The 144179-nt window shown below is 38.2% G+C and overlaps 1 long non-coding RNA gene across 2 annotated transcripts; it reads left to right on the top strand.

Annotated features, from left to right (window-relative positions):
- The first annotated feature begins 62971 nt into the window (after positions 1–62971).
- Positions 62972–116843, top strand: LOC141423111 (uncharacterized). 2 transcript variants are annotated; one of them, XR_012447767.1, is made up of 3 exons: positions 62972–63028; positions 95813–95989; positions 116643–116843. It is a non-coding gene; the product is annotated as an uncharacterized lncRNA (long non-coding RNA). The 2 variants fall into 2 exon arrangements; XR_012447766.1 differs by having other exon boundaries at positions 62979–63028; positions 95813–95882.
- Positions 116844–144179: the final 27336 nt, after the last annotated feature.

Genomic DNA, 144179 nt, shown 5'->3' with positions numbered 1-144179 from the left:
ATTGGGCTATCATCCTAATAAGAGAAAAGAACATGAGAGATCTTGCTCTCTCTCATGTGCAGAGAGGAGAGGCCATGTGAGGACATGGTAGCAAGGTGCCATTTACAATCCAAGCAGAGGCCTCACCAGAAACCAAGCCCGTTGGCACCTTGATCATGGACTTGGAGCATCTAGAACTGTGAAAAAATAAACATTGGTTGTGTAAGCTATTCAGTCTGTGGTATTTTGTTGTGGCAATCTGAACTGACTAATGTAATCTCTAATTGAAATGTGGAGTGACAATTAAACATGTTACATCTATTTCACTCAAGCTATGAATAAGAAACAGAAACATGGGACAAAAGACAGATGAATAGAAATTTAGCAAATGAATGCTGAATAATGTACCCAGGCATTTTGCTTTGTGATGTTTTTAATAGCTTCATTGAGGTATAATTGACATACAGTAAACCATACCACACTTATATATTCTAAAATGTACAACTGATAATGCTTTGCAATATGAAACCATCATCATAATCAAAATAATGAACACATCCATTAGTCCCTCCCACAATTTCCCTAGAAACCTTTGCGATCCCTCTTTTTCACCCTTCTTGTAGTTCCCCCTGTCACCTCACAAGATGCAACCACTGGTCTACTTTCTGACAGTGTAGATCTGTAGACTAATTTGCATTTTCTAGAATTTTTTATAAACAGAATAATTCCAGATGTAGTCTTTTGTGTTTTTCCCACATTTATAATTATTCTGTGATTCACCCATGCTGTTACTTGGATCATTACTTTATTCCTTTTCATTGCCAAATAATATTCTCTTGTAAATACTGGACATTGTTTATTCATTTACTTGTTAATGAACACCTGGTTTGCTTCTAGTTTTAGGATATTAGAAATAAAATGGTTATGAACATTCAAATATAATGTTTTGTAGGAATACATGGTTTCTTTTTTACTGGGTCAAATGAACAGTACATTTTTAATGTTTTTAGGGAGCTGATTTCCAAAGTAATTGTACCACTTCATCCCTGGAAGCTGTGCATGAGGGTCCCAGTTTCTCTACCTGGGATGTAGCACCTGATACGGTCAGCCTGTTTAATTTTAGCCATGTCATTATTCCCTGTGGCTGAGTAATACTCCATTGTATATATATACACCACAATTTCATGATCCATTCGTCAGTTGTAGGGCATCTGGACTGTTTCCAGAGCTTGGCTATTATGAAGAGTGCTGCGATGAGCATCAGCATACAGGTGTATCTACCATATCCTGTCTTACATTCTTTTGGGTAGATGCCCAGGAGCAGTATCACTGGATCATATGGCAGTTCTATCACTATTTTTTTGAGGAATCCCCATACTGCTTTCCATAGTGGTTGTACTAACTTGCATTTCCACAAGCAGTGTATAAGGGTTCCTGTTTCACCACATCCTCACCAGCATTTGTTGTTATTCCCCTTGGTGATGGCCATTTAACTGGGGTAAGAGGAAATCTAAGTGTTGTTTTGATTTGCATCTCTTTTATAACCAGGGAAGTTGAACATTTCTTTATGTATTTACTGGCCATTTGTACTTCTTCCTTTGAAAGTTCCCTGTTTAATTCATGTGCCCATTTCTTCACTGGGGGGAGTTTTTTAGTTCCCTGTATATTCTGGATATTAGTCCCTTATTGGATGAGTAGCTGGCAAAGATTTTCTCCCATTCTGTGGGCTGTCTCTTGAGTCTGGTGAGCTTTGCTGTGCAAAGCTCTTCAGTTTGATGCAGTCCCATTTGTTCATTTTTTTCTCTTAGATGCTGAGCCTTTTGAGTTCTGTTTAGGAAGTTGTTCCCTCTACCTTATCTGTTCCAGTGTATTTCCTACTGCTTCTTGGAGTTGTTTCAGGGTTTCAGGCCTTATATCAAAGTCTTTGGTCCACTTTGAGTTGATTTTGGTACAAGGTAAAATACATGTATCTAGTTTCACAGTCTTCTACATGTAGATATCCAACAGCATGTGTTGAAGAGGCTGTCTTTTCTCCATTGTGGGTTTTGGGGTCCTTTGTTGAAGATCAGTTGGCTACAGAAGCATGGGTTTATGTCTGTATCTTCTATTCTGTTTCATTGGTCTTACTGTCTGTTTTTGTGCCAAGACCATGCTGTTTTTGTTGTTATGGCTCTGTAATAAAGTTTGAAGTCAGGTATTGTGATGCCTCCAGTATTGGACTTTTTGCACAGAATTGGTTTAGCTACTCAAGGTCTTTGTGTTCCCATATGTATTTCACATTTGATTTTTCTATTTCTGGGCAGAATGTTATTGGAATTTTGATGGGGATTGTGTTAAACATGTAGATTGCTTTTGGTAGTGTGGCCATTTTTCACAATGTTGATTCTACCAATTCATAAGCATGGAAAGCTTTTCCATCTTTTGATGTCTTCTTCAATTTTTCTCTTCAGTGGTTTATAGTTTTCATTAAAAAGATCTTTGGTTTCTTTTGTTAAATTTATTCCAAGTATTTTATTATTTTTGAGGCTATTGTAAAAGGGACTGTTGCCCTGATTTCTTTCTCAGTCTGTACATTGTTGGTATATAGAAAAGCTACTGATTTCTGTATGCTAATTTTGTATCCTGCTACTTTGCTGAAAGAGTTTATGATTTCTAGTAGTTTTTTGGTAGAGATTTTGGGGTCTCTTAGGTATAGGATCATGTCATCTGCAAATAGGGATGGTTTGACTTCTTCTTTCCTTATTTGAATCCCTTTTCTTTCTAGCTCTTGTCTTATTTCCATGGCTAGGAATTCTACAACTATATTTAATAGGAGTGGAGAAAATGGACAGCCCTGTCTCGTTCCTGATTTTAAGGGAAACCATTCAGTTGTTCTCCATTTAGTATGATATTGGCTCTTGGTTTGTCATATACAGCCTTTGTTATGTTGAGGAACATTCCTTCTATTCCTAGTTTCTTTAGTGCTTTTATCATGTAAAGGCGTTGGGTTTTGTCAAAGGCTTTTTCTGTATCTGTTGAGAGGATCATGTGGCTTTTGTCCTTGCTTCTGTTTATAAGCTGTATTACATTTATGGATTTATATATGTGCATCCATGGAATGAAATTGACTTGTTCATGGTATATGATCTTTTTTGATGTGTTGTTGAAGTCTGTTTGCCAATATTTTGTTGAGAATCTTTGCATCTATATTTATTAAAGATATTGGTCTATAATTTTCCTTTCTGGTTATATCTTTGTTTGGTTTTGGGATGAGTGTAATGCTGGCTTCATAGAATGAGTTTGTTAGTGTTTTTTTCCTGTCTATTTCCTGGACAAGTTTGAGGAGGATTAGTGTTAGTTCTTCTTTAAAAGTTTGGCAAAATTCAGTCGTGAATCCATCAGGTTTTAGCTCTTCTTTGTAGGCAGACTCTTTACTACTGCTTCAATTTCATTGTAAGTAATAGGACTATTTAAGTGGTTAGTATCTTCTTGATTCAATTTTGGTTGTTTACATGTGTCTAGGAACTTATCCATTTCATCTAGATTTTCTAGTTTACTTGGATATAAGTTTTCCAAGTACTCTCTCTAATGATTCTCTGGATTTCATTGGTATTTGTGGCTATGTCCCCTTTTTTGTCTCTGATTTTATTAATTTGGGTCTTTTCCCTCCTCTGTTTGGTCATGTTAACTAAGGGTTTGTCAATCTTGTTAACCTTTTCAAAGAACCAACTTTTTGTTTCATTTATTCCTTGTATAGTTTGTTTGGTTTTGATCTCATTTATTTTGGCTCTAATCTTTATTATTTCTCTCTTTCTGCTGGTTTGTTCTTGTTTTTCTAGGAACCTAAGATGCATCATTAGATTGTTTTTTGAAAGGTCTCTTTTTTTAAACATAGGCAGTTATAGCTATAAACTTTCACCTTAGCATGGCCTTTACTATATCCCACACACTCTGGTATGTTACATTTTCATTTTCATTGGATTCCAGGAACTTTTTGATTTCTTCCCTTATTACTTTGGACACCCATTGGTTTTTCAGCAGTTGTTTTTTAGTCTCCATGTGTTTGAATATTTTTCTGGGGTTTCTTTTGTTGTTGACATCTAGTTTTATTCCATTGTGGTCTGATATTATGCAGAGGATTATTTCAGTTTTCTTGAATTTGTTGAGACTTGCTTTGTGTTCTAAAATATGATCTATTTTGGAGACAGTTCGATGACCTGAGAAAAGAGTGTGCATTGCCGTTGTTGGGTGGAATACTCTGTAGATATCAACCATGTCTATTTGGTCTAATGTGTGGAGTAGCTCTGAAGTTTCTTGCTGATATTTTGTTTCCATTACCTATCTGTTGGTGAAAGTGGGGTATTCTGATCTCTCACTATCACTGTGTTAGTGTGTATCATTTCTCCTAGGGCTATTAAAGTTTTTTTTTAATGTAGATGGGTGCTCCTGTGTTTGTGCATATATGTTAAGGACTGATATTTCCTCTTGATGAATTGTTTCTTTCAATAATATGAGTGACTTTCATTGTCTCTTCTGATTGATTTTAGTCTGAAGTTTATTTTGTCAGATATGACTATAGCTACTCCTGCCTGTTTATGGGGTTCATTGTTTGGAAAACTGTTTTACAGCCTTTGACTCTAAGCCAGTGTTTATTTTTTTCAGTAAGATGAGTCTCTAGTAAGCATCATGTGGTTGGGTCTTGTTTTATAATCCAGTTTGCTATTCTATGTCTTTTGATTGGGGCATTGAGGCCATTTACATCCAGTGTTAATATTGAGAGGGGCTTGTTGTTCCCAGTCATTCTTGTTTCCCTGTTGTTTAGTTTTACTTATTCCTTGTTTATTTGTCTGCTTGCTCAAAAGTGTTTATTCTTTCTTGAGTCTTCCTGTGTCACTCTAGTTTCTTCTTCTATATGTAAACGTCCTTTAAGTATCTTCTGTAGTGCTGGCTTGGTGGTCACAAATTCCTTTAGTTTTTCCTTGTTGTGAAAGGTTTTAATTTCTCTTTCAATTAGGAAGGATAGTTTTGCTGTGTTGATTAGTCTAGGTTGACAGTTGCTTTCTTTCATGGTCTGAATTATGTTTTTCTATGACCTTCTTGCATTTAGAATTTGAGTTGAGAAATCTGTTATTTTAATGGGTTTGCCTTCATATGTGACTTGTCTTTTCCCTTTTGCAGCTTTTAGAATTCTTTTATCGTTTCGTGTGCTGAGTGTTGTGATTATGATGTGTCTGGGGATGTTTCTTTTTTAGTCCTATTTGTTTGGTGTTCTGTAGGCTTTCTGCACCTGAGTGACTCTCTCTTTCTTGAGGTTAGGAAAGTTTTCTGCTATTATTCTATTGAATAGGTTGTCAGTGCCTTTAGTTTACGTCTCCTCTCCTTCATCTACACCCATGATTTTCAGGTTTGATCTTTTCATGGTGTCCCAGATATCTTGTATGTTCCATTCATATTTTCTTAGCATTCTTTCATGATCTTTTACTGTTTGGTCTAATTTCTCTACTTTGTCTTCCATTTCTGATACTCTATTTTCAACCTGCTCCACTCTGTTTGTGAAACTTTCAATTGTGGTATTTATTTTGAGATATTGAGTTGTTTATTTTGGACTGATTATTTTTCAGGGTTTCCATAACTTTATTGATTTCCTCTTTCCTATCCTGGATAGTCTTCTTCATTTCATTCATCTGTTTGTATTCTTGTTGAGCTCATTTAATTGTTCATTCATGTTCTCTGTGAGGTCAAATACTAACTTTTGTGCTTCTTCTTTGAGTTTGTTAATCATTTTTACTGTTGTTTCTTGGAATTAATTATTCGATAGCGCTTCCTCTACCCAAGTGTTTGGGTCCTTTGTGGTGGAGTTGGCTTTTTATGGAGAGTGGTTGTCTTGCTGTTTCATTTTGCATTGGGATTTATGCATCTGGAATTGGTTTTGGTAAAGGTTTTAATCCCTTATGCCCCTGTAGTTGGGGTTTTGAGTCTTTTTCTCCTGGTGCTCCTGCAGTGTTCCTCAGAGAGGGGTAGGCTGGATATGTTACCCTTTGCAGGGTTCATATTGTGGTGCCAATTACCTCTTTTCTCTCCTTATTGAGGGGCTGGAGTTCCTGCTCTACGATGGGGGTGCAGGGGCTCTCCTGTAGTCTCAGTGGGGAGTGTTGGGTCTGTGCATTGTGGGGCACAGGTCTCCTGGCGCCAGCAGAGTAGCTGATTTTCCAGATCCTTGGACAGGAAAGATGTGACTCTTCTGCAGGAAGGCGCAGCATGAAGTGCAGGGCGTCTGTGTACCTTGCAGGAATAGGGCTTCTGGTGCTGCCCGCAGAGTGCCAGCTTTCCTCCCCTCAGTGGGGAATCTGGCATTCTTGATCTTTGGCAGGAGAGCAAGGGCTCTCTTGCTCTCAGAGACAGTGGGGAGTGCTGGGCCTCTGTGCTCTGTGGGAAAGGAAGCCTTCTGGTGCCAGAAAATAGTAAAGCCTAGAGCATGAGGATCACTTGGGTGTGTGGTGGCAGGCTCCTGGCACTGAGTAGCAAGTTGAGGGTTCCCATGCGGCAGCGGAGCTGGCAGGTTGAATTGTCTGATGCCCACAAGGTAATGGTGGCCCTGTGGTCTACTTGTGTTGGAATTTGGGCTTCCAGGAGCCATGACAGCTGGTGCAGGCATGGGGAACCCAAGTAGTCTGCAGGTAGCATGAACCCTGAGGCTTGTTTGCTGGTGCTGGACTACCCTGAGCCATGGTAACTGCTGCCTTGGGGACCTTTTGGTGATCATCTCCACCAAGGTTCCTCCACTCTGATTGGTCAGTGACATTACAACCTCCATTTTCTGTTTCTTAAAGCCCCATTGACATCTTCCATATGTGATCAACACTTTTCTTCTCTCCTTTGTCCTCATGGAGGTCTAGATCTTTCTTATGGTCCTTTACTGCCATGTAAAAAATATTTTAGGGAAAGAGAAAATAAAAATATGTGTTCAATAAAATATGTTTAATGGGAAGTCCACAAAAATTTAATAAGACATGCTGGAGATACATAATAGAATAAGAAATTACACAGAACATGGCAAATGCAATAGCTAGGTCTATGCTTTTCTGCATTTTGGGTTTACACATATGTGTGATCATATACATTCTTACACATGGGCTCAGGTACTAATGAGATAGGATCTAATTATTACCAGAGTTGTTTGGAAGTGGTTCCTGAGAATGCTTCCCTCTATCGGAAACTGTGTTCATGTCCATTTATCTCCTACATTTCAGGCTTTATTCTAAATGTTTCCTCTTACATTATTTTCCTGTTTCTTTGCATAGTTTCCATGAGATTGCTTTGCTGTGGTTTTCTATTTCCTGGTGACTCTTCTCTTTATTCAACACAAGCAAGTGAGATGGCGCCCTCATTCTATACATCTCCCATACCTGTGCACCACCATGGCTAAGGTGTTGCCCTTGGGTCCTCAAATTAGTTCTGCTCTTCTCAGGGGCCCTCTTCTTTATTTTCTCTCCATGTTTTGGAAACAGTAGGACAGCATTAGACTTCTTTTTCTTCAGTGGTGAGCTGGATATCTTCCTCCTGTGTTCAATAGCATTTTGCTGTCTTTATTTTCTCTTCTTCATTCTCACACCAGTCCTGTATTTGGTGTTTGCCATGCTTTTATGTCAGTAGAACTAGAGTTTTGAACTCAGTGCTTTGTGCTTGCAAAGCAGAAACTATACTGCTTGAGCCATGCTTCCAGCCCAATATATGACATGCTTTTGTGGAACACATAGACTGTCAACTTTCTATTCATCTGAGATCTTTAATTTCTCATCTCCAGAACCATATTGGGAAATATTTGACAACTGGCCTGCAGAGGGAAGGGGGATCCCTGATTTGCAGTATTGGCCAATTTCTGTGGCATAAATAGTCCTACTGTTACTGATTTCAAGCCAAGATCTCTTCACAGAGCTACTTCTCCCAGAGAAAGAGGTGAGGAGGGGAAGAGAGACAGAAGGAGGACAGGGAGATGAGTACAAACCTTTACAATTTTGTTTTCCTCAGAAATTACATACCATCACTTCTTTCATATGCATTAGTCACATAAACTAAACCTGAGACAATGAGGAAGGTGTGAATTCCAAGAGGAAAGGATGGTTGGGGACCAGTCTCAGAGGTTGCTCCATAAAACACCATGGAATTATTGAGTTGGAAAGGACTGTGAAGGTCAACTCTGAAAATGTAAACTCATGAGGAAAAGAGTGTGTGTTATTTCTCTCTCTATTCCCAATACCTCGCAATTGTCACACCTTGCCAGCAATGGAATAAATATGAGGTGAAGATTAATCTCTTATTCTAAGTCCTCATTTTACTGAGAAAGAAATAGGAACAGTTCATTTTTAAGAGTCTCATCCATTTACAGTCACATGGAAGAAGGGACAGTTTGAGGTATGTGTAGCCATTCCTGTCCTGTTGATCTTCCCATGAGGCAATGGCTCATAGCTGATAATGGTTCATAATATCTTCACCCGAGTCAAGGCAATGATTTCCATAATGCACAGAGAATTTAAATCGAGGCAGAGGAACTCGGATTGAGGTGGGACAGCATATTCTAGCTACAACAAGTGAATGGTAATGTAATCTTTGGACACGGCATCTTCTTGGAGTTATGGGAGAGAAACGTTTCTAAGGAACCAAAGGAAATGTTTGCTTTCTAGTTGGTGAGTTTTTGATGCTTCACACAATTTCTAAACAAGTTTAAAATGTACATATCTATTCTTTTGTAAGATGTGTGTTCTTTGTGGTATGATTTTCTTGCTGTTGGAAGGAAAAAAACTATAAACTTTATGTAAATTTAAATTAGAAATGTCTAGAGATGTAATTATTGGGCCATTTTCCTACAAATGCAACAATATGTAGTTAATCAAAGATAATTATACTTCCTGACAAATTTTTTTCTATTAATGCCCTGCTTTAAAAAGACTTTTGTGCAGTACTGCCTAATTAAAACAACCCATATAATCTTTCTAGATGCTGCATTAGAGCTATTTCATTGAAGTGGTGACATTTCCATCAACCTACCCTTAACAGGGATGAGGGGCTTCTAGGGTCAGTTTGCTTTTCTGATACTAGTGCCTGAAAATAATTTGGGGTTAAGAAATAAATCCTCCAAAGATGGCCCAGATGAATGTGAGCAGCTCTGGGCATAGTGGAACTAATCTAGAAGGGAGTTCTATATGACAGGACAATCACAGGGGCAACTGTTTGTGTTCTCAATTTGTTTAGGGGCACCAAGGTTCTTTTTCAGAGAATTTTCTTAGGATTTGGAGAAAATTCTGATTACCTTGAACCAGAATATTTATAACCTTTCTTTGAAAATGAAGACTCCTGTCCTATCAGAGCCTCAGATCCCTGCTCCCACTTTAACATGACCCCAAGCACACCTGTTGTAGCTGAGTTCTTGGACTCTGGTAGTAGGGCTCTGTAAGTGATACTACTACTCCCAGGGTTTTGTTGCTATATGGCTCTCCTTAATTTGTGACTTTTGGTAAGGCTGAACTTGGACTAGAATCATCACCAGCATTTTTTAACAGTCCCAAAAGAAACCAAAAGCTATAATATGGCTTAACAAATGGAAAGAGTTTCATCAAATGGAAAATTTCTGTGATTGGTACAGGAACAGGGAGATTTGGGGGCAGAAGATATCATCGAGGGGACAGTGAGGTTATGAGAGGACATAAGCTCTTTTTCTGTTTGTTTTTAATGGTCTTGGGGAATCAAACACAAGACCTCATATATGCTAGTCAAGTGCTCTACTACTGAGCCTACTACTGATCCTTTCTTCTTTCCTTCCTTCCTTCCTTTTTTCCTTCCTTCCTTCCTTTCTTCCTTCCTTCCTTCCTTCCATCCTTCCTTTTTTGCAGTATTAGGGATTGAAGTCAGGACCCTTGCTTGTGCTCTACCACTTAAGCCATGTCCCAGTCCTTTTGTTTTTAGCTTATTTTTCTGATAGTGTATCACACTTTTCCCCAAACCAGCCTCAAACCATGATCCTCCTACTTCCACCTCTAAAGTATCTGGGACCACAGGCATGTACCACCATGTGGCTAATTTTTGCCAAGGCTGGCCTTGAACCACAATTCTCCTGTTTCCATTTCCCAAGTGGCTTGGATTACAGGTGTCTGCCACCATACCCAGCTCCTGCAACTTCTTAGTTTTGTTTTCTATGTTCCATTTCTATATATTTAAGGTGTTTAAATCAAAGCAATGAGTTTCAAATTAGTATGTAAATAAACCATGTGAACCATGAATTGACAAATTTGTGCAAGAATTTTGTTTAATATTGTTTATTTCCATGTGTACTTCACTTTGAAACTTCTCGTATATGGTTATTAATCTTCTTTAGGAAGGTGTTACATGAAGATAAGAATTAATACTTTCCTGTAAAAGAAATAGTTGTAAAATATAGTATTTAGCTCAAATTATGGCCAATTTGGCAAAACATTTTTATGTAAGTGAACTTTTAAAGCTTAATAGATGAACTAGACTCTCTCTTTCTCTCTCTATATATATCTATATGTATATATACACACACACATATATATACATTGTATATATACATACATATATATATAATTTCTTCAAAATAGCATAGTAATTTCCTTCATAATAACACAAAAGCTTTATACATATGTTGATAGGAATCACCCGAAGAACCAAATAGCACATAAAAGCCTCCTACAGAGGAAGATGATTATGTTCTAAATACTTTAAGATGAGCTTCCCTTTCAGTGACTGTTTTGTTATCTGGTATTAAGTAGTTTTTATTCAGTAACTTCAGTTCTATTCCTTATTACTAAAGATTTATTGTGTTTTTATTTAAAGTAAACTTGACTTTAAAAAGAAATAATAAGAAGGAAGTTTGGATGCTGTTGGTTTCCTTTTATAAATAAATATTTACTTAAAGCATGAAATTTCTCTTTGAACAACTGAGGCCTCAAATAGGAGAGCTCCTCCAAATTGTTGCATACTTTTGTGGTATGGTATTACTATCCTCTCAAGTGTCATTATTAAATGTGTATTATAATAACCATTCAAAAATAAATAAAATAACACTAAATGGATGCCTATATAATACATGTATAGATATTTTATCTAAGTGTGTGGAAATCTCTTTTAAGTCATTTAAACTTACTAAGATTATCCATTTTAAGAGTAACTGATAATATAGGCCTTTTGCAATATAATTTGGTTGTCTGACATTCGTGATTTTTTGTGATGAATTAAATTTAGCCATTTATGTGAGAAATATGAAGAAAATAATAGAATGCTACACACAAGATATCATTAGGATGCTTTATTCAAACATTTAAAAAATTGTTAAGCTAGAATAATTACTAATTGCTATAATGTAGCTTGTGTTACAAATTTTAATTTCTTAAACTGGGCAAGGTGGCTGTAATCCTAACAACTCAGGTCTGGGAGGATTGTGGTTTGAGGCCAAAAGTTCATGTGACTACACCTCAACCAATAAAAGCTGGACATGGTGACAAGTGGCTGTCATCCCAGCTATTCTGGAAGCATAATAGGAAGATGGAAGTGCAGTCTCACCTGGTAATAAACATGAGACCCTATTTGAAAGATATGTGGCTCACATGGTAGAGCACCTTTCTATCAAGTTCAAGGCCCTGAATTCAAATCATGGTACCACTTTAAAAATTTTTACATTTTTTAACACAGCAAAAGTTTCTAGAAAATTTATCCCACTTTTGTAAAGTATCAATGATTTAAATCTGGTTTATCTAATTATAACCCTAATTATAGAAGCAAAAATTAGAAACATAAGCATCCAAAATAGATAACTTGTTAGAAATTATACTGTAAAATATAATGTTCATAACACCATATTAAAGCCAGGTGCTGGTGGCTCACATCTGTAATCCTAGCTACTTGGGAGGCAGAGATCAGGAAGATCATGGTTCTAGGTCAGCCTGGGAAAAATCTGTGAGACTCCCATCTCAATGGAAAAAAGATGGATGTGGTGGTGCAGCCTGCCATCCCAGCGACAGGGGTAAGCATAAGACACGAAGATCATGGTCCAGGCCAGCCTGGACAAAAGTGAGACTATCTCCAAAATAACCAGAGCAAAAGGACTAGGGCCATGACTCAAGTGGCAGTGGGCCTTCTTACCAATTGCAAAGCCCTGAGTTCAAACCCAAGTACAAAAAATATTCATATTGAGCAAAATATTGATCGAATATGCCTCCTTTGTACAGTATGATTGTTTTTTCAGTTTTTAGAACTGATGCATTCTATGTCCATCTTTCCTAAATATAAAAAATTATCATGTATGTCCATGCATATATATGTATGCATGCATACACATGGATATATGTCTGTATACATACATACACATATATATATACATAGTAAATATTCATAATGTAGATATATTTTATGCATATGTACTTAAGAGTGTGTGAATTGTTTAATATCATAAATTTCTCAACAAAGAAATGTGACTATTGGTAATAATGTGACAATTCATAAGTACCTCTGGAAGCACAAAGACAAGCACAAATTGGAACACAAAAAGAAAATTCATGTTTGGCACCACTGGGAAATGGGATTTTGTTATTTAAGAATTGTGGTCTTCAGGTTTTCTACAAGAAGATTAATTTGTTCATCTACTTAGTTATTTTGCTGAGTGCTTCTGCTGGTAAAACCTGTCTGTGCTCAGAAGCCCTGTCTGTCTGTGATGCAGATGTCAGCACCTCTGCAAACATCCATGGTCCTCACCTGTTGTCACCCTTGTTTGATGGATAGAAGGTAAGCAATGAAGAGTCATGCTTCCATGGGGCCTGCCTTGAGTGGAGTGGATGTCCAGGTTGTGCTGCAACAGAGGTGCCCACATGTTTGCTAATTTCTGTTTTGTCTGAGATATTTGGAAACCGTCATGTAGGGTCCATGACAGATTTCTCTCTGGCCCAGATAGAAGAGAGGTACTATATCTTCATAATGTTTGATCTCATTAGTCACATGGAGATATCATTTTTAAATCTTTTCATACTTTTTAATATATTTTCCCATCCTTTCACTTTAAATTTTTTTATTTTGGTGGTATTGGGGTTTGAACTCAGAGCTTCATACTTGCTAAGGCACACACTCTACCACTTGAGCCATACCTCCAGCCCTCCCTTTACTTTAAATGTATTTTTATCTTTGGACCTACAGTGTACCTCTTGTAGATAGCATATAGGTAGATTATTTTCTTGTCCTATTTGATAAAATTTAAGTTGTGACTGTATTGTTTAATCCATTCACATTTAATCCCATTATATATGTAGTTGGGTTTGTATCTAACATTTTCACCTTGATTTACTGTGTCTCATGTCATTTTTGTTTCTGTTCCTCTTCATTGTTTTTCTTTGTATCAAGTTAGTATTTTCCATAATAGCATTTTAGTTTTTCTAATGATTTTTTCATTGTAATTATCTATTCATATCATGAGTTCTGTATTTAAGATTCAATCATGAATCAAGAATACTAAACACAAATCAATCAACAATAAAAGTGATACAAATTCATATAATGATTTTTTGCACAGCATTTACATTGCAGTGGGTATAAAACCTAATTATAATTATCTAGAGATAATTTAAAGCACAAGGGGGGAATATGTGTAGGTTATATGCAAATACTATATCATTTATATAAGAAATTTGAGCATCTTTGGATTTGGTATCTACAGGGGGTCTTGGAATCAATCCCCACTGGTACCAAGGGATGACTGTATGGTTTTTGGGTTTTGTTTCAGTGCTCATATTTACGTGGATTCCATTGCAAGTGATGAGTTCTTCTCTTTCTGCATTTGGAATCTTCTTCTTGAAGATTACTACCATGTATCAGCTTATGTATCTTTCAGTGCTTATACTACTTAAGCATCCTGGATATAAGGGTTATTATTTTCCAATAAATTCAGGCTGTTCTTTGCCATGACTTTTTAAAAAAAGTATTTTTATGCTCGTTTTTCTTTCACCTCTCTTTCAGACATACTCATTTTGATGTGTGTACTGATATTGTCCCCCATTTCTTCTAAGATTTCCTCATTTTTCTTTGTTCTCCTTTTTTCCTTCTCTGCTCTTAAGCTGATATACTCTCTATTGGTTCATCTTTAAGTTTGCTAATTGTTTCTTCTTTCAGTTCAAATCTACTGTGAAGCCTCTTGGTGAATTTTAAAATTCCAGTATTGTGTTTTTCAACTCAAAAATTTCCATTTTGTTTTCATTTAGTATTTTCTTCTTTTTATTAATATTTTCTTGGATATAGCATTATTTTCTTGGCTTACTTCTTTTATTTTACTCTCTTATAGTTTTTTGAACAAAAGTATAATGGGTATTTTGAAGTCTCTTGCTCTTAATTCTGACATCTGGTCACTGTCATAGGCAGTTTACTTTGCCTGCTTCTTTCCTGATGTATGGCTATCCTTTCTAGTTTCTTTGCATCCTCATATTTCCCTTGGAAAGTGGGAAGCTTTGATTAAGCTTTGTAATAACTGTGAGTTTTAGTATTACCCAACCCTGGGCTTTCATTGTTCTTTGCTTATTTATGTTTTAGTGATTAGCTGGATTATTTTCTTTCTTTTATTCATATTATATGATAGCTAAGAACCTATTTTCAGGTTTGCTGATTCCATTTTTCCCTGCCAGGTCAAATCTACTTTTGAGCCCTTCTAGTGAATTTTTCATATTAGATATTGTACTTTTCCATGCCAGACTTTCCATTTGTTTTCAAAGGTAATTTCTATCTCTCTAATGATATTCTGTTTGATAAATCATTGTTATCATACTTTTCCTTAATGTAGTTTCTTTTTCTTTCATTAACTTATTTGTAATAGCTGCTTTGAAATTTTGCCTTCTACATCCAACATGTGGGCCCTCTCAAAGCCAGTTTCTGTCGCTCACCTTTTCCTGTACAAGAATGACACTATTTTTTTCCTTGCAAGTCTTATTGTTTTTTATTAAAAGCTAGACATTTTATATCATAAGTTGTAGCAGCTATGGATTCTGGTTATTGCCCCCTTCTCCACAGAGGTGTTTTGATATTGTTGGGTTTTGTGTGTTTGTTTTGTGGTTTGCCTGGACTAATTATGGAAATTCTGTTTCCTGCAAAGGGTGCTGCCTCTGATTTACTGCTCAGGTTTCCCCTCTTTATTTTAGTTTTAAGCTTGGATTCCTAAAAGTCACCATTGGCTTAATGTTCAGCCAATAACTGTCAGAGTTTGTTCTCTTTCAGTCTGTAAGATTTTTGCTCTTTGCTGATGGATCTGTGAGTAGTTTGGGGAATAGTTTTTTCTTTCTCCTTTCCATTTTTCCTTCCCTGCCTCCCTGCTTTCCTCTCCTCCCTCCCTCCCCCCTTTCCTCCTTCCCTCTTAGCCCTCCCTCCCTCCCTCCCTCCCTTCCTTCCTTTCTTCTTTCCTTCCTTCCTTCCTTTTGAAGTACTGGGGTTTGAACTTGCTAGGTACTAGGCAGATTACCACTTGAGTCACACCCTCAGTCCTTGCGCTTTAGTTATTTTTCATATAAGGTCTTGTGTTTATGTCTGAGCTGGAATGGAACATTCCTATTTATGCAGGTGTTATGTGCTGGTGTCCGAGGGTCCTTGCCTTCACAGGCCAGGGAACTGGCTCGTGTGGCAGCTGAATGACGAGCCAAAGCCAGAATATAAAGTGGGATTTATTAAAGAGAAAGGAAAGGCTACAGCTAGAAAAGTGCCACAGAGCTCGGAAACTGATAACTTGCTGCTCAAGTGAAGGCTGGGGTTTTTATGGACCTTTTAACTCTGGGTTAGGTGGGTTTTTTTTTCAGTTGCCATGGATTCGCAGGCTTTCTCAGGTGAACTGGTTTAGTTTGCACCTTTGTTGGGGGAGGGGAAAAATCTTGGGAGCATTTTGCTCATCAGCCCTGTGACAGATCTATTAGACCATGTATCTTTTCTTTAGGTTGCAGAAATGCAGTTTACCAGTCCCTCTCAGGAAGCAGGAATGCAGGTTTGTAACTCCTTCTCAGGATGCAGGAATGCAGTGCTCTCCATGGGGGATGGGATACTCATCTGCCTTAGGTCTCCAGACCCAACACAGGGATGATGGGTACACACCACCATACCCAGTTTATTGGTTGAGATGAGGGTCTTATGAAATTTTTTTATGGGCTTGTCTAGAACTGCAATCTTCACTATCTTTGACACACTAGTATCTACGAGTATAGATGTGAACCATTGTGCCCAGCAGTTCAGGGAATACATTCTACCCCACATTTAGCCAGGGACTAGCTATTCTCAAGTGCCCAACCAAGTGATCCTGCATGACTGTAGCCAAGCACATGTGCACAGTCTTCAGAACTTGAGGAGAGGACTGAAAGAAAGTCTTAGCAAGGCCTTTTAGCAAACATGTCTCTTTCCCTTGTTTCCCCTAGCTGGACAACTGTTTTGTTTGTTGCAACTAGTTTCATTGAGTTATTAGCCTCTTTTAGTGGTTTACTCCTAAGATCTCTATTGTTTTCAACTTTAAGACATTACTTTGTCCAGATTTTATTCCAAATGATCTCAGCCTCTTAATGGACCTGTAGAGCTGTCAATACTCCCAACTTGCTTCTCCCCCAGGAAAGAACCTCTGATGCTCTTCTGAACCAGAGGGTGGATTGGAGATGGTGACCTAGTTCTTCCAGAGTGACACCTTCACTTTATGATTGGGAGTTGGGAAGGGGATATCAGCCTGCAGTATTTTTAGCTTGCCCCTTCCTGAATGGAACTTACAACATATAAGCAGAAATGGATGGGGCAATGATCACGGTCTCAGTATTTTCAGCCTACAAAGCATTGGGCAGATCCTCCATAAGATGGGTGGAATTCTGGCAGGGAAGCAAGTTTCATTCTTGACTGAGCCTACCAGAGTGGAGGAATGAGAGATGCCACGCTCAGCCCTCCTGGAATGACACTATAGCCCTCTGACTGGGTGCAGGGGTAAATGGAGCTGCTATGCTCTTAGCCACACCTACCTGGAGTAGAGCTTTAGTGTATTAGTCACTTTTTTTCATTGATGTGACAAAATGCCTATACAAAAAAAAGGAAGGAAGGATTTATTGGCTCACAGTTTGAGAGGTGTTAGTTCATAGTCCTTGGATCCATTGATTCTAGGTCTATGGTGAGTCAGAACATCATGGCAGGATGGGCATGAGGCAGAGGGTACTCACCTTGTGGTGAATAGGAACCAGAGACAGAAACTACTTACACTTAGTAGCCTTGTTCTTTCCTTTAATTCCATCCGTACCTCCAGCCTATTGGGTAGTGCCACCCACATTCATGGTGGATCTTTCCCACTTAGTTAATACTTTCTGGAAATGCCCTTATACACACACCTAGGGGTGGTGTTCTTTACTAACTCCCAGGCCCTTCTCAATACAATTAAGTTGACAATCAAGATCAACCATCATAAGTCCACCCCGGGTCAACACAAGTCTCAAATCATAACCTTTTACTCCTGGTCCCCCAAAGTCTCATTTCCATCCCATAATGTAAAATGTATTCAGTCCATCCCCAAGAGCCGTCGAAGACTCAATAGTTTCAGTGTGGCACAAAAGTTCAAGTCCAAAGTCTCCTTTGAGGCAAAAGGCAAACTCTTAGCTATAAGCCCCTGTAAAAAAAACAAAAAACAAAAAACTTATATACTCCCAACATACAATGGCCCAGAGTAAACATTTCCATTCAAAGAGGGAGGAATGGGGCATAGAAAAGAAGGATAGGGCTAAAGCAACACCAAAACTCAGAAGGGCAAACATTAAATCCTGTAGTACCACATCAGGCAATCTGGGCCACGTGAATGGTAGTATGAAGTGGACTCTTGAGATTTTGGCAGCCCCACCCTTACTGAGACAGATTAGAAGAACCCTCCTGCCCCTCCCTGGGGAACTGGAACAAGAGTTAAACATTATTAAATTACTGTTAAACACTGTTAAATCACTGACAATGCTAATGATAAGCCTTTATTTTAAGCACTCCTTTGATGCTTATTTTTCTTTTAAATAAGCTAAGATGTTTGGTACTGGAATTATTTGACTTCTTAATTGAGAACTGCTAGGACTTTTCCTGGTGCCTTGCTGCCTTGAGTGAAGAACCATTGCCAGGCAGTCAGCAGGACTGTCCTCTTGCCAGCACTGGCTGCACTGAACACTACACAGACACCTTGAGGAAGTTACATTGCAACCACAGCTTCTTGCTCTAAAGCACAACTCTGGCTTCTGATAGCATCCCAGCCACAACTGTTTCAAACAGTTTGTATTAGACTTTTCCCCATTATAGGCCTCAGTGAACTCTAGATAACCCTGGAGCCATTTCCACCCAGGCCAGAGGAGGAGCCCTTTCCCCAGAGGCCCAACAGAAGACAAACACAGTCCTTTATTTTCATGAAGGGACTGTCATGATTGGTGCAGACACCCTTGTCACACCTCCTTCTTGGATATAATCAGGTTGTTGACTCACATTGTGAGTCCCCCCATAGACAACTTCTTGTGCTGCCCCCTGATGTTGCAACATTAGGCTCAATAAAAGGCTTCTCTTGAATGATCTTTTCTTGCCTACTTTTGATCTTTATCATTAGTAGAGTGGGCTGAGCTCCTAGCCTGAAGAAAAAAGCCACCAATGGCAGCAGTGAGAACGGTAACTGTGGTAGAGGTAATAGCAGAGTTGCTGGCAATGGCAGCAGAGATAGCAGAAGAGACAGAGGCAGTGGCAAAGTTAGCGGCCACCTGAGTGGTGGTAGCAATAACAGCGGCAAAGTCACTGACCATGGTGGCAGTAAGAGTGGTGACAGAGGCAGCAGAAGATTTCCAGTGAGTTGGAACAATAGACTGTAATACAACCTCTTTAAAGAGCTGAAGATTCTGACAACTGAAGCCCAAGAGATGTAACACTAGCCACCTCTGTCAAGAGCTGACATCTGAAGCTGACAGCTGTAACAATAGCTGTGGCTGTCTAGGGCCGTCCTAGTTTTGAGAGGTATAACATTTATTGCTACAGGGGAAAGAAACACAGCACCCAAGGCCCATACGAGATTTGTAATACTTACTGTTGCTTGCTGGTGTCTACTGCTGCTGCTCAATGTTGCCAGAGGCTAAGGATTACAAAAGTACCAAGGGCCCAGGATTACCAGCACTGAATGAGGTTTTCACCTACCCACAATTTCTACCCAGGTAGAGTAAAAGAATCCCAGCCAGGTAATTAGTAACATTATGGCCTTGCCATTTGCAGACCATGTAGCCTTTCTCTTGAGCTTGCTGTGTTCACTGTCATGACTTTACTGGGAAGATGTTCTATGTTCCTGGGAGCTCCAACTTCCTAGAGTCTCCACTGCATGTTTGCTTCACTCTCATAGATTCATGTATCACCCTCTTATAGGCTGCTGGCAATATCTTGCCCCTGCCATACATTGCTTGACTTTCCAAGCCTTCCTTTAAAAGCTAGTCAGAAGCCTTCATGACCCCATTGCTCTTTTATTCTGTATGCCTGAAAAACAAAATGTGCCAGTGTCTGTCACAAGCTTGAACAGTAATTAGATGCACATAGACCACAGCTATAGTGGCCTCTGAGTGCCTAGGTGACTGAGCATGGTGAAATGAATCCTGGGAAACAGCTTCTTAAATGGCCCTGTGTGAGTACATTTACTATCCTTCTAATGCAAAGTGCTTGGCTTCTTTTTGATGGTGCCATTCTTTTTGAAACCATACCTTCCTTAGCCCAAACTTTACATGGGCTTTTCTGACCAAATGCAAACCTTTATGGTCTGCTGTTTTCTCCTGTTCTATAATCCTGCCTAAAAGGATCTAGCAACAACCATGTCACAGCCTGAATGCTGGAATGCCTCCAATTTTCTCCTGACATCACTTTTAAACTCAGTCTCCTACAAAGTCTCAGAGCACAGACAAAATATAGACAACTCTTTACTGTCTGCATTTCTATGGGCACCTGGTCTTCTGAGATCCTGCCAGAATCACCATTAATTCTTGCTAATAGCATTCTAAACTTTCTCCCATATACTCTGCTAAACTTTTCCAAAATCCTTCTGTAAACCAGTTCCAAAGGCTTAAAATACACAGGCAGGTTTAGTCACAGCAATATCCCATTTCTGGTTTGAATTTTCTACTATATAGTTTTATGTTGATGTGACTAAATAGGTAAGAAAACAACTTAAAAGGAGGAAGATTTATTTTGGCTCACAGTTTCAGTGGTTTCATTCTATCATGGGGGGAGAGTAGGGCAGAGTTCAACAGCTCACTCTTAGTGGCTAGGAAGCAGAGAGAAAGAATACCAACACTGTGGACTTTTTCCTTTTTTAATATTCCTGGGCCCCTATCCTATTGGTTGTTTCTGAACATATTTAGGGTGAGTCTTCCTCTCTAAATTCATCTGAAAATATCCTCATATACATACTCAAGAGTATGCTTTATTAATCTTCAAAACCCTTCTCAATCCAATTAAGGTGACAATTAAGATTAACCATCACTTTTAGCACCAACAGAGCTGAGGGTGTGGTAGCTGATGGAAGCAGATCCTGACCCAAGTGCAACAGATGCCCACTGTTCTTTCTAAGGTTCAGTATATTTTACTGAATACATTCTTCTCCATTGGAGGCATACCCTTAGGTCAAATTCTAGATTCTTTAAATGATTTTGTTTTATAATTTTCACAAGTTGAATAATTGTTTCACTGGTGAGAGAATCCTCAGAGCTCTGCATATACTTATTCCAGAAGTCCTGATTGCACCATCATTTTTTTCATAGCATAATGTATCTCAGGTTCATTTTATACACTTCCTGTGTAGACTTTCAACAGTTTTCCAAAGGGAAGTACTATGTAAAGATCACAATTTGCCTGATAGTGTTGCCCATTGCTCTTATTTGTGTCACATTAGGAAATGCCTTTTCTCTTGTTTTGAAAAAACACATCAAGAAGATATACTAGAAAAATTTATTTGCATTAACACCAACTTAAAAACTTGCTTTAGCCCACAACACACACACACACACACACACACACACACACACACACACACACACACACACACTACCAGCATTACATTTATAATTGGATAGTGAAAACTTAAACCCAAAGCTTTGAGCATTATTTTGTAATTCTTTTGTCCTTAGGGTATATCTGACTAGTGATCTGTAGATGAATAATAAGCTTTAAAATAACTAGGAATATTTCCTTCCAATGCATGTACATCACAATCTGCATCTAGAGTTGCCTTTTATTCTTGGGAATCTTTTATTCACTTATTTATTTAAATCATGTAAAAATATTTACATGGTTACCAAATCAAATCTACAAAATAAGACATATTGAAAGAAGTTTAGTTTTTATTTCTGAACCCTCTTAGCTTATGTCTGTTCCTTGGTCAAAGGTCAATATCTAATATATTTTCATTTATCTAACACTTTTTCTTTTTTTTTTTTATTGCGATGAAAGTTTATTTTTGGGTCATTTTTCCACCCTCCCCCATCCCTCATCTTTCCCTCCCCTCCCCCAGTTCCAGGCAGGTCTCATTCTGCCCTTATCACTAATTTTGTTGAAGAAAAGACACAAGCATAATAAGGAAAACAAAGTGTTTTTGCTAGTTGAGTTAAGGACAGCTATACAGAGAGATTCCTACTATTGTTTTCATCTACCCATGTGTTATGACCCATGTTAATTCAACTCTAACTGATGTTTACATTGTTTCCTGATCCCCTGCTCATGATAACCTGTTGCTTTAAGGCTTCTGTATTAGTTCCTCTGGAGTGGGGACATCAAACGCTTTCATGTTTTGGGTTTTCTACCTATTCCTATATCTCCTGTATGTGCTCTCCCCTTGTCTTGTGATCCAAGTCCAACCACATTGCTGCAATTGCCCTAGATCTAAAGTCCACATATGAGGGAGAACATATGATTTTTGGTCTTCTGAGCCTGGCTGACCTCGCTCAGACTGATGTTCTCCAGTTCCATCCATTTACCTGCAAATGATAAGATTTCATTCTTCTTCATGGATGAGTAAAATTCCATTGTGCATAAATACCACATTTTCTTGATCCATTCATCAGTAGTGGGGCATTTTGGTTGTTTCAATAACTTCACTATTGTGAATAGTGCTGCAATAAACATGGGTGTGCAGGTGCCTCTGGAGTAACCTGTGTCGCATTCCTTTGGGTGTATCTCCAGGAGTGGGATTGCTGGATCATATGGCAGATCTATGTTTGGTTTTTTAAGAAGTCTCCAATTTTTTTTTCAGAGTGGTTGCATCAGTTTGCATTCCCACCAGCAGTGTATGGGGGTTCCTTTTTCCCCACATCCTCACCAACATATGTTGTTGGTGGTGTTTTTGATGATGGCTATTTTCACGGGTAAGGTGGAATCTTAGTGTGGTTTTGATTTGCATTTCCTTTATGGCCAGAGATGGTGAACATTTTTTCATGTGTTTTTTGGCCATTTGAATTTCTTCTTTTGAGAAAGTTCTGTTTAGTGCAGTTGCCCATTTCTTTATTGGTTCATTGATTTTAGGAGAGTTTAGTTTCTTTTTTTTTCTTTTTTTAAGCAACAAGAATTTATTTTCTCATAACTATGGCCACTGAAAGTCTCAGATTAAGTCAATGGCAGGTTTGGTTGCTACTGAAACCTCTCCTTGACCTATAGGTGGCTGCCTTTTTTTTTTCCATTTTTTTTCTTTTATTATTCATATGTGCATACAAGGCTTGGGTCATTTCTCCCCCCTGCCCCCACCCCCTCCCTTACCACCCACTCCACCCCCTCCCTCTCCCCCCCACCCCATCAACCCCGGCAGAAACTTATTTCTAATTTTGTTGTAGAGAGAGCATAAGCAATAATAGGAAGGAACAAGGGGTTTTGCTGGTTGAGATAAGGATAGCTATACAGGGAGTTGACTCACATTGATTTCCTGTGCGTGGGTGTTACCTTCTAGGTTAATTCTTTTTGATCTAACCTTTTCTCTAGTTCCTGGTCCCCTTTTCCTATTGGCCTCAGTTGCTTTTAAGGTGTCTGCTTTAGTTTCTCTGCGTTAAGGGCAATAGGTACTAGCTAATTTTTTAGGTGTCTTACCTATCCTCACCCCTCCCTTGTGTGCTCTCACTTTTATCATGTGCTCAAAGTCCAATCCCGTTGTTGTGTTTGCCCTTGATCTAATGTCCACATATGAGGGAGAACATACGATTTTTGGTCTTTTGGGCCAGGCTAACCTCACTCAGAATGATGTTCTCCAATTCCATCCATTTATTGCTACTCCTGCCTGTTTTCGGGGGCCATTGGCTTGGTAAATCTTCTTCCAGCCTTTCATCCTAAGCCTATGCTTATTTCTGTCAGTGAGATGGGTCTCCTGTAAGCAACAAATTGTTGGGTCTTCCTTTTTAATCCATTTCGTCAAGTGGTGCCTTTTGATGGGTGAATTAAGTTCATTAACATTAAGCGTTAGTATTGATAGGTATGTGGTGATTCCTGCCATTTAGTTGTCTTAGTTGTTTGAAGGTTTGATTGTGTGTACCTAAGTTGAGGTTACTCTCTACTGTCTTGCTTTTTCTTTTCCTGTGGTTTGGTGCTGCTTGTCTTTTCATGGTTAAGTTGGGTTTCACTTTCTGTGTGCAGGATCCCTTGCAGAATCTTTTGTAGTGGTGGCTTTGTGGTCACATATTGTTTTAGTTTCTGCTTATCATGGAAGACTTTTATTGCTCCATCTATTTTGAATGATAGTTTTGCTGGGTAGAGTATCCTGGGGTTGAAATTATTTTCATTCAGTGCCCGGAAGATCTCACCCCATGCTCTTCTTGCTTTTAATGTTTCTGTTGAGAAGTCTGCTGTGATTTTGATGGGTTTACCTTTGTATGTTACTTGTTTTTTCTCTCTTACAGCCTTCAATAGTCTTTCCTTAGTTTCTGAACTTGTTGCTTTAATGATGATATGTCATGGGGTAGTTCTATTTTGATCTGGTCTGTTTGGTGTCCTGGAGGCCTCTTGCATCTGTATGGGAATAGCTTTCTCTAGATTTGGGAAATTTTCTGTTATTATTTTGTTGAATAAATTACACATTCCCTTCACTTGTACCTCTTCTCCTTCTTCGATGCCCATGATTCTCAAGTTTGGTCTTTTGATGGAGTCAGTGAGTTCTTGCATTTTCTTTTCACAGGTCTTGAGTTGTTTAATTAATAGTTCTTCAGTTTTTCCTTTAATTACCATTTCATCTTCAAGTTCTGAGATTCTGTCTTCTGTTTGTTCTATTCTGCAGGATTGGCCTTCTGTTTTGTTTTGCACTTCCGTTTCGTTCTTTTTCTGAGGTTTTCCATATCCTGGCTGTTTTCCTCTTTAATGTTGTCTATTTTTGTGCTGAGTTCATTTATCCATTTATTCATTGTGTTCTCTCTTTCACTTTGGTGTTTATACAGTGCTTCTATGGTTTCCTTTATTTCTTCTTTGCTTTTTCAGATTCTCTATTTTTGTTGTCTTGGAATTTCTTGAGTGTCTCCTGTACATTTTGGTTGACCCTATCCAGTATCATCTCTATAAAATTCTCATTGAGTACTTGTAGTATGTCTTCTTTTAAGACATACTTGTCTTGTGGGCTTCATTGGGTCCTTTGGCATAGTTTATCTTCATTTTGTTGGAGTCTGGATCTGAGTTTCTGTTCTCTTCATTCCCCTTTGGTTCCTGTACTAATTTTTTGCTGTGGGGAAACTGGTTTCCCTGTTTTTTCTGTCTTCCTGTCATTGTCGTTGGTGTTGTCACTGTTCCTGTACTGTGTGTAATTAAGTATTTTCTAGCTTGTAATAATAACAGTGGTAATATTTAGAATGGAAGGGTGAGCTGAGATGGAAAGCAAGAAGTTAAAGAAAAGGGGAAAACAAATATACAGACAAGAGGGAGAAAGCAGAACAAGGTATCAGACAAGAGAGTTTCAAAAGTATAAACAGGGAGTGTTAGTGTACTAATCGACAGTAAGCTGAACAGACATTAGAGAGACAGAGAGAGGATTGAAAATCAAAGATAAAAAAATAAAAAATAAGTAAATGAAAGAAATATCTATATATAAAAATGAATTAAAATAAAATGGAAAATAGAAAATTAAAAAAAAAAACCAAAAAACTTCCAAGTTTATATGCAATGCAGTTTCAGTCTTAATAATTTGGGTGTCTGTCTCAATCTCCAGTCCTGGAGTTGGTGCCTCAGATGTTGTTCTGTAGTTGTCTCATCAAAGGTGATGCATAAAGTAGAACAAAACTATACACTCACACACAGAAAAAAAAAAAGCCCCACCAAGTGTCCCAAGTTCAAATGCAACACAGTTTCAGTAAGTTTTTCCGCTTGCAGGTGTAATTCAGTTGTTCTCTCATCAAAGGTAGGGAGAAAAAAGAAAAAAAGAGTCTGGAGACAGTTCTGAGAATGGTATCTGCAGCTGTGGCTTACCTGCCCACTGCTGTCATCCTGCTGTTGCTGGAGGCCTTGTTTATGCAGATCTCTGGGGTGAGCTTAGCACTCACCTGGCCCCGCAGGCTTTGTTTGTTCAGAGTTCTCCTGTGCAGGAGCCTCTGCTACAAGCTTTCCCCTTTCCAAGCACTGGGAAATGTGACACTGCAACTGCATTGTCAGGCCTGCGTGTTTATTTACAGTTCACGTGGGAGGTGGGTCTTCCCCCCTCTCCTGTGAAGTTTTCCTCCCACTGCCACTTTCACAAGCTTTCCTGCTCCTGCTTACTGGGCGGTGCTGCTGCTCTTGCCAGCCGCCATGTTTGTTTACAGTTCACGTGGAAGGTGGGTCTTCCCTCCTCTCCTGTGGAGTTTTCCTCCCTCCGCCACTCTCACAAGCTTCCCCGCTCCTAGTTGCTGGGCGTGTGCCCCCACTCCCGCCAGAGGCTCCCCGGCCCGCCCGGCTTGTTTATTTACAGTCCTGGGAAGGGTTCCCTTCCCCCAATCTTCAGCGCTCAGGGCACCCCACCCTCTTTCCAGCATGTCTTTATTGCTCTTATTGCTTATTACTCAGTTTCTCTTTTTTTCCCTGGGTGGAGGTCAGTCTGTCCAGGGGGCTATGCTGCTCTGGCCCAGGCTTGTCTGTGGGGGTACCGCAGTACCATGAAGCACACCTGGTCCGCGTCTTCCCAAGCCGTCTGAGCACCGGCAACTGGCAGCCTGGGGGCCCTCCTTGTTTCTTGGTTTAACGTGAAGTGGAGATTCTCTGCACCGGCTGGAGATGTGGAGGGGTCAAAGTTATACCTTTTCTCAGTGATTATGCCTGCAAAGTGTGTCTCCAGTGTCTCTCCAAGATTTCACTATAGGAGGCTTTCTTTCTGCTTCCTCTCTCTAGCCACCATCTTGGAATCTCGAGAGTTTAGTTTCTTAAGTTCCCTGTATATTCTGGTTATCAGTCCCTTGTCTGTTGTGCAACTGGCAAATATTTTCTCTCACTCTGTGGGTGGTCTTTTCAGTTTAGAGACCATTTCTTTTGTTGTGCAGAAGCTTTTTAATTTTATGAAGTCCCATTTATTCATCCTTTCTCTTAGTTGCTGGGCTGTTGGGGTTCTGTTGAGGAAGTTTTTGCCTATACTTATTTGTTCCAGAGTGTTTCCTGCTCCTCCCTGTACTAACTTCAGATTTTCAGGTCTGAAATTTAGGTCTTTGATCCATTTTGAGTTGACTAGTACAGGGTGATAGACATGGATCTAGTTTTAGTTTTTTGCAGACAGGTAACCACTTTTCCCAGAAACATCTGTGGTGGATATAGTTGTGTGGATTCATATCTGGGTCCTCTATTCTGTTCCACTGGTCTTCATGTCTATTTTGTGCCAGTACCATGCTGTTTTTACTGCTATTGCTTTGTAATATAGTTTGAAGTCGGGTATTGTGATACCTCCAGCATTGCTCTTTTTTGCTGAGTATTGCCTTGGCTATTTGCAGTCTCTTGTGTTTCAAAATGAACATTAGGGTAGATTTTTCAATCTCTGTGATGAATGTCATTGGGATTTTGATGGGCATTGCATTAAACATATAGATTGCTTTCGGTAGTATAGCCATTTTTACTATGTTGATTCTTCTTATACATAAGTACGAGAGATCTTTCCATCTTCTGTAGTCTTCCTTGATCTCTTTCTTCAGGGGTTTGTAGTTCTCCTTATAGAGTTCATTCACACATTTTGTTAAATTTTCTCCTAGGTATTTGATTTTTTTGAGGCTATTGTGAATGGAGTTGTTTCCATATATTCCTTCTCAGTTTGTTCATTGTTGGTGTGTAGAAAAGATAATGATTTTATAAGTTGATTTTGAATCCTGCCACCTTACTGTAGCTGTTTATGGTGTCTAAGAATTTTTGGGTAGAGTTTTTTGGGTCCTTAAGGTATAGGATCATGTCATCTGCAAATAGGATATTTTGAGTTTCTTTACCTATTTGTATTCCTTTTATTTCTTCTTCTTGCCTAATTGCTCTGGCTAGAAATTCCAGTACTGTGTTGAATAGGAGTGGAGATAGTGGGCATCCTTGTCTCATTCCTGATTTTAGGGGGAATGGTTTCAGTTTTTCTACATTAAGTATGATGTTGGCTGTAGGTTTGTCATATATATCCTTTACAATGTTGAGGTACGTTCCTTCTATTCCTAGTTTTCTTAGAGCTTTTATCATGAAGTGGTGTTGGATCTTGTCGAAGGGTTTTTCTGCATCTATTGAGATGATCAAGTGTTTTTTGTGTTTGCTTCTATTGATGTGCTATATTACATTTATAGATTTGCATATGTTGAACCTCTCCTGCATCCCTGGGATGAAGTCAACTTGGCTGCGATGAATGATCTTTCTGATGTGTTGTTGGATTTGGTTTGCCATTATTTTATTGAGGATTTTTGCATCGATATTCATTAAGGAAATTGGCCTAATAGTTCTCGTTTTTGGAGGTGTCTTTGTCTGGTTTGGGAATGAGAGTAATATTGGCTTCGTAAAATGAGTTAGGCAGTGTTCTTTGCCTTTCTATTTCATGGAACAGTTTAAGGAGAGTTGGTATTAGTTCTTCTTTAAATGTCTGATAGAATTCAGCAGTGAATCTGTCAGGTCCTGGACTTTTCTTTTTTGGGATACTCTTGATGGCAACTTCAATTTCTTTTTGTGTTATAGACCTATTCAGGTGATTAATATCCTCTTGTTCCAGTTTTGGGTGGTTGTAAGTTTCTAGAAATCTGTCCATTTCTTTTTGATTTTCAAATTTATTAGAGTATAGGCTCTCAAAGTGGTCTCTGATGATTTCCTGGATTTCTGTGGTATTTATTGTTATCTCTCCTTCTGAATTTCTGATTTTACTAATTTGGGTTTTTTCTCTCCTCATTCTAGTCAGGTTTGCCAGGGGTCTGTCAATCTTATTTATTTTTTCAAAGAACCAGCTTTTGTTTCATTGATTCTTTGTATTTTTGCTGTTGTTGTTTCTATTACATTGATTTCAGCCCTTATCTTAATTATTTCCTTCTTTCTGCTTGTTTTGGGATTTGCTTGGTCATGTTTTTCTAGGAGTTTGAGCTGCAGTGTTAGGTCATTGATTTGAGATCTTTCTGTCCTTTTGAGATAAGCACTCATGGCTATAAACTTTCCCCTTAGGACTGCCTTTGCTGTGTCCCATAGGTTCTGGTAGGTCATGTTTTCATTTTCATTAACTTCCAGGAAACTTTTAATTTTCTCTTTTATTTCATCAGTGACCCCTTCATTGTTGAGTAATGTGTTGTTCAGCTTCCAATTGTTGGCATGTTTTTTACTGCTGTTTTTGTTGTTGAGTTCTAGTTTTAATGCATTGTGGTCAGACAGAATACATGGGATTATTTCTGTTTTCTTATATTTGCTGAGACTTGCTTTGTGCCTTAAGATAAGATCAATTGTGGAGAAGTTTCTGTGGGCTGCTAAGAAGAATGTATATTGTGCAGAAGTTGGATGAAATATTCTGTAGACATCAGCTAGGTTTATTTGATGTATAGTATGATTTAGTTCTAGGATTTCTTTAATGATTTTTTGTTTGGATGACTTATCTATTGGTGATGGGGGGTACTAAGGTCTCCCACTACCACTGTATTAGAGTCTGTATATGCTTTTAGGTCCTTCAGAGTATGATTGATGAAATTGGGTGCATTAACGTTGGGTGCATATAGGTTGATAATTGTTATTTCCTTTTGGTGTATTTCCCCTTTTATTAGTATGGAGTTTCCTTCTTTATCTCCTTTGATCAAAGTAGGTTTGAAGTCTATTTTGTCCAAGACAAGTATTGCTATCCCTGCCTGTTTTCGGGGACCATTGGCTTGGTAAATCTTCTATGAGCCTTTCACTCTCACCCAGTACTTATTTCTGTTGATGAGGTGGTTCTCCTGTAGGCAGCAGATTGTTGGATCTTCCTTTTTAATCCAGTTTGCCAATCAGTGTCTTTTGATGGGGGAATTTAGTCCATTAACATTCAGTGTTAGTATTGATAAATATGTGGTGATCCCTGTAATGTAGTTGTCTTTGTTGATTAAGGGTTTGATTGTGTACAGCTGAATCAGTGTTACTCTTTAGTTTCTTGCCTTTTCTTCTCCTGTGGTTTGGTATTGCCTGGCCTTTCATGGTTTTGTTTGCTTTCACTTTCTGTGCACAGAATTCCTTGAAGAATCTTTTTTAGTGGTGGCTTGTTGGTCATATATTGTTTTAGTTTCTGCTTATCATGGAACACTTTTATTGTTCTGTCTATTTTGAATGATAGTTTTGCTGGGTAGAGTATCCTAGGATTGAAGTTATTTTCATTCAGTGCTTGGAAGACCTCACTCCATGCTCTTCTTGCTTTTAATGTTTCTGTTGAGAAGTCTGCTGTGATTTTGATGGCTTTACCTTTGTATGTTATTTGTTTTTTTCTCTCCTACAGCCTTCATTATTCTTTCTCTAGTCTCTGTACTTGTTGTCTTAATGATAATGTGTTGTGGGGTAGTTCTATTTTGGTCAGGTCTGTTCGGTGTTCTGGAGGCTTCCTGTACCTGAATGGGCGTAGTTTTTTCTAGATTTGGGAAGTTTTCTGTTATTATTTTGTTGAATATATTATGCATTCCTTTTGCTTGCACCTCTTCTCCTTCTTCAATGCCCATAATTCTCAGATTTGGTCTTTTGATGGAGTCAGTGAGTTCTTGCATTTTCTTTTCATAGGTCTTGAGTTGTTTAACTAATAGTACTTCAGTTTTTCCTTTAATTGACATTTCATGTTCAAGTTCTGAGATTCTGCCTTTGTTTGTTCTATTCTGCTAGAATGGCCTTCCATTTTGTTTTGTATTTCTGTTTCATTCTTTTTTCTGAGGTTTTCCATATCTTGGGTTACTTCCTCTTTAATATTGTCAATTTTTGCCCTTAATTCATTTATCTCTCTGTTTATGGTGGTCCCAGTTTCAGTTTGGCATTTATTTAGGGCTTCTATGGTTTCATTTATTTGTTTCTGGGTTTTCTCATATTCTTTGTTTTTGTTGTCTTGGAATTTCTTGAGTGCCTCCTGTATATTTTGGTTGACCACGTCTAGTAACATCTCTATGAAATTCTCATTAATTACTTGTAGCATTTCTTCTTTCAGGGTGTTCTTGTGGGCTTTTTTGGGTTCCTTGGTATAGTTTATCTTTGTTTTGTTGGAGTACGGATCTGGGTATCCATTTTCTTCATTTTGCTCTAAATCCTATACTACTTTATTTTTGAGGGGGAGAATGGTTTCCTTCCCTTTTTCTTCTTCCCATATTTCCATTAGGTACCATTTCTATCCCTGGACTATGTGTAATTTACTATTAGCTGGGTAACAATATTAATACTAACAAAACCAAGAAAGAAGGATAAAAAAGAGAGAGAGATGGAAAGATAAAAGGAATGGAGAAGAGAGGAAAAGAGGGAAAAAAAGAAAAAAAAAGAATCAAAAAATGAGAGAGATGGTGGATGATCAAACAGCAAACCAGGCAGCAAATCCCTTAAAGAAGGGAAAAAAATCATCAGTTCTGGAACAGTAGAATTACAGTCTTAGTTGTTCTGATGTTAGTTCTTTAGCATCCAGACCTGTCTGTGTGTGTCTCTTAGGCAGGTTTGGAGCCCTCCTGTGGTGAGTGGCCGGTGGGTGGGGTCCCACACGCCTATGGATGGAGGCCTTTAGCTGAGGTGAGGTAGCAGGCCTTTGGAACATGGGCCTGGCATGCCTGAAGGGTGCAGGGCAGTGGAGTGGAGATCCTGTGTGTCTATGGATCCCCAGCTTGACAGGCCTGGGGGGCGTGGCCCAGCAGAACAGAGATCATGTGTGTGGGTCTCTGGCTTGGCAGGCCTTAGGGGACAGGCTTGCGGAGTGGATATTGTGCAGGCCTGGAGGGCACGGCCCAGTGGAATGGAGATTGTACTTGTGTGTATCTCAGGCGCAGGCCTTGGGGGCATGGCCCGGCAGAGCAGAGATCGTGCAGGCCTGTGCAGGCCGGACTGCATGGCCTGGCAGAGATCGGAAATGTTTGTGGATCCCTGGCTTGGCAGGTCTTAAGTGCTGGTCCGGTGGAGATTGTGCAGGTCTGAGGGGTGGGAGTTTGGGGTAGCACAGCCCTGGCTGGGCAAAGGAGCAGGGCCGGAGGTTTGGAGATCTCACGGTGTGTGGAGCAGTGGCTCCTTGGGCCTGCAGGGCAGGGCTTGGCATGCAGTGCTGGCTATTCTTTTAGTGTATGGTGGCATGGAGAAGCCTTCCATGAGCTAGGGGTTCAGAGAGCTGATGTTTCAGCTCTCCCTAGTGCTTTACCTCAGCCAAGTGTGTCTCTGGCTTCTCATCAAAGTCCCTGGATCACGGAGGTTAGAAGGTCTCTGGCTGTGTTTCAGTCCTCATCTTGGATCCTTGAGAGTCTAATACTTTTTCTTAAAAGGAAATTCATACAACCATACATTTAAATCATTTTCCTTTCCCAGACAGCACTAGAATTCAGTATATTTTGTCCTTTGCTTTCCCTTTTAATAAGAAACACTCTATAGTAACATATTAAAATACTTATTTTTAAAATAATTTATTTGTTGGTTTTTTAAGACTTTTGAAGTCCATGAATGATCGTGCATATAACTGACATTTGAGTTGGTGTGTAGATGGGTGTGGTGCCTTGGGTTCCTAGCAAGCAAGGCATGGACTCTGGCCTCTGGGATCCTGCCTGGTATAGTCTGGATCTTGAATGTCTCCCAAATATCATGTGATAAAGGCTTAGTCCCCATACTGTGGTGCTATTGGGAGGAGGTAGAATCTTTAGGAGGTGAGAGTCTTAATGGGCAGAAGTCATTAGGGAGTGTGTCCTTGGAAAGGATATTGGGACCTGCTCTCTCTCTCTCTTTCTCTTTCTCTCAGCATGATGTACTGCTCCATCACAGACCAACTGACCATGGACTGAAACCTCTAAAACTGTAAGCCAAAATAAATCTTCTCTCCTTAAAAGTTACTTATCTCAGGTATTTTGTCATAGTAACAAAAAGTTGGTTAATATGCTGCTTTAATACATGACTAAAACACATTTATTTCTTTCATATATTGAACACTGTACAATATTCCAATCAAATAAGGGGCTAAAATGTTTTTAAAACCACTGCTTCAGAGTGACAAACTAGTGCTAATATACTTTTTCCTCAATTGAGGAAAACTCTGTAATCAAAGACGTTCTTTGGAATTTTTCTTTCCCTGTCAATTAAATTACTGTTACTTTATTTTAGAAGTTGAAATCAGTAAATTTTTGTTGGAGTCAAAAACTAGTGCTATGAGCTACTCTTTTAGTATTTTAAGAATTATAACAAGAGTCTGGAATGTATATATATATATCTGAGCAAACCATGTCCTGGACCTGGAAAATTCCTCCAAATACTTCTCCCATCCCAAGGACAGAATTTCTTCATTCTACATCATGCTCTTCCATTCTCCTTTATTTCAACTGAGATAAAGTTGCACCTTCTAGATGGCAGATATTTCTTAAGCTTACAAAAGTCCATAAATTTTAAATAATTCACCCTCCATTAATCTAAACTTATTTTTATTTTTTTATATTCATTCTATTTTATTATTTTCTCTTATATTATTTCAGTATAGTGACACAATAGGCCTGAATACTGAGCTACAGCCTAGGTCACATCTACACTGTGGATCCAATGGGTCCAATGGGTGCCAATGGGAGGCCACCCAGTATCCTGGAGACAGTGATTACCAGCCAGGGTGAGGACAACAGGATGCACTGCAGCCCTCCTGCTCATGATTGGGAAGACAATGATATCAGCTTCTGATTCTGAGTGTGCAACATTCACAGCACCAATGTCATTGTCACCCTGCAAACCAGTCTGGGTTTGCTTTGGACAGAAGTTTCTGGAATGTGTTCAAGCATTACTCATCTTCAGGCTGCTTTATTCATCCCATAAATTTTCACACTGGAATAATGACTCTCAAGATCCACGATTTTACATTTACATCTACAAAAGAGGATGAATGCAGTGAGAATTATTGAGTAGATGTCCAAAAGTTTGTGACAACCCAGGTCCTGGCAATCTCAAGAGCCTTTATTCAGCCTTGTTCTCTGGCCCCACAGGCCAGAGAAGACTTTGTGATTATGGCAAGTGCAGCATCCCTGGGCCTGGTGACCTAAACTTATTTTTAAAAAAATCGAAGAATATTTGTCTGTAGAAAAGTAAACATGATGTATCATCCACTATGTAGATGAAAAGTTTCTCGTGTTATGGAACTTTGTTGCCCCATAGTTCAACTAAAAATGAAATTGTAAAATTCAATATATTTACTTTTCAAAGAAAAAAATTAAATTAAAAGGTTGTGATTCAGATGTCGCCCTTAAAATATCAGAAGTGAGAACTGATATTGGTTGTTTGAGTAAGATTTTATGAGACTACTAATTTTTACAATGAGAAACAGTTCTAGCAGGTGAGCTAATCGTGTTGCTGGAGCTTCAGCTATTCTTTAATTCTATCCAGCTCATTTATTTTTCCTGAAATTTCTTGCATTCAATTCTACTTGACCTGAAAATAATTTCCCACCAGTCTACTCTGTTTCCTTTTCCTTTATGTTCAATGCATTTGCCTGTTTTGAAGTTCTCAAGTACTCTACATTGTCATTGGACTTGCCATTTGGTAGAGCAGGTTGCACTGGGTGAGGGCTCCACCGACAAGGATAAACTGTATTACTGATGCTGACGATGAAGACTAGAAAGCTCCGTGAGTTTCTGAGTTGAATCTGCTGTAGAGGGAAGGATATTTGCAAGCAGTCTAGGAAGCTACAGAAAGCCAAAGCCATCCCACAACAGAGTGCAACCTTTGGTTCAGTTCTCTGTGTCAGAGGCCCACCTGTATGTACTGGCTCTTGGTTTTGGAGTTTCCTGGCTTCTTAAGGATTCCTTTTCCTTTGACAGACCTGATTTCATGTTTCTTTTTAAATTTCCTTTATTTCTCATTTCTTGGGTCATTTAGGTATTTCTAAAATAGAGGAGAAAGTCTCCCTGGCATTTGGTTGCAGTTGAATTCATTGTGAAATCTTTCAACCTGCCTGCCAGCACTGGCCATCCCTGTCTGCTGGCTAAAGATGACAAGCTGTGAAATGTCTTCACAACCTGTGCAAGAACGGGAAATGAGTATTACTAGTCCCACGAGGCTCTGTGCTTCCCCATCCTCTAAATTTTCCCCTTACTCTGGCTTTGGTTTTCAGCAAACCTTAGCTGATAGCCAAGAAAAATACTTTCAAGAACACCCCTTCAAAACTAAGAGGGACAAGATCCATAAATTTAAAAATAATTATAACAAAGCAGGAAGCTTATTTCTATACATCCATCTCTCCCATCACCTGTACTGGGGACTTTGTAAGCATAAGGTGACTGTTTTCTGGTACACTCTAAATCCGTCAGACCTCAAGACTGTCCTCTACCTCTACTAGAAGCACGTTCCTGGACATTGGGCAAGGGGCATGTTTCAGAGAAGGAAAAAACTTGGCTTGGACTTGAGGTCTCTCACTCCAAACACAGAGGAAAATCTGTACATAAGTTTTGGTTCCCCAAAGGAGAGAAAACGAGAAGGCACTTCCTATCCATTAAAGTATCCAAAACATTGCTGAGGGAACGTTAAGTCAGTCCAGATGCTAAGCGCGTTAAGTCTAAGGTTGCTCAGAAACACTAGTGGCTGCCAGAAAATTGTTAGGGTCGTACTTCATTTAGGCCATTTCCTTGAGGAAGCTCACAGTTTTCCAGTTGGTTCCATGAGCAGGCAACAAACTTACTTGCAGACCTCAAGAGCTAAACTTAGGCCCAGGAAAGGTAGCCTTTCTTCATTCTCCTCGTTCACACAATGCATATCCTAGACAAGATATGAATGGAGGTCAAAGAGGTCCAGGGTGCATTTTCAAGAGAGACGAATGTACGCCTGGGGAAGCAGCTGACTGCCCTGGGCCACACTGATTCTTAAGTTCCATGTCCTGCCCTTGAAGACAGTGTGGTGAAGAAAAAGGGCAATAAAGCAAAAAATCAATATAAATAGTGTTTGCTATTTTAGTAAATGAAAGGTTTTCTTTATATAAATATGCACATAACTAATAACAGAAGCACTTAGTGAGCCTCTAAGTATAATACATGCATTAGATACAAAAAGCTAAGTCAGTATCATTGACAAAGCACCCAAATACATATTTTTAAATGTTTTTATGCTTTAGTTTTGTATTTTCATTGCAAGCTGTATGATTATGCAGCTAGAAAAACGTTAGAACATTCTATACGTGTGTGAATGTGGAGAAGTATGTGAAAATGGGAGGAGACAGTGGAATGACATATAATAAAAGTCTGTCTTGGGAGATGGTTTTAGGTATATCTGTTCATTCCAAAGATCTTTCGTATTATATATAAGGAGTGCTAAGTTAAAATTTTTAAGATGTCTTATAATATGCCTACATATCAGATACTATAGGGTCATTTCTTCACCAAGAAAAAAATCTCTAATGATATTAGGTTGTTGTTATGAAAGTAGGTTGTTGATAGGACCTTAATTTTTAGTTTCCATTTTGAAGATGGATATTCAGACTCTATTCTTATTTCCAAAAAGTTAAACCTGGCACATTCATGGAAGGATAGAAGGAGATATTTCTCTCTGTGTCTCTCTCTCTCTCTGTCTCTCTCTGTCTCTCTCTCTCTCTCTCTCTCTCTCTCAGTAAGGAGCTGTTTGAACTAGTGAGGTCTGAACTGATGAGGTCTGCTATAGAGACAATCATAGAAAGATGTGACAGAATCCCAGCAGTCATAGAAGGTATCCATTTCCCTTGTCTCATCTGCATTCCTACATCTCTTAATTAATGCTTTTCATCAGAAGAAACAACAACCTTGGATCCCTGCCTTAATTGAATTGGTGCTTACAGTGGACTATATCATGTTCAAAGACTGAAAGATTCGATATTTGTGCCTGGCTTTTAAAGTGGATCCTTCTGAGCTTTCTCTGTTCAGTATTCACTATAGTTGAATGGATTTGAGGGGAAAAAATCTGCATTGTATTTGTGCAAAATTACAAAATATCAGTGGTTTAGATCTGATGTTATACTCATATGTTTTCCCTAATTTTCTTTTTATTACCCTTTGCATAATTGTAAGGCAATACAGCCTTCCAATTACAGGGACCACTGAAAAACGTAAACAGCAACCAACTCCGTGGGTACAGATCTCTTGCCATAACTTTCACGCTGCTCCTTGGAAATGCACCCAAGCTTATTCACAATTACAGATGCACTGGGAAAGAGCAGACAGATCCCAGGGACAGCAGTGATGGCTGAACCTACTGACCAATCTGTGAAAGTGAGTCCATGTGGAGAAAATGAGAAAAAAAAAAAAAGAATTCATGGTTGGATCTATTGGCCACATTGCTAAGGACAAAAATCTAATCACCTGTGGCCAAACTCAAAAATACGTCTGGCTTTTATGCCAAGCTATGTACGCTTGGAAAAATCAATTTTCTGGAACCTGTAAGGTCTCCCATAGTCAAAGGCAAAGTCAGCATTCCCCTCCGTTCTTATTGCTGCTGAGATGCTCAGGAGGCTGGGGTCAGTCACGGCCTTGGCCGCCATGGGCAAATTGTAATGGAAGTGTGCAGAAAAGAGAAAGGGAAAGCATAACCATGTTGACCAATGTCAAACTACATTTCCATGCCTAGCACTACCAGGTACCATTCATTCATATTTCCACTTTTCATCAAATAATTTGGGGGGCTCCAGCTCTGTGCCAAGTGCTGGACTGGGAGAAGCAAGATGAGAACACATGGTCCCTAGTCTCAGAGAGACACAGCTAAGCAAATAATTCCAATGCAGTGTCATAAGATTCTTTAAAGGAGTGTGATGGATCCCATGGAAACATCAAAAACGGCATCTAATTCAGTCTGGGACAGTAAGAATCTGTTATCAAGGAGGAAACAATGGGACCAGCCTTGAACTCTGGATATAGACCAATGACAAGAAGAAGGACAGTATAAGTATACCTGGGAATCTGGCAATGATGTCGCAATGTGTGTGTGTGTGTGTTTGTGTGTGTGTGTGTGTGAGAGAGAGAGAGAGAGAGAGAGGGAGATACAGAAACAGAGACAGATACAGAAACAGAGACAGATACAGAGAGAGACAAAGAAGGGAGAAGTGGAAAGAAGGGGGAAAAGAAGAGGAGAGGAAAGAGAGGAGGCAGATAGATGAACTGGATGTAGTCCTATGTCATGTTGAGGAATCTGAACTAACCCTGAAGATTTTGGCAAGCAAAAGCCACCAACCTTTTGAGTAGAGAAGACACAAGAAACATAACATTTAAAAAAGAGCCTGGGAGTATGTGGAAGCCAGAGTTAAGGAATGGCTTATGAGGACACTTTAGTAATCAAAGTGAGAATTTAGTGCATCAAAAAGTTTTATGGTGATAAAGTCATGGGCATGGGACTGAAAGGTTGAGTGGAGAGATGCAGGCATGTAGGACGATGTCGTAGTCTCTGGCTTTGTCGACTATAGAGAAGGAAAGGGCCATGAGTTAGGCTAGGGAATATAAGAGGAAGATCAGGGGAGTAAGTGGCTAAGTGCTTGTGTTACAGGGGTGGGTTGTCAACTTGGAACATGATTGTGGGCTGAGAAAAAAATGGGGGTCATTAGTCTGTGGATTATGGTTGCAATGAGGGAAACAAAGAGACAAAAATTATGTAGAAAGGGTAAGGCTTGAGGACAAAGCCTAGGAAAGTCATAGGGCTAGGTTAAAGCAGCAGAAGTACTCAGAAAATCATTGAGTAACCATAAAGAGAGTAAAGTTGCCAGACAATTATGACTCTGAATGCAAGGAAAGACAGTTCTAAGAAAAATGAGACCAGTTTTATGCCCTGCAGAAAGATCAGGCAAGGTAAGTATGTAGCTGTTCCCAAGAAGACTGGGTATGAGGGTCAGTGACAAGCAGGCCTGTGAACATACATCTTAGAGAGACTGTGTTTAGTGTCATAAACATATAGAGAAGGAGAAGTTATCAGGAAAGTGTACCTGAAGGTTTCAGTGGAGCAAGTTCAGAGTATGACTTCTCAAATCTTCATGTTACTTGTAGAGATAGTCTTGTTTGGATTGCAATGATGATTTGCTTGTGGAAGATAAGATTCTCCTAGATCAAGTGAAGGTCTAAATGGGAGATGAATAACTTGTATATGTTCAAACCAATTGCTTTTTTATAAATGTAAAAGTGACCTTTTCATGTTACCTGAATCAGGCTCCAAGTACACTTTCTTTTTTAAAAATTGTTTTATTTTTTTGTTAACATGTAACAACTAGATATATTAATGGAGTACAACCTGATATTTTGATACCTATACTGCTGAAACCCAACCTCCCTTTATCCTCTCTCATCCCCCACTCTTCTCAAACCTCTAATCATCACTGTCCTACATTTCTTACTGTATCATTTTCTCTTCTGACTGAACAGTCAGAATTCAATGACTTGACACAACCATGCAAAGTAGATTGGAATTTGCTGTCCTGGTGATTTCTATTTCTCTCATTTGGTCACATGGAAAACACATATCTAGTAAATTCATGATGTGACATGTAGGGCTGATCTGTATGTCTCTTTGGCTATTAACGGGATAGACTTTAGGCTTTCTGCATTAGATGCTATCCGTGATCCATTCCCATCCCCTTCAAACTTGTTTCTTCTTGTGTTATTAATTATTGATTTCTGACCTCAAGTACCTGAAAGCTTTGCATGCCTCAGAGCCTTCTTAGATCATGCTTGATGTAGTCCATTAATGCCTGGGAGGTCATGTCTTTTGACAAGCAGCAACATACAAACAATGACTAATGAGAGACAGAGAGTATATGTAGCTCAGTGGTAGATGACTTCCCTAGCATGTACAAGGTCATGGGTTCCATTCCCAGCACTGCCAACAGAACAAAACTAACACAATGACTACTGAGATTTGATGGATAAATGCCCCAGTTCTGTTGCCTCCAGGGTGGGGCAACTCTGAAGCATGGTCCTCCAAATGCCCACAAGGAAAAAAAGTCTGTTGCTTCACACCCCTTATTTTATTTGTTGCCTTCCCTTTCTTGTTCTATTTCTATACTGCCTTATGAGAGGGTCCTGGGATCACTGCCAAATTAAGTACTTGCACTTGAATCACTGTTTTAGGGTCCACTAGGGAGAAAGCCAATATAATACCCAACAAAATTCCAACTCAAAAAGCTCAAATGTACTTGGTATAGTAAACTAAGGGCCAAAGAGAGAGATTTGGATTATATTGTGTATACAAGGAATGAATTTCTCAGGCCAGAAAACCAGGTTATGTTATTTTTTCTATTGCTATTCTTAGTTTCTATCTGGTGCCTCATTTTGCCATGTACCAAGAGCTTTATTTCTGAAACAGGGGAGGAAATCAAAAAATTCCTGGAATTTAACGAGAATGAAAGCACAACCTATCAGAACCTATGGGATACAGCAAAGGCAGTCCTAAGGGGAAAATTTATAGCCACAAGTGCATATATTAAAAACACTGAAAGATCTCAAAGAGTTTTATCTCAACCAGTCCTAGATAATCTCAATTGATTCAGTCTTCTCTACCTCTGATAGTCTCTCTCTGGATGGTTTAAGTTCTAAGAAACATATATGTCAAACTACCTGGGAAGGGAGGTGAGGGCCTGACCCACAGCAGGCAATCTGCCAGGGGCTGAGCAGCCCAAATGCCTGCTTGTGCCTCCCCTGGTCAGCATTCCAGCAGCATCCAGAAATATGCTGATGGTCCCATCTGAACTTGAGTCTGCCTCTCACATGATTTCAACTCTGTTCTGGTCTTCCTGCCTTGAGGCATTATGTTTCTCTCTATATTTTCATCCATGTACCTTCAACCATGTGGAGAAATAATCTTATTCTTAGGATACTTATTATTAAGTATCCTTTATCTTATCAGGGATGCTGTCATGCTTAGAGGCTTGTGAGGGCTCCTTTTAACCCACCCATCTAAATGCTATTTACAGCTATTGGTAATTATGCTAATTTAGATCATGCCAAAGGAATCAGGAGAACTCTGCACCATTCCTGGCCTCTCATGAGAAGACCCATACAAGGCTATTCTCTGTACTTCCCTCTTTCTTGATACTCCTCCCAGCTGCCAGAAAGTTTTCTACTGGTTTATTAGAAGGACAAGTCAATGCTTCCCTCACCCCTTTAGCAACCCTAAACCACTAATAGATGGGAAGTGATGGATAAATTCTTAAACTTCCTTGAAGCCTCTTGGTGGGAAAACTGAATTGTGTTCCATACATCTGAGGTATAGTCTATCTATAAAGTGCATTCATGATCTTGAAATCATGTGCTTGCTTCATTAAAACATTACCTAGAATGGCCACAAAACTAAAAGACTTTACTTGGAGTTCTAAGATATACTCCCTATAGGCTAGAAGGTGGGGATGATGTTGGAGTTGGGCAGGGTATGAGGGTGGCAGCCTGAAGGTGGAAGACAGGACAGGTATGTGTGTGTGTATGTGTGTGTGGGGGTACTTCACAGTAGAATAGCTTAAGAACATTACAGACAGAGTTAAGTTAAAATATACAATAAGGTACTCTAGTATAGAAACTTATTTGATCTTATCAATGAGTGAATCAGTGCTATGGTTTGCATATGTCCCCTGAATTCAAATGTTGGAAACTGGGTTCCCAACATAGCAGTGTTGAAAGGCAGGCTCTTTAGGAGTTAATTGGGTTATGAAGGCTCTGTCCTTATGTATTGGTTAACCCATTCGTGGATTAACAGATTAATGGCTTATTGTGGCTTTATTATAAAAGTAAGCTCTCTCTAGCATGCTTGCTCTGGCTTCTACCATCTTCTGGTGCAACAAGAAGACTCTCATCAGATGCAGCCTCCAGAACTTTAAGAAATAAATTTCCTTTCTTTATAAATTACCCAGGCTGTGTTACTCATTTATAGCAACAGCAAGGGGGCAAGTCAGCCAACACAAAGACCAAGAGAAATTGTGGAATCAGCTGAGTGACATTAACTTCCTGTTTGGTGTAATCACAACTCAGAGAGAAAGACAGGAAAGGGTCAAGGAGGACCATATGCATAGGGCAGCACTCTTCTCCAATCTGTGAATAGAGACCATGTAGACTACCAGGCTACCTCTCCTCCTGTCATGCTTGCCTGGTTCCCCTTGAAGGCATTGGAGCACTTGTCATTCTCCACCTGGAAAGCTGGTGCTGGGAGAAGTGGCCAGGGCAGACCTGCCATGGAGTAAAAAGATTCCCTACCATGAAGAGTACTGGGGCTCTTGCCTCCCAAGTGAGCTTAGTGCAATTTGCTACAGAAGTGCAAGGCTTGTAACTTACCATGAAGTCTGCATAGCTGAGAAAATATTTACCTAAAAATTAGCAGGAGGCACCTTTCTGGATTTCCAATGGGCCAGACTGACAAACTCCAGGCTTTTAAACACCTCAATCCAGAAATGGGAAAGCACAACTTAGGACTGTGTATAGGGTAGTAGTGTGAGGGGTCAGAGGCAGGCATTTCCCACACAAAGCTGGCTGTCCTTAAAGTCCTTTCCTTCTGCTCCTAGTCACACAGCACCAGAAAGTGCTACATAAGTAATATCAGCAATAACTTACCATTTTGACTTAGCTCACAGTGGGACCCAATACTTTGCTACTGCAGAGGAAAGTCCGTGGGACCTCTCTAGGATGTTCCTGGACAGAGGATCTATGCAGACTTGAGTCAACCACTGAACTCATTGGCTGGCTATGTTGTCCCACAGCCTCTCTGGCATTTCTAACTGAGAACTTTTACCTCAGAGAAAAAATAATGGTATTTTGCTCCCAGGACACCTAAGGGTACAATCCAAAGTACACCTAACAGGTGTGCATTGTGTTTGTTGTGATAAATTTTTTATTAGAATGTATTCCTTATACAGGGGGGATTCGTAGTGACAATTCTGATTAGATTTATGTTGTATATTAGTTACATCACCACCATTGTCTCCGCCCCACCCTACTTCACTTAAAGCAATTGCAAGAGGTTTCTTTGTTCTATTTAATATAGGCATTTGAAGTCCATCAACCATATACTCTTACCCTAATCTCCTTCATTCCCTGTCCCCCTCTGTGTTTTTATGTTTGAAAATTTAGGTAAATTTTCCATGTGGTTATTTTTGAATAATATAATATTTCAGATTTTTTTGTCATGAAACAACAGTTACATTTTGTTGTTCTGTGGCTTCATGGCATCTAACCTCATGTCTCCTATATTTTCCCAGACAAAGCAAAAGGACAGAGTATTGAACTGAGGACAGGAATTAGGGGCAATTTACCTGGGTTAGCAAGTAGGTGATTGTGTAAACTTGAGTAAGTTATTGCAAATCAATTGTCTTTTGTTTCATCTCCTAAAAGTAGGCAGAAGGTGGAGGGGGGATGGGACAATATTTTGGTGATTTCTAAAATTTCTTTGGCTTTTACTTTCAAAGATTCATTCTACCATTTTAGATATACTGAAAATGTTTTCTAAACATGCTCTCATGTTTGAGTAAGCAAACATATGTTGATTATTGGAAACAAAACTACAAAATATACTTGAAGAGTAAGAGATGGTAAAATAGATGACATCGTTACACCAAACCACATTGGGCTGGGGCTGGTCCTGGAGATGTTGACTTGGACAGCCCTGAGGGAAACAGGAAGTAACTTAAAACAATTCATGAACTGTTGAAAGACTGATGAGCGGTTACGCTTGGTGGACTTGGCTATGGGTAGTCATATTTTAGTAGTTGGGAAAAGCTGGGCAAGGAGGTGGAAAAATGTAACCATTTTGGCAATTTTTCTTTTTATGTGATTTCAATACATAGAAAGTATATAATCTACACAAAAACACATTTTCCAGAACATTTGAGAATAATTTGAAGTCATGTTTTCATGACGCCTTCTAGATACTTTAGAATGCATTTCATAAGAATTGGGACATTCTCTTATGTAACCACAGTACCATTATCAGAATCAGGAAATTAGACACTAATACAATACTATTATCTATTCTCTAACAATATTCAGATTTTTTTGACTGCTTCAATAATGCCCTTAACAGCAATATTGTTTTCCTTGTCCAAGATCCAATCAGAGGTCATGTATGGTTTTCAGTTATGATGTTTCTTTAGTGTCATTTAATCTGGAATAATTTCTTAACTATGCTATATCTTTCAAATTTTGATATTTTTAAAGAATATTAGCTACTTATGTAGTAAATGTCCTCTTCAGGTTTGCCTGACGTTGCCTCAGGATTAGGTTTGGGTTGTGCATTTTTGGCAAAACAGCACAAAATGTAGTGTGTGCTCTGTGTATTGGCACATGGTGTTAGTTTGTTCCATTATGGGTGAAAATCATTTCTCATTTGGTTAGGAATCTTATTATTTTTTATATGTGATCCTTGAATTCAATATGCTATATGGGTAAGATTTTGCTGATTCCTCTTGGCTTTGACTTCACCAAAAGAGAGACAGCCTCATTGCAACAGTGCCACCTGCTGAAAAAAGGAGTGATTTTCTTAGAATTTAAATCCCCAGACATGGCTTGTATTTTGATGCCTTCCAAACATTACCTAACTTAAGGTTAAATCAAAACTTTCCAGAGATGGGGTTGGTTAAAGGGTAAAATTTGCGGTGAAGACTTTAGGGAAATTGTAAGGAAGAAAACATGGAGTGGAAATTCAACACATGGAAGAGCTCGGTCGAGCAGCTTTCAGCACCGTCCTAGGGATTCAGACAATCAGAGGATCTTACAAAGGGACACTGATCATGAGAGAGTCTCACTCCTACTTAAGGAATGGAAGGTTCAGATGGGGCGAGTAGAGGCAGGGGGCGCTCCCAGACACTGTGCACTCACCAGCCCTGCTAGCACCACCCAATGGAGACCTCACCACTTCTGTTCCTTTCATCTTTGTAATGTGGCTCCTTCTAAACTTTAACTTGTTCCAGAATTTGCTCCCTTGTTTGTCTGGAAATAATAAGAGCAGTTCGTCTCGCTCTATAATTTGAGAAAAAAGCTGGCTTTCCCCTCCCACCATGGAAAACACTCAGGATGATCTCTATCATCTTCCCATCATGCTGATCGCTGACTCAACTGTTCTCTTCAAAGAAATTTTTGATCTTTACCCTACTAATCAAAAGTTGAGCTAGCCCAAGTCTGATGTGTTTTGTTTAACCACCTGTTTCTGCAAACAAAGGCAGTATCCCTTGAAGTGTGGAAAGACCTGGAATCCATTGATAGTGATTGAATTTGGGCCAAGTTACTTTTCTTTTTATTGGTCCTCATTTTACTATCAAGAGCCTGGTTGCCAACCTAGTTGGCCTGAAAGTGGAGATGTTGAAAAGGGGGAAATTAATTTTGGTTTTGTAGTTAGGAGATGGAAGAGTCATTAGTGTAATCTGGAGGCAACATGAATACATTTAGGGTCATCTGGGTGTTTATTTATATCTGGTATCTGAGTGATTGGAGGGAACAGTCCACTGTTCATATCACAGCTGAGAGTCCAGGTAATGCAGTTGACTGTGAACATATACAACAAGCAACCATCACAGGAGAACAAGCAAGATGAACAAGGATTAGGAACTTGGAAAGTATTGGATTTAGGAAAGATTGAAGACAAAAGATAGGATAGCTGTGAACAGTTGCTCATAAGTCTGACATGACACCCTCCAAACTTAGCTCTCTTTGACCAAAAGAAGATTTAAGTCTAGTGAATTAAAACTGCAGAGACAATTTCTACCTTGTTACAATGCACATAACATAGTTCTAGCACTTGGATGTGTTTGAAAATGGATGCTCTGGGGAGTGGAGTTTAGGAAAAGTGTGTAACCAGATTACATGGCCTAAATGTCTCTTCTGCCCCAAGACTCTGTTACTTAACAATGTCTTTAATCATCTGACAAATGGCTTGACCCAATATATGATCACCCTTTTAATCTTCAAAATTAAAAAAGTTTAATTTAAAAATGACATTTTTAAAATAGGAAATAAAACCAAGTTGGTTAGGTTCTTTCACCCAAATCCACTCCTAAGGTCTTCTAATTAACATTTGCTTCATTAGCCCTAAAAATTATGTAACACATGAGAAGACATTTTTGTAAGTAAAATGAAAACCTTTTAAAGGTCAGCCCTTTGTAAAAATTATTTTGTTTAATTATTTCTATAAAAAGTTCCTGACTTCAAAAATTATTTAGTTTATCAAGTTGGGTCTCTGTATTAGCACTTTGAAGCAAATGGAAAAATCCATTTGTTTCTGAACAGTTTTTGGGTGCTATTATGTTCAATCATGGGATTTGACTATTTTAATTAAAATAGTTATTGAAAATTATGGTTGTAAGAAATAATACAGAAAGATTCTAAGTACCATTTTCTTAGTTCTCCCCAAAGATAACACCTTACAAAACAATAACATATTTTTGATTTACAAAATGGCAATTTTACATGGCTCAACTTAATGTATTATAGGTATATGACAAAAGCTCTCAGTTTGACTGAGTTAGGTTATACTCCTCAACTCATAAAATAAACTTTGATAACATTGAGACATGGGCCATTGAAGTAGTAATACACGGGAGTTTATAATATGGGAGAGGAGAGGTTTTAAGAGAGACTCACCAGTAGGAGAATTGGGTCTATGGTTGGATTTTAAGAAATGCTGTGGAGGGATCAGAAAAATGAGTCTTGGTACATACACTTGCTGAGGATGCAGAGTGGTAGCACAGGCACAATTTCAAGGTCAGAGAGAGCAAGGAAAGATGAGAGAGCAAAGGCAGCCTGCAGGTGAGTCAAGTTGAACTAGGCTGTTGTGTTTGCTGGTTGAAGAGAAGATAAGACAGAGACATTGTGGGTGCAGGAGGTGTGGAAGTATATGGAGCTAGGAGAATCAATAGATTCCCCTTTGAAAAGAAGAAAACAACCCATTCCTTTGCCTGTATGAAAAGAAGGAAAAGGATAAGTAAAGTGACATTTAGACATAAACAGGAGGCAGTACTTTGTAAAAATTCACTAGTTTTTAAATTTTTAAAAAACAGTGCCATCCTTTGTCTTTTCTATACTCTATCTCATACAGAATGCTGAAATACAAAAGAAATGAAATCAAGGTGGATCTTGACAAAATAAGGGTAGGGCCATCTTTGTATTCACCTTCAAAAAAGTCTGGAGGTTCCACAAATACATTAGAAAACAAATAGAATCCATAATGGAATGAAGTATTTAAGTCCTGATTTGATCAGGTTGCGCAACAATTAATTCTCACATCATTCTGTTATTCAGCAAATATACCGCAAGATTGCAAAGGGTTTCATTGAGTTCAATGATAGCCAAGCTACAAAATGGACTACAATAGGGATAAACAGGTTCACCTGACCAGAATCTATAGCATGGGGATTATGGGACCTCCAGCAAATACCTGCCTGAGAGGCCTTGGATCATAAGCAAAAGGTGTGATGGGCTGCCCTGAAGCAAATGCGCTTTTAACCAGGTTAAATGAAGACCTCATATTTAGGTCTAGATATGACTGTCCCAATGTAGTAATCAAAGCCTTTCTTCTGAGTTCCATATTTTGGAAGGGCATGTACAAAGAAAAGAATGTGGAGATGAAGGACAACAAAAGAGAAATGGCCACAGTGTTGATTTGATATGAATATTTGTTCAAGGAAAGAAGGGACAAAGGCAGGAGAAAAGGAGAAAAATGTAGCAGAGAAAGAAGGGACAATGAAGAATGCACAGAAAGTGAACATGTTGTGATGATCTAGCAAAACTTTTTTTTTTATTCCACAAATGGATATGAACAAGTTTTAAAGAGAGAGGCAGATTTTCCTAAGGGGATAAGAATATAGAAGGCAGACAAGTCTGGTGATGGTCCCATGACTGTGAATAACTTTGGGGTAATTTACAGTTGTCAAGATTTAAAGCTTTAATGTCTACCATTACCTATGATGCTTAAGCAAGAATTCCTATACTCTGCACTCCAGATCTGTATCTCTACCCCAAATTCATTTGGGTATTATGCACATGTGAGAGTCCCAACACAAATATTTATACAATGAAGGATGTTAGAAAACACAATCCATTCCCAAACTGTAGTTTTCAGAACCATCCACCCCCATGCTCCCCTCTTTCCTTTGCTTCTCCTGCCTCCACTCTATTCATTTTTTCCTTACTTCTCTTCTTCCCTCTCCTTTCTTAGCTATTTTCTTTCCTTTCACCTCATTCTTACTAAGCACCATTCTCTTCCACACACCATATGTACAATGTTGACCAGAAATAGATCTGGCCCTCCACTCATGGAGCTCGTGAGCCAGTGGGGAAGAATTACACTAATTCAATTATTTTCACTTTCATAAATTGTATTTACATTATTACTACAGTTACAGTTTCTTTTCTTTTTCATTCTTTTTTTCATGCTGTTGGGGATCAAGCTAGAAGTTGTAATTTCATAAATGTGCCATGGCATTGAGGAAAGAGTTTATACTAGGTTTGATATTACAAATATCTATTCAATACATCCAAATTTCTAAAAGTTTAACTCCTGAACATAACCCAGTTCTGACTACTTCCCACCATATGTCCTAGCCATCATTGTAAGTACAGTAGAATATCCTGTGTGCTCAAAGTTTGGGATTCTCTAAATTTCAAAGCAAGGAGGATAGTGGTCAGAATTGGCAAGAGAAAAGATTGTGTATGCCTTTCTAGCACCCACCTTAGTATCCCCTGTCCATGTGGACTTTGCTAGACCATGGAATTGTGGGAGGCTATTTAGCAAGGTTATTACTTTTACATTGGTTATCTGTTGCTCAAACCCTAATGTAAAGGCAAAATTATTAGAAGTATATTATTCACATTCTATCTTTCTGTTAGTTTGCATTTGTATACTTGACCTTCATCCATTATTTTGTTTTAAACAGTTTTGTATTATTTTCTATAGAGAAATTCTTTCATAGACAGCGAAATTGAGTAAAAACAGTTTTGAAATCAAAACAGAAACTTTTGTATTAATGGGAGTATTGAACCCATTTATCCAATTGTGGAAATTAATAATTTGATCTCTGTCATTTAATTTGCAGTTTCTTTGAAGTGTTTCTTCAGTGAATCCTTTGTTTTCTGCCTTTCTGGCTCCTCTCTTACTATACAGAATGTAGTCTCTTAGCTTTGCACCATCAAATCTTCAACCTTCATGCATCTGTACCCATAGACTCGATCATCTACTTACTCATTGCATTGTGAGGAACATACTATCCACCAGCCTCTTAAACAAATAAAGATCCTTGGATGTGCTGCTTTTCTCTGCCCTATCTCCATGACTATAGCTGCTGTCTTCAATTCTACATCTCCTATTTTCTTTCTGACCCGTGCCAATTATGATTTCTTCCCCAGTGAATAAAAAAAACACAACAACATATTGCCCAAAATACATCCCAAAGCTGAACACTTTGTTCCATGCTGCTGTACACCAAAAAACAGTCCACCACTATTTTTGTTGGGCTACTGCTAACATGTCCTACCTATTTATTCAATCAATACTCACTGAGTTTTTATTGTGTGTCAGATGATTTTAGGTATTAGAGATATATTAGTGAATAAAACATGAAAATATCTGCACCAAAAAAATGATAATAGTGTAGATCGTGTGTGGTGGTCTACATTTGTAATCCCAGATACTCAGGATAAGAGGAGACCAGCCCAGGAAAAGTTAGCATGAGACCCTATCTGAAAAACATACTAAGAAAATGGTGATGGGGGGAGGTTGAGGGCATGGCTGAAGTGGTAGAGCACTTGCCTAGCAAGTATGAGACCCTAAATTCAATCTCCAGTACTGCAAATATATGGATTGAGATGGAGACAGACAAGAAAATAAATTCTCTCTCTCTCTCTCTCTCTCTCCCTTCCTCCCTCTCTCTCTCTCTCTCTCTTTGTGTGTGTGTGTATTTAGTGGGAAGTAGTAAGGAAAAAAAGGAAAGGAATCGGGGATAAAGAAGAGTCTTAGAGAAATTGTACTTTAAAGTAAAATGATCACGAAAATGACTTCAAAGAAGGCATTTGTGTGAAAATACAAAGTGAGTGAAGGAGTGAGATGCATGGAGATACTGGAGACACTCTCTAGAGTGATCATAGTCGTAGTTGCATGCTGGAAGAGCAGTCCATGTGCGGTAGGATGGGGCAGAATTATCAAGGGCAAGTAGTGTTGAAGGTAGTAGAGAGCAGAGACAGGGACAGAGCAGGCATCTCTGGTAGGGATGTGAGCAAAGTGTATACTGAGTGGGGAGACAAGCCACAGGAGAGATTTTAGTTTATTTTATTTAGCTTTTTACAGTTTCAAATAACTTTTTAAGAATTGTTTTAGATTTATAGAAGTCTTTCAAAAAATAGCACAGACAATTCCTATGTAAAGTCCATTTGGTTTATCCTATTGTTCATACCTCATATTACCATGGTACATTCATCACAACTAAGGAACCAGTACTGGCATGTTACTACTATCTAATTTCTGCACTTAATTCACATTTTATTAATTTCCACCAGTGTCCTTTTTCTGTTCTGGGATTCCATTTAAGATATCCCATTACATTTGGTTGTCATGTATCCTTAGTCTCCTCAGGACTGTGATGGTTTCTCAGACTTTCATTTTTTTTGATGACTTGAATTTTGTATAATATATTCAGTTTACGTGTGTCACATTTTTTTCTCATGATTATTAGACTGGAGTCATTTCTCATGGCTAGCCTGGAGTTTGGGGGAAAGAACATTAACTCAAAATACTTGAAGTTAGATCACAACATACAATAGCAAAGATACCACTGAGAAATCACAAAGAGCATTCTTAAAAAAAATTATTAAAGAGAAAATCAAGGGAACTGTTACAAAATGTTTAAACAAAGCACTCTGTAAAAAACAATAGCATGTACCTCTCCCTTGTACTTAAATTCATGGATAAATTAGCTAGTATTTCAAATTCCAAAAGTGGCAAGAGAAATGGCACAAATATCTCAATCAAGTATAGGGAAGGAAATAGAAATAAAATGAATTATTTAAATAATAAATAAAGGGAATTAGAGTTGATTGATAAGGGACAATAAAACATACAAGTTTTTTGATGGTGAGAAAGAGTGAGAGCCAGAGTGAGAACAAGAAGAAAGAGAAATTAATAAGCAATATCAGAAACAAATAATGCAATGCAGACATATGCAGACATATTTTTAAAACAATAAGTATTGGTTATTGGTAGAAACAAATTCATATTAATAGGTTAAAGATCCATGAAATGTATAATTTCCTAAGAAAGTGTAAATGATAAAATTGGTTTTAGAGCAAGACTACCAAGAAGGTTCACAAGAAAAAAAATGTAATAAAAATTGAAATGGTGGTTAATGATATCTCATCTCCAAAGGCATCAGATCCTTAAGACTTTTCTGGTAGCCTCGAGCAGAAACTTAAGAACCACACAGTTCTTATTACATCTTAACTATTTCTGAAAAGCAACAAAGCTGCACAGTTGTCTCCTAAGTACTGAAGAATACTCAGGAAGAATGAAAAAGAAAAACAGAGGTGTACACCACAACAAAAAGTATTTCTTCAACATCATACAGCAACCTACTATTTTATATAATTAATATACAGTCATAAAAAAAAGAAAAAATATTTCTTTGTTGATTTTACCTTGGGGAAATACAAAGTCATGTTTGTGGTTAAGACAAATTCATTTTGTGGTTAAAAATGTTTTAGGAGACTCTGATTTTAAATGCACAGTAAACCAATATAATAATACCCATTGACTTCTTCAATTTTAACTTCTGTTAAATGATGGTTATTAATGCAGATTTCCTTCTAAATGTTGGAGGAACACTGAAAGTGAAACTAATACTTACTAACTTTTGCTTGGCAAAATTTGCTTGACATAATTCCAAGGTGATACTATAGATTATATTTTGTTTTAAGAAGGAAGACAAAACTCAATTTTTGTTATTTTATTTGCCCTGTGTGGCTATTAATTTGATCCAATTTGCTGCTACTTATTTGAAACAACTTTACCATAAAATAAGTTCCCATTGTGCTCATATCTATTTGTTAACTGTATTCAGTCCTATGCTATAATTATTCACTCTTGTCAGTAGAAACATTTGTTTCTTTATATTGTGATTTTTGTTTCTATTTGACTTTTATTATTGATTTCTATCTATTGATTTTGGGATTGACTTGTTCTTGTTTTTCTAAGACCTTAAGGTGCATCATTAGTTTATTTATTTAAGATCTCTTTGAATTTTAAAAATGTAGACACTTATAGCTATAAACTTTCTTCTTAGTGCTGCTTTTGCTGTGTCCTACAGGTTCTGGAAGCTGTGTTTATATTTTCATTTGATTCTAGGAATTTTTTAATTTCCTCCCCAATTTCTTCAATGGCACACTGGCCATTCAAAAGTGTGTTGTTCAATCTCTATGTGTTTTATAGTTTCTTCAGTTTCTCTTGCTAATATTCCATTATGATCTTTAAGATACAGGAAATTATTTATTTTGTATTTGTTGAGGTTTGCTTTATGGCCAAATGTGATCTACTTTGGAGAAGGTTCAGTGGGCAGCTGAGAAGAATGTGTGTTCCACAGCTGTTGGATGGGATATTCTGTAGATGTCTTTTAAGTCTATTTGATCTATGGTGCAGTTTAACTCTGAGGCATCTTTGTTGGTATTTTGTTTGGATGATTTATCTATTGATGAGAGGGGGGTGTTGAAGTCAGACACTATTATTGCATCTGGACCTATCTCTCCCTTTATGTCCAGTAGTTATTTGTTTTATGAAATTGGGTGCACCAACATTCAGTGCATATATATTTAGAATTATTATATCTTCTTGATACATTGTTTCCTTTATTCATATGTAGTATCTTCTTTATATCTTCTGACTAATTTTGTCTTAAAGTCTACTTTATCAGGTATGAGAATAGCTACTCCTGCTTGCTTTTAACTTCAACTTACTTGGTAAATAGTATTCCATCTTTAATCCATTTTGATTTGGTTTTTGTAACAGGTGAGAGACAGGGGTCTAGTTTCATTCTTCTGTACATCAACATCCTGTTTTCCCACTACCGTTTATTGAAGAGACTCTTCTTTCTCCAACATAGGCTTTTTGCATCTTTGTTAAGAATCAGTTGGCTGAAACAGTAGCAACAACGAAATAAATCTTAGGATAGTAATTTCCAAAAAAGAATCAGTTGTGTCGAATGTGTGAATTGATTTCCAGTTTTCTATGTTGTCTCACTGGTCTATGTGTTTTTTTTTTATTGCTATAGCTTTTTGTATATTTTGAAGTCAAATAGTATAATGCCTCCTGTTCTGTCCTCTTTGTTCAAGATTGCTTTGGCTCTTTAAGGTGTTTTTTGCTGCTGGTGACGGTTGGGGTGCTTTTAGTGATTCCATACAAATTTTAGGACCGTTTTTTCTAACTCTAAAAAAACTGCCATAGGCTTTTTGGCAGGGATTGTGTTGATTCTATAGATTGCTTTGGGTCATATGGATATTTTAACAATATTATTTTAATCCATAAACACAGAATGTCTTCCCATTTTTTGGTGTATGTTATCTTCAATCTCTTTAATAAATGTTAGATAGTTTTCATTGTAGAGATTTTTCACCTTGTTAGTTAAATTTCCTCCTAAGGCTCTTTGGTAGACATTATAAATAGGATTACTTTCAGGATTCCTATTTCAGAAAATTTGCTATTGGCAAATAGCATTGCTACTCACTTTTGAATATGATTTTATATGCTGAATTCATTTATTCAATAATTTTTGGTGGACTGTTTTTCTTTTCCGTTCTTTTTTTCTTTTTTTTTTTTGTGGTACTGCGGTTTGAACTCAGGGCCTTGTGCCTGCTAGGCAAGTGCTGCTCTGCCACTTGAGCCATACTCCCAGTCCTTTTTGCTTTAATTTTTTTTTTAGCAGGGGCCACGGCCCTCCTACTATCATTCCCATCTCATTCTTTGAGATAAGGCCTCACTAACTTTTCTCTGGAATGGCCTTGAACTCCAATCCTCCCATATCTGTCCTCCAAGTAGTTTGGATTACAGGTGTGATTCACTGTGTCTGGCCTTTGGGGTTTTCTATATATATAAGACCTTGTACTCTGCAAAGGATAACAATTTGACTTCTTCTTTTCAGATTTGGGTGCCTTTATGTATTTCTCTTGTCTTAGTACTCTGGCTAAGATTTTAAGTATTATTTTGAATTACATGGTAAAAGTGGATATCCTTCTCTTGTTCCAGATCTTAGAAAGCTTTCTGCTTTTTCCCATTGAGTATGCTGTTTGCTTCTGACTTATTATACATAGCCTTTTTTATAATGAAGTAAATACCCTACACTCCCCATTGGATCGGTCATCCAGGCAGAGTAATCAATAAGAAAACATTGGACTTGAGCTACAATTTAGAGCAAATGGATCTAGCTGACATATACAAAATATTCTATCTTGCAGAAGCAGCAGAATACATTCTTCTCAAGCACACATGAAGCATTCTCCAGGACAGATCATGTGTTAGGATGCAAAACAAGTCTTCACAAATTTAAGAAGATTGAAATAATATCAAGTACTTTTTCTGACCACAATGGTATGACACTGAAGATCAACAACAGGAAGAAAACTGAAAATTTCACAAAAATGAGGAAATTTTTAAAAACCACACTGAATTGATCAAGATGAAATTGTAAAAGTTTAAAATATTTTAAGGTAAACAGAAATGTAAACACAACATACCAAAGTTTAAAGAATACAGAAAAAGCTGTATTAAGATGCAAGTATGTAGTAATAAATGCCCACATTAAATGAAAGATCTCAAAACAAAACCCAATATTACAGCTAAGGGAACCAGAAAAAGAACAAAAAGTTCAGAGTAGAAATAAATGAAATAGAGACCAGTAAACTAACAGAAAATGTCAATGAAATGAGAATTTTTTGAATTAGAAAGGTTAAAGAAAGTCAATACACAATAAGTTAGAGTGACTAAGAAATAAAGAGAGAAGACTTGAGTAAGATCAGAAATGAAAGAGGAGACAATACAAATGATTCCACAGAAATACAGATAATTAAACTACTATAAATAAGTTTCCATCAACAAATTGTTTTAAGTATAAGAAATAGATAATGTTTTAGAAACATGCAATCTAGCAAGACCAAATAATGAAACAAACCTTAACAGGAAAATAATATATAAGTAGATTTAATTAGTAATGAGACAACTCTCAACAAAGAAAATCGCTGGACCTGGTGGTTTCATGGGTGATCCTACCAAACATTTAATGAAAAGCTAATAGCGGTTCTTTTCAAGCTCTTCAAAAAATGAGCAGAAGTAAATACTTCCAAATTCATTTTATATGGCCAGCTTACCTTGATACTGAAGCCAGACAAGGACACTATAATAGAAGGCCAACACACTTATGAGTATAAGTGCAAAATCCTAGAAAAATACTAGTAAATTGAATTCAACATACATTAAATGATTCATATACCATGATAAAGTGAGATTTATTCCTATGATGTAAAGAAGGTACATGTACAAACCTATAAATATGATACAAGTCAGTAGAATGATAGGATAATCTTAATAGCAGAAAAATCATATGACAAAAAATCAAATTCCTTTTATGATTAAAAAGAAAACCTCTCAACAAATTTTGTATAGGCAGAATGAACCTTAACATAATAAAGGTCACATCATATCCAATGATGAAGATTTTCCTCTAACATAAAGAACAACACAAAGATGCTTATTCTTATCATACCACTTCTATTCAACTTAGTACTCAAAATCTTAGCTAGAATAAATATTCAAGGAAAAGAACAAAAAGAGGCATCCATATTGAAAAGTATGAAGTTAAATTATCTCTGTTTGCAGATGACATAGTCTTGTAAACAAAAACCCCCTAAAGACCCTATTAAAAAAACTGTTAGAAATAATAAATGCAATAAATTTGAAGGATATAAAATTAATATGGAAAACTCAAGTGCATTGCTCTGTTAACAATTAACTGTACAAAAACAAGAAAACATTCTCACATATGATAGCATCAATAAGAATAAAATAATTAGTAATATACTTAACTAAGGAAATGGAAGATCTACACACTGAAAATTATAAAACAATTTTGAAAGAAATCGGAAAAGATACAAATAAATGGAAAAACATGCCATGTTCATGGATTGGAAGAATTAAAATTATTAAAATGTCCATACTACTGGAAGCGATCTACAAATTTAATGCAATTCCTACCAAAATTACAATGTCATTTTTTTTTCAAAAAAAGAGAGAGAAAATTCTGAAAATTTGTATGGAATCTCAAAATACATTTAATAGCTAATGTAATCTTGGTCAAGAACAAATCTGAAAGTATCAATTTCCTGATTTCAAACTATATTACAAAGTCATATTATTCAAGACACTGTGGTATAGAGATAAAAATATGCATATAAGTCAATCAAATAGAATGAAGATCCAGAAATAAATTTATGTAAGTTTAACTAATTTTCAACAAAGATGTCAAGAACACACAATGGGAAAATGATAGAATGTTAAATAAACTAGGCTGGGAAAACTGTGTATCCCCATGCAGAAAAAAAGTGAAATTGAGCCCTTCTCTTATGCCACCCCCCAAAAAAAATCAGTTGAAAATGGATTACAGACTGAAGCACAGATCTGAAATGATAAAAGTTCTAGAAGATAGGAGCAAAGCTCATTGACATTGGTCTTTGCAATGATTTTTTGGGCTTTCATACTAATAGCATAGGCAACAAAAGCAAAAATAAACAAGAGGGACAACATTGAACTAAAAAGTTTCTATACAATGAAGATGTAATCAACAAAACAAAAGGCCAACCACGTGACGGTAGAAAATATTTGTGTCTGTCTGATTCAGGCTTGCTATACTAGATAGATACATAGCTAGATAGTAGAACTTAGTGGAAAACAATACAAATAGCCCAATTTTTTTAAATGGGCAAAAGACCCAAATAGACATTTCTCCAAAGAAGGCATACAAATAGCTTATAGGTATATAGAAAGTGTTCCACATTACTAAGCATCAGGAAAATACAAATCAAAATCCCAATGTATTATCACCTTATATCTGGTTAGGATAGCTATTATCAAACAGTGAAAGATAACAAATGTTGGTAAGGATGCAGAGACAAACAGACGAGCCCTTTTATACTGTTGACAGGAATGTAAATTGGTACTAACATTAGGGTTAATAGCATAAAGTTCCTCCCAAAATTAAAAATGTAATTACCATGTGATCTAACAATCCCAATTCTGGATATATAATCAAAGAAAATAAACCACAATCTTGAAAAGATATCTGCACTTCTGTGTTCATGGCAGCATTCTTCACATTAGCTGTTACATGTAAACAACCTGTTTCCATGAACAAATGAGTGGATCATGAAAGTGAGATATATGCACACATAAATGGCATATATATTATATATGTACAAAACACAATATTATTTAGCCTTAAAAGACAGGAAATATTACCATTTGCAACAATGTGAATGAAACTTGAGAATGTTAAGCCAGACACTAAAAGACTAAGAATGCATAATTTAATTTACATGTGGAAGCTTAAAAAATTGAATTTATAGTAACAGAGAGTAGAATGAAGGTTACCAGTACAGGAGACTCGGGTGGGATAAAAGGGAGATGTTGATCAAAGGACACAAATCAGATGATTAGGTGTAGACACCTAACCTACAGTCAGATGACCAATGTATCTGCAATGTATTAACTACTTGAGACTTGCTAAAAGAATAGATCTCAAGTATTCTTACCATTCACAAAAAAAGATAAATATATGAGGTGACAGACATATTAATTAGCAGGGTTATGGTAATAATTTCCCATGTAGATATATATATCTACACATGGTACACCATAAATATGTATAAGTGTTATTTGTTGATCACACCTTGGTAAAGTAGAGGAAAAAATTTAAAGACAGCAGGATAATAGGGGGGTCATCGTTCAAGTGGTAGATCATTAGCCTGGCAAGTGAGAAGTCCCAAGGTCAGTCATCAGTATTGGAAAGGACAGCAGAGTCTGCCTTGGCCAATTCTGACCACATGACATGAGCCGTAACAGTGCCATGTGGCTAGCTCGGCTTGAAGGCAAGCTCAAGTAGCCTTTTTCATTCTGTAGTGGTTTTGAATATTTTATAACATGAGAAAAGTGTTACCAATTGCTTTCCTAATTTCAAATTCATGTTACTTAATAATTCTTTTATTTTTATCCTCATGTCTTTCTTTTCTTTTCTTTTTGGAGTAGAAGTGAACTTTTATCTCAGTACAGCATTGACTTTGTCCTAGAGAGTTTAAAACTTTTGGGTCATTACTTTAAAGATATTTGACTTTAAAATACTGATTTCCTCCTTTACCTAATGTTTAATTTTTTTTTCATGTTTCCCCATTCACAATGCAGACGAATGTTTAATATTTATAAGAAACACTTTTTAGACTAGCAGGTAGATTTTTTAACTTTTAAAATTTCTTCTTTACCTCATAGTACAGTGGCACAGAATACGGTTTTTGTTCTTCATGCTTTTGGCACTTTTTTTGCACTGATTCATGTTTCAGGCATTGATGATCCTAAATCGTGTTCATTTTGTAAGGGAGATCTTTCCATCTTCTGATGTCTTCTTCAGTTTCTTCAGTGATTCAGTTTTTGTTGTAGAGGTCCTTACACTTCCTTTAATAAATTTATTCCTAGGTATTTTAATTTTTAAAGCTATTGTAAATGGGATTGTTCTTCTAAATTCTTTCTCAGTCTATTCATTGTTGGCATATAAAACAGCTTCTGATTTTGTATCCTTCTTCTTTGCTTAAAGTGTTTATGATGTCTAAGACTATTTTGGTGGATTTTTTAGGACCTTTAGGTATAAGATCATATCATCTTCCTCCTGTTTATTGCTCTGGCTAGGAATTCCAAAACTTTATTTAATAACAGTGGGGAGGGTAGACATCCTTGTCTCATTCTTGACTTTAGAGGAAATGGTTTCAGTTTTTCTCTTTTAGTATGGTCTTGGCTATAATTTTGTTATATATGGCTTTTATTATGTTGAAGGACATTCTTTCTATTCATAAAATGATGCTGAATTTTGTCAAAGGTCTTTTCTGCATCTATTGAGATGATCATGTGATTTTGTCCTTGCTTCTGTTTATATGCGGTATTACATATATTAATTTGCATATGTTGAACCATCCCTACCTGGCTGGAATGAAACTGACTTGATCATGGTGTATGATTTTTTTGATATGTTCTTGAATTTAGATTGCCAGTGTTTTATTGAGAATTTTTTCATCTATGTTCATTAAAGAGACTGGCCTATAATTCTCTCTTTTTGTTTTTGGTTGCATCCTTGTCCAGTTTTGCCATGATTATAATACTGGCTTCATAGAATGAGTTTGGTAGTGCTCTTTCCCTTTCTGTTTCATAGAATAGCTTGGGGAATGTTGGCATTAGTTATTGTTTGAAGATCTGGTAGAACTCAGAAGTGAATCCATTGAGATTCTGGGCTTGTCTTTGTTGAGAGACTATTACTGCTTCAATTTCATTGCTTGTTCTCGATATACTTTCTTATATTTTATTTATGTGATCTTCCCAAAAGTAAAGTTTCCCATTATTGGCTTAAAATTCTGTTTTTTTCCATTTCTTGTTGTGTTGTCCGAAACTTTTACTTCTGTATTTTGAGCTTAGGTTACTTGGTGCATAGAAATTTCTTACCATTGTCTCTTTACTGTAGACAATTATCAGCATAGTAATTATAATGTTATGGGTCTAATTTGAATAATTTTTCTTTGAGTTTATATGATGCTAATTTCTTGACTTTTGATTTCTTCTCATTTTCAGTTTATATGGTGTATCTTTTCCCTTTTTTTAATTTAAAATTTATTGTAAAATACACACAACCAAATTTACCATTTTGGCCATTTTTTAATGGCTGATTGATATAAAGAATATTCACATCCATCACCATCAACCATCTCCAGAACTCCTTTCATCTTGCAAAACTAAATCTCTATAATAATCGAACACTAAATCCTTACACCTATAGCCCCCAATATCTGGCAATCACCACTTGACTTTCTGCCTGTATAAACTTGACTTCTCAAGGCAGCTCATATAATTGGAATCATAGTATTTTTCTCTTTGTGCCTGGTTTATTTCACATAGCACAGTGTTCTCAAAGTTCACCCTTTGAGAAGAAGAATCCCCTTCTTTTTAAAGGATAAATAATATTCCATTGCATATATATGCCACATCTTGTACATCCACTCATCTTTCCATGAACACTTGAGTTGCTTCTACCTTTTAACTATTTTGAATAATGCTGCCATGCACATGGACATGCAAATGGAAATGTCTCCTCAAGTTTCTGCTTTCAATTCTTTTTTGGAAATAGAAGTGATGGATCATATAACAACACCCCTATTAATTATTGGAGCAACTGCTAGACTATTTTCCAAAGTAAGTTCTTTACTTTGAAGTCCTACCAGCAATGAACAAATATTTCAATATCTCCACATCCTGGTCCACAGCAGAGAATTAAGAGGAATACAGAACAGAGATGTGACTCAAAAGTGAAGGGAAGCAGGACATAAAGTTCACCAGTGCTGGATTTAGCCAACCGGTGAAGACTAATAGGCCTAAATAGTAACCCCTATGTTGGAGGGAGCTCCCTGACCTCAAAGGTATTTTATCTTTTTTGGCTAATGGAATCAGAAGACAGCTTAGGGTTTTGTGGAGGGTGACTGGGAGATAAGAAAGCTGAGATAGCAACTTCAGCTGAGATAGCAACTCTCTTGAAGACAACTTCAAGAGAGTAGTGGTGGCATGTCCTCTGGCCAGACAGCCCATGTTCAAATTCTGGTGTTGCCATATGTTGGCTGAGTGGCTTTGGGGAGATTGCCTTTGTGACTCTATTGCTTTATGTGTAATAACAGGACAACATAAGGCTGTCCCAGAGAGAACTGGTAAAACTTGGATAGGAAAATTCATGGAAAGTACCAGAAGCAATGTTAGCTGATGGGAGCTTGTTCCATATTAACTGTTAGCCCAAGTTATATGCAGGGGCAAAAAAAAATTTGCAAGACTCGTTTTCCTTCTCCTCTCTTTCTCATCTTCTTTCTCCTCCCACATCTTTCATCTTTGTCCTGTACTTCTCCCTGGCTTTCTTTTTCTCTTTTTCTTTCCTCTCCTTCTCTTGTTCCACTTTCTTCTCCTCAGACTTGCATATTAGCCTTCATATGGTTTTGTTGTTGTTATTGTTAATAATTTCAGGAAATCTGGCCTATCTTGTATTAGAGCAGGTTTTTTGGGAAGTGCTAATGATTTTACACACACACACATCCACAGACATTTTTTCTAAAAGAGAAACCATAAACTAAGTAAAAATGAAGCTGAAATTTGGTGAGAAAGCATGCATATTTCAAAAATAATTTTGATGTTCTAACAATTACTTCCAAAGCAATTTTTTGTCTGGAAAAACATTGGTCTTCCATTCAGAAAAATGAAAAACATGAACTTCAATTTATAGCGAATTAAGAGCTGAGTGCTTGCAAGGGTGCGTTTTTGTGACTTATCTGAAAATTTATAAAAAGAGTATTACATATATATGTGTATATATATATATATATATATATAGAGAGAGAGAGAGAGAGAGAGAGAGAGAGAGAGAGAGATGCATTTCTGTTGATACTTTATTTCTTTAACAAATGCTTCTTAAGAACCCTCTTACACTGTTGGTGGGAATGTAGACTAGTACAACCACTCTGGAAAAAAATTTGGAGGCTACTTAAAAAGCTGGACATCGATCTACCATTTGATCCAGCAATACCACTCTTGGGGATATACCCAAAAGACTGTTACTCCAGAGGCACCTGCACATCCATGTTTATTGCGGCACTATTCACAATAGCCAAGTTATGGAAACAGCCAAGATGCCCCAGCACTGACGAATGGATTAAGAAAATGTGGTATCTATACACAATGGAATTTTATGCAGCCATGAAGAAGAACGAAATGTTATCATTCGCTGGTAAATGGATGGAATTGGAGAACATCATTCTGAGTGAGGTTAGCCTGGCTCAAAAGACCAAAAATCGTATGTTCTCCCTCATATGTGGACATTAGATCAAGGGCAAACACAACAAGGGGATTGGACTATGAGCACATGATAAAAGCGAGAGCACACAAGGGAGGGGTGAGGATAGGTAAGACACCTAAAAAACTAGCTAGCATTTGTTGCCCTTAATGCAGAGAAACTAAAGCAGATACCTTAAAGCAACTGAGGCCAATAGGAAAAGGGGACCAGGAACTAGAGAAAAGGTTAGATTAAAAAGAATTAACCTAGAAGGTAACACCCACGCACAGGAAATCAATGTGAGTCAATGCCCTGTATAGCTATCCTTATCTCAACCAGTAAAACCCCTTGTTCCTTCCTATTATTGCTTATACTCTCTCTACAACAAAATTAGAGATAAGGGCAAAATAGTTTCTGCTGGGTATTGAGGTGGGGAGCGGGAGGGGGTGGAGTGGGTGGTAAGGGAGGGGGTGGGGGCAGGGGGGAGAAATAAACCAAGCCTTGTATGCACATATGAATAATAAAAGAAAAATGAAAAAAAAAAAAAAAAACAAATGCTTCTTAACCTGGTACTTTGTAGGGAGCTTGTGACACTAAGGGTGGTAAGATGCAGACAAGCACTTCCCCTTTGGGATGTGGCTGTGGTGCTCTCTGACCCTGGTCATGGAGGGTGGATTCTTAAGTTGGTAAGAGATGGTGAAAACCCTGGGCATCTGGAATTTGGAGAACCAGAAGGAATTCATGCAGTTAACAAATGTAGTGACTGAAGGGGAGAGGACTTTCCCAACCCAAGCCATCTCCATAACTATCCCCTGGTATAATGGCTTCTCTATCCCCTGAAAATTTAATTTCCTAGAATATTTTTCATTATCATGCATATTTGAGAAGGATACAAGTATACAATTATTTAATAATTATAGTTTTGCTACAGGAAAAGCAAGGTTTAAAAATAAGAAGAATCTTCCTGGAAAATAACTTTGATACTATAATGATTATTTTTAAAGCAATTGTTTTTTTCCTCTGGAAAACATCAGTCTGCCATGCAGGGAAAAAAAAAGTGAATAGCAGTTCACAGTAAATTAAGAGCTGCATGCCGAAGGCTCTGTTTTTGCAACCTGAAATATTTGAGATAATAAAAACAGTATATCAATATACATGTATGTGTGTATTTCTTCAAAGTATTGGGCCCATTTTCCACAATACCAATACTAATCTCATTTCAGCTAAATCTCATCCCAGCCTAATGCATATGCTAAAACTCTTCAACATTAATTGTTGTGAGAAAACTTTAGAGAACAATTTTAAGCTTGAAAAAACCAAAAACAAGTTATGAGAAATTCTGAATAGATAAGCTTTTGTTTTCTTTCTCTTTTCAGGATCAGGGGGAGAATGCGCTGTACCCCTGAAGGAGTTTGAAAGTTTTAATGCACAGTGAGTTGTGATTTCCAGATCCCCTCTCAGTATGAGCCTACCCAGTAGTTTGACTGCAAAGCCACATACTCAGTGCACTAAAAAATTTTTAGCTTGGTTTTCATTGAGTTAGGAATGACGGAAAGACATTATTGGCCAGTTTGCAGAGCTTTCTGCAAACAGGCTGAGTTGAAGTGACTTGACATGCTTTATGGTGCCTGATGAATGTCAGGCAAGGGAAACCCAATGAAAGTTCCTAGCGATGCCATTCTCTGTAATTGAAAATGCTATGTAAAAAATAAGCTATGTCAACAGTTCCTGCTGCCTGCCTCACATCCTGGAAAGCCATGGACATTGTATGTTCTACTTGCAACTTAAAAGAATTATAACCACAGAGATTGGGAGGGGAGCAGCTGGTTTGCAAAGCTGCTTGGGGTAAACCTGTCAAAACTCATGAGTAAACAGAATCTGAAAACAGAGGCGTGTGTAGGGGAAATCAATTGCTTTTTCTGCAAAATAAAGGGAGGAGTTTTGCTCAGGGCAATGTGACGATGACTTGCAACTGTTCTGCATTAACTGTAACTTTCTTCTTACTTTCTCACTGCCCAATTTTCCTTTATTCTACAGTGAGCTGTTGAGATTGTATATTGCACACTGGGAATATCTAAACTGGAAATAATTAAAAAATATATTTCATTTATAGTGGGCCTTATGTGAGGAGAAGTAAAGTTTGCCACAGCTTCCTGAGTATATGAGTTAATGATGTGTTCTGCATTTTCTTAATTTTCCACATTTTAACTGCCTCTGTTCCTTATTTGGGCGTAGGGAACTTAGAGCAGCATCAGATACAGATTCACTGGAGCAGAAATAAGCTGCTCTCAAGACCGTGAGGGGGCAGCAAGCAGAAGGTCAGGTGAATTCTGTGGGTACCTGACTTCATTTTCTTCCAGGGTCTCCCTTCAGTGCCACAGCTAGCATATTATAAAGGGTAAGTTTTAAACTAGAAGTTGATTTAGGGTTTTGTGGCATTTTATGAGGCTGTGTTTTTGGAAGATAATGAACAAATGGATTTTCAAAATGAAGTTCCAGAAATGACCATTGCAAAAAGAAAGTCTAGACTCACTACAGAAGAAAAATAACATGTGTGTGAGTGTGTGCATGAGTGTAATGTAAGTATATTAGATACATAACCCATAGCAGAATGAAGTCATCAGTAGAGCAAAGCCAAGTGCCCATTTTTCAGATTTAATTACTACATCATTTTCATGAGGACAGAAGGAAAATAAGCAAAGGCAGAAATGGAGTATGAAAGGCTAAGTTGATTATAAATCTAGGAGCTTCTTTGTAAGATTAGGTTGTATGACTGAAGCTTAAAAAGAAAACTCTCTTATACAGATGTAAAGTGTTCTTTTAGTCATGGTTTACTAGATTGGGAAGAACTATGAAAATCATTCTCCAAATGTTTAGAGAAAGAAGCTCTATGGGGGAAATCTAAGAGGTCTAGATGTGTTCTCATTATGTGACTTTTCACCTGGAAAGATATGATATTTCTAGAAAGAGATGACTCAAAGTTAGCTCAAAGTGATAACTCAAGGCAATGAGTCAAGAAATAGAGCATGGTGGAGGTGGGGATGTGCCTCAGGGCTACAGCTTGTGCTTAAAAAGCCTGAGATCCCCAGAATGAAAAAAGAGGAAAGACAGAATCTAAGTTTACTAAGATTAGTTAGAAAAATATAGAAAATTTCTGATGGTGGGGAAAAGATGAGGTAGAACAATTGGGAAAGCAATGAATTGAGTTCTGTCTGATGTTGGAAACCCCAGGAACAGAGCCTATGACAAGGATTTGAGTGCAAGTAGTTTATTGGAAGGTATGTTAGTTAGCTTTCCATTACTACAACAAAATCTCTAAAGTAGCTAACTTATAAAGAGGAAAGTATTTTGGCTCACAGTTTTCAAGGTTTTAGTCCATGGTCACAAGGAAGCATTGCTTTTGGGCCTGTGGCCACATGTCACAGTGGGGAGCATGTGATAGAGCAAAACCATTTACTCATGGCCAGGAACAAAAGAGAGAAGAATAAGAGGTTCCAGAGTCCCAATATCCAATGACTGGAAGACCTCCTACTAAGCCCCATCTCTTATAGGTCCACCACCTCCTAATAGTGCCAAGCTAGGGACTAAACCTTTAAGTTATGGGTCTTTGGAAGGGCACTTATTATCCGATATATAGTGTGAGTTGATCCCAGAAAGCTCAGTGAAGGACTGGGAGGAGAGGTAGAGTAAGGGAGGAATCCACAGAGAATTCTATAGGGGTAAGTGAGGGTTACCTGTAGAAAGTGTTAGTACAGCCAAAAGTAAAAATCACCCTCTCCCTAGTCTATGTGAGCTTCTTAAGAGATTGCTTTCAATTCAACACTCCTTCAAACTGTCTTGTCATTTATTACCTGAACAGTAGGCTTGGGATGCACAGTTGGCTAGATGGAAGGTTCCAGATGATCCACCCATTTGCCTTGTATGCAGGCTCCTGTGCCAACCTTCCCTGGACAGTGTGCTGTCTATCATTCTTTCTGGTGTGAAGCCAAAGACCTGGCCATCAACATTTTTGGAGATTTTCATTTTTATACACTTTTTGAAGTGTTAAAAAAAATTCCCTGATTGGCAAAGAAAGAGAGTTAACTAACTTGTAATTTACCCTTCCTGGTGCTTGGTAGCTTACATACAGGATTGCATCCAGTTCTACACCTACTTTCATGTTGACATTTTCATATTTATGAGGCAGCTGAAGCATCTGAGGCTCACAGAGGTTTGCTTCAGGTATGCTCCTTGTAGGGACTTGAACCCAGGTTCCTCATTCCAAAATGAGGAATAGAGTTATTTTAGTGCATCCTCTAGAATGAGATATTTTCTTACATGTTTTGATCTTAACTGTTTAAGAAGTTCTTTTGCATAAGACATCCCCTTATCCTTATAACAAATTATATGACTATGTATTATCAATCTTATTTAATAGATAAGAACCTGAGGATGTGAGATAAGTGATGGGTAAGGGCAGTGAGGGATGGGATCATAAGATTTCAGTACTGTGAAAAAGAGACACTTTTTTTGGCAAGGTGCTAAGTTGCTCACACCTGTAATTCTAGCTAATTGGGAGACTGAGACTAGGAGGATAATAGTTCAAGGGCAGCCCAGGCAAATAGTTCACAAAACCTTCATCTCCAAAATAACCAGAGCAAAGTGGACTGGAGACATGACTCAAGCAGTAGAGCATCTGCATTGCAAGCACAAAACCCTTAGTTCAAACCCCAGTTCCACAAGAAAAAAAGGGAAAGAATACTTTTTCAATACTCTCCCAACTTTATACCTAAACACCAAGTAAGCATAAGACAGACTGTTTCCTACCATACACAGTGAGATCCCATAGGGTATCCTTTCTCATGCATCCACTGCGCTGGGTTGGAAGTGGCCCCTGTGGCTTTGGTCCTCTGTCCATTCACAGGTGGAGCCTGATTTCCCTCCCCTTGAACTTGGACTTCACCAGTAGACTACAATGAGAGTGATCCTCTGCGGCTTCTGTAATTGTCACTCAAAGAAATACTCTCAGCATCTGTAGAGGAAAGAACACCTGTCCCTACAGAAAGAACACATGTCCTACTACCATGTGTCAAAGACACAGAAAGCCACTTGAAGCTCATGTTCTCCTGATGTTTAGTCTTCTTCTTTAGATAAGACATATAAGATTAGACTCTAATTACCCCCAGGTCCTAGTATCATGATTTCTATAAAATTGCTGACTAGGTGATAGAGACCTGATGACATCTTTCTATTAAAAGAATGGCCCATTGTCATCATTAGCAATGGGTAATAAAAAGAGGAGCTATTTACTACCTTGAGAAGTGAGCCAAGGATGGGTGACTGAATTATGCCTTTCTTATGTCATTACCATGAGGACCTAGCATGGCATAAGACTGAGAAACTCCTCTTCAATTCAATTCCTAATCTTATTTGTAATCCAACAATGTGGCCAGTCACATTATAAATAGATTTCAGAGTTTTGGGCTTTCCACATTTATTGGGTCTTAGCTGGTCTGCATGCCCATTATGGCTTTTTCCTCAGTTCTATCCTCTTGGAGGATAGGGAATGAATGCAAATTCCATTTTGTTTCTTTTGCTATTGCGGAGCCGTCTCTGAAAATATTTATTCTTGGTATTATGTGACAATTGGGATCACATTACACATGTTTTATTAAGTTACTGGGGAGAATTTTGATGATGTGCATTTGATAGAATAGTGCTTTTCTGCTGGAACATGTTCTGGATCCCTGGTGATTTGATTATCTTTCTGACATTGGCTAAGCTATGAGAGGCACAAGCTGTAGAGGTCAGTCACTGTGAAGCTGGCTGTGATATGGAGACTCGGATGTGAAGGCTTAGAGACTTTAGATGTTAGCTGTATCATCCTTCCCTTTTGAAATGGTCTTCCTTTCAGTGAATTGAGCACACACAGAGTCTACAGGAGAAGAGTGAAGACTGAAATGCCCTGCTCTGTCACTTCTCCATGTTGTCTACTTTTGAGATATGTTGGGCTCCGACCATGCTTAGAGACCATTTGTGATTTGCTCTAGCAGGTCATGTTTCTATAGCCCAGGAGTGGAACCAAGTTGCTGGAAGACTAGTTAATTGTTAAGGTGCTGTGGAAACTAGTGGATGTCGACCATTTGCTGCTTTTAGCAGAAAAGTGACTGTATAACTCATGACAGCTGTAGCCATTAAACAGGAGCATCTGTTAGTGAAGAAGGTGGGTAGGACCACTTGGTTGATTTTCAAGGACTTTGTAACTAAAAGTAGAATTGTACTTAGGACTGAATTCTAGTGGTTTGAATGTTGCAAGGATCTTATGAAACTCTGTAATTAACATCATTTTACTTAAGACACTGCAGGGCAATGTATTCACCAAACTTCTCTAGAGGAATAGAATAATAGTCTAAGTAAAGATATATAAGAGGAGATTTATTATGAGAATGGTTTACATTGTTCCAGAGACTGAGAAGTCCCATGACATGCCACCAGAAAGCTGGAAAACCAGTGATGTCATTGAGTTCCAGAGAAACAGGAGCTCTGATATCCAAGGGCAGGATAAGATGGATGTCCCAGCTCAAACAGAGAGATAGTTCACCTTTATGCTGCTTGTTTGTTCTATTCAAGCCCTCAATAGATTGATGATGCTTGCTCACCTTGGTGACCAGATGTGTCTTGGTCTGTCCATTCAATTGCTAATCTGTTTTGGAATTACTCTCACAGAAATAATGTTTCATGAGCTATCTGGGCATCCCTTAGCCTAGTCAAGTCGGCATATAAAATTGACTATCCTGGACAGACATGGAGGTATGCACTTAGATCTCCCTTTAGGAAAGAACTTGTTAATTAACTGCAGGAATGCAAATATGAGACAACTCCTAGTTGCAACACTTTTGTGGAATCTGCCTCCATGTTCATACTGAGGTCTCACACTTTCTGGGCATCCCCTGGCTAGTGATGGAATATGACAGAGATTCTGAGGCCTGGCCATTTTTGCCCAACACTGGAGTTTTCTTTTATTTTTTCAGGTCAACCTGGCAGCTTGAGGCTATTCTTACCTACTCCTCCTTCCTTCTTTTCCTTCCTTCCAAGGCTGTGAGACTGGCATAATGAAGGCCATTCCTACCTACTCCTATCCGCCCCAACTTCTTTATCATTCACAGCTATTAATCCAATAAATCATTATACTCATAAATCTACTGTGACATTTGCTTCCAGAAGACTGATTGACACAAACTGAGTAAGGTAAATAATACTTCCTTCACCGCTGGCTTTGTTCTTATCCTTCTATCACAGGGCTGCCAGCTGAAGGGCCAGGGAAACCAAAGAACAATCCAGAAATTTGGTTGGAGCATTCATTATTGCATTCAGGAGACAGAAAATAGATTTTATTTGATTCATACTAACGCTCTTGACTTTAAACCTACTAGGTTGCCCAATATTTACTGTTTGGAAAGTATTGTCTTTCATGCAGTCCTCGGTTACACAGAGAACTACCAAATAACAATACTGTTTAGCCAGATAACCTGAGCTCCAACTGAATTTCATATGAAAATATTTTAACCAGAAGTCTCATAATAAAGGAGTTTCACCATAGAAGGATTTATTAATCAGGATATTGCTACTTTTAGACCCTAATCAAGCATCATCTGTGAACATTTTTTTGTTATCTGTAGAACTCAGTGACAGAGTCTGAGGTCTCTGAAATCTAACAGTCATCACACTGACCACTGAAGGAGGAGTATTCGATAGTTCTTATGCTCAATTATAAAGTCTCCTTTTCTAAGGAAAAACATAATTCTCATGTTTTTAAAAAGTTCAGTTCTATTTTCTTTTTAAATTTAACTTAAAATTTTTAATGATACACAAAAGCATAAAAATTGAGCATATTAATGGGGCACTATGTGAAGTGTCAGCAAGTGCACACATTGTGGAACGTTTAAAGCAGGATGAACTGTTTACTTCCTTGAACATTCATCATTTTTTATTGTGAAAATTTTCAAAATCCTTCCTTCTAGCTTTTAGAAATGACCAGTGCATTGTTGTTATCTATTGCTACCCTACTATGCAACAGCATTCCAGAGCTTCTTATTCCTAACTAACTGTAACTTAGTGCTCAAAAAATCCAGTTTCAATACAATATAGCAGCAGCCATTATTTTACATAGTGACAACCAACAGCCACTCCTGGGAATTCAAGGGAACATATAAACATGGGTTGTTGGGCTGATCATTAAATCAAAGAGAAAAATTGCTGAAGTGTATAGGACTCTGAACTGACCCGTTTTTTTTCTAGTGCTGTTTGCAGAACCAGGACCTAGTACCTGGTAGGTAAGTGCTCTACCACTGAGCTATATCCCTAGCCTGAAGTTATCCAAATTTTTATTTTATGAAGCAGTTGGTCTGTGTCTTTGTAGGCTTGTTAGGACCCAGAAAGTCATAGTATCTGCTAAAATAAGTTAAAAAAGGAAAGACAGGTACATATGATATAACACTTATAAAAGCATTCAAATTAAGAAAATACACACACAAACTAACAGTTAATATATTTGATCATATGACTCCTCACTTATTTGGGTGAATTGTTTGGGATGTTATCATGTACCAATGAATAGTTCTTATTATGGATATTAAAATATAGTTTAATTTCTAAAGTTTGCACATAATAACACAAGTTAATTGCTAACACATTTTTTCAAGTCTAGATGGAAATAAAACCTCTGGAGTAAAACTTCTCTTTCTAGTTGTGTGATCTGAGGCAGATTAGTTAACCTCACAAAAACTCGCTTCTCTCCTCTAAAAATGATGACCTTGTTGTTCTAGACATAATGATGGGATGATGATGGATACAACATCAAAATGTATTATAAATGTTCAAAAATTACTTAAAACCTTTTTTACCCATTTGTTTATTGAAACCATTTTTAAATAAAAACATAAGACAATCTAGACCAGTCAAGTCATAATTGTTATCATAAATTCTGAATCAGTGGGATTCATTTATCAAGGTGAAGGGCAGACTTTGAGAAACTTTAAGGTGATCATTAAATTCATTTGAAGTATTTACTGTTACTTTTACTATATAATTGTGACTAAAGTATGCTACTCAGATATTTCTGATATAAACACAGCTCCACCCCCTTAAATCCCAAGTGCATTAATAAATCTACTTGTGGTTTTTTTTTCTTTTTTAATTCTAAGAAGAAATTTTGAAGATCATACTGAAATAGAGCCAGATGGTCAGATATGACTTTTCACATTAAGTGAATGCTCATAATTTACTTTATCCTAAAGCAACCACAAAGACAGAAATCATGGTGAATAGCTTCCAAGAACATCAAATCCACATCATCTCAGGGGTTTTATGTTCTGTCAAACATTTCATCGAATGGCATGAGAAACATATCTTTCATGTTCTGTTCATTTTAAAAATGACTATATCTTTTAAATTAGAGGAAAGTACTTTTGATATGTGATTTAAAATATCATATGTAATAACATTCTTTTCTAGTACTGTCTTTTCTTTACTTAAGCCCATGCAAAGGGTCCATTTCTTATTTACATAAGCACAGTTGATCCATTTAATTTTCTTTCAGATAAATCTTTAAAAATCTGTAATCATTCTCTTTTACCTTAAATAAAACAAAGGAACATTTTTGATTTCAGGGACACTAGACATTTTTGGCCTTTTCTACTAGAAGGATTTTTTTTAAATGATAAATAGTTAACATAGATGATAGCTAATCTGATTTCAAAAAAGAAATGTGGGCTCAAGTAGTAGAAGAATTGGGAAATGTGTTATCTAAATATGTCATGCAATATATTGACTTTAATCTGTAACATATGTGAAGTTTAGTCGTTAAGCAATGAATTCCTTTTCTTAGGTCCGTATGGTAAATATCAATGAATATAATATTTTTTGAGCTGAATGAAATGGCCAAGACCAACCTCTCAAGGTTTAATTACCCACTTAAATGTCCCTAGAGTCCTTGAGGGAAGGCTGAGACCCATAGATCATGATCTTTGATGGAAGTTATGCTTCAGAAGGAGGCAGGAGGCAAGACCAGTACCTTCTGGGTCAGCTCTGTTTGGAATATTAAAGGAGTGACCATAGATCAGAGATCTCACCCCACTGCTACTTATTAGACCTCACTATACATACCACAAACCTCCTAGCAATAATGATACCAAAAAATAATTGCATAATACAGATAACATTAGCTTCCAGTTAAACAGGGTTTGTCCTATGCTAGGCACTGTATAATATGCATAATATGAACTAACTCTTAATTTCTACATCATTCCATGAATCAGTCATTCATTAATTCTTTTAATGAGTTTTTATTGCACATCTATTATAAACCAGGCCCTGCTGAGTGTGCAGTGGTGACCAAGTCCCTCACAGAACTGACAGTCAGTGGAGACCAATGGCAGACACAGGCAGAAATCAATAGTGATTACACCATGAGACCATTGCCTGGGTCATGTCAAAGAGAGAAGTGGAGGTGGAGGATGGGGTCTACATTAGAATCGATAGGAGAGGCTTTTTTTTTTTTTTTACTTTTCATTTTTTTCTTTTATTATTCATATGTGCATACAAGGCTTGGTTCATTTCTCCCCCCTGCCCCCACCCCCTCCCTTACCACCCACTCCGTCCTCTCCCTCTCCCCCCCACCCCCTCAATACCCAGCAGAAACTATTTTCTAAGGAGATGAGGAGCCGGGAAGGGTAGGATGCCCTGAGGAAAGAGCAAGTACTATTTCAAGGTGAGATAGAGTATGGTGGGTGTGAGCAAGAGAAGGGAGTCCAATGTGGCTGGGTGCAGTGTGTGAAGGAGAGCTATGACTGGGCAAGTAGGTGGCATGAGATGATGCTGGGCCTAGGGAACCATGTCTGGAACTTTGGATGTGACTTGTGGAACAATGGGAAGGACTGAGGACTGGATAGTGACATGAGGTAGTTGATGATTTTTAAACATTCTTTCATCTGCAATCCAAGATATAGATTTGAGGTGGGTGTGAAGTAACAGAGGTTGAGCAATATTGCTGGTGGCATGGAACAGGGGGTGGCCTGGAAGGGAGGGCAGTACATGGTTTGGCTGGTGAAGTCTACAGAAGGGATGAGAGAAGGAAGGGATTTGGCCTTGGTAACCCGATGCGTGAAGAGAACAGGGAGTGAGATGGGAGAGGGACTTTAAGGATGATTTCAGGAGAATTATTTTTGATATGTGAATTTTGAGACATCATTTGGACATTCAGGCTGAGGTTTCAATCAGGCAGAATAGACACAAGTCCATGGTTTCTTAGCCACAATTCAAGAACCCTTAAGTCTCTAAGAAATGATAACTTTTGTCATAACTATTGTCAGCAAAATCTGACCGGAGCCAACTTGGGACTCTGGGAACCTGCATAGATTCACCACAGAATTATTTTTCTCTCTCTTTTTTTATTAATACATATTAATTATACAAAAGGATTTCATTGTGAAATTTCCATACATGTATATAATGTACTTTGGTCAAATTCTCCTCCTCTATTACTCTTTCTTTATTATTGCAGCGTGATTCCCAGAGCTCTCTATGTATACCATGTTAGTTTTCTAAAATCCCCAAAGTTAAAACATGTTTATCTCTCCTTCCCCTGCCCCTGAGTTTTGCATATAGAATTCTTAATTTCTGTGGAGTCTGGAGGTCACTAGCAAGGACAAGAGTGGACATGCACATTTGAGAGCTGAACCCTCAAAGGACAAGGAGTTAGGGGTGTGTTTGAGAAAGTCATGGTCACTCTCTGAAGTTTTATTGGAGTGTTCGGAAGGAAACCCTTGAAAATTCCAGTGTGTCCTGTAGAGTTGGTAGGAAGAGTAGGGCATTACATAGGATCTCTCCAATGGGCACAACCCAGTCCTGGGAGAAGTCATAGGTATGCTTGGCACCTAAACACAGATCTGGCCAGAGAAAACCATGGTTCTCGTTTTAATAATTCAGCCCCACTCTTCGGGATTTTCAGGGACTGACTTATTTGAAATATGGTTATTAATTATGACTTAGAAATCATTTTGTTTTATTAAATGCCTTTTTATTTATTAAGAGAAGCATAAATTTTTCTTTGACATTCAGGGTATAAAAATGCCATATTTCTTTATTTGTAAAAAATATCAAATTAAATACAGCTTGAGCTCCCACTGGTAAGAAATCTAGAATCTGTCAGTTTGCAGGAACCTGTCTTCCACCTTTTTCTCCCATCTCAGTGCTCCTAGCTCAGGCCCCCATGACTCTCTAGAGCTGATCAGCTCCCTCCCATCCGCCAGCAGAGACCTTTGCTTCTGAAGTCACTGCAGCATCTCCCAGGTTCATATATCTCTACTGGGTTCTGGGATGGCATTGTGTCTGGCCTCTCCACCCTCAAGATACCCCTTTTCTTTCTAGGGCCATCTTCCCTGGTTATTGGCCCAACCAATCTTCTCATTAAAGCCCATAGTCTGCTTCCATACCCCTTATCTTCACAGTCCTCCTTGGTACTTGCAGGTAAAAGAGGGGTTTGTGTTCTTTGAGGTTGATCTGTATCAACAACATAAATACAAGGCACCAGCAAGTATCTCCTACAAACTAGACAAAGAAGCAAAACACAAAATAAAAATTCTATACATATCTGCTCATTAATATGCTCTCAAAATAGAAAACATAAGCTGTTTGATAGAATTAGGGTGTAAAGGGGAAAGATAAGGAAGAATTATCTTGAAATTAGCATGATGATTAAACTGGTTTTAACAACATTTCAGAGGTGTACCTCTTTGTTCCAAGGGATGATATAAACCCTCAAAATGAAACACAGTTTATGCCTTTAAACAGTCACTCAGAGAGGCATTTTGGGGAAACATGGAATGATGTCACTAAGTCAAACAAACCATAGAAGATGTTTTGCTTTTAAAACATGTCTCCCCTTTTAATTACATTGTATGTGGTAATAGAGGATCAATTTGAGAATACAGAAAAGTCTATAAAAAATAAAATTAATATTGCCTATGGTACCACCACAGAGCTAGAATGAGTGAGTTAGGGAGCTACATAAAACGACTGTTTGGTATTTTCTCTCCAGTTTTGTCTCTAAATACTGGCTCTAGTTCTATATTTTTCTATATTTATGTTACTGAGATATTAGAGAACATTCACATTCACATTTGTGTTCTGTCTTTCCTCTGGTATTTTCAAATGGTTATGTTTCATTCTCAGGAAATATGGCTGAAAGTAAAACTGGAGTGTCAGTGTATCAGTTCACACTGAGAACTTGACAGAGGTCTCTCATCCCCATCCAGTGTGCACACACTCTCAAAAAGCACCATGAGTTTACAGTAAGACTAAGAATAAAATAGAAATTAAAAACATCACTTAATGATCACTTCTGTAGGAAATGTCATTTTCTTAATCATTTCTCTCTGGTTATTGTTACCTATTTTTCAGCTCTTTGTAGCTTCCCAACTCAAAGTGAAAGACCTAAGCCAAAGAACATGAATATTTTATTTGAATTTTTTCATTGTAACTTTTTCTCCTATCATTATTTTAATATTTGCAAAATACAAAAAACACAGAACAAATCAAATATGAATCACAAACATTCCCGTAACCTAGAGATAATTATTGTCAGCACTGTGCTATCCCATACAATTATGTTCACATGTTTCTTCTTCTTTTATTAATATCACTGTTAAGTTACATGGTGAGTCTTTTCCTGTCTCTTCTTTGAACACAACATCTTAATGGTTTTCTTCCTCTCATACATCATAATATAATTTGCCATTCGCCTTTCCTTGGCTCCATTTAGGCTGTTTTCCAATTTTTCTGTATTTCAAATACCATTGCCATAAACATTACCCTGTTTGAGTATTTGAGCTCAAGTCTACCTTACCATTGAAGGCCTGGGAACCAGAAAATGTGAAGGGACTTCCAGATGCTGTTGAGTGCATTTGCATTCCCTGTGTGAACTGAAAGGTGGTGCCTTCTGGGAGGATGGAACACAAATATACCCCTGCCCTTTGAAGACCAATTAGTAAAAGAAGCCCCTTCCTTTGGGCAGGAAGGACAGCCTTGCTAGGTACACAGCCAGTTGAGCAGAGTTCAGCCTAGATTTGTGGGCTTACACTCTTGGCCAAGTGCTGAGGTTGAAGTAGACAACCTGTCCAACTGTACACAGCTGTCATGCCAAGGGTGATCTTTATTACACGTGATCACAAAGCTATTAAATGACAGAGCTTGTTAGCACACCAAAATCTGGACAACTCCAAATCTAGTGCCCCTTTAGAGAACTTTAACAGTAGTCAACAAGCTGGGTGCAGGTGACTCACACCTGTAAACCTAGCTTCTCAGGAGGCAGAGATCAGAAAGATCATGGTTCAAAGTCAGCTTGGGCAAATATGATGTGAGACTTTATTTCAAAACTACCCAACACAAAAAAGGGCTGATGGAGGGGCTCAAGAGGTAGAGCATCTGCCTCACAAGCATGAGACCCTGAGTTCAAACCCCAGTACCACCAAAAAAAAATGTAGTCAACACAGGATTATCCAAACGTTCTATTCATGAAAGGCATTTATTGCCTGACTTTCTAATTTATCCAAGTATGAGATATTAAAAAAACCTAAAGATTACAAACTGCGATTAAAAAAAAAAGCAACACATGCACACACACACACACACACACACACACACACACACACACATGCACATACAGAAAAAAACCAATAAACTATGATCTTTGGGATTCTCAGAAAATGTTTCCTCAGCCAATTCAACTGGGCAAAATGTTAAAAACAACAAGCATTTGAACAAGACTTTGACATTCTTAGTACATTAAACAGAACACCAAGTCAGCTACTTCAGGGAATACTGCTGCTTCTGACCCCCCACCAGGATGTTTTGGGACATTATCCTAACTTACTTATAGGTTTCCTTTCACATTTGGAAAGATGGGACGATGATGGTGAAGGGGGAATTGAGAAGTTAATTGCATCCATCTTAGGCTGTTTAAGCTAGGTCTGTTCCACTGCATATCCTGTACTTGGCTTTGAGACATATTTTATTAAATCTCTGCACAGCTGAAAATTGATTCAAAGCCAGATGTTCAGAAACAGACTAAGAAGGCAATTATAATTTTTCAACCCTCAATTTTTGAGGGGTTGTAAAAATCCTTCTAGACTGATGGATGCCCCATTAAAAACTGGGTCAGAGGCACAACTTTGATAGAAAACAATGCTAGATAAAACAAATAAAGAGAGATGGGACAGCCCATCCAATCTGGCATAGTCCCAAGTGCTTCTGCATTCTTTTTCAACTTGTTGTGTTGAAATTACCCCAGACTAAAGAAAAGTCAAAAATGGCAGAAAGGTCCATGTGTCTTCCTCCCCATTCTTCTAAATGCCAGTATTTTAACTTATTTTCTTCATTAAACTCTCTTCTGTGTTTATTTCCTAAAAATAAGGACTATGATGGCTCAGATATGGATGAGGTACCCCACACCCCAAATTTATGTGCTGGTCTCAGGGCAGTGATGTTGAACTATTAGATCTTAAGGAGGCAGGGCCTTGTGCAAGTGATTAGATCACAGAGCACCATCTTTGAAAGGGATTAGTGTGGTTATCTCAGGACCATGTTAATTTTCACAAGAGCAGGTTGTTATGAGGGGAGGCCACCCAGTGTTCTCGGCCTCCTCTACATAAATCTGAGTCCCTTTTCACTTCTCCACCATGTTGTGATGTAGTCATAGGGAACTTCATGAGGCAGTGTTATGCTGTTTGAACCATCCAGCCTGGAATCATGATCTAGAGAAACTTCTTTTCTTTATAAAGGACCCAGCCTTAGGTAACTTGTTATAGCAGCTGACAACAGACTAAGATAAGGTTGTTCTTTTAATTAACTGTGAAACAATATAAAATAAGGAAGCATATATTAATGCAGTACAATGATCTAATCTATGGCCTTTATTCTAATTTTGCCTGGTGGACACTATGTAACCAAATGACCACAGTGATTATTTAAAACAATAATATGACAAATGGATCATCTGAGCCTCTGATGTTATGTCCTGGGAGGTTCATCAATAGACTCTGTGATATTCCTGCACAAAATGCATGAACTACCTCTACCCATGAGAAAACTGCAGATAAATCCAGAGTGCAGGGCATTCTGTAACATAATTGAACAGTACTTGTCAAAAAAGAAAGTCAAGGTCATGCAAACAAAACAAAGAAATAACAATCTCAAAGAAAACAAAACAAGCTATCCCAGTCTGCCAGCTGCTTGGTTTAGCTCTATTAGCCTGAACAGTTTGTGTAGACGAAGATTAACTTAATGCTTTAACAATGTTAAGACATGAACATTCTCACGTTGGTGATTAACCAACGTTAATCATTCATGAATGATCACCATAATGGTTAACTTCAGGACTTAGTAACTAGGGGGAGAGGTTTGTCCCAGGAAAGTAACCCTTCTCAGGAAAATTGATTGGCACTTACACAAACACACCCACGCTTTGCTTTGGGTGTGATAGTGTGGACAGCTTTGACCAGCACATCAACCATTCAAGTTAACTATTAGCAATTTCACCAGTGGTCACGTTGTTCAGCACATGTGATTGATGGGCACCAGGATGCCCAGCTTGGGAAGCTGCTACTTGTCCCCTGTTAGGGGCTTTGCCTTCAGGCCCAGGGATTGCACAAGGCACAGGGGGGTCTTAGGGCCACTGGTCCTAAGACCAGTGCAATGACATCCCATGGGCAGTGTGGAGCACAGAGAGCAAATCTGCTTTTTCACATAGGTAAACACTTGTACAGGGCAGCCACCAATCAGTTTAGGCAATTTTATACAGCATTTGGTGAGATTTTTGTTCTTTATATTGTATCATTGGGATAAAAAGTAAAATATGATCCTTTTAGAAAAAAATGCTAATTATAGGATTTGTGTAAGTCTTTCACATGGAATTCTTCTTAATCCAGACCCTTTAATGAGAAACTTGAACCTGCCCCTGTACTTACAGCTCTGTCAGGTTTTATGTTTGCTATGGCTTCAAGGAATTCCTCATGGGTCTAAATCCTATGCAATTTGAGAGGGAGGGAAGACTTTAAGAAACAGAATAGAAAATTGCAAATATAAAGCTGGGTATAAAAGTGATTATTTATTTAGAGTGTGAAAAAAAGGCAAACTACCTAAACCTTGGAGATGTAGGCCCCTCTCTATTACAGAATTTTTAGGTTATTGTCAGAGCTTCTCATAGAGGAACTTTCGTTTATACATCTGGAACATTCTATAATTCCCAGTCACCCTACCAGCACTCACTGGGCTCCTGAAAGTGAGCACTCTGGCCCTTTAACTTGGTTAGCTCCACAATAATTCTACTGTTTATAGTTGCTGTAAATAAGAGTTTATTCACTCAAACAGATAACTAAAAATAGTCATTGTACATCAACTTGAAAATGCACAATACTTATGACATTAAAGTCTCAAAAACTCTCTGGCTTTTCTTTCATGGACAAAAGCAGCAGGGTGATAATGGTAATGAGCACATGTTTCCAAACCATTCTAGGACTTTCAAGTGTCAAACAAGGATTTTGAAACAAGATGAAGACTTCTTTTGCAGTATGCACACGTTTAGGTAGAGCAAGCATCCTGGAGTGAGTCTGGATGAAAAGGGCATGGTTTCTAATGCACTGAAAGATAGCATCTGGGGGCTGCAACTCCCACATAGGAGGTTCTGCAGGCCTTGCCACTCTTGGCACCCAACAGCTGCCCTTGAGTCTTGCTATGTTGGGCTCAACAGGATGGCAGGTAAGTGAACACAGGCTTGGCTCCAGCGAGGACACCATGAGGCCTGTGGGACTACGGAAAGTAAGCCCCCTGCCCCCCAGACTGCAGGACCAGGTGTTCCAACCAGGCTGCCTTGGGCTTGCATTCGACTTCCAGAAACCTTGAGCTGAAGGGACAGAAATGACTGTTCCCATTGCACATCCCTGCTGGATGGACAGTGTGCTTTGTAATGACAGGGTATTAGGTCACAAGTGACAGGCTTATACAAGCACCAAGCAGTGGTAGACACTTTTGGCATGAAAATTATAAGAAAACCCAATAGAGGAGTGGCAACAGAGTGAGAGAAATAAGTGAGCTTTACAGCAGATTGACAAACCCCATCAATGGAACAGAAAGGATATTTTCCAGAAGTTTCACTTCCTATTTTGCAGCACCCTATAAAGGACAGCATGTGTTTAGGATATGTGTGTAGGAACTTGCCGATGTGAGCATGTCTCATCATTTGCAAAATAGGTTTCACAAGAATTCCTCTTCCACAGTTGCTATGAAAATGAAATGGGAGTTCTTTGTGAATGTCTGGGAAAGGTTAGTGTTTATTTTTCTTTTTATGTGACTGTAGAAATGTCCAGTGTTTCAAGTTCACCTATAAAAAGCCATTGATAAAAGCTACACATTTTCATTATTATAACTCAGTTGATTTCAGGAATAAACATCTGAACCAGCTCAGTCCCTTGAGGAATTGGGATCAGGGGAGAATAATGTAGTTGCCACAGTCATTTTCAGAAGTTTATCAGAATATTTAGAACTGTCTTAAAGTGGAAATGAGTCACATTAAAGTCACATGGTTATAATCTTACACAGCGTATAAGGGCACACACAAACCTTGGGGTAATTTGGTTTTATTTTATTTTGTTTGTTTATATTTCAGCTCTAACTGAGTGGAGGACACTTTTCCCTTTTGCAACCTTCCTGGGTCTCGACCTGGCTCTGCCCTCCTGTCCCCGCCTAAGTCACATGCCCATGTCAGCCTCTCAATCTGTCCTTCCCAGCGGGTGGCCAGGAGCTCAGATCTTGTTTCTCTCCACATCAGCCTGGATTTATACGGCTTTCCTGCAGTTTTTCTTGTTCCACGACTCTGTGTAATGTTTTCTCTAACTTGCCACAATTTAATAGCCAAAACTCACATTTAAAACATTACAGATACAAAAAGAGGAAAATAAATAATTCTAATAATGGCTCACTAAGATCCCGTGGTCTCATTAGCCTGTGATTGCAGATATGTCCAAGTCACCTTGGAGCCTAAACATCAATACAGTTTTTGGCTCTGGAAAGGTCTTTGTGCAGCTCTCCTGTTGGCTGTTCTTCCATCTACCTTCAGGTTGTGGGGTAAAGAAGGCCATCTGAGATGAATCTGCTGACCACAAGCTACAGTTCCCTCTCAAGGTCATGCCTTTGGCAGAGGTGAGGTGCAAGAACTCCACAGTCCTGTGGAACCTCTATTCAAATATGTTCAGTAATCACCATGAAGAATGAAATAATAAATACCGTTTTCCTCCTCCCTGTCAAGGTTTCAAGAATCTACCTGCAATTCATCCAGAGTTTCAATTGTCATGTCAGAGTCAAGCAAATGGAAAACAAAAAGTGTGTAAAATGGAAATTTTTTTAAACGCAATTTCATAAAAAATGTTTTCTCAACACACACAAAGTAGAGATTTAAAAGGACAGTAGGCTTATTGTGAATCAAATATAAATTTTGCCTTCATAGATTTATTTCCCTCAAATTCTTAAAGCCATTGATATATTACTGTATGGTGACTGTGATCTAATTTTCAACAGGGGTGTGTTTTTGTGTGTGAGTGTGTGAATGTGTGTGCAATGTTAGAACTGGAAAAAAACAGTATTCCGGAGTTTCACGGAATGAAATGATTTTTCTCCATTGAGTGAGCTCCCCGCCATAACTCTCATGAAACAATTCCATGTGCAACTTTTCCTTTAGAAGTTTTCATTTCACCACTTGATTTTGACGAGTGCTGTTGGCGATAGACTCAGATGGCAAGGGGGCCATATTTAATCAAGTGCAAGTGGCTTCTATAACCTTTGGTTTGGAAGTCAGTAGGAGGAGGGCAGAAACTCAGTGGCACATTCTCTTCTCTTTCAAACATATGTTCTTATTTAATAAATTCTCTCTTAAATAAAATAAGTCTGTAGTTATTGGTGGTCAGTTTCATGTAATAGGAGCTACTACAGTTTTCCCATTTAGAAAAAAATAATATAAGACTGTAATAAAGCAAACAGTGAGTCAGCTTATTGGGTCTGAAGTAATAAACCAGTGGTTATAATGATAACTTCTATGATGTGTCTTAGAAGCAAGCAACCTTGATTGTTTGGTTTGGTGTGGGGTGAGACTTTTGGACTCAGTGGCCCACAAAACCAATATGTGATTGTACCCCATTCATTTGTTGGCTCTGGGTTCTTCCTGCAACTGGAAGATGTTATTCTCAGCAATGATCAAGACCATAATTAATAATTCAGTGTCTAACGTGTTACTTAATGTCACAATCTTCCAAAGTCTCTATCTTCTGAATGTACAAATGGGCAAGAACTACTTCGCTTATACAGCTGAACTCTTGCCCTCATGAATGAACAGTCGGCACCCATAGATAGGCAAAAGACAAAAAAAGGGAAGAAAGAAGAAAAGTTTAAGAGATTTTAAAAAATGAGAAAGCAGAGGAAAAGACAAAGAAGGGAAGAAAAGAAGAACATAGAAAAGAAAAAAACTGAAAAATGGAAGGCATTTATTTTATTGCAACCCTACCATCTCTCACAGCTCTGCCAAGCATGTGCTTTGTCTCAGTAACAGCTATATCATATGGGCATTTTAACGTTGTTTATCTTTTTAAGTAAATCACAGCACTAGCAAAGAGCTTCCCAACTGTATCCTCCTTCTCTGCCTTGTCCCCAGCATGAAATGCAATATTCTTCCATAGTTCCCCAGTACACAGAGGCAGTGAAAAGAAGCAAAGGCATTTCAACCGCAAAGTGCTGGGTGTTGAGGACACACAGGGCCCCCACGGTCATACTGTGGAGTAACCCACAGTGGAGATAGCCCTGGTATAAGTGGTGAAGTCTGAACTTCATTTCACAGCAGGAACATTATTTCGTAGACTACAGAGAGCTGTTGTTGGATGCGGGTTCTAGTCCCCTGGAAGTGATGTTGATCACCTAGGGAATTTCTCTGAAGGATGCCATAATTCACAGCTGGATATTAACCAGATCTATGACAGGCAGTGTTGCCAAATCATTTCAGTTCTCCTGCTCCTACCCGCCGTCCGTTTCTAATACAGCAGGGGTGTTCGGTGAAATACGACTTTCTCATTGAATGAATGCCCGCGGGCTTCCGTGACATAGACCAGTCAGAGCATATTGTGGCTTTACAATGAGGGACAAGGGCCAAAACCTCCAGATGAATGTGCAGACCCCTCCAGTCAAATTATCTCCTTTTATTTTTCAGCACATTTCACCGTGACCAATAATTTTTTGTATGGCCAACATCAGTGTTCTTGTCTGTTCTGGTTTTTTTTTTTCCCTCTGTCTCTTTGCTTTCAGATGCAGAGCTATATTTGACATCAGGCAGTTTTATGGAAGGAAAATTTTAAAGATGCATTAACTGTGTGGTGGAATTGATATAAACCCGTTAGCATGGAATAAAGTCCATACACCTTATCGCTTTGGCTACCCCCCTCCTTTTATTACCTTTCTAGGTACCTATTGCTCACATATTTTATTCTCTACAAGTGTATTTTTCCAGTACTAAAGCTATGCTTTTTTTAGGTCTACCTAAAAAATTCTGAGTTACATCATTTGCACAAATATGTTGCTGTTAACATTGAAAAACCTCTTTGCTTGCAGTTGTATATTTTATTTGGCTAAAAATGGCTCATGTCTGATACATTACATGTCCTTTGGTGATACTATTTAAGCAAGAAATTCCAAAACTCACAAATACTGAATAGCCAAAAGTTCCAAAGCTGTGCACCGACACTAAACATGCAATATATCTCCTCCTTTTCCAAACAGAAATAGATTTCTCTCTGATTTGTTTGATAAATTTGACCCAAGATTTCCATTTGGAGTTATTGGAGTTCCTACTGTTTTTCTGCGTGTTGGTGGGCCAAGGCCTAATCACCTCGAAGCCCCACGGAGGCCATAAATTACAGCGATGAGGTGAAGCTTTGTATTCCTTCGGCTGGAGGAGAAGGCCATTTTGCTGCAGCCTATTTTGACAGGCATGAATTTAATTCATTGTTTTATGACAGATGGGAAAAGTGTACATGCTCATAGTACTGATTTATGGTCATTTGGGTCTGGAGGATTCTATAATTTGCAACTAATGTGAAAACAGATGGATAGGCAGACACCAAAGGTTAGGCTGACCGCGCCTTCTCTCCACTGGTTACGAATGGCGTCCATATGCGTCCAGTCTCTGGGTGAAGTCTGCGTTGGGACGCCAGACTCTTGACATGCCGCACGTCTCTTTTCTTTGCTGAGTAAGTTAGTGAAAGTGAAATTTGGGGAACATTTTTAAACCTCAGTGTTTCAAGAGTCATTTTGTGCCTTCTGAGTGTGTGAGATTCTACTTTCCTTTTGTATTTTTATTTAAAAACCTTTTTCTAGGGTGGATGTTATATGTTCATTAGAATCCAAACCAAAAAAAAAGGAACACTCTATAAAGGCATAGGTGGTTGTTTTCATTTCAATTGACAAATTTATTTTAATAGAATGATTGATTGAAAATCAGCAGTTGGGGAGTTTCAAAGGAAATACCTTGACTTGGGAACCTGCATGTCGTTTGGTGAGAAATGTGTTTGTGCTCAAATAAATGAGTTTCTACTTTACAAATCATTTTTCCATTTTAGAAAACAAATGGATTATCAAGTGAAATGGCTTGGTTGATGCTAAAAGTATTTAAGAAATATTTTATTATTAAATGACTTCACCAAAGAGGGAATGGTAAAGGTCCCATCTAGTTTTCAAAGAAAGAAACTTTAGATCTATATCAACAAAGCAAACCCCATAGTTAATTTTAGTTGAACTGGTACTTGTAATCCATTTAAAATAGGTCAAAGAAATTATGTGCTTTGTTACTGATTATTGTATTCAGTTATGACATTGTTATTGTCTTGGTTTATAGAACTTAAATATTAAGGCTAAACTTAATACTGAAGATGGAAGTTGTATTTCACTTCACGAACCTCCACAACTCTGAAGTTGTGTTTTATTCCATTTTGAAAACTGGTAATGTAGGTTGATATTCCCTAAAGTGAGCATGCAAAATACAGGTATAATTAAGGACTGCTTTATTCTTGATCAAATCAACATTTTAGCAATAAACGTCAGGAAACAGTGTTTTACAAAGTCAAAATACTGCTTTGATTTGAAATTCCATTTTAACCAAGGTAATGGCTACTTCAGGGGCTTAACTAACACAGGGCTGTCTGAATTGGTCAACTAGCAGGGCATTTTTACCTTTGTCTCCTGCTGTGTGGAGCACAGTATTTATTCTCATGTGACACTTCAACTCTTGGACATTTATCTTGGGAAGGGAAAAAAATTTAAGGAGCTGATAACTAACTTTAATTAACATCAAGAAAAAATAAAGCCAGCAAAGCAAATGAATGTTTTCTTGCAGCTGTGGACTCCTGGAAGAAAGTCATACGTGTGTGTTTTCTCACACAGCACGGCCTGAAGTAGCTGTAAGCTGGGGGTGCCACTTATGCTTCAGGCAATAGCTGCCCCCATCTCATTGCTGGTCAGATGGGAGTGGCCTCATCACAAGGTACTAACAAAAGTTGTGTAAAATCCAGTGAGATGAGAAAAGTCAGCGTCTAACCTAAGAGACTTTCTCTGGGTCAGATGTTTTGATTTTTTTGTTAAGCATTTATACTCTCAATTGAAAAACAGCCTTATAAAACATGCTGTGGTTTGAATGTTTGTCCCATAGAATTCACATGCTGGAAACCTGACTCCCAAAGTTGTATGCTAGTGGCACTTAGAGGCAGGACCTTAAGGAGAGGTTTGAGTTATGAGGGCTCAGCTCTTGTGAGTGGATCAATCCATGCGTGTATTAATGCATTGGCTCACGAATGCTTTGTTTTAGAAGCCACCTTTCACAGGCACACTAGCTCTTTCTTACCCTGTGGTACCCCTGTCACATCATGAGCCATCAGGAAGACCCTTCCAGATGCTGATGCAGTGCTCTAGGACGTCCAGAACTGTGGGCTAAATAGAATTCTTTTCTTTATCCTGTCAGTGATATTCAGTTGGAGGAACAGACAATGTCATTTGACATCAAAATGATACCAGGACTTCCTTCTATTATGTACTTTTTGAAATGGCTGTGGTGAATTTCACCAGTCTGTTCATGTCCATTGTATGGATAGGGCCGTATCTCAATTCTAATGAACGCTGGAAATGCAAGAGGCAGCAGCCACTGGGCCACTTGACAGAGGCATCATCATCTTGCTCCCGACCACCCTGCACTCCCACCTGGCTCTGTCTACCCTTCCTTCCATTCCTCTTTCAGAGCTCTACCTCCTCCCCAACTCTTAATTTGCTCTCCACTGTTTGGTGTGTCCCTCTTGGATGGAGATCAAGAGCACCAGGACTCCTGCTTCCTTGGAGTGTAGTGTCCTTGGCAGAATTACCCTTTACTAGGAGACTGAATTGATTACATTAACTTTTTAAATTCCATTATCTACTTGAGTTGAGTGCCTGGGATGTAGTGGTTGTTCAACAAAAATTAATTGAAACTATAAAAAAATTGATCCTTAAGTCAACTATGTAATAGTATAAATCATGCTACAGTAGATCATGAATTAAAAGCAAATTTATTACTTATATACAGCAATAAAATTACCTCAGCAAAGCAGTAACTATATATGAAAAGGCCAATTCTATAAATTCTAAATTTATTGTTTCTTTTTAAAATATGGATTGCTTTTTCTAGTTGCACAAATAATATATAGAAGTTTCCTCATTGATGGCATTTTTTATTATTGTAGTACTGGGGTTACATTGTGATACTTACAAAAGTTCTTACAAAATATTATAGTTGGATTCACTTTCTCCACCATTCTCCTTTATCTCCTCTCCCCTCATTCCTGGAATAGTTTCAACATGTTCCATTTTTCCATTTACATACATGAGTACATAAAATTTCCGCTATATTCATCCTCCTTCACGCTTTCCTTATATCTTCCCCCAACCACCGGTACAAACCCCCAGACAGGACAAGGTTTACCTTCTTATTCTCTGTTTTTGAGAAAAAAAGAATTTTTGTTTGTTTAAGATAGCCATATAGGGAGTTTCCTTGTGACATTTCCATCTATATATGTATTATAACTCAAATTGGTTCATGCTGTTTTTTCTCCTTTCTACCTTAGTCCCTTTCTTATGGTGATTGCAACAGTTTTAAAAATTCTATCTTCATTCTTGTATGGAATTCACCTTCTTAACTTCCTTCTTTCTCCCTCCCTCTCCCATTAGTGATCTCCCTTTAGTGTAACATGTTTTTCATAATATTGCTTATATTTGTATTGTGTGTTTCTCTACATATGAGAGAAAACATGTGGCCTTTCACTTTCTGAGCTTCGCTTACTTCACTTAACATGAGGTTCTCTGATTGCATTTGTTTGCCTTCAAACCACATGGTTTCATTCTTCCTTGTGACTGAATAAAACTCCAGTGTGTGTGTGTGTGTGTGTGTGTGTATCACATTTTCTTAATCCATTCATCAGTTGTAGGGCATCTGGGTGTTTCCATAGCTTGGCTATTGTGAAGAGTGCTGCAATAAACATCAGTGTTCAAGTGTCTCTATTGTGTCTTGGTTTACATTCCTATGGGTACATCCCCGCAAATGGTATTGTTGAATCATATGGCAGTTCTATTTTTAGTTTTTGAGAAACCTCCATACTGTTTTCCATAATGATTGTACTAATTTACATTCCTACCAGCAGTGTATGAGGGTTCCTTTTTCCCCACAACCTTGTCAACATTTTTTGTTGTTTATGTTGGTGATGGTAGCCATTCTAAAAGGAGTAAGGTGGAATCTTACTCCTTTTGATTTGTACTTCCTTTATGGTCAGTGATATTGAGCATTTCTTTATATGTTTTTAGCCAGGCTGAGAAAGAATACAGGAAAAACAATTCTGTTTGTAGTAACCTCAAAAAATAAAAATAAAATACCCAGGAATAAACCTAATAAAGGAAGTGAAAGACCTCTACAATGAAAACTGCAAACCATTGAAGAAGGAAATGGAAGAAGACTACAGAAGATGTAAGGATCTCTCATGCTCATAGATTGGCAGAATCAGTTTTGTGAAAATGTCTATACTACCAAAAGAATCTACATGTTCAATACAATCTCCATCAAAATTCCATCATTCATCACAGAGATTGAAAAATCAACCCTAAAATTCATTTGGAAGCACAAAAATCCATGAATAGCCAAAACGATACTGAGCAAAAAGAGCGATGCTGGAGGTATCACAACACCTGACTTCAAACTATAGTACAGACCCATAGCAGTATGAACAGCATGGTACTGGCACAAAAACAGACATGAAGACCAGTGGAACAGAACAGAAGACTCAGATATGAATCCATGCAGCTATGCCCATCTGATTTTTGACAAAGGCACCAAAATGTACGATGGAAAAAAGACATCCTCTTCAACAAATATAGCTGGGAATACTGGATATCTGCATGCAAAAAATGGAAACTAGATCCATGTCTTTCACCATGTACAAGTATCAACTCAAAGTGGATCAAGGGCCTTAATATAAGACTTGAAACTTAGAAAGTAGTGAAGGAAAGAGCAGGGGATACACTGGAACAAAGAGGCATAGGCAATGAGTTCATAAATAGAACACAATGGCTCAGCAACTAAGAGAAAGTATTGACAAATGGGACTATATGAAACTAAAAAGCTTCTACACAACAAAAGAAACGGTCACCAGATTGAAGAGGCAGCTCACAGAATGGGAGATAATCTTTGCCAGCTATACATCTGACAAGGGATTAATAACCAGAATATACAGGGAACTCAAAAAACTAAACTTCCTAAAAAATCAAAGACCCATTGAAGAAATGGGCAAATGAACTAAACAGAGTTTTCTCACAGGAAGAAGTCCAAATGAATAACATTTTTACCAGTTCACACAAAGTAAAAATCAACCTTCCTGGCTTTCTTCTCATTCTACCTTCCTGCTCTGAAGGTGCCAAAGTTCATAGTTTATGAATAATCTCATACTTTTTTTTCTATTTACAAAAGTATACATGTAGGTAAATCATTCTACCTTGATTTGTATGGGGTTTTTTTTGTTGTTGTTGTTTAAAGAGATGGCTAAAACTCGTGAGACTCCTGATAATTTTTCTAAACACATAGTTAAACTCATTTGATAACACGATGGGTTCTGAGGCCAGGGAGGTTAAATGACTTACCCAAGTCATTAAATATACACAGGATGAGACTCCAGAGACTCTGGATCAAGAGATCACACTCCTAATCTCTGTCTTCTGCTTAGTTGAAAATGAGACCATACCTAATGAACCACTTTGTGATGTTTTTCACTTTACGATATGTGTTAGATATTTTTCCATGTCTTTGTATATAATCATAACTTATTATTTGTAATCACTGGCTAATATTCCATAGCATGGATGTATCCTAAAATATTTTGCCACTACATCTTTAAGGATATTTAGGTTGAATTCAGTTTTTGACTATTATAAACTTATAATAAATATTTTTGTAAACTGTGCTTAAGTGGAAATATCTTTGAATAATACAAGTAGAGGCAAAATGCTGAGCCTAAGGGGTATGTATAATTTTTAATATTAGTAGATGTTGCAAAGTCTTGATCAAAAAGTCTTTATTAGCTATGTTATTTATTATCTTTCTTGCAATGTTATGCGTATGAAAGATAAAAAGATATAGTTGATTGCTTCAATTTGCCTTGCCCTAATAATATCAACATTTACTTTGAGCATCTTCACGTTGATTTGTAGAGATTCTTTATATATTCTGGACACTTGTTCTATACACAAGACACATATTGCTATTAAAATTCTCATTCTGTTCCTTTTCCGTAGACTTTTTTTGGCTTAGATTATTCAGTTGTTTTAAAGGTTTATTTGAAGAAACCTCTGCTTGGATTTTTATACTGCCTAAGAAAGCATTTTCTACCAAAAAGTTTTAATTCTACATTATATAATGAGATTTGTTTGTTTTCTTATCTGCATAGAGATTTTTATTCTAGAACTTATTAATATCTATAGTGAAGACAGAATTTTTTTCCTATTCAACTTTCCCAGTGCCAAATTTTGAATAATTCTGTTACTCACTGATTTAAGATGTCACTTTATCATAAGCTCAGTAAACATTTCTTGATTCTGATAATTGTAGTAAAATTAGCAAATGCAAAAACAGAAAGACAAGACAAAATTATCAGTAATCACAATACATTAAATCACTATGTAGGGTTTAGATGATTTTCTCCATCCCTAGTATTTTGTATGGTTGATATTTTACCTAGTCCTTCTCACTGCATTTTAAACATTTTAATATAACATTAACCACTTTAGTAATTAAAACAATGAGATACAATACAATGTCTGTTATCATATTAGTATAGCCTATTAAAATGACAATATGCAGGGGATGTCATTTAAATATGCACAGTATATCTGGTATTAAATTTGCTTGTGCAAATGTTCTGAAAAAACAATAAAATTTTAAACAGTATTATAATATTTATATGCTTTGATCTAGTTTTTCACAATATGCATCTAAAGGGAATAATCAAGTGGAATCAAAGATTAATATATGAAATGTTACAGATACATCTTATAATATTCAAAAGAACAAAACACTAAAGTGCTCGCCAATGAGGATAGTTGAGTACATTAGGGGACATTCCTGGGGCAGAGAATTATTTTCTTAGTGCAATGGTGCTTTGTAAACCTGGCATGGAAGTCTCCTCTACTCTTTGTTAAATGTTTATAGCTCCCCTTCGGGACATGTGGGAGTCTCACTCTTCCCGGACAGCTTGTGTTTGGGTGGGGTTGGGGACAGCCTGACAGTGAGTCATATGCAGAAGTGACATGTATCATTTCCAGGCCAAAGCATTTAACAGCTAAAAGGAAATGCTCTAGGTTTAGCAAAGGGAACCAACAATATTTGAAATGACATGGCTCACTGAAGATAATAAGTAGAGATCTGCTAACCCGAAATAGAAATGTAGATTAGAGAGAAACACACATGCACTGTTTTAAGCCACTGAGCGTTAGTCACTAGCCATTGATTAATACAGAGAAAAAGAGACAACCGGGCAGTGGAAAAGTGGGTAGAAATGTGTTGTACAGCCATGGAGTCAATTTTATTCATGAGGGAAAAATAATGTATTAAAAATGTACAAATATACTTTTCTAAAAAGAGAGATAAAACTCACTCATATACTGTTTTTAACTCTGGGTGTTGGGGCAATAGAGCTTTCATTTATTTTTTTCAATATTTTCTAAAATAAATGCATGTTCTTTAATAATTACAAAGCCTTCATTTTAAATCTTTGTAAGTGTAATTATAGTAGTTATATAATATTTTGACATAAATTAACTTCTCTTTATGATGAATTTAAGCTATTTATAGTTTTCCATGAGAAAATGATATCATATGTCAGTCATTTTACTTTTTCTTCTTGGGGTGCTGGGAATAGAGCCCAGGGCTTTGTGCACAGTAGGCAAGTGTTTCACCATTTAGCTACAACCCAGTCCTCTATCGTGTATAATATCACTGAGCATAAAATTATTTCCATAGAAATAATATTATAATTAATTACTCAATGACTATAGATGTTTTAGAACTGCATAAATACTATTAAACTGCTCTCATTAATGGCGCATATCAATTACACTTTTATTTGTAAGAGTGCTCATTCCACAAAAATGGCAGAATTGAGAACTGGGTTATTTTTCTTTTATAACTTGCTAATCTGACAAGGAAAATCTTCTAAGCATATATTCTTAATTCAATATGTCTTACATAACGCATGGTAAAGCACTGATATTACATTTGGTTTCTTACCTCTCCCAGAGTGCTGTGTGGACCTATTGCACATGACTAGCAAATCCATGGACTACTTGTGCATCACTTGTGTGAGTGTGACTTCACCCAAACTCACCTTGCCTTCAACAAGACAAGTCCATTCATGCATTAGATTCTGAGGCAATGTCAAATTGCTATAAACATCTTCCATGTTCACACTCAATTCTGTAATTGCGAGGATTAGAAATCTTAGTTTGTGTATCCATAATAAGATTTAGATCACACTTGAGTCATGCTGATTTATATTTCTTATTTTTAGTTAAGTAACTAGTGTGTTCTCAAATTTAACTTCTGGCAAATTGTATGATCTTTGCGCCTTTGTCTGTTGAATTCATAGCTCCTTCTACCTGTCTGCACTCAACATCACTAAGGATATTGTCTCTTTTCTGATGGCTACATAAATGATGTGTGTGGATTATATATATATATATATATATATATATATATATATATATATAAAATCTTACTGTAGAAATAATTTGAGTGCCCATGTTTCCATCTTGAAAGTAACATGATAAAAAGTGTGTATCATGTAAACAGTAACTAAAAGAGACCTGGAGTGATTATACTAATATCAAACAAAACATACTTTAAGTCAACAATTGCTCTAAAAACAAGATGGAGGTATAGGAAGCCCTGGCCCCTCCTTCCTCCACAAACATACTGATTCAGCAATAATTCTCTAATAAAATCATTTTTTTGAGAAGTCAGAAATGAATTGAAAGGCTGCTGTACTCCGGGCAAGTATGAAGCCAGGAGCCAGCAAAGGACTTGAGACACTGTCAGTGGAGACTCTGCTCCTATTGCAGTACCATATGATCAGGAAGAGATCCCTAGCTTCTAGCTTCACCCAGTAGAGGGAAAGGGGTGTATGAGCATTAGAGTACTAACTTTCTGAGGGCTTTAATGATGCTGGCATAATCTAACTGCTGGGGGATTGGGATTGGACAGATGACAGCTTGGATTGCTTGTCAACATTGATGCTAAACCATAGTTAGTGCAGAGCAAGTAGACAAAGCCTGCAACTGTTTGCTTCTCCCTGGGAGGGAAGGAATTGGTTGAGGTCCCCAGAGTTCCTCTATCTGGGTTGGTTGGTGAGGGACTTTGACCAGTCTATGAAGACTAGGAGAGGTGACTGTTTTGTCAAATGCACAAATGGCAACATTCTAGAACTTGACCCTAATGAAATAGAGTTATATGATTTACCTAACAGAGCATTAAGTAACAGTCATAAAGATGCTCACTGAGATCACCAGAATGATGCATAAACAGAGAGAATTTTAACAAAGAGATAGAAAATATATTAAAAATGCTAAACAGAAACATTGGATCTTAAGGATACAGTAACTAAACTGAAATTTTTAATAGAGGGTTCTCTCTGCAGAAGAGATCAAGTAGAAGAAGGGATCTGCAAATTTGAGGACAGGTTATTGAAAATATCAGAGGAGCCAAAATTATTACAAAAGACAGAGAAGGATACCATGTAGTATGAGTCAATTCACTGAGAAGATACAATAATTATAAATATATATATGCACCAAACAGTAGAGTCCCAAAATAACTGAGACAAACCCTCAGCACCTTGGTGTGAGAAGACCCAGGACACATGGAGGGGGGCCACCTGGAATGTAACTGAAGCCCCAGGCCTGCATGAGTTCCCAGCCCACAGCTGGCGTCCACTTACCAACCACGTGAGTGCCATCTCAGAAGTGCGTCTTCCAGATCTCAGTGAGACACTCCACTGATAGTGATTGAGCAGATAAACTTTGCACTTGGGCAAGCTTGATTCAAATTGGAGATTTTTGAGCAAAAGAAATTCTTTCTTTTCTTTTTTTTTTTTTTTGCACCACTAAGTTTTTTGTTTGTTTGTTTGTTGCAGTACTGGGAATTGAACTCAGGGCATTGCACATGCTAAGCAAGCACTCTACCACTGAGCTACATCCTCAGCCCTTTTGAAAAATTGAGGAGGGAGGTTGTACTAGGGTTTGAAATCAGGGCCTCACACTTGCTAGGCAAGCACTCTGCCATGCCCCAGTAATTTTGTTTTAGTTATTTTTCAGATAGGGTCTTGTGCTTTGTGCCTAGGCTGTCCTCAGACAATCCTACCTCTACCTCCTGGGTAGTTGGAACCACAGGTGTGCACCACCATGCCACCAAGTTTGACATTGAGATAGGACTGTGCTAACCTTTGCTGGGGCTGGTCTTGAATTATGATCTTCCCATCTCTGCTTCCTGTACAGCTGGAGTTACAGAAGTGCACCATCATGCTCAGCTCTTTAAAAATAAAAGGTTTGAGATGGAGTCTCACTAAGTTGCCCAGGCTGCCCCTGAACTCCTATACTCAAGCAATCCTCCTGCCTCTGTCGGCTTTCCGCTGCACCACACCATATTTTGGGTTTAATACAGATGATAGATTATTTCTTGCTTTGTTTCATATTCCTATTTCTGCTTTATTTGGAAATAGTTCCAAGGTGATTTTATTTCTGACACTTTTCTGACCTGTTGCTGCTGATTTCTTTTTCTTATATTTCATTTCCCCTAAACTCCTTATTCCTAGCTTTATTTAAACTTTTGAGTTCCAAAAAGAAAAAAATGATTAAACCAAGGAAGGCAGCAATGATATTTTCCTAGGTCTGCAGTGGTATAAGCAGCACTGGCCTGAGAGAGTAGCACATGTCCTCTCCAGTTCACACAGTACAAACTCATTCCTTCTTTCAACATTGCCATTTTGCCTTGTGTTTTGTTTTTCTTATTTATTGTTTATATCCAATTTTTATTGCCCTGGATCCCCTCTGCTACAAAAGTTCAATATGGTGAGACCTGCAGAGTCAATATTTGGTAGTCTGTGTATCTATTTGGTTATAGGTAAGAAAGACAGAGCTGCATTTCCATTCCCTATGAAAAAGAAATTAGTGACAGCTACCACTACTTCCGAAGAAAAACAAGGGAAAAAAAAACCTACCATCATCATATTTTAGACAACAATCTTATTTTTGGGACAAATCTAAGTGGATCACAAACCTTTTATGCTCCAAGTACAGGTTAAGCATTCCTAATCTTCAAATTCAGTATGTCCCAAAATCTGAAACTTATTTTAGCAATGACATGATGCCATGACATCATGTGACAGTTTACAGTCAAAAAACAAGTGCACCATGGGTGCTGGTGGCTCACACCTGTGGTCCTAGCTGCTCAGGAGGCAGAGATCAGGAGGATCGTGGTTCAAAGCCAGCCTAGGCAAATAGATCACGAGACCCTATCTCGAAAAAAATCCCATGATTTAAAAAGGACTGGTGGAGTGGCTCAAGGTAGGGGCCTGAGTTCAAACCCCAGTACTGCAAAAAAACCAAACCAAACCAAAACAACAACAACAAAATAACAGGTGCACTAAAAGTATTATATGAAAAGTATTACTTTCAGGCCATGTGTATAAGATGTATATGAGCCATAAATGAATTTTGGGTTTAGACTTGGGTCTCCTCCTCAAGAGATCTCATTATGTATATGCAAAATTTAAAGTCTGAAATACTTCTGGTCTCAAGCATTTAAAATAAGCTATGTTCACCAGTGTAATGTAATAAATATTCTTTCAGGCAAATGGTCTTAATTTTCATGATAACAACTGACCGTTCACATATCTCTGAGGTTTTTCCTTACTGAGTCTTATTCATGTTTAGCATAGGTTTGAGACACTTTTAAAACAAAATCCACAAGAAAGTTTATTTTGTACCTTTCAATCCTTAAGTGCATATTGTATCCTTATGGTGCAATTATATGTACGACCATTGGCCATGGTTTACTGAATGGCAGGGGGATGGTTTTGTATTTGGTTCCACTGCTCTAACCTAGAGAAAATATTTCCAAACATCTAGGAGTCTCAGAGTTTCTGCTTTTAATACATGGATTGCAACAGCTGATTCACAGGCTGTTTTGTGAGAAGAACAAAAAGGTAGATATGTTGGCTAATAAAATTCTTTAATGTAATGAACCTTTATAAATTCAAAGTATTACTATTATTTTCTTTGAAAGCATCACATCTGAGGTTCTTTCACTTTTCTATTAATTAAAACAGCATTTTATAAGTAGGAGACTGTATTACATCAATTAAGTAAATTCATCTCTATGCTCAGGGAATAAGAGCATCTTGAGCAGTAAAAGATTTACTGCTGAAGCAAATGAAAGCTTAAAATGCAAGGTATTTTAAGATAAGTTTGTGAAGTATCTACCATTGCTGTAGAATGTATTAATTCTCAGTAAATGTTCATTCTCTTATCTCTTCACAGGTGTGGCTGGATGTTTCCCAACCTTATTGTGACAAGTCTTGGTCATGTGACTTGCTTTGACCAATAGGATGTAAGTGAATAGATATATGCTACATCCAAGCAGAGAACTTAAATCCAAGTCAAACGTGTGGTTCACTTGGCTTCTTGCACTCCTTATCATATAAGACCTTTCTCTAGGTAAGCACTGCTCCTTTGACCTGGGTCCCAGAAGGACAGACACACACACACACAGGTCTAAATACCACCTGTGGTTTCCACTGAGCCAGTACAGGGGACCTGTGAAAAATACATGGTTATTGTAAGACACTGGAGTTGGGGATTTAGTTCTGCAGCATTCTTGTAGCAAAACTTGATTAATTCAGGTAATAAACACCCCTCTTAACCACAGTGTTTCTCAGGACATTTAATAGGCTAATGACTACCGTAGCTCCTCAAATTAACTAACTGTAGACTAATGTGTTCTTAGGAACCCCTCCCTTAAAAATAAGGTTTTTAGATTGTCTTTTTTAGCTCTATGTTGTCTCTTTAAAAAACAGGGAGTTAAGATTACAAACCTTCACATTACTCAATAATAGTTATGGCTTTATTGGTAATATTGGCTGGTGTTAGAATTTAGTAGTCAAAACATTGGTTCTGAGATCTAACAATCTTAGTTTGAATTCTAGTCTCACCACCTAAGAGTTCCTTGGGAAACTCATGGACATTCTCTGAGACTTACTTAATTTACCTATTGGTAACATTGGAATCATAATAGTAGCTCCAGAATATCTGTGGGGATTAATTGAAAAATGTAACAGACTTAACATTAGATCAATAAGTGGCAACTGATGTAACTACTTTTTAAAGGTCAATTTCCATAAAAACTTTTTAGAAAATTGAAAATAGAAAAACAATAAAGCCAAAGAATATAGGAGTAGTTGACTTTAATGAAAACATAGATTATTTAGGAGAAATATTCTTCTATATCATTTTTTCTGTTTTGACTAAATTCATCTATCTAGTTCCCAAATAAAGTTTTCATATTACTGAATTCAAATTTTCCTAGTCTCCACTCTTCTCCACAAACCTCCTCCACTCTCTTATCCCAAAGAAGAAGCATGGAAAGACTGTGACAGTCAGTGTTCTGTCTGCATTTACGTCCAGGAATGGGGTACACTCTGATCCTGATGCTCCAGGATATTCCAAGGACTTGGAAAAGTTTTTCCACAAAGCATCTGCTTATCCCAAATAAGCAGTTTCAGTTCTCATTAAAATCCAAAGACAGCTTGGAATTTTGAATCATGTGGGTTGTGTTAATGTTTCAGACCATGAGGTGGTTAGCTTCTCTAACCCTGTTAACTGTTCTGCTTTCGGCGCTGGAGAGGAAATTATCTTTTAAAAGGTGGAATAAACCAAAGGGAAACAGTCTGCTCTGACTTGTCCTTGGGGTGGGATGGGAAGGACATCAGGCCTTTCCCCAAAGAGTCATACTAGCTCTCTGACCTTCCAAGGTTCATTCATCCTGTTGGAGAAGGAAATGGACTGCAATTGCTCATTGGGGTAAAATTTAAGTCAAGGCTGGATTTCAAGCTCAACTTTAAGTAGTACATTTTGATGTTTTTAAGAAGAAAGATTTGCTTGTGAAAATGCTGCTTTTCTTACAAAGAGATCCATAAACATGTTTTGACAACTTTTGAAATGGATTCAAGTTGGGGGTACGTTTCTGAATGTACAAGCTTTGAGTCAGAGTGAGCAAGCTAAGCACATCTATCCGTCTTAAACATAGTTAATGTCTCCTTGGTGTGCATTGAAGTGCTCAGCAATTTTTAGTTATTCTTTGTTTACAGTTTGTCACTATTTTATTCCCTGACCACTTCCCCCACCAGTGTAACCCAGAAAACTAAAGGCAAAATGTGAGCAAATGGTAATGGAAATTTTATAAATTTTAACATAGCAATCTGAAGTTCATAAAGTAAACAGTTCTAAAGGCAGATATATTAATTCACTAAATTATTGTATATGAGTGGTATGAGATAACTTAGACTTCTATGGAGAGCTCATTTGTGAACACACCTCTTAACATAGGCAGAACATCTCCTAACACTTTTCTCACTGGGAGGAAAATTCATAATATCAATGTGCACACAAAGAAAAGGGAATATTTACAAGAAAGTTAGCCAGGTAGGAGGCAGTTGGGATGTGTCAAAGTATGTATTTTTTTCTTTTGAGCATGCTAAAATATAAATAATATAAAATTTAACAATTTCAACCTTTTAAAGGGGGAGGTACTGGGGTTGAACTCAGGGCCTTGTGCTTGCTATGCAGGTGGTCTACTACTTGAGCCACACCTCCAGCCCTTTTCACTCTCGTTATTTTTTGGATGGGGTTTCACTTTTTGCCTGGGCCTGTCTGGATAGTGATCTTATTGTTTGTTGCTTTCTTCGGTAACTGGATGACAGGTGCACTCTACCACATCCAGGTGTTTCTGTTGAGATGGAATCTCACAAACTTTTTTAGCCTGGTCTGGCGTTAAACCATGATCCTCCCAATCTCTGTCTCCCAAATAGCTAGGATTACAGGAGTAAGCCATTGACACCTGGCAAACTTTAACCATTCTTAATGGCACACTTCAGTAGCATTTCACATTTACATTGTTTTATAACTATCACCACCATCCATCTCCAGAATTTTTTCATCTTCCTAAACTGAAGCTCCATTCTGAATAACAATAATTTCCTTATTCTCCATCCCTTATACCCTGACAATGATCACTTTTCCTTTTGAAACTATGATTTTCACTAATCAGGATATCTCAGCGTAGTGGAATCATACAGTATTTGTTAATTCATAACTGGCTATTTCACTTAGCATAGGTCCTAAGTGTTCATTCACTGGTACCACGTGTCAGAATTTCCTTCCTTGTTAAGGCTGAATAATGCTCCATTTAAAAAATTTTGTTTAACTGTTCATCCATCAATGTATGCTTAGGTTGCTTCCACATTTTGGCCATTCTGAATAATGCTAGTATGAACATCGGTCTATGAATATCTGTTTGACTCCTTGCTTTTTGTTCTTTTAACTATATCAAGAAGTGGAATTGCTGGATGACATGAAGTTTTATGTAGAATTTTCTGAGGAGCCACTATAGTTTTCCATAGATGACTCAACATTTTATATTTCCTACAAGGAATGCAATAAAGTTCTAATTTCTGCATGTCTTTGCCAGCACTTATTGTTATGTTTTTTATCTATTTTTAAAACACTGTGTACAAAGTAGTATCTCACCTGTGGTTTTATTGCATTTTCTTTTTTATTGTTTATTCATTTATCCATATGTGCTTACATTGTTTGGGCTACCTCTCCTTGCTTCCAGGCAGAACCTGTTCTGCCCTCTTCACCAATTTTGTTGAAGAGAAGATATACTTGATAATAAAAAAGACATAATGTTTTTGCTAGTTTGAGATAAGGATAGTTATACAGAGAAATTCCTATCATTGCTTCCATGCACATGTGTATTACAACCCAAATTGGTTCATCTCTACCAGACCTCTTTACTACTTCCTGGTCACCTTCCTGTAGTGGCCTCTGTCAGTTTAAGATTACTTTATTAGCTCCTCTGCAGTGGGCACATCAAACTCTTTCAAGTTTTAGGTTTCCTTCCTTTCCCTATTCCTCATGTATGTGTTTTCCCCTTAGCGTGTGACCCATGTCACAATAATATTACTGCAATTGTTTTGGTCTAAAGTCTGCATATGAGGGAGAACATACAATTTTTGGCCTTCTGAGCTTGGCTAACTTTGCTTAAGATGATGTTCTTCAGTTCCATCCATTTACTAGCGAATGACAAAATTTCATTCTTCTTTGTGGCTGAGTAAAATTCCATTGTGTATAAATACACATTTTATTAATCCATTTATTGGGGCATCTTGGTTGTTTCCATAACTTGGCTATTGTGAATAGTGTTGCAACAAACATGGGTGTGCAGGTGCCTTTGGAATAACCTGAGTTGCATTCCTTTGGGTATATCCCTAGGGGTGGTATTGCTGATCATATGGCAGATCTATGTGTAGTTTTTAAAGAAGCCTCCATATTGCTTTCCACCAACAGTTGTTTTCCACCAACAGCGTATGAGGGTTCCTTTTTCCCCTGCATCCTTGCCAACATTTGTTGTTGGTGGTGTTTTTGATGATAGCTATTCTAACAGGAGTGAGATGGAATCTTAGTGTGGTTTTGATTTACATTTCCTTTATGGCCAGGGATTGGGAGCACTTTTTCATGTGTTTTTTGGCTATTTGGATTTCTTCCATTGAAAATGTTCTGTTTAGTTTAGTTGCCCATTTCTTTATTGGCTCATTGTTTTTAGGGGAGTTTAGTTTTTTGAGCTCCCTGTATATTCTGGTTATCAGTCCTTTGATGTATAGCCGGCGAATATTTTCTCACACTGTGTAGGTGGTCTCTTCAGTTTAGAGACCATTTCTTTTGTTGTGCAGAAACTTTTTAATTTTATGTAGTTCAATTTGTCCATCTTTTCTCGTAGTTGCTAAGCTGCTGGTGTTCTATTGAGGAAGTCCTTGCCTATACCTATTGCTTCCAAAGTATTCCCTGCTCTTTCTTGTACTAACTTCAGAGTTTCGGGTCTGATATTAAGGTCCTTGATCCATTTTGAATTGACACTAGTACAGGGTGATAAACATGGATCTAGTTTCAGTTTTTTGCAGGCAGATAACCACTTTTCCCAGCAGCATTTGTTGAAGAAGGCTGTCTTTTCTCCATCATATGTCTTTGGCTCCTTTGTCAAAAATAAGGTGGGCATAGCTGTGTGTATTCACATCCGGATCCTTTATTCTGTTCCACTGGTCTTCATATCTGTTTTTGTGCCAGTACCATGCTGTTTTTATTACTATTGCTTTGTAATATAGTTTGAAGTTGGATATTGTGATACCTCCAGCATTGCTTTTTGCTGAGTATTGCCTTGGCAATTCGCATCTCTTTTGTTTCCAAATGAACTTTAGGGTAGATTTTTCAGTCTCTGTAATGAATGTCATTGGGATTTTGATGGGAATTGTGTTGAATATATAGATTGCCTTTGGTAGTATAGATATTTTTCCTATGTTGATTCTACCAATCCATGAGCATGGGAAATCATTCCACTTCTGTAGTTTTCCTTGATCTCTTACTTCAGAGGTTTGTAGTTCTCCTTGTAGAGGTCATTCACATCCTTTGTTAAATTTACTCCTAGGTATTTGATTTTTTCTTGAGGCTATTGTAAATAGAATTGTTTGCATATACTCTTTCTCAATTTGTTCATTGTTGGAGTATAGAAAAGCTACTGATTTTTGTAAGTTGATTTTGTATCCTGCCACACTGCTGAAGTTGTTTATGGTATCTAGGAGTTTTTGGGTAGAGTTTTTTGGATCTTTGAGGTATAGGATCATATCGTCTGCAAATAGGGATATTTTGACAGTTTCTTTACCTATTTATATTCCTCTTATTACTTCTTCTTACCTTATTGTTCTGGCTAGGAATTCCAGAACTATGTTGAAAAGGAATGGGGAGAGTGAGCACCCATATCTCCTTCCTGATTTTAAGGGAAATGGTTTCAGTTTTTCACCATTAAGTATGATGTTGGCTATAGGTTTGTCACATATAGTTTTTATAATGTTGAGGTACTTTCCTTCTATTCCTAGTTTTCTTAGAGCTTTTATCATGAAGTGGTGTTGAATCTTATCAAAGACTTTTTCTGCATCTGTTGAGAAGATCAAGTGGTTTTTGTCTTTGCTTCCATTAAAGTGTGGTATTACATTTATAGATTTGCGTATGTTGAACCATCCCTCCATCCCTGGGATGAAGCTGACTTGGTCGTGGTGAATGATTTTTCTGATATGTTGTTGGATTTGGTTTGCCATTATTTTATTGAGGATTTTTGCATCAGTGTTCATTAAGGAGATTGGCCTATAGTTCTCCTTTTTGGAGGTGTCTTTGTCTGGTTTCAGGATGAGTGTAACACTAGCTTCATAGAATGAGTTAGGCAGTGTTCCTTTCCTTTCTATTTTGTGGAAAAGTTTAAGGAGAGTTGGTATTAGTTCTTCTTTAAAGATCTGATAGAATTCAGTCTGTCAGGTCCTGGACTTTTCTTTTTTGGGAGACTATTGCTGCTTCAATTTCATTTTGTGTTATAGATCTGCTTAGGTGGTTAATATCCTCTTGGTTCAGTTTTGGATGGTCATAAGTATCTAGAAATTTGTCCATTCCTTCAAGATTTTCAAATTTATTTGAATATAGTTTCTCAAAGTAGTCTCTGATGATTCTCTGGATTTCCTGGGTGTTTGTTATCTCCCCTTTTGTGTTTCAGATTTTACTGATTTGGGTCTTTTTCCCACCTCATTATAGTCAGATTTGCCAGGGGTTTATCAATCTTGTTTATTTTTTCAAAGAACCAGGTTTATATTTCGTTGATTCTTTGTATGTTTTTTGTCTCTGTGTTATTAATTTTGGCCCTTATTTTTATTATTTCTCTCCTTCTGCTTGATTTGGGTTTTGCTTGTTCTTGTTTTTCTAGGAGTTTGAAATGTAACATTAGGTTGTTTATGTGAGGTCTTTCTGTCCTTTTAATATATGCATTCATGGCCATAAGCTTTCCTTTTAGGACTTTCTTTACTGTGTTTCATAGCTTCTGGTAGGTGGTGTTTTCATTTTCATTAACTTCCAGGGACCTTTTAATTTCCTCTTTTATTTCATCAATGACCCACTGATCATTGAGCAATGTGTTATTCAGTTTCCAATTGTTTGCATATTTTCTGCTGTTATTTTTGTTGTTGAGTTCTAGTTTTAATACACTGTGATCAGATAGAATGCATGGTATTCTTTCTATTTCCTTATATTTGCTGAGCCTTGCTTTATGCCCTAAGACACGATCAATTTTAGAGGAAGTTCCATGGACTGCTGAGAAGAACATATATTGTGTGGATGTTGGATGAAATAGTCTGTAGACATCAGCTAGGTCCATTTGTTCTTTGGTGACTTAGTTCTAGAATTTCTTTATAGATTTTTTTGTTTGGGTGACCTATCTATTGGTGATGGGGGTATTAAAGTCTCTCACTACCACTGTGTTAGAGTGTATATGTGCTTTTAAGTCCTTTAGAGTATGTTTGATGAAATTGAGTGCATATAGGTTGATAATTGTTATTTCCTTTTGCTGTATTTCTCCTTTTATTAGTATGAAGTGTCCTTTATTTTGTTTGATTAATGTAAATTTGAAGTCTATTTTTCTGATAAAAGTATTGCTACTCTTGCCTATTTTGGGGGCCACTGGCTTGGTAAATCTTCTTCCACCCTTTCACTTTAAGCCACTATTTGTTTCTGTCAATGAGATGGGTCTCCTGTAAACAACAGATTGTCAGATCTTCCTTTTTAATCCAGTTTGCGAAACCGTGTCTTTTGATTGGGAAGTTGAGTCTGTTGACATTCAGTGTTAATATTGATAGGTGTGTGAGGATTCCTGACATTTAGTTGTTTTTGTTGTTTAAGAATTTAATTGTGTGCATCTGAATCAATGCAACTCTCTGATTCCTTGTCTTTTCCTCTCCTGTGGTTTTATATTGCCCTTCCTTTCATGATTTTGTTTTCTTTCATCTTCTGTGTGCAGAATTCCTTGGAGAATCTTTTATAGTGGTGGTTTGGTGGTCATATATTGTTTTAGTTTATGCTTATTGTGGAAGGTTTGCTGTATTTATTTTGAATGATAGTTTTGCTGAGTAGAGTATCCTAGGGTTGAAGTTTTTTCATTCAGTGCCTGAAATACCTCACTCCATGCCCTTCTTGCTTTTAAGGTTTCCATTGAGAAATCTGCTATGGTATTGAGGGGGGGGAGAGGGAGGGGGTGCAGTGGGTGGTAAGGGAGGGGGTGGGGTCAGGGGGGAGAAATGAACCAAGCCTTGTATGCACATATGAATAATAAAAGAAAAATGAAAAAAAAAAAAAAGAAAAAGTGAAGGGATGAGACACCAATCAAGATAAAAGGACAAACCTGGGATTATCTCTTTTAAATTATCAAAATCAGAAAAAAGTAATCTAAGTACTGAATTCATGTATAATGATTAAAAGAATTTAATCCTGGAACAAGAGAAGAGTTTTACAGAAACAGAGTAACTAGAAAAATGAGTAATGAGTTATAGAAATGGGCTGTGTACTTATTTATCAATGTAAGGTCAATTAAAGAATGTTGGAAACCAATTTTGTCACATAAAAAAAAAGAGAAATCTATGATTTTTATGGTGTTATCTTTATATGTTATTTGTTTTTTCTCTCTTACAGTCTTCAATATTCTTTCTCTATTCTCTGTGCTTGTTGTTTTAATGATAATTTGCCATGGGGAGGTTCTATTTTGGTTAAGTCTGTTTGGTGTCCTGGATGCTTCCTGCACCTGAAGGGGCAAAACTTTCTCAAGATTTGGGAAATTTTCTGTTATTATTTTATTGAATATATCATGAATCCCTTTTGCTCAGACCTCTTCTTCTTTAATACCCATGATTCTCAGGTTTGGTCTTTTGATGGAGTTAGTGAGTTCTTTCATATTTCTTTCATAGCTCTTCAGTTGTCTGACTAACATTTCTTCAGTATTTCCTTTAATTTCTATTTTATCTATGAGTTCTGAGATCCTGTCTTCTATTTGTTCTAGTCTGCTGAAGTGGCCTTCCACTGTGTTTTGTGTTTCTGTTTGATTCTTTTTTTCTGAGGTTTTCCATGTCTTGGGTCATTTCCTCTTTAATATTTTTTAAAGATCTTTAAATGATCTTTAAATCATTTATTTCTATATTTATGGTGTTCTCTTTTTCACTTCCCTGTTTATTTAAGGCTAGTCTGAGTTCATTTTTTTTGTGTGTGTCTTCTCATAATGTTTATTTTTGGTGTCTTGAAATTTCTTGTACATTTTGATTAACCATGTCTAGTATCTTCTCCATTAAATTCTCAGTGATTTCTTGCAAGATTTCTTCTTTGAGGCTGTTTTTGTGAACATTGGTGGGTTCCTTAGTGTCATTTATCATTGTTTTGTTGGGGTCAGGAACTGGAAATCAGGAGAATGGTTTCCATCCCTTCTTCTTCTTCCCATCGTCCCACTTGGAACTGTGCAACTATGTTCTTGATAGGCTAGTTGGTGGTTTTAGTCACCTGTTTCCTTTCCCTTGATTTAATTTATGTGTTATGGCTGTCTTGGTTGTTAGCTAAGTTGGTGTGCTCTTTCTGTCCCTGTTCTGGAGGTGTAATTTAGCAATAACTAATTCACAAGTTCAATACCTGACCAGTCATTTATATATTATATAGAAGACCCCTAAATGGTAATATCTATAAGCAGTGGGAGTTGGGGGGTGGTTAATGTTTGTTAGGCTAGATGTAGAAATCTGGGGAGTTGGTTAGGGTGGCACTAAAAAGGAGGTGGGAAGTGGGGTGGGTGAGTGAGGGAAGTGGTGCAGGGACTGCTGGTTTTTGTGGTCTTTGTGTGCGTTTGGGTGTATTTTTGTTGTTGTAGTGTAGGGTGCTTGTGTCAGGGATTGCAGGGGGTTGTGGTTATGTAAAGTTGGTGTAGTAGGTTAGTCAGCAAGTGGGGAGTGTGTAGGAGGGAGAGGTAGTCTGGTGACAGGTTGAGGGAGAATGGAAAGGGAAGGTGGGGGCAGAGGAGAGAGTGGATGAGAAGGGGAAGAAAGAGTAGTTGGGCAAGAGAGCAATGGATTTTAGCACAGGAGGAGGGACAGTGAAGGGGGTGAGAATAGGGATAAGAAGATGGTGATGGTAAAGTTGATAGTTTAGAAAGAAAATATGAATAAAAATAAAAATAAAAAACCCACAATAGTAAAACAAATAAACAAAACAACAGGGAAAAACAATTTAAAAAGCACCAGGTTCAAGAACAATAGAATTTAAGTCTTAGTTTAAGTTCTGGATTTACTCCTCTGGCATCCAATCCTGGTACTGCATATAAGCAGAAGTTCTGACGTGGTCTCATCAGGTACTGGCTTACGAGTCAGGCTTTGTTCTTCTGTCTACAAGTTTAATTGAAATTGTGAGGTGAGGTAGCTTTGCCAGATCATGCAAGGTGGTCAGAGCTATTGTTTCTCCCTTGCTGATAGCTGTGTTATTCTTCAGCTGCAGCTATTTGGTCAGCTCCTCCCCCAGCAAGGTGGGGCAGTTCAATTTTGAATGCTCCTCTCTGGTTCAGATCAGCTCTGTGATACACTACCTGCCCTGCTCTGGAAGTGACTTATTGCTATGTTTGTTTACTGAGAGTTCAGCGCTGGGGGTGGTTATTTCTTTACCTTGTCCCCTTTTTCTGAGGCAGGTTCAATGTTCCATCAGCCCCCTCTACTGTCCTTGTTTGATTACAGTTTGCTGTTTGTTATTCAGTTTTGTTGGGGGGGATCCATCTGCCCAGGGCTGCACTGATTTATGCAGTGGGGGTGGATGGGGATTCCCAGGGGTGGATAAGGAATTCCCATGTGGTGCGTGGTACTTACCTGTTTGTTCTGTCAATTGACATGCAGGTAGATTTGAAGCCAGTGGCAGCAGCAAGAAAAGGCACCAAATTTTCTCAGTGTGATATGGTGTGTGGAAGCTTTCCACAGGCTAGGGGTTCATAATGTCGAAAGCTTGATTCTGGTTGATGCTTTATTTCTGCTTGATGGAGGAAGGAAGAGAGAAGGAAAGAAAAGGGAAAAGAAAAAGGAAAACTATTGCATTTTCTTAATGATTCTTTTCATGAGCATATTGGCCACCTGCATATTTTTCTGGAGTTTTACCCATTCAAATGCTTGATGATTTCTTCAATATTTTTATTAGTGTACATTAACATTAATTGTACAGTGTGGGGGAATGTCATTGTGATATTTCCACACATACATACAGTGTACTTTGATTATATCCATCCCCTCTATTATTCCTTCTTCTTGTCTCCCCTCCAATCAATACCCCCTTTTTCACTTTTCTTGCAGTTTTTATATGTGTTTCATTAGGGCCTTTTCATGTATGCGTATAATGTACTTCAATCATATTCTGCCCCTTCTTGCTCTCTCTTCCCCCCCCTTCATTGCCCTCATAATCCTCCATTTATGTCCATGTTAACTTTTTTCTTTAAAATGGATGGAATTGGAGATCATCATGTTAAGTGAAATAAGCCAGACTCATAAAGACAAATAGCACGTTTTCTCTCATATATAAAAGCTAGATTTACCCATTTTTAAACTGGTATTTGTTTTGTTAGTTTTTCTTGCTATTGAGTTAGTTAAAATTATACTCACAGTTTAATTATGATTTATGTAATTGTGACATCAAAAGTAAAAAACACAGATAACTATTTTAATAAGTCATATTTTATTTCACTGTTGAAATAATTGTTGAATAAATAGAATCTACTCTTATTCAGTCAAGGGAGATTTAGTTTTCATGTAGCTCATCTGAATGAATCATGTCCTTCCACACTTAGTGAAATTCTCTTCTTTTCCACATATTACTTTTGGACTTCTGCAATTAGCAAAGTACGTAAAAAAGTATTTTCCATGGTATTATTTCTTCTTCCATCTCTTTCCTACCTTTTTTTCTCTCATTTCCTCTTGCTGTGAAACGGCAGTGTTACTGGCAATAAGGCCTTTTCTATTTGTTTTGGAGATATACCTGCCAGCCTGGCTTGGTTATGATAGAAGACCATATAGGTTCCTGCTGACCCTCAAGTGTCATCACTGTGCCCTGTCACCATGCCTCACAGCATCAAGCATTCTAACTCACTGGAAGTTTTAAACTACACCTACATGGCTCTGATCCTGTGCCAAGCATGACCCTCAACATTAACTCATTCTTGTAGCAAACTTATGCATCCTGTTAGATCCCCATTTTATAAATGTGGAAACTGAGGCTCAGAGAAAATAAGTAGTGTTTTGGGGGAATTCATACATATAGTAAATGTGGAAGCCAGAGAACCCAGATGTCCCAACTTCCTAACCATTATATTGGGTGACCTTGGGACAATGGTCAGATTCCTTTAACTGGCCCCAAAAACCCCCAGATCCTCCTCCATCCCCAGCCTCAACATCTGCCAACAGTTCCTCCTTTAAAGCAAGTTACCTGAAGAAATTCCTATCACTTGGTAAAAAATATAAAATGATATATCCTCTATAGAGAACAGTATAGTGATTCCTCAAAAAGTTAAACATAGAATTGCCATAGGATCCAGCAATTTCACTTTTCGGTATATAACGAATATCATTGAAAACAAGGACTGAAACAGATACTGACCCACTCATATTCACCGCAGCATTTTTCCTAATAGACTCCAAATGGAGGAAGCACAAGTCTTTTCATCTAAGAATAGACTTCTAGGCTCAAACATTAAACTTGGTCATAGGATGTTATTGTATTGACCTCTCAGCCACACTCAATTAGCTTTTATTTCTCTTTCTTATATTCCTGATTGATGCACTGACATGCCATCAAGAACTGAATTCCATCACAGTGGAATTGATTTCCCAGAAGATTACTGAATGAGTTTTTTTTTTCCCATGAGTTAAGAATCACAATGATAAACCATGAAGATTCCTGTTTGTGTACTCAGACTAAGACCAAAATATTTAAGTTCCAATTTACTCTATTGCTAGAAAGAATTTAGTAGATGTGGGAAACAAGAAAAAATACCTGTGAATAATAGAGTAGTCAGTCTTTGGTTGGCATCTATTAAAATATGGCTATGTGATGAGTGAAAATCCCCTGCTACTTTATCAGCTTGTATTTGAGGTTCCTAAAATCTCTGTGTCCCAACATAGACCTTTTTTCTCTAGAATATCTTACATTGAAGATATTTGTAAAATGACACAATTCTGAATTTACCAAGCCACAAATTGATCTCAAGTATTTCTCTCAGGCTTCAACCTTGAACTGACTCTTCTGGGCAAAGCTCCCAGTTCAACAGTGTGAACAGGCAACTGCCTGTTCTTGTATAAGAGAGAGAAAAAAGTGAGCAGTTTCAGACAGATAGTGAAAACTGGCCCGGAAATAAGGCACAAATGAGGCACCAACTGTGAAAAAGATAGGGAAGAAGGCCAAGTGGAAGAACAATGATGAGTAAAAGTGAAAAGGGAGGACAGATGGCAACAGATGCATGAATGAGTTATAGGAAGGACTGTCAGCAACATGGCAATGAGTGTTGTTATTATTTGCCTTGAACACATGAAGAAACTGAAACTGAGACGTGGGAAAACAGATTGGAGATCACTCAGCATGTGGTAGAAACAGAAAGTAAAGAAAAGGCTACACTTAATCACCATACTATACAGGGTGACTTGTAACACCACTGGTTTCTGTGTCATTCTGTACATTGTAGCTGATTCTGTAAAGGATGACATAATTATTATTATTTGCAGATATATGACTGAATTTTCAGTCTGAAGATTAAAATTTCAGAACTAATACTAAAGTGAGGTAATGCTTCTAAACATAAAACAGATATGTCCAAATTAAATAGCTTTTCAAGTACAGCAATAATTTATTAAAAAATAGAAAATATATGAATCACATATAAGACATCAAAAAAAAGTCCAGAAAAACAAAGAAATGTCTTCAGGAATAAATATACAAAACTAAAGCATAAAAACCATGAAATTCACTTGAAAATCACAATAACTGGAAAGACATGCTGTGGGGCAGAGGACAATGGGACATGAAACAATATTATTTTTTTTCCAAACAAATTTAATCATCTAAAACTTTGGATCAGAATCTTGATGAAATTTCTTTCAAAAGTATCAAAGACACTTCTCTGGAAAGATACCGGAAAAAAATAGTCAGAGCTTAAACATACACACACACACAACACACTGGGTATGGCTCCTTCCAGCAGATATGAAATGGCAGAGGAGTCTTGATAGTAACAGTAACTACTATTTGTAACTGATCTGCAGCAAATACTGTTCTTGGTCTTTGGTGGGACAGCCATGGTGTCCCATTTTCCTTCTAACAACCTTATGCAGAAGGAACTACAACTACTCCCCTTCATCAGAAGCCAGAGTTTTAGCACTTCACCACAAAGTCACACAAGTCAATGGTAGATTTGAGCCTAGCACTTTGCGATTTCACAGCAGCACGATTACTCATTGTATCATAAGTTACCAAAAGTAAAACAGTAGAGCATTGTGCAGAATTAATAATGGAGTAAGGGACCAGAAACAGGAGTTAAGTGAAAAGAATCACTGCCTGCCAGGCGCCGGTGGCTCACGCCTGTAATCCTAGCCACTCAGGAGGCAGAGATCAGGAGGATTGCAGTTTGAAGCCAGCCGGGGCAAATAGTTCGCAAGACCTTCTCTCAAAAAAAAACCCTATAACAAAAAATTGGGCTGGTGGAGTGGTTCAAGGTGAAGGCCCTGAGTTCAAGCCACAGTACTGCAAACATTAATTAATTAGTGAATTAATTAAAAAAGAGAACACTGCCAACAGATTATTTATCTGTTTTGGAAAATTTGAACAAAACATCCACATTAAATTCCATGTGGATTAGGATTTTAATGGAAAACAATTACAATAAAATTAAAATCTAACTGCTTTCATGTTGGCAAAAGGCTTCCTAAGCATGAAAGAGGTCACACAGGAAAAGTAAAAGGAAGATTAAATCACCCATGTTAGAAATATCTCAGCTAAACCAAAAGATCATTTACTGGTTCAAATTGCAGTGAAATACAGATGCTCAGTGTAACAAGTGCTTGCATTGTGTGAAAAAGCTTAGAATAAATACCAAGCTGATCAAAAATAATTCAGCTGTGATTCCCTAAGTTTTCCTCAAAAAGAATTATTCCAAGGAAAACTGTCAGCAATGAAGCAAAAAATAAATACATAAATAAAAAAATCTAACTTCAGGAATCAATTTGATAGGGGAAGCGTTTGATAATTCTCATGATGTCACAATTAGAATATTGTTTCCAAAGAACACTTGCTGACTTTCGAAGCTCTCAAGGCAAAAGTGTAGGAGTATATGTATATCACATGTATATCTGAAAAGAGAAAAGTAATTATCAGTATATTCACTAAACCTTCCTTAGTGCTTCTAATGCGAAGTGGGATCATACGACACACTTTTATTTTTCTGTTTCTGCAATGTTTTACTTTCATGTAAATAAAATTTATAATTAGAAAGTGAGGAAAAATAAATCTAGTTTTCAATAGGCTCAAAATTGTATACCCAATATGACTATAATATTTGCATATATTTATATAGAGAAGTAAGTAGATGTAAAAAACTTGTAAAATACTATAGGCAATTGCCTATTTCTTTTTCAACTCATTTTTATACTTTTTAAAGTCTAACCTGTCATCTCATTTTTCTAATAAGAAAAAAAAAACAAACGATGTGCTAATGTAAATACAAGGTTTTAAATAGTTCAGCTTCCTGGCTGCCTGCAAGCAGACTTTTTGTTTTATTTTACTACACGTGTGGACATGCCATTTCACGTACTCATATCTCTGGTTTAAATTATACAGAAGTCATTTCACTTCCCTTTGTAAGTGTGTCATTTAAATTTCCAGGTGCAGGTAGGTGTAGTGTGAATTAGGAGAAGGCACCCTTCTCCTCATCCCGATGTACAGCTGTGGTGGGAGGTAGGCGCTTATTGGGTCAGGCGGTGACAACAGAAAGAGACTGGTCCTGGCTGACCAGTGCTGCCAGTGCCATCCTTTCTTCCCTGGTTCAGAGGCACATCTGTTTGGATATTATGAACGCTGCTCCAAGGAAAAGCTTCAAGATGGAGAATGGGTAGAATTCTTCCCCTCCTGTGCTAGGGATAGGTGAGATCTTCTCATAACATTTAGACTGGAAGGTAAGAATGGATTTGAACATCAACACGATTGGAAGCACTTTGCTGAGATTTTTAATATCGATGTTTGCATTTTGAAAATATAATTGGTTGCTACAATTATACCTGATCTCAACTGAAGACTGTCAGAGTTAAATGAGCGAGGCTTGTGGAATTCTGTAAACAGCAAAGTGCAATGAGTATTGTGGTGGCTGCTTGGCAAAAGACAGGAATTTCAATTTCCCTAGCACTTGTCTTTCAGCATATCAAAAATCCTTTTTCTTAAAGAACATGTTTTCCTACGTCCTCACACCCTGAACTTTTTTTACTGACTTTTCTTTTCACACCATGCTTACTCATGTCTTACGTGCCTTTTTTTATCCTGCTGTGTGGCTGAAAAACCTCAAAGTCAGTAGGTGGTCATGGACTTGTGCCCCAAATACTGTAAGGAAAGTAGGTGTGGAGTTGACAGGTCTCAGGACAGGATCTTTCAGCACCAGATATGGGTGCTTCCAGCATGCAGAACACACACGTCATATCGTCCTCGCTGAACCCTCAGGGGGCAGACAGCACCTGTGTACCATAAGGTGGGCTTCCTCTCGTGTCCAGCTCAACTGAACCATGTCCTCCTGCTTGGCAGCTGAAACAGGGCAGGATGTTTCCAAACATAACCTTCCAGTGAACAAATCAGTTACGTTCTGTCTACACAGTGGTGGGATTGGCAGCCGGTCTCCACAGACCTCGGCTGATATACCACTGTGGCCAGCAACCAGCCTGCTTTGGCCAATTCCAACGTCTGGTTGAGATTTTCAACATCTGTGTGTGTCATTCTGCACTTTGTGAATGTGAGGAAGGGGCTGTTCATTTGGGATTGCTCATTAGTTGACAACACAAATGTTTTGTTTTCTACTGTGAGTTGGGTATCAATCCCAAGCAAGAGAATTTTCTTACTACCCACTTACACACACCTGCATCTTCTTTTAGAAATGATTTGAAGAGTGAAAAGAAATGCTGTTTAGAAACCCAGTCACCATAGGAGAGAGGCCAGGGTTCTGATCTGAGCAGATAAAAGACTGAACAGCAAATTATTTGGGCAGAATGTTTTCCCTAATACATGAAGTATTTTAGGCACACTTAATCCTTTACAAATCCTTTCAGTATACCTATGAAAAGGTCAGAAAGCATAGGCTTTTTTTTTTTCTCCTTGGATAATGCAAGAAAGGTGAAGGAAAGAAAGGAATGAACAATTATTGTATTGCTGAAAATAGTTATCTTCTCCAAGGTGGGTGGTGTTCTCAAATATTTCCATGCATTGGGGTTATGGAGAGCTTTAAATATCTCTGTGTCCAGGATGTACCCAAGAGCAATTAAACCACAATGTCAGTCACTTAAAACTCCATAGGTAGCTATAGTGGGGGGTAGCTAAATTTGAGAACTGGGGGTACTGTTAACCTTTTGGGTGACTCTATCTCCTGAATACAGGAACCTGCATCCTACCTTTTTGCAGCCATCCCGTGTGCTCCAGGAAGTCCACAGTATTCTAGGCCCTCTCTAGGATTCCCCCATGGCTCTGCTCATATGGTCTTCTGTGGAAGAAGACCTGTCATTGTCCAGGCTGCTCCGGGTGCCAAGAGAGAGTCACTAAGTTGATCTCTCCTCTCTCATCCTTCCACACCCACCCATAGAAATTTCCTTGGAGGACAGTACTGTGTGTTTTATTTTGCGTGTTCTTTATACCCTCCATGTTTTTAAGTATACAGTAGGATCCACTTTTATTTGTAAGTGGATGAGTAAATGAATTAATAAGCCGATATAAGTATTCACCTAGATATTGCATGGTAGGATGACTAAAGCTAGATAATACTGTATATTTAAAAAAATTGAAGAAAGGATCTTGGAAGTTTTCACCACAAAGAAATGATAAATGTTTGAAGAAATTTACCCTAATGTGAGCAAGATACAATGTACACGTTTTGATGAACATGTGTAATTATGTGTACAATTTTATGCATTTAGGTATCAGTTAAAATTAATTTGATTAAAGCTTGGTCACTGACTATCTATAAAACCGACTGTTCCAATATCTGACCTCAGAATTTTCTCCCTCACTCTACTTCCCAGTTAATTTGGAGTTTGGGTTGCAAATATGTTCAAAGTTTAGCCCTAAATCAGTCAGGAGGTATTTCTGTGTCCTTCATATAGGCCCAGCACTGCACTATACACTTAAGTTTTATTTCTCTGGAGAGAAAAGAAAAAGTGTAATGTATAGAGCTGGTTCATGAGTTACAACAAAATGTAGCCCATTTAGGGATTCACTTCCTTCTCGGCATAGTCTCAGAACTTTGCCACAATTCCATAGGTACTTTGGCAATAGATTCCTATTTGTGGGGATACATTTAAATAAGATGCTAATTTAGCAGAAATGTTTCCAAAAGGTCGTGACACACAGTTGCTATGCAAAACCCAAATGAAAGTCAAGGATTTGCCTGACCACGGCTTTGAAGGAAATGACTGTGTGGGAAATTTTAGAATATTGTTTTTGAGCTGACCGAACTGTCAGCAGAGATATCCACAAAGCAAAATACCACCCTTTCTAAGATACAGGGAGGAGAGTTCTGTCAGCAAAGGGTTCTATTTAATTTGGTATTTTCTTCCATAATGAGAAAGTCACCTCACATTCTGTGAAAACCCCTCTATGTTATTTCAGCTCTTAAAGCTTGTCTAAAAACAGCTTCATCCAGGAAATTCCAAGTTAAGGAAGAATTCTCTTACTAAGTCAACCCTTTGGTCTCGAAGTATTGTTGAGCTCTGGGAGCTGTCGGTAATGGCTCATTCTTCCTCATGGGGCTCTTGATATTTTGACACAGGCTGTGATCTTATCCAAGCCTCACCCAGGTCTTGGGATGCTGTGACTTTTCCCCACTTATAACCTGTCTATAGGCTTTGAGAGTCTATTTCCTGCAGGATAAAAATGAGAAAGGAAATTCTGAAATTTGATGAGGTGGTAAATAAAAGGCATTGAGCCCCTAAGAAAATTTACCAGTTGAGACTATAATTAGATCATTTCAAAACCAATGATATCACTTGAAAATTAAATGATCAATGTTGATCTTGTGACAACACATGTAGAAATACAGTTTGCATATAACGTGTAATACAGGTCATTATGGTTTATAATAGTTGCAATTTCTACAACTTTATTATATGGAAAGACTCCAGAAGGCTTGGTGCTTAGCTGATCATGAATCAATCTATGAACTGTATTCACAAACGCTCACAAGTGTGGGGGGTTCAAAGGCTGTGAATGTCTTCAATAATTTTGTCTTAATAATGTCTTACAATAATTTTTCTTTATCTAACAATAGTGTAAGACTATGTCAAAGTTTGGGCATAGTGTTTTGAATGCATGGTTTGTTATCAATGCTTTGATTTTTTTTCTTCTCTTTCTCTTTTTCGTTCTTTCTCCTTTTTTCTTTCTTCCTTCCTCCCTCTGTGCTGAAGTTAAAGCTCAGGGGCCTCTTGCATGCTAGGCAAGTACTCTGCCACTGAACTACACTCCCAGCCCCAATACTGTAGTTGGTTTTTTTTTTTAATCAATGGTGAAGGACAACCGTAACATGAAAAGCCTCACAGGGTAGTATTTGGATAATTCATCTAATTTTAACCTAAGCAATGCTTCTCAGAAAGTGACCTCTGGTTAAAGTCATCTCTCTGCCACCTTCTTCCGGCAGCATCGAGTCCCACTTCTCTATGTAAGAAGTAGGAAGCACCCTACCATAAACTCAACACAGATACGATGGATTTTTACCCCTAAATTGCTACCCTTCTTTCACAGTGCATATTTATTAGCTTTTAATTATTTGGGCAAATATAGTTTATAAATACTATCAAATAACCCTAAATTACAAAGGCAATAATTTTCCCTTTGTTTGAAAGAAGCGAACAGAAAAGAAAAAAAACAAGCACTTAATATCTTTAGAATTTCTCTAGGATTTTATCTTTTTTGAAAAACATTTGATTTCTAGATTTTTTATAATGGAAACATTTATGCAGCTACCAAATTATAATAAGCCTGATATACATGTATATGTATTTTTTTGTTTCTGAGTGATATTATTTTATGAGTAATATAATTTTTGAAGACTCACACATACTACAAAAAATACTTTTTAAATGTATCCTATTTTTATCTAATTGGTAAATGTATATAAAAATGTAAACAATAAAGAGAAGAAAGGAATATTTTCTACAGGCATCAAATGTGGGGATAATGTAATTTTTGTAACTAAGCAATTTTGTGGGTTTGGCTCCCAAAGCTATATTTTAAATTCTACTTTTTCCCAAGCCCCGAGATCCCACCTTCCACTGAGATGCAGCAAATCCACCCCAAGGAAGCAAGGCCTCCCTATGCCTAAGAGGAAAAGTTTGAAAGTCAAAAGAAAGTTATTTAGAACCATCTAGTGACCTTGAAAATGAACAATCAAACATGAGAAGTGCCTACACTTGTAATTATCAAGTAAAAGAGTGTAAGAAAATGAAAGTAAGTAGTGATTTTGAATAATAACCAATTTAATTAAGATTTAGAGCCCTTGCTGTTTGAGAATTTTTTTTCTGGTAAGTGTCAAAAATATTTCGAATATAAAACATATGTTTTCTTCTTAAGGTGACACTTCCCTGGTGTTTTAAAATGTAGTAGAAAGGGAGAATAACTGTTGCAGAAAGAATTCCATACAAAACACAATCTTGCTCTCCTTTAAAATGAAATCCATAGTTAAACCTGTAACTTTAGCAATTGCAGTATTTCCAAACAATATTTTAAAACTGAAATGGGTTTTTGGTGTTTGCAACTGTATGTGTGTGTGGGGGGGCTGATATGTCTAGGTTCCCACTTTTCACATATACACAGACAAAGCAGGTGCACAGAATAGAGATGGAGTGAATGCCCCACAGAGAGGCCTGAATGGACCCCAGTTTGTCCTGTTCCCCACATTTCTAAGTAATGAAGATCTAACTGAATTTCTCATTTGTTTTAGGGAAGAGATTAAAACCATAGCAAACAGAAGGAAATCCAACACCACCACCACTACCACCTGCCTGGCGTGAAGAAATAATTCTTGGGGAATTTCCTGTGTTTCATTTTGTTTTGTTTTCTCTGAAGAAATGTACCCTATGTGAATGAACTAAATGACTAATTGCTGCATTATTTTTCTTATAGCATGTTATTAGTTTCTCCATCTTACATCTATGGTGAATTAACTTCACTTTGCCATCTGAAATGTCACAGTTTGATCAAATAAGTAAATTAATAAAACTGAAAGTGCTTCCAAGCTAGGCAGACACCTTTCTGTATGCTGTGCTTTTATTGCTCTTCCCAGCTGATATTTATAACTTGGCCATATGTGGTTATAAAGATTTATTATGAGTCTGTGGAATAAGTTCTGTTAATGTGTACAGTAAACGTCCAAGTTTGGACTGTATAAGCCTTAGAGATTTCTAACAAGATGAAACCATTTTGGTCGCCAGCCAAGCAGTGTGCAGTTGGAGCAAAGCCTCGTATTGACAAAGGGCTTAGCTATGTGCCCTCGACTATACTAAGCCTGTGTGTGGGTTTGCTCAGAATATTTACAAAGCTCAGGTAGGCATTTTTCTTCTTCATCACCATCCTCATCTGAGAAGAGATGAAGTTGGAGAATCTCCGTTGACTAAAAGTTGAAATGGAAAATTTTAGGACTTCAAATAAAGGCTAGACTAAAAAAGGCAGAACAGAGACAGCCCGGGAGAACAGTGAATGGGACATCTATGTGTCCACTGTAGATCATGTACAGCTACTGGCCAGGTCCTTTGAACTTGAAAAGAGACAGAAAATTATAGGCACCAGCTGGTACGAGTCCAGTTCCCTTCCGTGTCCAGGAGAAAGGAGACAGGATTCTAGCTGTCTCTTTTGACATGCTTTCTTCATTTTGTGAAACCTTTCTTGCCTTTAATATATGTTATATGTATTTCCTTTTTTTAATGTTTGTGTTATGCAAGTGAATACTTGTCTTTTAGGGAAGAAAACAATCTCTTAGTCTGTTCTGGGCTGCTATAAAAAAATTACAAACTGGGTGATTTATAAACAATAGAAATTTATTTCTGACAGTTCTGGAAGCTGGGAAGTCCAAGATCAAGGTGCTGGCAGATTCAGTGTCTGTTGGGGACCTGTTTCCTAATTTATAAATGGTGCCTTCTTATTGTGTCCTCACATGGTGGAAACAATGAATGTGTTCTTTGAGGTCTCAATTATTAGGTCTTTATTATTATTATTAATTATTATCATTATTGTTAGTCACAAGAGTTCCATCCTCATGACCAAATTGCTTTACAAAAGCCTCACCTCCAAATCTGTCATCATGGTGTTAAGATTTCAACATACTGATTTTTGTGGAAACAAGCATTCTGGCATAGCTGATGTGAAATAAAACATTAGAGCAGTGGGACAGTGTCCAAAGCTTTGAGGGAGGCCTTTCAGCCTTACAGGGGTTAAAGTCACCTGGGAAACTCTTAAACGAGTAGAAATGTAGTCTGTTCTCCTTCTCCTCTTCTTGAGGACTGCTTGGGATTGGATTTTTTTCTTAAAAGATCTCCAAGTATTCCTATGTGTAGCCTGGAGTTACAAACCACTGCTCTAGGCCTCTCATCTAGTTCTGACCCATGAATTAGAGAGTGGCTGAAGAGTAACTTCTCACAGAAGTCATCAGAGGGAAAACCTAGGGTCAGAACTTGCCCAAAAGGGGATCATGAAGCTATTCCACAGCATACTTCCTCTTCTTGGTACCTGCTTCTGAGATGTGCCTAACCCTCAAAAGTCCTAGAGCCTTCTCTTATGAAAAGCAGCTCTGTCTGAGGAATAACTTATAAATTGGGTTGTTCCCCTTCCTGCCCTTTTTCTAGCAGGCCATTGAGGTCCCATGTTACATTAATTCATCTTAAAATATCTTTACATGATGGTCTAATTATGATTCTATTGTCATCAAAGTGATTAGAGGGTTTTGAAACTTATCCCAAATGATCAACTGATACAGAATTTCAGCTATTCCATAATCTTAGAATGATGCTAGAAATATTCTAAGATTCTCTTTGGCTATATCTTCACCAAATGATATTCTTGTGAGGTGACTTTTTTAAAAAGATAAACCAGGGAGTTCTGTGATTTTAGAAAGTCCTATTCATGATTGCACAGTAGGATCTTTCCTATCAATTTCCTGTCAAAAACATGTCTCACATCTTCCCATCTTCCTCATTTCTATTGGCACCACCATCTTTCCAGGCCATTATCATCTGTAGAGTAAATTACCTCAAGATTCCATAATGTCTTCCTCCAAATCCAGACACTCCACGAGTTTTGTCACCCAACTCATCAGCCTTCTCTGAAAGCTCCTCTGTGCTTTGCATTGTACTGAAAATAAACCTCTCACCATGACACAGGCACTGTTGAATCTTCTTGACCTTAATTACACTGAGTATCCTCTTCTCCTAGCTACCTAGATGACCCAAACTCTCTACCACAGGAGTTTTGTCCACATTGTGACTTTCACTGATGTGCTTTCTGCCCCATGTTAGCCTCCCTAATATAATTAACCTCCTCAAATGGCCTTTGTGACTACTCTATACTCAATGCAGTCCACCCTTTCCTACCAATATTCAGTCTCAGCCTGTGCTTTGCTCCTTCATAACATGTAAAATTCATACTCATTCTATTCATTTTCTCTGTTTAGCTGTTCTCTGCTTGTTTCCTCCATTTGATGGAAGTTCCTTGTGCACTGGTACAAAGACATTTACCATCGTATTCATAAGTGTAGAATATGCCTGGCCTGTAGTGGACATTCAAAGAGAATTTGTTAGATGATAGAAGAAAGAAAAAGAATCTTCCTTTTTTCCTGGCCTTTAACTTAGCAGCTATTAGAACCATTGAGATGAGATCCAAATGGTAAACTTCACTCCACTTCTTCTAGAGGCAACTCAGAGGCATTCTTAATCCTTAATATATGGAAATTAGAACTAGGTATAGAATTCTAGATAGGATATAGCACCAGAAATACATAGTTAGAGCTAGGAGTCAGACATCATACTAAGCATTGAACTCATTCACCCTCACAAAAACACTGAATTAAGAACCATGATTATTCCCATTCTATAGATTAAAAAAAACTGGGGCTCACCAAGAAGATTGCCTGACAAATACGTGTCAGAAACAAGTGTTGACAGCAGATCTTCCATGCTAAATCATGCTAGTACATTCTTTCTTTTCTTAAGATTGTAATTCTCCAAATTGTTTGGGGTAATCTCCAAATTGTTTGGGGTAATCAAAATACTAATTTAAATTGGTGGTTAATGACACATTTTTTGGTGCTACTGGGAGTTCAACTCAGGGCCTCACACTTGCTAGGCAGGTATGCTACCACTTGAGCCACTCCACCAGCCTTGTTTGCATTGGTTGTTTTTGAGATAGAGTCTCAATTTATGTTCAGGCTGGCCTGAATTTTGATCCTCATATTTGTGCTTACCAATGTTGCTGGGATGACAGACACTTGACACTGCACCCAGTCATTGGTTGATGGGATCTTGTGACCTTTTTGCCTACACTAGTCTCAAACTGGAATCCTCTTGATCTCTGCCTCCCAAGTAGCTAGGATCACAGGCTTGAGCCACCATGCTCAGCCCAGTAGTGACATACTGAGGGCATATATTAAAAATTTTGACTATTCTAACTTTTCCTCATCCTGCACTTATACAATTGTGTACAGTTGTAATAATTGTATAACTATTGCAACTGTAATAAAAGAGTTTTATATTTATTTCCTTTTAATGGTATCACATTTATTTCAGTAGCTATTTCCTCAAGTTCTTTTGAATATCTATTAATATGCAGAGTGTGAAAGTCATGAGTGATAGAGCAAGACAGGCCTGGGTTCACACCCCAGCTCCTCCAGATAAGGATAATGATCTCAGTCAGTCACTTAACATTTCTGAACATTGGTTTCCTCCTTAGCGAGAGGGAGGAACTTTTGTGTACAGCTACAAGGCCGGGACCTGTAAATGCACTACTAGATGCCTCCCTGCAGAGACTCAGCCCAAGTCAGACCCATACTCTGTGCCTTGTCATTAAGTAGCTCTTCTAGCTGCGTTGTCTGATCTTTGCATACTGTTTATTCTTGCTCTATCATTTCTTTTGAGTCATTCATCAAGGAAACTCTCTCAGAGGCAATAAGCTATTAGAGAAACTGTCTCTTCCACTGAGCACTTTCCTTCATCCTAGGGATTAACTTGCACATATTTGTGATGGTAATTACCTGGATTGTATAAAATATAAGCAACATTGCACTGCTGTGGCTTAGTTTTTTCCCCTTGTTTTGGTGGTGTTAATAGCACAGCACTCTGTAAGTCTCTGGGACATGTAAATAAATGTTGATATGAAATATGATAAAATAAAGCATGAAAATAAGTGTATTGGTTGATGTGAAGAGGAAATTCAGAGCTGGGAAAAGAGAAAATCTATGAATTCTCCTTCACTGCCTAGAAGTGACCTCATTCATAGGATATTTAGCTGCCTACTGGTCATGTCATTGAAAAGTATGAAAATGTCTCCTATATGGGAAAAATCCTCAAAACATTGACATTATTTGTAAATCTTAAAAGGAATTACTCAAGGATAAAGGTATAAACACCTGAGGAGACTATCTTATTTGCAATGAATACTTTGTCTGACCAATTTATAGTTACTCACTGTCACGTAACTGAAGTCAGCATAGGTAAGCTTTGGTGACAGGGAAAACATCATCTTAGGAGGAAGGCAATCAATGAATCAAACAAACATGGGAAAAGAGTCTACTTGGGAAACAAGGACAAGCCAATTATAAGATGGCACAGAAGAGGGTATAGAAGCACCAAGAAGTGAGGACTAGTGGAAGAGGGAGTTGACTAGACAACAGATAAATGTCTAGGCTGTAGGAGATGCATGAGGCTAAGTGAGAATATAAATTAATACAGCCACTTTAAGAATCTCTGAGACAGTATTACTTATGCTCAACTATGCATACTCTCTGATATAGCAACTTCAGTTTTGGTGTATTTCTGGTAGAAATCTGTACAAATGTTCACTAAAAGAAATGCACATAATGCTCATAGCAGTACCATTTACAATATTTCTGTATCAGTTTGCTAGGGCTAAGATAACAAAGTATCACAGACTGGGTGGCTTAAACATTAGAAATGTATTTTTCTCAGTTCTGGAGGCTGGAAATCTGAGGTCAAGGCATTGGCAGAGTTGGTTTCTTCCAAGGCCTCTCTTGTAGACTTGTAGATAGCTATCTTCTTCCTCAATCTTCATGCTGTTCCCTTCCCATGTGTATGGGAAGGTGCCCTAATCACCTCGTCTTACAAGGATTCTAGTCACATTGGGTTGGGACCTATCTATGTGACTTCATTTTACTTTATTAACCTCTTTAATATGGCCACATTCTAGACTAGCACTTTGACATATGAATTTTAAAAGGACACAATTCAACCCAAATATTCAATAACAGTAAAATTAATATAGACATTTACAAAATAGAACATTATACCTTTTTGAGGATAAGTGGATTACAATTATAGGAAATAACATGGATGAATCTCAAAACACTCATATTGAATAAAAGAAGCCAGACTCAAACCATACGCTTCACTTACACTGAGTTCTAGGTAGGCAGAACTAGTCTACCATGATTAGAATTGAGTGATTCCTCTGGGGGGAAGCTTGACTTGAGAGAAGAGCTGCCAGTGTGCTGATGTCTTTCTGAGCTGAGTGTAGCTTACACAGATGTACTCACTTTATGAAGAAATAAATGCTCACCTCCATACTTGTAATTTATGCATGCTTTTATTGTGATTGTTAACTTTCAGCAAAATTGGTATAAAGAAGAGAGAAAATTAAGTAGTTGTCAACCAGGACAAAACATCCCAAAATGTCTCTCTACCAAAGAGTCAAGCAAATCATTCAAAATAGTAGTTGTATCCTTTTTGTATTCTCCAAATTGAGAATTTACAAAAAGCCAGATATCTCATCCTAACCTAAAGATCCTTTAAAGAGACTTCCTGAGTTCTAGACCCTTCCTCAAGGCATTACAGAACATCAAAAATAAAAGGATGAAAAGGCCTTTGATAAGGGACTCAAATATGACTTTTCCTTGATGTACTAAATGTTAGATGGCAGTGGAGCAATGTCCTAAATATTGTGAAGGGAAATCATTGTAGATGTGAAATTGCATGTTCAGAAAATCCATCAGGCAAATGGACAGGCATAACTTAAATAACTAACTGGGAAGATCTCCAAAGTTGATCCTACATACAAACTTTTATAGGAAGTTAGTTGCCAATGTGCCAATGTGTCCCAGTGCTTAAAATAGTGGAAAGAATGGATTCTAGCTGAGAGAAGCAAAGGGAAATCTTAGGTAGGGATCACAACTGTGCTGTAAAACCTGAGTGGTCTCTATCCAAGTTGGGAATGAAGAATCCAGGCTCTGGGAAGGAGCATCTCAATTAAAACAGGAGCAGGGAGGGACACCAAGCAATAAATTCTGTGACCAAGATGGTGGAGTGACTTTAACATATGATGGCAAAGGGGTGATTTTAAAAATATAATAAAATATGAAGGACACACATTATTCTTTTGCCAAGAAGAAACAAAAATAGCAATTTAAAATTCTAGGAACAACAAATATCATTATTTAAATAATAAAGTCTTTTCCAAATAGAAAGCAAATTAAAAAGTGGCATGGATTTTAAAGCAATAGAATGAAAGAAAGACAAAAACCCTTGGGTTTGATTTTAGGGTAATTTTTACTTAAATGGCATGAGAGCCATAATGAAGAAGTTGTAATATTAGACCACTTCTTGAAAATAATAATTTTATGGTCACAAAATGAAAATTATGCTTACTGTCTTTCAAATGATAGATCCAAACTATGAGCAAAACTGGGAAAATTAATTATTAGTGCAAAGTTGAAGATAAATATTAATGACTTTCATATGTAAAATAAGAGTTAGAGCCTGGTGCCAGTGGTTCACTCCTGAAATCCTAGCTACTTAGGAGGCAGGGATCAGGAGGATTGGAGTTCAAAACCAGCCTGGATAAACAGTTCTCAAGATCTTATCTCAAAAAAGAAAAGAAAATCACAAAAAAAGGGCTGGCAGAGTTGTTCAAGTGGTAAGAATGCCTGTCTAGCAAACATGAGGCCCTGAGTTCAAACCCTAGTGCACCTTCCTTCCCCCACCAAAAAAGGGAGCTGATGAAAGTTCTAGGAGGAATAGGACTGAAAAGTAGAGGAAAGGTTGGGAAACAGCCTTTTCTTGAATAGAAGTGTGTATTTTAAGTTGCACTTAAAATATATGAAAAATAATGGTTTCATTGACTAAAAGTTAGGGTTTTTGTTTATATTTTGGTTTTGCAGTGCCAGGGCTGGAACCCATGGCCTTGCATGTGCTAGGCAATTATTTTACCACTGACCTACAGCCCCACCCCAGCATAGTGTTATTCTTGAAAGCTATATAGTAAATAAAAAAGGAACTAAATTGATATCATAATTAGCAAGCAGAGTCAAGAAAAAACAATGAAAAAGAAGACATCACATAGTGAAGTATCAATCAATTTTGGTCTAACTTGTTATATATTCAGGTATTTATAGTCAGGTCTTAAACCACTGGAAGCTTAAAGTCAGGCATGATGGGAATATTTATATTATAGAAAATGCCCAAACCAGACTAATTAGGAAACAACCATGACAAAAAACTAAAAGCTGTGTTGGTTAAAAGAGGCAGCCCATGAAGCAAGGAGGAGTAAGCAGATAGAGACCACATTCTTAATTGTTGCTGTGAGTATATATATTTTAATCTATGTGCATAAGTATTTATTATATGTTATTTATTTCTACTATGTATGCCATTTATGCTTATGTTTATTACATTATTATTATATTCTTCTTTATAAATATATAACTAAAACAAAGAGCACAAACAACTTCTAAAAATATTTTTGGGAGCCTACAACATGCATGCCATTCTGGTGAATGATCGTATCTAATGACAAACATGCTGGAATGCCTTCTCCCACAGAGCCTATTTGACTAATGGTGGATGCAGACAAATTGCTGACCAGTTATGCCAAGAGATAGTGATAGAAGCAATGCGAGCCTGGGGAGAGGCACATGCACCAGGCATTGGTGCTAGGGTGGAGCTCGGGAAATCATCAGACTTAGTGACAATGAGTATAGTGGAGACAACAGAAGGATCTGTGAGTCAGGTGGGGTGAGACAAAGCTATCCCAACAAAATAAAGCATGTGCTCAGGTCTAGAGTAAGATGGCTCCCTGAGAGGGTGGTGAATAGATGAGGATAATAACAATGCAAGCATGAGGGGTGAGGTGGAGACATTAGATCTTAGAGGGAAGCAAGGGCCTCACCATGGAGCCAGGTTGTTGTTAAAAGGGGTCTGGCAGATTATTACACTCCTCCCTGCCATGTGAGTGCCTATTTTTTATCATTACTTTGACATTTATGCCACTTCACATTAGAATGCACTTTATAACTCTGGTTGGCCAGGTGATAGCAGTGGTAAAGTATAATCAGCACTTCCCACACATGCTTCCTAACACTTGTAGAATGAATGTCATAGCTTAGAAGAAAAGATTAAAAACATTGGTGGAAGATCCCTCTAAATATGCTGTATCCTCAATGGTCTTCATGGTATAGGGGACAGTACTATGTAGAAAAACTAACCAATCAACCCACCTGAGGACAGCATCAGTATCTCTGAGTCAGATAGTAATCCAAGAGTCAAACCTACATGGGAACCAGATGTAGAGAAGCACTAGCCTATTTATTTAACTTACATCTACATGTTTTCTTACATAAAACAGTGCTGTCTGATTTTAAAAAAATCCATGTCTGAAAATGTCCTTAAGAACTTGCTAATTATATGGTGCTGTAGTGGCACAATTAGTTAGTGTGTGGTACTTATATAAAAAACGTGTTAATTATAAAATAAAAATTAGAGGAATAATAGATAGGCATATCAGACATAATTGCCAATATTCTTCCCTTGGAAGCACAAAAAAATTAGAATGCTTCTGATAATTTTATAAATTTTAATAATTTTATAAATGTCAATGGAACATGGTGTATGTATATGTCTTCTTTATAAAAATGGAATTTTACATTTCTAATAAACTGAACAAATTTCTGAGAACTGAATAAAATTCACAGCAGTTGTTAAAGTGGCAGCAAAAATGTTTTTGGCTAACTCCATTCACACGGGGCCTTTCCTTCCCTGATCCTCCACTTTCTCTTACGTAAGCTACTGCAAAGCCCTCTTCAAATGGTGAGAGTAGAGAAAGATGGATGAACAGGCAATTCCATTACCTGTTCATCCCTGCATGAATATAACAGCCAATGACTATTCTGTCCCAGCTCTATGCTTTTTGTTTGTGAAAACATTCCAGATCTTTGCATTCCCTTCATCTGATCCCCAAACTCAGTAGACCCCAAGTACCACCCACCCCTTTTGGCTTGTGGGTTGACTGCACTTCAGAAAGTCTCCCCCATGGGGAGGGAAAGGGACATGAAACTTGCACACAGGGCATGTGAAACTCCCTGAAAAACTCCTGCTTCACATGGGGGCTGTTCCCAAGGAGTTTATATTAAACTTGAAGTACATTAGTTGCCTGAGACATTTTAGAAAAATAAATGATTCTGGGGACCTGGTGTTAGAATGTCATTTCCTTTATAGTATTTGTTTTTGAAAGGCAAAAGATGGCCACAAGCAGAGAGGGTATGAACACAGTGTCTAAGTTTTAATTCCATCTGCCCCTTAAACTATAGGTTGCATGATTTAGATAGTGCGACTTAAATTCCCAGAGCCTCAGTTTCTCCATTTGGAGTTGGGAGAAATAATGCTTCTTTTGCAGGTCAAGATGGAGGGTTGAGGTCATGCCTCTGAGGCACATTTTCCCCATTCCCTGTGTAGAGCAGTGCTCTGTCAATGATTTCTGTTGTTCATCAGAAGCTAGGAAACAGGCAGTCATAAAGGATCTTGCACTCTTAGAGATTAAAAAGACCTTAAAACTTTATCCAGCCTAATCCTGCATTCTACAAACAAAAAAAGGTTCAATTCTAATCCTGGCAGGGACTTTCAAAAGACTAAAGGGAGAGTTTTCTGGCAAAACTGAGTTGAACATAACCCATAGTCTTTTGGTCTAAAGCTTTTTGAATTTATTTTGCAGAGACTTCCTATAAGTAACAGAGCAACAGAGTTTGACCAACTGGATTTTTTTTTAATATTGCAGCCTAAGGAAAGATGGCTCAATCCCTTAATGTTTTTGATATAGACCAATTTGGTTCAAGACAGTTAAAATACAAAGCTTATGCTTCTTCCTATTTTTAAATTAGAATTTTAAATGTAAAGCTGAGGTGAAATGGAGATGGGAATTTGAATTTAAAAGGCCAAGAGGAAGAATACTAATGAATTAAAAGATAAACATGCTGTCTTTCAAAGGAAAAGAATTCTTCATTCTATTTTACAGCCAACCATAACTGGCAAGATGAATGATGCTTTTGTTAGTGTCATGCTTTTCAAATTACATAAAAACTTGGTTTTGCATGAGAGGCTCTGGTGAAGCGGCCATTGTCAAGCGTCTATGACTGATTCTGGAGCACATTGTGTCCCCAACTTTCACTGGCTTCCTCTGGAACCAAACCTGGGTGCACAGAGCATCCTGAGGTCTAAACACAGGCTGACTCTGAAATATTAAGCTGCCACCGCCCTGGAGAGTGACACCTCTTGGCCCACACTCCCCACACAGACCACCTCCAAGGACAGGTAGAGTCATTTTGATCTTGGACAAAGTAGAGGGAATGTCATGTCCAAGAATTTTATTATTTCTCTCCAACCACATAACTTTTGTCCTATCTCAATAATGCTTATACTTTCATGTATTAGTTTTTAAATCAACTTATTTTTATGGGATACTAACATCACTAGTATCCTAATAAGATCAGGATAAATATAGGTACATTATGTTATTTTCCTAAGCCAGTTTACACAAATGAAGAGGAAAACCAATGTTTATCTGAAAGAGAAGGGTCAAAAACTTGTTACACTGCATCCTGGTGATGCTGTAACTTATAGAGATACATACATGTGTTAGACATACACACAAAGTTAATTTAATTGTATGTTAATTTAAGAAGGAAAATGATCAACTCTTCCTCACATCCTAGAAAAACATGTAAGAAAATTTGTATTCCCCTATATTGTTGCACAGAGTTCAGGAAAACCAGCAGCCTTATATCACATAAGACTTGAAAGGTTCTGAGTATGGAAACTGGAAATCAAAGCATAGCAAATGGCCAGTGTGAGTTGCAAGGTTCTTGTGACTGTCAGGGTATTGCAGTTACCAGCAGCTGCTCCAGAATCCCCTAGGAGGCCTTGAGGGACAGCCACTCAGCTGGGTGGTGGCGGGGAGGAGCAGCTCTCAGAGAAGCCTTCTGAGTCAGGCAGGAAGTTTCCCTACTGTCCTGTCCCTATGATCTGCTGGTGTTTCTTTGTGAGGACTTTAGTGTTGAGGTCTTGGTTGTAAAGAGACAAAAGGCAAATAAATTGATAGCATTCAGCACAAAGTAAGGCACCTCCCAGATGTAATGATATACCAGGAATTGTTTTCTTTCAGCTACAAAACCGAGTCACATATCTGGTGAGCTCATGAATAAAGAGGAATTAGGATTAAAAAGAATCAAAGAAAAATGGATTGCTGATGCTAGAGATATAAACGTGGTGGGGGAGGGGGCTCATTCTGTGCTCACTAGCTGCTTGTCCCATTGGCCAAGGGAAGCAGATGCTTTCTCTTTGTCACTTTTTGCATGTGCCTTGGACACATTTGAGCCACAGGTCATGCACAAAACATCCATGGCAGGGCACTCACTTGTACAGGCTGAAGGTAAAGGGCTGCTAGCACCTGGCAGGGGTCTCTGCTTAGAAGCTTATTTTCCACCAGCCAGAAGCAACGGCAAACAGAAAGTTTGGGGGTGACCATGGCCTTGCATGTGGTCCATGCTGCCTCCCACAGCTCCACTGAGGGACTGAGCTCCCATTGTCCACAAGAGTTGATGGCAGACTTTCACAGCTCCTTGCTTTGTCTCACAGGATCCTTTTTCCAAGCCAGAGTTTCCTGGGGTCATCACCAAACAAAACTTCTTGAACTTTGAATCATGGCTTCAGGGTATGAGTCTTGGGGAACCCAGGATATTAATAGGTACATTATGCACACACATGCATATGCACACACTCACTCTTGCATACTTGCAAGCATATATATATGTACGCATATATATGCACATAGATGCACACACATGTTCTCTTACACAACATCTTCACACTCTCATTCCCATGGATCATGCTCCAGCACTTGCCATAGAAAGGGCATCCCAAGTGCTGGGATCCATTCCTGAAAACATTTGTGTCTGAAATTTGACCTCGCTTCTCCCTACTTCAATGAAGGTAGTGTTGAAGACAACTGCAAAAATCCATCTTTATGGTTACAAAGTCTAAATGTTACTGTCTGTAAGCACAATATGTAAATGAATCTGGTTTTCCTTTTAAAATACCTGACTTTTTGCTTCCAATGTAATGATAACCAGCTTTGAATCCGGAATATTTGTATCTTGCAGACTGTATCTCACAGCCCCAGAAACAACAAGCAGGGACCATTCCCTCATTGCAGGCCTGCTGAAAGATGGGAGCTGAGATGAAAGACAGGAGATGGGAGGGAACAAAGGGAAGTCAACAGGTTTCATACAACGCTGGGAGAGACATCCCTTTTGATCTACTCTGACTCCTCCAGAACAGGATCTAGCAAAAGAAGAATGGCAGGGTGACCACAACCCCTCCCCACTGGCTCTCTTTTGAACTGTGATAGCAGATCTGAAATTCTTAATTAGAAACATGATCAGGAACACTGGTTTATGCCGTGCCACTGTGTCTGCCTGCTGGTATGATCACGCACCTCAGGATTCATGTTGCACAGGCCTTGCCTTATTTGAAACTGGTGAGTATCTGTGGAAGTTTTGCTAAGTACCAGGCAGCAGGATAAAGTCCTCTGAGGAGAGCTGATTCAACTAATTCTCCCATGAGCAATTCAGGTTACATGACCTAGCCTATGGATTAGAAAGCTGAGGTGTAAAGGGATTAGGTAATTTAGTCAAAGCCAACAGGAAATGCCTGGTGGACAAGCATTGAACCCGGGCCTTTCTGAGTCTAGAGTTTCAAATTTCAATCACTATGCTAGCATCAACCCACCTCCTCTCCCTGTCCACCTTCCCGGCCATGTGGGAAGAATCCTGTCTAAAGAGCCCACCTGTCAGAAATGGGGACAGTGCCCATGGCTGTGCTATGGGCTGTGTGAAGCTGTGTTTACAGACAAGGCAGGCTTTCTGGTGAAGGTGAAATTATTAAATAGTTGAAATGTCATTTTCATAGTAAGGTGAAAGCACAGTGGCTGCTGTAATTTGGACCCAGGCCTTGTGACTCTAAATTTGGTGTCTTTTCCAGGCACCAATTCACTACCAGATGGCTCAGTCTCTACTTCTTACTTTCCTGGCCTTTCTTCCTTTTTCAATTCTCTCCTTAGTCCTCCCATTCTAGTTCAAGAAGTGTCTGCCCTTGGTCACACAGTCAGAAGCCCAGAACATTCAGTTATTTGGAAAGATATACCATGCCGGGGGCGCAGAGTGAATCTGTACCCTATGAGACTCAGGGTAGGACCGAGCTACCTACTGTCAGTTTTAGATGGTTCATTAATGCCCACTGTGTTCCTGGCACTCGCTAACCATGGAGATGGGTGTGGTCCTATCACGTGAACCCAATGACAAAGATGGAAATCAAACAAAAAATGACTGCTTTGTGTGTTCAATTGCAATGTCGTGAGGAAAAACAGGAAGAAAGACATCAGGAAATGGATTTGTGTTGGGGGACCTGGAATGCTTCCTTGGAGGAAGTAACAAGGAACAAGACCCAACTGGTTTGATTGGAGAACAGTATACTAACTAAAAACAGGGACAGGTGTTCTAGTCAGTGATCCTCAACTCTGGGTGTCAATTCCCAACACTCTGATAGCACATTTCTGCCAAGCTGCTCCTGAGAATCCTTATTTTTATATTATTATTATTATTATTATTCTATTATTTCCAGTACTGGAGATTGAACTTAGGACTTCATGCTTATTAGCTGAGGAAACTACCACTTGAACCATGACTCCAGCCCTTTTGCTTTTAGTTTGTTTTTCAGATAAGGTCTTGCACTTTTGCCAGGACAGCCTTAGCACTGGATCCTCCAGTCTCCACCTTCTGAGCAGCTGAAATAACAGGTGTGCACCACCATACCCAATCCTGGCATCCCTATTTCTACAGCTCTTCACAACAGACAATGCAAATGAGCAGGAGGCTAATCTGGTATCTAGGCAGAACAAAAGTGGAAGTGATGGCAAACCGGAGAGAAGTCAGCAACCAGTGAACGATTAAGAGGTGATATCGGCTCAAGGGCTGGGATGAATTGGGTGAGGAGGGGAGGGGAGGATGAGGTAGTCAGGACATGATTTGTTTTCTGTGGGCTAATTGATTTAGCATCATCCATAATGAACACTGAGAGAGCTCTCAGCAAGAAGCTTGTGTGGGACTGAAATAAATAGCATTGCTCAGGTTGAGCCAGCTCTCTTCTGGCCGGGCAACCTGGGAACAGGACTCGTCTGTAGTTACCTCCAATGTGGAAAGAAAAAGAACTCTCACATCCTGACTCTAAAATTCTCTCTTCACCCTGTGAGTCAGTACATAAACTTTAATTCAGACATTGGCAGTACTGTCAACAGCTCATATGTCATGAGCAAGGAGCCTCTGTGGTTCGATGTGCGGAGGAGCAGGTTGCTGCTGCTGCCTTTGGTGAAGATTGGGTTCTCCTTTATTTGTGGAAACCTCAGAGGTGAGGTCTTTCTTGAAGCTGGGAAAGAAGTGTTACTTCACCTCTGGTCTCTGTGCCCAGGCTGAATGGTCTAGGCCAAGTCTCTCCCTCTCCCTGTTGCTTTTAAGGCAACACAGATGTTCTCTCTGCACACCTGATGAAGTGTTTAACCATGGCCATTTGGTACCCTAGCCTGGATCTCACAGCATCTATGCTGACATATCAGGGGCTGAGAAGGTCAAGTTGGGAGAAACCATAGAATATTAGCCTTGGTTGTTGTAGATGCAGGACTAATGACAAATGCAACTGTAGAATTAATTTCCCTTCCTCCTTGGGTAGGAGGCTCTTCTAACCTGGTAGTCCCCCTGAATTACACCTGTATAAATAGCTTAAGGTAGACCTGTGGACTTGAACAGTTTGAGGTAAAATAGAGTGGCTGAGGTATAATTGAGGTTTAGCCAGTTCTCCTGTGAAAAGTACAGACCTGTTACCACAGGAGGAACTGAACTCCAAAGCCTACTTTCCCCTCCTTTTCTCCCTCATTTCTTTTAAATGTGATTCTACCACACAGGAAGGTAAGTGAAACATCTAATGCCCATGAAAGTCAAATAAAACCTCAGGCCCAACTGTTAATGAATTGAATCTGCTTCACACAATCAGGTATTTTTAAACTTAAAACAGACCCGGCATGTCCTGATTTAATTTACCTTATGAGTGGGTTATAGAATGGGAAGCATGAACTCTAAAGTGATGCATATATGAAGATACAAGATGAAGAAATCGCTCAACAAAACCACTCTAAAGCACTTTTAAATGTTAGACAGGACAGCTATTGTACAATAGGGCTGAAGGAAAATGCAATCATTTTTCAGGTTTTGAAGCATTTTATTTTGAAACAGACTCGGTTTGGTGTTTGTATAGTTCATGAGCCTGAAAATAAAATTATAGGACTTAAAATATAAAAATTTTAATATCATATAACCAGGAAGCTTCAAAACTTAAAAGGACTTTTCATGTGCTTCATTTAAGGCTGCAAATACCAGAACACGGCATAGGGAGAGGAAATCCGAGTTTGTATTACACTTGTGTTAACTTGTCCAAGTTTAACAGCCCTTCCATCAGCCCAATATCCAAGACATGAATTTCTTTTTGATCCTTCTCCATTCATAATAACAGGTAAGGTGATGATAAAGAGAACAATTCTTTTATCCTTTGGGACTTGTGAGCACTTCTTGATTTCATTTAAACATAAGCAGTAAATTTCTAAGGGACATTATATTTTCTGAAGACAGAGAACACTCCAGTTCTCTCATTTGAAGAGCTAAAACTTGAACTTCTACTTATCTGTCCCTTTGTAGCCTCCAAGGACTCAGGACAGCTTTTGAAACTTTGAGTTTTGATGAAAAAGCATAACAGAAATTCCAGTCATTATGGTTCCTAGATGGGCATCCTTGTTCAAGTCACTCTCTATACCTCAGTTTTCTCAACTAAAACTGGAGATAGAGCTGTACTAAAAAATTAGCCCCTACCCTGTCAATAACAGCTCTTGTTTCTCATTTTTCCTTTTCTTTCTTTATCTCCTTAACCTCTTTTATCTTGATCATTGACATTATACTGGCTTTTCACTTGCTGATCTGTTAACAATTGAAGGCTAGCCCCCAGGAGTATGGTGCACTCTCCCTTGGAGCAAGCATTGGCCCCCAAAAGGTCTTAGTAAGAACCAGTTTAATACATGAATAGCAATAAAGGTTGGGTATGCCTTATCCAACATGTTTGGGACCAGAAGTGCTTCAGGTTTGGGAGTTTTGGAATAATTTCATAGACTTTACTGATTTAGCATCTCTAGTATGAAAATCCCAAATCCAAAATGCTCCAAAACCCAAAACTTTTTGAGTATCATGCTGTTACTCAAAAAGTTTGGGTTTTCAGATCACTTTGGATTTTTGGATTTGGGATACTCACTCTGTACTAAGTCAATCAGAACATTTAGATGAAGAAAGAGGCCAGGGTAAATACAGGGAAGGAAGACATGTATGGGTAGAAAAGAGAAGTAAAAGCTTGAGAAGTAAAGTGGTTGGTCAGAGGGTCAGGAGGCAAAGCAGAAAGTTGTATCATGGGAGGCCAAAATGTGGAGACTGAGGAAGGAGGACACCAATAGTTTGTAAAGGGGTTATTCAGAGACAACCAAGTTCAGAGGCATTATTCTAGTCCCCAGCTGTCCATTTAACACCAGTGGGCATTTGTTGAGTGCTCCTTACATGTAAAACCAAGTGCTGATGCCTGCCTTGTACCTATTATAACCTGCCCCCACAGCCCAACTGCCTAACAGCCCATGTCCCCAGCACACAGACAGCTTCCTACTATAAGCATCTTCTGTGGTCTTTGCCTGAGAATTTTCTCTAACTTGCTCCTTCATAGACATAATCAACTCAGCAATTCATGGGAGCCAACACTTCTGAGAACAACAGAGACAGTCTCATGGCAGATGGCAAGCCCAGGCTCTTTGTCTTCTGATGAACAACTCTGAAACATGTCTACACAGTTGCACAAAGGTTTCTGGGCAAGTCTAAGTCCCACATGTCATACAATAACTTGCTCACTCACACAAATGGCATGAGGCTTTCTTCTGCACTGCCTTACTCTTCCCCTGCTTCTTTCCCTTCTTCTCAGTGAGTTACCCTCTGAATTACACCACTTGGCCCAAGTCCTTACCTCAGGACCTGTTTTCAGGAGACCTAAATTAAGAATGCCCACAGAAATTTGTAACCTAGGACACATGGCATCAAAAGAATCAAAATTGACCAAGGTAAGAATTTACCATTTTGGTCAAAGATGGAGTTAATTTGGACTGCAGTGATCCATGTTGGAAGGTTTTGTATGGCAGGACCTTGAAGCATTTGTGATATTTTCATAGTAAAATATGATGGAGGAGAAAGAAAAGGAGTGGGAAAGTGTCAAGAAGAGGAGTGGAGAACAGAAACTTGAGGTGAAGGCTGATATAGAAAATGGAAGAAAATCCTGGAAATCTTATTTGAGTCAGATGGTGAAGGATCTCAGAGCTCAGAAAAGATTTAGAAGCTTGAACCCATAGGAAATTGGGAACCATAAGGAATTTTTGAACAGTGGTTTCACAGGACAACAAAGGAGATTTAGTATGTGGCAGGGAGAAAGAAGTCTGATTGACAAGAGTAAAGAATAAGACATTAAGACAACTAGGGTGGTCTTTCTGGGAGTGGACAGGAGGAATAAATGTGAAGCATATGGCAGATACTACAATGTACTGCCCAGATTCCCTGCTAGGGGAAGGCTTGTGACTGCAGCTGCGTGGAAGGCTATGGACTCTCCCTTTGACTCTCAGTAGCTTCAGGGAGAACCTCAGATACCTTCCCAAGGAATAAGTGGTTCCAGTAGCCACATGTAATAAAATGACTTGTCAATCTGGCAATATACAGGACTGGCCATCTTGGCCCAACTTGGATCAACTCAAAAGGGCAAATCTAGCCCCAGGGATGCCAGTTCCCTTGGTCAAGGCTGACATGGAATGAGCATCACAGCTTACCTTCTTCCTCTGTCTATTCCTTCTTCTTTGCCCTCCTTCCCTAGGTGTTCAAGGTGCTTGATTTCGGATATATTGAGTTTAACTCTAAAAGTTCTAAAGAAGTGGTGTGATTCGGCATCCTCTAATGTACAGACCACCAATTTCTATTTGAAGCACTTTGATCCTTGTGGCCACAGACGGGCAGCTGCCATCTTCATTTAAGCCAACAGAATTAGGATTTCATAATTGGAAAGGAAGAATAATTCTATTCTTTTCTTTGATCCTTAAGTTATTGATAGACATTCCAGATTTCCAAGGGCCATATCACTAGGATGAGCTCATGTGTAAGAGTAAGAGTGAGAATAAAGATGTGTGTGTGTGTGTGTGTGTGTGTGTGTGTGAGAGAGAGAGAGAGAGAGAGAGAGAGAGAGAGAGAGAGATCATAGAGACAGCCAGTAAGTGCAAGTATGCAGTGTCCATCTGTAGTAGGTGTAACTCTAAGGTGAACCCCTAAGATTCCCAGCCACTGGTATATATCCCACTATGAACCACCTACAATCCCTCTTTCTTGAGTGTAAGCAGGACTGGTACCTATGATGGGATAATATACCTTACATTGGGCTCTACCTTGCATACTGCAGAGAGAAAGTTACATCATTAAATTCTCTTCAGTTAAGATAGTTGAAGTAGAAGTCATTTTCCTAGCAAGACCTGGACTGACTCAAACTCTGACCACAGGTAGATGTGGAGTGAGCAGGAATCTTAGCCCAAAAACAGGAATGAAAAATCAAGTTCTGTAGCATTATTTTCTTTTTCAGTTAAATAAAATGTGACTCCTAGATGCCTGAGATTGGCTGGCAGGAAACCCATCATCAGGCATTATTGGACTGTCTTTTCAACCCCAGGTCTGCATGAGGATTATAGGAACCTCATGCTCAGGAAGGACCCCTCAATCTTCAGGGAATGCCAATCACCTCTGTGACTCCCACTGCCAGTGCACATGGCCCCTGAAGTCTGGAGATCATGCCATTGTTGGAAGCTCAGCCATCCTGAAACCCAGAGCCTAGACCCACCCTCCTGAATCCTTGTTTTCTGTTATAGTTTGGTTATCAAATGACCCCCAATGGCCCATGTGTTAAAGACTTAGTCTCTAGCCCATGGCACTATTGGTAGGTAGTGGAAACTTTAAGGGGTGGAGCCAAGTGGGAAGAAGTTAGATTACTGGGAGTGTGCCCTCAAAGGAAATTATGGTTTCTCTTTCTTTCTTTTGTTTCCCTGCCATGAAGCAAACAGGCTTTTTCCACCATGTGCTCTCACCATAGTATGATGCCTTGCTAGAGGTCATCTTTCCACTCCTGAAACTCCAGATATCTGTGTATTCTTAATCTCAATCTAAGCACCCACTTCTGGAGAGGAAGAGTGATTTTCTTCTCTGGTCCTTGAAACTGCTAATGAACACTTCCTATTTTCATGGGTCATGTCACTAGTTCAAGCTCTTACATAGGTTCCCCTCTGAAGACAGAAAAGATGGTTGGGACTGCCTCCTTGACCAGGAGAAGGGACAAAACACAAGGGTAATTGAACACCAGGCTCACAATGCCTATTAAAGCTTGGGCCACTGGAACAGACCCATAGGAATTCCTTGACAGCCTCCACGGTACCAAACACTACTCTCCCTTTCTTAGGAACAGGTACTGAAGGAGGGAGGGCAAAAGCTGATGAGATCAACAAACCTCCCTGGACCGGGGCACCATGGGAATCCCCCCTCGCTGCTACATGGAAAAATACCTGAGAGAGGTCATGGGCAAGCCACAAATATTTTTCTCTCTGCATTCAAGAAAGAATCAATTCAAGGTTTGATTTAAGGATCATTTAGTGGTACTAACTGAAGATATGCTTATTTTACTTAATTCCATATTTTTGGCCATTCAGTTTATTTAATTTTCTCTCAAGCAGAAAAAATAAGAAATGAATAATATTTCAAAAGTAGATTTCCATTTTATAAAGTTACATGATGGTTAAAGTTACTCTTCTCAGATCGTGGGAAAGTAAAAAACATTCCATTTATAATAAAAATCTTTCTTGAATACTATCACAAAATATTCGACAAGGCAGCTCTACTAGACTGTCATTCCTAAGAATTTTAATAAGATGTGAATAAAGCTATGAGCCTGAGTTTTGCATGTACATACATTCAGAGACCTTCTACCCCATGGAGTGTGTGTTTTCTACGTCAGCATGGTTATGGGGCTCAATCTTCAAAGATAAAGAAGTGGTACAGTTTAAAACTAGATCCCTGCCTCTCACCCTGTACAAAAATCAATACAAAACAGATCAAAGACCTTAATATAAGACCTGAAACTTTGAAACTGCTGCAGGAACACAAAGGAAAAACATGAAGATATAATATAGGCAACAACCTTCCCAATAGGACTCCAATAGCTTGGAAATAGTAACAAGAACTGAAAAATGGGATTGTATCAAACTAAAAAAATGTTTCTGTACAACAAAGGAAACAATTACCAGGTTGAAGAGACAGGTTACAGAATGGAAGAAAGAAAATCTTTGCCAGATATTCATCTGTCAGAAGATTAGCACCCAGAATATATAAAGTACTCAAAAAATTAAACACCCAAAGAGTAAATAGTCCAATCAGTAAATGGGTAAATGACTTAATCAGACAGCTCTCAAAATAAGAAGCATGAACAGCCAATGTATACATCTTTAGCAATCAGGAGAATGCAAATCAACACGACACTCAGATTCTATCTCACTCTCCTCAGAATGGCTAGCATCTAGGAAACAAACAGCAATGTTGACAAGGATGCAGGGAAATATGAACCCTTATACACTGTTAGTGGGAGTGTAAATTAGTATAGCCATATGGGAAATAGTTCCTCAAAAGACTAAAAGTGGAGCTAGCATATGATCTTCCTATACAACTCTTGGATATATACCTAAAGGAATCAAAATCAGCTTGCAAAAGAGACACCTGCACACCCGTGTTTATTGCAGCACTGTTCACAACAGCCAAGCTATGGAATCTGCTTAGGTACCCGTACAAAGATGAATGGATAAATAAAATGTGGCATATTATACAATGGAGTATTATTCAGCCAATAAGAAAAACCAAATAATGTCATTTGCAAAAAAGTAGATGAAACTGGAAGATCATCTTGTTAAGTGAATAAGCCAGACTGAGAAAGACAAACATTACATGTCTTTTCTCATATATTGGTTATATAAAAAAGACGTGAGAGTAGAAAGGGAGCTATGGGAACTATTAAGGAATAGGAGGAGGACCAATGGGAGAGTGTGGAGGAAAAAGTCTGAGTGATAGAGGGAGTAAATATGACTGAAGTATCTCATATACATAAAGACATTATAATAAAACCCACTGTATCATCAAAATATCACATATATATAAAGAAATTATAATAAACCCCACTATTTTGTCAATTAATATACACTCATAAAAGTGAAGTAAAAAGAAGTTACATTGCTTTTCATGGCTTGAATATTGTATTAATGTCTTTATTTTTATTTGATCCTCTGGCATTGTTTGACCCACCAAAACTGATGTTGAAGTTTGGTCCCTAATTTAACAGTGTTAAGAGCACATGGGAACTGTTGAAACTATTCCAGGAATTGAGGGAGAGGAGATAAAGGAGAATGATGGAGGGGTGAATTCAACTATGATATTATAAGAATTTCTGTAAATGTCACAATGTACCCCAGCATAATAACAAGAACAACAAAAGACCAAAAAGAGGAGGTGGGGACTTGAAGAGGTGATCAGATTTTTAAGAGGAATTAATGAACTTCTGAGGGGAGTGAGTTCTTGTCCTCTAGGGACTGAATTAGTTACAACATAAGTAATTTGTTATAAAGCAAGTTTGGCTTCCTCAACTTTTTCTTGTATCCTCTCTCTTCCACATGTGCCCATGTGCCCTTGCATTTTCCACTATGAGTTGAAGCAACATGTAGGCTTTACCAAAAGCTGAGAATATGCTGGTTCTTGGACTTCCACAACCATAAGCCAAAGCGAACTTCTTTTCTTTATAAATGAATCAGCCCCAGGTATTTTCTTATGGCAGATAAGCAAAATGTAAATGAATACATTCTATCTATCTATCATCTATCTAATTTTTTTGTGTTTGAAGAGTTTCTCAAGAGAACAGATAAAATGCTCACAAGGGAAATAAAAAAGCAAAGTTCCACATTCAATTTTCTATTCCTGCTCTTACCCTTTGAATGGGCAATTTGTATCTTTTGCCTTCATAGACAGCAAAGTGGAGCTGTGCTGGCCCACTGCCCTTTCTGCCTGCATCTGTTTAGCAGAGCAAACACCACAGCAAGAAGAGCTATGGGCATTTTTTGGTATAATTTGCTGTACCTTGCCAGGATACAGAAGAAAATGAACTTTAAACTACTAAACTTTAGACAAGTCACTAACCTCTGAGACTTGTGTTTACTTATCTTCAGCTCTAATTGACTGATTTTTTTAATTATTATTTTGCCTTTCAAAGAATATAGAGCACAGTTGAAAAGCTATGAAGTCAGATGGGCTCACTCAAATTCCAAAGCTAGTTCTTGAGTGCTGGGAGGCCTTGGATATGTTACAGAACCTCTCTGAACCTCAGTCTCTTCATTTTTTAAATATTAGCAAGTACATCCTGTTGATCGAGTGAGATGATGCATCTGGCATTTAGTAAAATAACTGACCTTGTTCAGGGTTGTAGCAATACTATTTTCCATTACAATGGGTTGCTAACTGCCAAGTGAATGACTGCAGGGTCACTGAAGATGAGATGTAGAAAAGCCACACGGACCACATATTCTTGTGATCACCTGTGTATTGGCAATCCTGAAAAGATGATCCCACCTGAATGGCCACTGTCTGAAGTGATTCCCAGGGAGGTTTCATACACTTTTTCAATATTGTTTCCCTGAATGATTGACTGGTTCCCAATGGGAACCATCTTCAATGACCTGAAAAAGCTAACATGCCTCTCTGGCAACACTCAGGGGGCTGGAGCCAAATCAGCATTAAGATGCAGAGAAAAATGTGGGAACCAAAAGCTGCAATGTAGCAGTGGAAGACACAGATGGAAATGCTGGCCAAGACAATGTGCCCTCAGACAGCCCCTGACCTGGTAAAACAACCAACCAAACTCTGCCCTCACCAAAGAAGCTCATTTTCTCCACCACTGGAAAGGCAGAAGGTGGGAGGGCGCTCATCATTTGACACACATCTGCTGAGGAATAAATGGACATTATCACTATGGCCTTGGTAAGAGGCTCAGTCTAGAATATGAAAGCCTTACCATGGGCTCTCCTTGACATAGGTGACAGGAAGTGGGGAGGGCAGGTGACTTTCTCCTGTGTGAGACACTTTGGTAGCATCCCACTGCTGTTGTTTAACAGAAGGATGGTAACATCTTGGTGTGAGCTGTTTCATCCCATTTCCATCCAGATACCCAGGAAGGGCTCAAGAAGTAAGCAGATGAGAAAAGATGGGAATATTGGCTGTTGGGTGACAGCTGTGCTTGGGCTCTGCCCTATGGAGACACCCAGCTTCCCCTAGCTTTCTGTTCATCTCCCCCCAACTCTTGACTAGACTTTAACCATCTAAGGAGAGTTGACATCTGACTTGTCCCCCTTGTTTTTCAATTGCAGTTCATCAGGTCCCTACCTGCCTTTGGAGGGTTTAACCTGGTGCTTGTAAGTGCTGACTCAGAAAAACTGAGCATCCATCTATGCTAAAAACAAACTGAAGGACATTTAATAGCATGAAAGGGCCAACCACAGCAGTCTCTTCCTACTGAGGTTCAGAATGGCTACTGACTGTCCAAAAAAGTCAAAAACATTAGTTAATGTTCTATGAGTGATCAGTTCAAGAATTATCATGATGCACACAGGTATGACCAGGTGTTCGGTGAGATTTGTGGACCAGTGGTTAACACTTTTGGAAAGATTCTTTATGTTAACTACTGATATTATTCGTCATAATAACAACCCACTTTCCTAAAGCAGATTTCAACTCTTGTGGTAATACTGACCATCTCAAAGTCAGCTAGTTGCTTCTAAAGTTTTTCCCAGTGCCTAAAACTTTTGATACTACTGTGGTCTTGCCAGTGCTTTGTAACTTTCTGCATCAAGGCCAAATCTCCTCCTGGTGTTCACAGACCTGCCTCACCCTCACCTTTCACCTATGGCATGTTCAACTCCAGCCCCATCTGTTAATCCTTTCCAACCATACCCTATTTTGTGTGTGTGTGTGTGTGTGTGTGTGTGTGTGTGTGTGTGTGTGTGTGTGTTAATGGGGATTAAACTCAGGGCCACTTGAGCCATGCTTCCAATGCTTTTGCTTTTAGGTTTTTCCCTCCTGTTTCTATCTCTCAAGTCGCTGGGGCTGTAGGTGTTCACCACTATACCTGGCTTATTTCTGAGATAGAGTCTTGCTAACTTTTGCTCAGGCTGGTCTTGAATTTTAATTCTCTTATCTCTGCTTCCCAAGTAGAGAGGTTATAGATATGCACCACCATACCCTCCCCGTACTCCTTTTGAAGTCACCTTGGCTGTGCTGAGCTTCCCATAGTTCTTTCTTTCTTCTTTAGCAAACAGTAGTATGTAAGGGCCTCTAGAACTCTCCAGAATAAAGATCATGACTTGCTGTTCTTTGATCTTCTCTAACAACCAAAGATGTTTTGATATGAAGAGAAAACCCATCTGTAACCAATGTGGTTCTTATATGCTATCCTTTCTACTATTTTGGACATATTTAGGATCCCTTGGCCCCTGATATTTTGGTTCACTGAGTCAGGGGCTATGCTCGGTGCTGGGGACACCCTTAAGATTCATTGATGGCTCCTCTGTACCCATTACCCTGCCGGCTTGAAGACACATTTTCAGGCAGGCTAATTCTCTGGGAAAGAACATGCTTTTCTCTTGACTTTTCCCTTTAACAAGTGTTTAGGAGAGACCCATAGGCAAGTACTTCCTTTTCTTTCCCCATTCAATAAATAACATCTTGAGGCCAAGGAAGGGGAGGTGGGGAGACCAGAATCTTAATTGTGGAAACCACCTAGACTGGATCAACAGGACCAGGTGGTGGTCATAAAGGAAATGCAAATCATAACCACACTAAGATTTCACCTCACTCCTGTTAGAATAGCTATTATCAAAAACACCATCAACAACAATTGTTGGTGAGGATATGGAGAAAAAGGAACCCTCATACACTGCTGGTGGGAATGCAAGCTAGTACAACCACTTTGGAAAACAATATGGAGGCTTCTTAAAAATCTAAACATAGATCTGCCATATGATCCAGCAATACCATTCCTAGGGATATTCCCAAAGGAATGTGACTCAGGTTACTCCAGAGGCACCTGCACACCCATGTTTACTGCAGCACTATTCACAATGGCCAAGTTATGGAAACAGCCAAGATGCCCCACTACCAATGAAAGGATTAAGAAAATGTGGTATTTATACATAATGGAATTTTATTCAGCCACAAAAAAGAATGAAATCTTATCGTTTGCAAGTACATGGATGGAACTGTAGAACATCATCTTAAGCAAAGTTAGCCAGGCTCAGAAGGCCAAAAATCATATGTTTTCCCTCATATGTAGACTTTAGACCTAAAACAAATGTAGTAATTTTATTGGACATGGGTCACATGCTAAGGGGAGAATGCGTACAAGAGGATAGGGAAAGGTAGGAAACCCAAAACTTGAAAGTGTTTGATGTGCCCATTGTAGAGGAGCTAATAAAATAACCTTAAAATGACAGAGGTCACTATGGGAAGGTGACCAGGAAGTAGTGAAGAGTTCTGGTAGAGATGAATCAATTCGGGTTGTAATAACACATGTGCATGGAAACAATGCTAGGAATCTCTCTGTACAGCTATCTTTATCTCAAACTAGCAAAAACCTGTTTTCTCTTAAAATTGGAGAAGACAGCAGAATAGGTTCTGGCTGGAAGCAAGGGGTATGAGGGGGAGAAGGAGGGGATGGGGACAAGGGGGGAGTGAAGACCCAAATAATGTATGCACATATGAATAAATGAATAAACAATAAATATATATATATATATAAAATAGGAACAGGTAGAATGAAAATAAAGCAGCTTAGGACAATGCCAAGACTGTGGCAGGGGGAGGGGGGCCAGAGAAGAGTATGAAGCAGTGACAGTAACATTGTCACTGTTCCAGTTGCTCAGCAGAGCACTGGAACCTATGAACATGTGTGGCTCAGGCAAACTTTCACACAGCTAAACTTTTGTCTTTGAGGGAAAGGCTGGATAGGGCTCAGCCTCCAGGATAAAGAGTGGGCCCAGCAATCACTGAGTGCTCTTAGGGTCACAGAAGTGCTGGAGAGCCCTCATTGTCCTGTTTCATTCCAATGAATTCCTTTCCAACTAATCACAACTACCCTTGTAAAAGCCCTTGGGCAAATCAGAGGGTGGAATCTGCATTTTATTTTTGTTTTCCAAAGTCTAAGCTCTTTGCATTGAGTTGGCTTTTTTGGATTGCTCAGGTGCCAGAGGCCCTGGGAAGTTTGGCCTGCTTTGTAATGTGTGGGTCATGGGGAAATACTGGATAGTTAATTCTCTAATTCCACATTAAGTCAGACATAGCATCACCATATATAGTTCCACTTAACCAGTTGCTACATGATTTTTAAAATTTCCAGGGGAAAAACAGAAAAACAGAACATTGAGAAAAGTCTTTGAATTTGGGTTAAAAAAAAAGCCACCTTCTAAAACTGAACAATAATAGAAACCCCATGTCCTCCTTGGAGACACTGTTTGCTAAGAAAGTTAAGGCTGAGAGAACAGCCCTTGCAAGCTGGTAGGTCAGAACTGCTGCTCAGAGCTGAAGAAAAGTGAGGAGGTGGAAGTTTTCCACACCTTACTGGTGGTTAGCTCCCTCCCATGTCACCTCTCAGGTCCAGCTGGCCCGGCTACAAATGTCCACTGGAGAAGAAAGTGATTTTTGTTTTAGATT

This window comes from Castor canadensis, chromosome 5 (genome assembly GCF_047511655.1).
Source record: "Castor canadensis chromosome 5, mCasCan1.hap1v2, whole genome shotgun sequence".
Lineage (NCBI taxonomy): Eukaryota > Metazoa > Chordata > Mammalia > Rodentia > Castoridae > Castor > Castor canadensis.
This window is presented reverse-complemented; position numbering and strand designations above follow the sequence as displayed.